At 55.5% G+C, this 139017-nt stretch overlaps 6 protein-coding genes across 7 annotated transcripts; 3 read left to right on the forward strand and 3 right to left on the reverse strand.

The window, feature by feature from the left end:
* Positions 1–3474: 3474 nt before the first annotated feature.
* LOC131482000 (keratin, type II cuticular Hb6) lies at positions 3475–8922 on the reverse strand. The gene is made up of 9 exons (XM_058673141.1): positions 8551–8922; positions 7632–7840; positions 7073–7133; positions 6575–6670; positions 6214–6378; positions 5805–5930; positions 5338–5558; positions 3829–3860; positions 3475–3656 (listed from the first exon to the last, which is right to left on the reverse strand). The coding sequence occupies exons 1-9, from the start codon at positions 8914–8916 to the stop codon at positions 3475–3477; spliced, it is 1458 nt and encodes a 485-aa protein (XP_058529124.1). The 5' UTR covers positions 8917–8922.
* Positions 8923–19458: 10536 nt separating this feature from the next.
* On the forward strand, positions 19459–23891 carry LOC101530339 (keratin, type II cuticular Hb1). The gene is made up of 9 exons (XM_058673142.1): positions 19459–19827; positions 20552–20760; positions 21259–21319; positions 21722–21817; positions 22013–22177; positions 22460–22585; positions 22832–23052; positions 23303–23334; positions 23698–23891. The coding sequence occupies exons 1-9, from the start codon at positions 19459–19461 to the stop codon at positions 23889–23891; spliced, it is 1473 nt and encodes a 490-aa protein (XP_058529125.1).
* A 15778-nt stretch (positions 23892–39669) lies between these two features.
* Positions 39670–44417, reverse strand: LOC101526064 (keratin, type II microfibrillar, component 7C). Its single transcript, XM_058673474.1, has 9 exons — positions 43989–44417; positions 43149–43357; positions 42858–42918; positions 42100–42195; positions 41725–41889; positions 41260–41385; positions 40793–41013; positions 40122–40153; positions 39670–39843 (listed from the first exon to the last, which is right to left on the reverse strand). Exons 1-9 carry the CDS (start codon positions 44415–44417, stop codon positions 39731–39733), a joined length of 1452 nt encoding a protein of 483 aa, XP_058529457.1. The 3' UTR covers positions 39670–39730.
* A 6181-nt stretch (positions 44418–50598) lies between these two features.
* Positions 50599–57238, forward strand: LOC101526310 (keratin, type II microfibrillar, component 7C). The gene is made up of 9 exons (XM_004583303.2): positions 50599–51125; positions 53349–53557; positions 54094–54154; positions 54810–54905; positions 55232–55396; positions 55616–55741; positions 55988–56208; positions 56373–56404; positions 56880–57238. The coding sequence occupies exons 1-9, from the start codon at positions 50742–50744 to the stop codon at positions 57053–57055; spliced, it is 1470 nt and encodes a 489-aa protein (XP_004583360.2). The 5' UTR covers positions 50599–50741; the 3' UTR covers positions 57056–57238.
* Positions 57239–58785: 1547 nt separating this feature from the next.
* KRT7 (keratin 7) lies at positions 58786–71805 on the reverse strand. The gene is made up of 9 exons (XM_004583304.3): positions 71036–71805; positions 69700–69911; positions 67614–67674; positions 66605–66700; positions 64375–64539; positions 63327–63452; positions 61313–61533; positions 59272–59306; positions 58786–59049 (listed from the first exon to the last, which is right to left on the reverse strand). The coding sequence occupies exons 1-9, from the start codon at positions 71336–71338 to the stop codon at positions 58913–58915; spliced, it is 1356 nt and encodes a 451-aa protein (XP_004583361.2). The 5' UTR covers positions 71339–71805; the 3' UTR covers positions 58786–58912.
* Positions 71806–108885: 37080 nt separating this feature from the next.
* On the forward strand, positions 108886–125103 carry KRT80 (keratin 80). 2 transcript variants are annotated; one of them, XM_058673542.1, is made up of 9 exons: positions 108886–109432; positions 113921–114129; positions 117341–117401; positions 117648–117743; positions 122083–122247; positions 122589–122714; positions 123171–123391; positions 123776–123831; positions 123938–125103. In XM_058673542.1, the coding sequence occupies exons 1-9, from the start codon at positions 109139–109141 to the stop codon at positions 124060–124062; spliced, it is 1353 nt and encodes a 450-aa protein (XP_058529525.1). In that variant the 5' UTR covers positions 108886–109138; the 3' UTR covers positions 124063–125103. The 2 variants fall into 2 exon arrangements, with proteins under 2 accessions (XP_058529525.1, XP_004583256.2); XM_004583199.2 differs by having other exon boundaries at positions 123941–125103.
* The last annotated feature ends 13914 nt before the right edge of the window (positions 125104–139017 follow it).

The following is a 139017-nucleotide window of genomic DNA, read 5'->3' on the forward strand; positions in this document are numbered from 1 at the left end:
ATAGCAGCTTTACTCTGTGGGAGACAAGAACTGGGATGAAAAAGGAGTCTATTCCTTGCCCCAGATCAGCCCTGATGTGCCTGCAGCTATATGCAGCTATACAGTTGAGGCACGCTGAACTAGCAAAATATACCAGGAACAGTAAGAGCAGCAGCAACAAATATCAGCTGCTGAGTATCTATTTTTTTAAAAAGATTTTATTACTATTGGAAAGCCAGATATACAGAGAGGAGGAGAGACAGAGAGGAAGATCTTCCATCCGATGTTTCACTCCCCAAGTGAGCCGCAACGAGCCGATGCGCGCCAATCCGAAGCCAGGAACCTGGAACCTCTTCCGGGTCTCCCAGGCAGGTGCAGTGTCCCAAAGGTTTGGGCCGTCCTCAACTGCTTTCCCAGGCCACAAGCAGGGAGCTGGATGGGAAGTGGAGCTGCCAGGATTAGAACCGGCGCCCATATGGGATCCCGGGGCGCTCAAGGCGAGGACTTTAGCCGCTAGGCCACACCGCCGGCCCGAGTATCTATTTTTAAGACTTATTTATTTTTATTGGAAAGGCAGATCAGATCAACAGAGAGAATGATCTTCCATCTGCTGGTTCACTCCCCAAGTGGCCTCAATGACCAGAACTGAGCCAATCCAAAGCCAGGAGTCAGGAGCTTCTTCTGGGTCTCCCACGCGGGTGCAGGGTCCCAAGGCTTTGGGCTGTCCTCCACTGCTTTCCCAAGCCACAAGCAGGGAGCTGGATGGGAAGTGGAGCAGCCGGGACACAAACTAGTGCTCATATGGAACCTGGGAGCTTGCAAGGTGAGGATTTAGCCATTGAGCCATCGTGCCAGGTCCTGATACTGTATTTCCGTATTGAGTCCTCCTGCGGCAGCAGTCTTCAGGAACTGCCCCAACAATCCTGATCAAAGATACAGCCAACTTCCCCTCCCTCTGAATCTCGGCTGACTTCAAGACTGAACATGCACGCGCGCACACACACACGGTTATTCAAGCGAGAATCAGACAGACAGGCAGGGCCCTCCTGCTGGTTCACCCCCTCATATACCCACAGTGTTGGGAGCAGGACTCTGCCAAAGCCACCAGCCAGAAACTAAATATGACTGCCCCTCCATCCCACATGACTGCAAACATCTAACCTATCAAGCCATCAACACTGGCTCCCGGCGTCTAGCAGGAAGCTAGAATTAAGAATAGAAGCTGCCCTTGAATCTGAGCGCTTGACCCTCATGTGAGACACAGTGTCTTATCTGCTAACCAAACACCTGCCACCTCCTCCAGCAGGTGCGCACACACACAAGCACACACACACAAACACACACACACACACAGTGCTCTAACCAACAGACCAATGTGCAGCAAGGCAGCTTGTGTGGAGGTATCTTACTCTTGATTCCAAGTTCTTACACACACAGAGATCAAATGACAAAGGGCGGCAGGGAGTGTGTGCCCTGGCCAAGTGAGGACAGGATTCATTGGAAAAGGACAGGCAAACAGTGAACAAACACCCACAGGTGCGTATGGGCAGAGAGGTGCTACGAGAAGTTCTAGAGTGCCGGAGGGGGACCCTACCCCACCATCAGTCTCCTCCATGAGATAGGGGGTGGTGCCTTAATGGAGGCTACAAATGGGTGGTGTTTCAGTGTGTGTCAGGCTTTCTGGAATGTTCATGATGCCTCCACATGAATATTAACTTCTCTTCCTTCCTAGTCCCAGAGGAGACACAGATACATCCTGGGAAGGTGAGCATGCTAAACTGACAGGTGGACAGGTGGACAGGTGCAGTAATTCCAGCTCACTTAACCCCTGCTTAATCCCATACCAGAAGCAATATTCCGGCGCCTCTATGCCCAGGTCATCAAAGAGCGGGCAACCCAGAGAGGAGAACAGACTCCTGGACATCGTCTGTGCTGAGCCAGTCCTAGTGTCCAGACATCCCAGCATCCCATCTGAAACATAAGAACCACCCATCAAACAAGAACAATACTGCTGCTGGGCTTGGTGAGCTCACAAAGATGAGCAGAAGAGAAGTGGGGACCATTAGTGCCTGGTAGTGGTCTGCTCCCTTAACAAAGGCTACAACCTGGACCCAACAGAACCTGAATGCGTTCGGAGGGTTTCTAAGGAAAGCTGGGCGGGCTGGAAGGAAATGAGCACATGTTACTACAGAAAAGGCCTGGACGCAAGGACCACAGTGCCTGTGGTCCCTCCGAGGCTGTGCCTTTTGCTAGCCCAGTCTTCATTCTTCCATTTCCCTGTGAGAGTGGGTAACTCTTTGCATTAAACTTTCTTTGGGGGCTGTTGTTGCAGTATGGCAGGTTAAGCTCCCACTTGTGGTACCAGCATCCCAAAAGAGTACCAGTTGGGGTCCTGGCTGCTCCACTTCCCACCCAGCACCCTGTTTATGGCCTGAGAAATCAGCAGAGGACAGACTAAGTGCTTGGATCATCGCACCAATGTGGGAGACCTAGAGGAAGCTCCCGACTCCTGGCTTATAGAAGCCCAGCTATGGTCATTGCAACCATTTGGGAAGTGAGCTTGCAACAAAAGATAAATTTCTCTCCCTCCCTCTCTCTCTCTCTCTATCTCTATCTATCTATCTCTATATCTCTCTCTCTCTTTCAAAATAAGTAAATCTGAAAAAAAAAAAAAAAAGAAGAAGAAAGCAAGTACGTTTTCCTGGCTCCCAATCCACCACTCCTCCTCCTTGCCACTCTGCCTCTCTCATGTGCCCTCACACTCACACTTCCACCTTGGCTCCTGCCTCGTGTCCCTCCAGGAAATGCCCTTGGGTCTTCCCTGTTTACCCCAAGATCACGGTACTCACATTCACCCCCTGAAAAAAGTGAGCAGGTCCTGCAAAATCCACCAGGCAGTTTCTCTGCCAGGAGTGCCCCACCACCGCCACCGCCAAGAATCTCAGGCACCAACGTTTGATTCACTACCATGACTTTATTGCAAACAGAGAGTGAAACCAAGAGCAGTGTGCGGGCACTTCAGTCATGGGCCTTCTAGAGCTTCTACACGCAGCCCTGCTGGAGGGGAGGGAGGCGCGTTCCCATTCCCGCGGCGCGTCCCCACAGCAGCAAGCGGCTCACCTCACCCCCGCCCCGCCCCGCCCCGCCCCACCCAGCCCTGTCCAGGGCAGAAGCTCCAGGCCACTTCAATGCGGAATGGAGATTCCAGGACCCGGCACTGTTCCACCAAGCTTGGGGGCCAGGGATCTGGAGGGACCCATGGATCCTGCGAAGAACATTAGGCAGAAGAAAAGGAGGAGACAGTGGGACATCAAACCAACTACCAGGAAAGGCTAGGGAAAGAGAACGAGGCGCCGCCCCCGCCCCCGGACCCGGCAGGCACAAGCAAGCAGAGCTGGAGCGCGTGGTGGAGACTGAAGGTGCATTCAGAGTGAGTGAGGTCCTGGCCGGGCAGAGGTGACTGTGGTGGCGCTGGCTGGGGAAGGTTGCAACGCCCTAGCACTTCTTGCAGCTGCTGCCACAGGTGCTGAGCGCGGCGCACGGGGCGCAGGCGTTGGGGGTGCCCACCACCACGTTGCCGCTGCAAGGAGCGCTACAGACGCGAGTGTTGACAGCAGGGGCAGTACCGGTGGCGCAGAGATCGCCACAAACGACGCCACCGCGGGAGCTGCTGACGCCTGGGTGGGGAGGTGGGGGAAAGAAAAGGTACGGACGTGCGTCAGCCGCTGCCCCAGCCCTGTGGCTTTCGCGTGGGCACGCACGTGCGGGGACCCCCATTTTCCAAAGACGCCCGCTGCCCCCACCACCGCCCCGCCCCGCAGTGACCCAAGGAGGACTCGCACTACTTACAGACATTCACAGAGCTGACGCCCTCGCACAGCCTGCGGAGAGAAAGCAGAATGCAAAGGTTAGAGGGGCAGAAGAGCCTCCCCAACTGCTGGGCCTGGGGGGTGGTGACATCCCTGGGCCACTGAAACGGACTTCATTGTGAGGGAGGAGGAGGTGAGTGAGCTAAAGGGGCACAGCACCCCAGAAACTCGCCAAGGCCTGAGTCTGAGCCATTCTCTGCCTCAATTCCCTTAGGAAAATCCCCTCCTTGGATCTATGAAGATGATGTCACACAAAGCAGACACTAGGCTGGACCCTTCCCAGACACCTGCATCCGAACCTCAGGGTGCCAGGATGCCCATCCCATGCCCACTCCTGACTTCCTGGGAGACCCAACTGGAGTTGCCAACTTTCTAGATGTAGGCTCCCCCCAAACAACACTGGCCTCTAAAGCAGAACAGTGGAAGGGGCCCAATCAGCCTGCAGGTGATCCCGAAAGCCAGCCAGAGCCTGATCCCCAGTGAATCCACACCAAGGTTGCAAGTTAACACCCAGAGCCTTGCCTGCGGAAGACAGATGCCACTCAATTTGCAGGGCCACCTCCGAAAATCCTTCATTAACAAAACACCCTAGACTGGGCCAGGCCCAGCATCTCAGAGTTCAGTGGGATTACTAGGGAGCTGGATGGGAGTCTCACTAGAGAATCACCTGACTTCCAAGAACCTGGGTTCCTGTTGCACAGGGTGCTCCCAGGCCACTCCTTCACCCTCCTCTCCCCACTCGCCACAGGAGCCAAAACTAAACTGAAGGCTGAGAGAGTCAGCAACTGCGCAACAAGACAAAAATTAACCAAAGACAAAGACCAGGTAGACACGCTGGGGATGTTGATCTTACGGGATCTGGAGCTGGGCAGCTGCCATCCAGCCACCGAAAGGCTGAGTGGCCCTGGTTCCTCTCCATGGCCTCACCTGTCAGGGAGGCACACAGGCAAAAATCCTGCTAGCTAGGCACATTTGCTTAAAAGCACAGGATCTGCTGATTCTCTAACTCAGTGTCACCAGCTGCCAAAGAGACTACCTGGAGATGTTCATGCAATGGCAACAGACAGCAAATCCATGGATTTCAAGAATGAAGCCAAACTTATGGGATAAAGCTCAACTCCCAGGGCTGGGATAGGGTCAGAGTCAGACTAGGAAAGCGAGCTAGGATCTTAAGGAGTGACCTAAAGACTGGGCTTGAAGGGAAGAGAATGGTACCCAGGAGAGAGAACTCAAGCAAGTTGCTCAGGAACTACTACAATTGCCAGACGCAAGGCTCCGACATGAGCAAGAGGTGCAAGTGACACAGCAATGCCAGTGTGAAGGAGAGACCTGCATAGCCCTAGGGAATACACAAGGACATCCAAAAATTACCTGGCCAGGTGCAGCTGGGGGAGATGTGGAGACACGGGCTGCATGGTGCCAGCGATGTGACAGGGACACTAACAACCCCAGGCAGAGATGGGAGGGAAAGGGGCTACAGGACCCTCACCTCTGCTCCTCGCCCTCCAGCAGGCGGCGGTAGGTGGCGATCTCAATGTCCAGGCCCAGCTTGGAGTTCATCACCTCCTGGTACTCCTTGAGCAGGCAGGCCATGTCCTGCTTGGCCTTCTGCAGGGCCTCCTCCAGCCCTGCCAGCTTGCAGCGGGCGTCGCTCAGGGCCGCCTCACCCTGCTGCTCAGACTGGGACACAGCTGCCTCCAGCTTGGTGTTCTGTGGACCCAGGAGAGAACAGGATAGGTTCTGTCCCCTGGGACTCTCCCTCTATGTCCTACACGGGTCCAGGCTCACCCACTAGGCCAGGAACACCCGCTACCCAGGCCCCTGAGTGATCAGGAACAGGAACTTCAGTCCTGCAAACTGGCCAGACAACACACAATGGGATTCCCTAGGGCACAGGGGTCCTGTGTGACACTGGGGTGGTCCCATCACTCTGGCCTTGGGCACACGGAGCCTTACCTGGCACTTGGCGTTCTCCACCTCGGCCGTCAGCCTCTGGATCATGCGGTTCAGCTCATTGATCTCCTCCTTGGTGCGGCGCAGGGTCTCCCCATGCCGGATCACTGTGGCCTTCATCTCCTCGCACTGGAGGGGAAGCACAGGGGTCCCCAAGGCTCAGCACACTGCCAGGGTGACTCGGGGGACCAGCGCTCAGCAGGAGCACCCACACACTCAGCAGCAGCACCCACACACTCAGCAGGTGCACCCACACACTCAGCAGGTGCACCCACACACTCAGCAGGTGCACTCATGCACAGCAGCCCTGCCCTGCCCTGCCCTGTCCTGCTGAAGGCCATCAGCCTCCTCAGGGACCAGAACCCCAGCCTTTCTCCTTGTCCCTCCCACGGTCACATCCTGTGCTGCTCACCTTGCTGCGGTACCAGGACTCGGCCTCGGCCCGGCTGCGGGTGGCAATGTCGTCGTACTGAGCCTTGATCTCAGCGATGACGCAGTCCATGTTGAGGTCCCGGCTGTTGTCCATCTTGACCACAACCGAGGTGTCTGAGATGTGGGCATGGAGGACGCGGATCTCCTGCAGAGAGGGGCAGGACAGAGGCAGGCAGGAGCTGCTTGAGATCACAGCCTACTCTTGTGGTGCAGTGTGCCCAGCTCACACAGAGGTACATGATCTGTCCTCACATGGTCTCCAAGGCTGAGCCCTCCAGCCCCAGCCCAACTTCTCCCTCCTAGGCGCCCTGCCTGCTCGCTGTCAGGCCCACAGCCCTCACCTCCTCATACAGCTGTCTCAGGAAATCAATTTCCTCGGTCAGGGCCTCCACATTGGCCTCCAGGTCTGATCTGCGCAGGTAGGCACAGTCCACATCCTGAAAGGTGGGAGGGGAATAGTCAGAGGGATCCTGCTGGTCACGCCCCTCAACCCATGTTCTGATCCAGGATGGCCTACAGGGCAAGATTCCCCACTGTCCCTGTCTCCAAGATGCCTCTATGTTGACACCCTTCCTGGGTGCACCTGGAAGTCTCTCCCCTTCCCCATTGTTAGAACAGATCCAACAGTGACTGGAGAAGGTTCCTCATCTGTCTCCCTGTCCTGAAACATCTTGGCCATCCATCCACCTCTCCTTTCTGTCCTTACTCTTCCAGGAAACCTGCCCTGGTTGACTTCCAACCTGCCCTGCTGACCTCTCCATCCCATGGTCCTCCAAGAGGACACTTGGTCACTCCTGGTTCTGTTCCATCCACACAGCTCCCCGTCCCAAGGTCCTCACCTTCTTCAGGGCCACAAACTCATTCTCAGCCGTGGCTCTCAGGGAAACCTCCTCCTCATACCTGAGACACAGAGGGGAGGGGTCAGAAGGGTGGAGCTCCCAGATTCCCCCTTGTCAGGCAGATGAGGCCACAACACCACCCCCTCCTCAACACACACACACACACACACACACACACACACACATACACACACACACTGGCAGGGCTTCTGAGTGCCATAAGGCAGAGCCTGGCCTTGGAGGACCATGTCAGAGGCTCCTCTGTGATTTGTACAGGGACACCACAGTTTCCCAGCCTGAAGCTGCTCCAACATGGCTAGGACTCTGCCCTGGCCCAAGCAGGGAGTGGACCCAGGTCCCTCGGTCACAGCAACACCCAGCTCTGACATTTGAGTGTCAGCCCCGGCTCAGGTAGGGGCATCCTCATGGTTTCAGTGGCCATCTGTCCACCTGGGGACATGGCCACTGCTTCTATCTGGACCCAGCTCCATGCTGCCCAATCCAGCAGGCCTTCACATAGACCCAGCCCCAACCTGCCATGGTGCTGGGCCACACTCACTTCTTCTTGTAGCCCTCCAGCACCTCCTGCACATGGTTGAGCTCCGAGGACAGCCGCCCGCTGTCGGCCTCCACGCACTCGGCCTCCCGCCGCAGTGTCTCGATGTAGCCCTCAAACAGCGGCTCCAGGTTGCTCTCGCAGCATTTGCGGTTCTGGAAGAACTGCAGCTTGGTCTCCAGGAGCTTGTTCTGCTGCTCCAGGAAGCGCACCTGCCAGGGAGGGAGAGGGGCTAAGTGGAGGCATCAGCTGGCTCCTGGCACCTCAGAGCCAGCTCTGACCTGGAGTCCACACTGGGGACCGTGGGGACCCGGAGACTTCCTCATCTGCTGCTCCTGGTCCATGCCTGGGTTTTCTCAAACATGGGGAATGAGAACAAGGTGCTGGCATGTGCCTGCTCCCATCCTCAGGTGAGCTGCTGGGTCCCAGCTGCTGGGTCTGGGTGGCAGGTGGCAGGTGGCAGGTGCCACATCCCAGGCCAGCCCCATCCTCTGAAGCCTCCTGAGGCAGCAGCCGGGCAACAGTGCGCCCTGATGCACAGCACAGCTCGTCACCTTGAGGAGGGGTCCGAGGAGGTGGCGTCACAGGCCTTCTCCAGGGGAGCTCAGCTACCACAGCCCCTCCCTCCACTCCCACTGGTTCTCCCAGCCTGGACTACAGAGGACACAGGCCTCACTCGCTGGGCTCAGCGTGGCAGCTGTGGTCCTGTGTCACTGCCAACTGGCCACATGCTCCCTCTGCAGGCTCTGCCTCTCAGAGCTTGAGCTGAGGCTGTCTGGGTCTGTAGTGCCCGTGCCTGCCTCTTCCATCAGTCTGGCATCTGAGCAAGCCCAAGACTGGTCGGCCCATGACCACTCCCAGTCCCCAGGTCGGCCTGGGCACAGAGTGTGGGCGCAGGCAGGGCGCGCTCCAGGACACCGACCTTGTCGATGAAGGCTGCGAATTTGCTGTTGAGACACTTGATCTGCTCCTTCTCCTCGTGCTTGACACACTGCGCGTTGGGGTCGATCTCCAGGTTGAGGGGCGTCAGCAGGCTCTCATTGACAGACACTGTGGTGATGCAGGGGGCGCTGGGCCCGCACACGCCGCCTGAGCGGTAGCCGAAGCTGCGTCCACAGGAGCCGGCGCGGAAACCGCCGCACACGCTGTGGCTGCCGAAGCCCCCGGTGAGGCCGCGGTAGCAGGAGATGCCGCGGTAGGGGGCGGCGGTGATGCAGCAGCGGCCGGGCCGGGGTCCGCAGGCCGAGGCGCAGCTGAAGGCGCGGCCGCAGTAGGATCCACAGGTCATGGTGTGAGTTGTAAGCTTAGGGAGCCTGTGAGTTTGGAGACTTCCTAGGGAGGGCACAGCGTACGTTGGTTTGGATGTTTATTTTTCCAATCTCTGCAGGTCTTTTATATATGCGGAGCCAGCCTGGACCACGTGGACACACGCAATTAGACCTTTATGGGCTTGGGTTGTTTAGCTACTGTGGCTCCTCTCTTAATGTGCTTAATTGGTCACCAAATGCGGCTGTGTTTATGGTCCTTTGCCCTAAACGGCACTATTTTCTTCTTCAAAGGGCCAGCTCACTGCCCTCGCACCCACCTCAGCCTCCAGAAGATGGTGAGAGGCACTGAGAGGTGGGTGAATTGGCTGGGCGGCGATCCAATTTCTGGCGTGGCCTCTGTGCCAAGTGCTCCGCCCAGTGGGAGGAGGTCGGTGCCGCTCTCCGTGGTGCTGATGCACCTTAGCCAGCCAGTCTGTAAGTTAATCACTAGTAGACTAACCCAACACCGGCATACATATCTGTTCCCAAATCACTTATCTTTTGATACGTATCAACATCTTCCTTCCTGCCTTCCTCCTTCCCTTTCTTTGCCTCTCTGACACTGTTCTCACTGGCTGTCCTTCCGCCCACTCACCACTCCCAGGTTTTAACTTGCCACTTATCCGCCCTCACTAGAATACTGGCTGGTCGTCCAGCCGTTGAGCCACCACATGCCAACAGAAGACATTTCCTCTCTAGGGTATCCCTTGGAGACTCAGCAGCACACTGCAGCTTGCTGACCCCCTGTGAAGCCCCAGCATTTCCAACAGACCCCAAGCAGAGACCCTTAGCTCAGCCCCTCCAGAGTTCCTGCTGCTTTCCATGCTAAACCTTCCCTCAAGTCCCCACTGCTCTTCAGTCCTTTGTCAGCAACCTTGGCAGGTGTCAGAGCACATCCATATCAGCACATGCTATCCACCCAGCCTCATATGGGCCTTGACCTCACAAGGGCTGGGTCAGGACCAAGGCGCCACTTTGACTAGACCTATGTGGTCTGGGGCAAGGCCTTTTGCTCTTCTGAGAAATAGCTAAGGCTTTCCTTCCACTGCTGCCTTGGAGATATAGAGAGAGGTGGCACGCTCAGTAAACTCTGCAACAAGAAGCAGAAGGGCTGTGCTTTCATCTCTCTGACAGGCAAACAGGATCTGTGGAACTCTTCTTTCTGAGTTTACAGTGCGGCCTACCGGAAGTAATAGGAATTTTACTTTAAAGCTTTTCCAAAAACTCATGCAAAGGCATGTCACGGGGATGGGAGGAGTGCGTGGGTATCAAAAATTTTTTGCACAAAAATAAACTTACCTTTTAATCCCATTCTATGTTTTAAATTTATTTTGTTTTCATTGGAAAGGCAGAGTTATGAGGAGAGACAGAGATTTTTCCATCCACTGGCTCACCCCCCAGTTGGCCACAATGGCTGCAGCTGAGCCGATCCGAAGTCAGGAGCCTCCTCCAGGCGCTTGCAGGATCCTGAGGATTTGAGCCAAGCTTTGCTGCTCTCCCAGGCCATAAGTAGAGAGATGCTGTGGAAGTGAAGCAGCCAGGAAACAAATTGGTGCCCATACGGGATGCCAGGGCTATAGGTAGAGGCTTAGCCTAATCCCATTTTCCACAAACTTTTTGAAGTGACTGACTAATGAAAGCAAAAAAATGAATAGACTAGAACAGAAAAGAATCCATCCGAGTACATGGTGTATCCATGACCTTGCTGTTGCACTGGTTTGTACTCTGTATGTATGAAATACTAATGTTTAGAAGTTCATGGAGGGGGTCTCAGCACTGTAGACTAGTGGCTAAAATCTTCACCTTGAATGTGCCAGGATCCCATATGGGCCTCGGTTCTAATCCCAGCAACCCCATTTCCCATCCAGCTCCCTGCTTGTGACCTGGGAAAGCAGTCGAGGATGGCCAAAGTCTTGGGACCCTGTGCCCGCGTGGGATACCTGGAAAAGGCTCCTGGCTCTTGGCTTTGGATTGGCTCAGCTCCAACTGTTGTGGCCACTTGGGGAGTAAAGCATCGGACAGAAGATCTTCCTCTATTACTCTCCTCCTCTCTATATATCTGCCTTTCCAATAAAAATAAAATCTTTTTTGAAAAAAATTTCATGGAGAGATTGGTGTTGTGACACAACAAGCTAAGCCTCCGCTTGGAGCATTGGAACATTGACATCCCATATGGATGCCAGTTCAGCTCTCAGCCATTCCATTTCTGACCCAGTCCCCTTTCAATGCACCTGGGGAAGCAGCAGAAAATGCCCCACATCTTTGGACTCCAGCACTCACATGGGAAACCTGGAAGAAGCTTCTGGCTCCTGATTTCAACCTGGGCCAGCCCTGGTCATTGTGACCATATGGAGAGTGAACTAGTGGATAAAGGATCATTCTGTCTCTGTAACCGTGCTTTTCAAATAAGAAAGAAAATAAAACTTAAAAACAAAGTTCACAAAAATAGAATTAAAAGACAAGTTTGTTTTAGTATGAGGTCTTCAAAAGTTGGTAGAAATGCATGTTATGAAAAAAACTCCATAGATTTTGAAAAGTTTTGCACCAAAATAAGCTTTTCTTTTTAATTAATTAATCTATGTAAAGAGTAAAAAGAGGGAAAGACAGAAAGATGGCAAGAGGCAACTTCTATCTGCTGATTCATTCCCCACAAATGTCCACAAAGGCCAGTATTGGACCAGGCCAAAGCTGAGAGCCAGTAACTCAAACCATGTCTGCGAAGTGAGTGGCAGGAATTACCTGAACCTCACCACAGCCTCAAGGTCTGTATTAGCAGGAAACTGGAGTGAAACCAGGTTCAAGCCTTGGCACTCCAGCGTGGGACAGCGACATCTTAATCAGTAGGCTAAACAAGTAACTCTACATTTTAAATTTTGCATTTATTTTCTTTTTATTTGAAAAGTGGATAGACAGAGATCCCATCAACTAGCTCACTCCACACAAGCCCACAACAGTTACAACTGGGCCAGGCCAAAGCCAGGAATTCAATCTGTCATTTAGGTAGGTACCCGGGATACAGGAACTCAATCTGACCTCTGACGTGGGTTCCAGAGATACAACTGTATCATCCACCACCTCCTGCAGTGTGCACAAGAAGGAACCTAGAGTCAGGAGTGGGGCCAGGCACTTAGATACAGGATGTAAGCTCCCAAGTGGCACCTTCACCACTCACAAAATGCCCACTCCTAAACTTAGTTTTTCAATGTGAGCTTTTTGAAACACTCTTGGATGTGTATCACTAATCACTGTATAAAAATAATCCTTAACATGACTGTTGCCAAAAGTTTAAAATGCGTGGTTTCTCAGCTGGGAACACTAGCTCTAGGGCGGCATTGGTGTGCTGCCTCAGCAACCAATTGCGATGATTGTTTCCCATGTGAAAAAGCCTGGTTTCAAGTTCTGGCTCCAGCTCCTTGTTAATCAGATTCATGGAAGGCAGCAAAGATGGCTCAAGGGACCCTGTCACCCATGTGGGCCACCTGGATCAAGCTTCCAGTTCCTGGCCCAGCCCAGCCCTGGTCATCGGAGCCATTTGAGAAGTGACTATGCGGATAGGGCTCTTTCTGTCAGGCTGTTGGGCTCTCTCTCATTCTCTCTCTCTCTCTCTCTCTCTCTCTCTCTCTCTCTCTCTCTTACTCTCCCTCTCCCTCTTTTTCTCATTCTCATTCTCTTTAAAGAAGTAAATCTCTAAGGAGGGAAAAGAACACAGACCCAGATGCCAAGCTGTCTGGTTTCAAATCCCTGCTCTGCCACTTTTGAACTATGTCATCTCAGGCAATGATTTAACCCTCTAACACCTCACTTCACAGTTTGTAAAATAAAGGATAATAATAATGTTCACTTCCTAAGGCTGGCGGAAGGATTAAAAGAGTCCATGTAAAGCACTGAGAACTGAGTCTAACATCCCAAAGCATGTGATCATGTTTGTCATTGCTGCTGCAGCTTCTGTAGGTCTCTTGAAAGACTGGATTGGAAAAGACTCACCCACATTCCTGAATCAACTATGTTCAATTGCCATCAATGGTGCCTATGTGAGAGGACCAGCAGAAGTTTTCAGGAAAGTAATATACAGGCAATTCTTATTACAGCCCCTGGCACATAGAAACAGCTCCATGACTGTTAGCTGCTAATTTTTTTTAAGATTTATTTATTTATATTACAAAGTCAGATATACAGAGAGGAGGAGAGACATAGAGGAAGATCTTCTGTCCGATGATTCACTCCCCAAGTGAGCCGCAACAGCTGGTGCTGCGCCGATCCAAAGCCGGAAACCAGGAACTTCTTCCGGGTCTCCCACGTGGGTACAGGGTCCCAAGGTCTTGGGCCATCCTTGACTGCTTTCCCAGGCCACAAGCAGGGAGCTGGATGGGAAGTGGAGCAGCTGGGATTAGAACCAGCACCCATATGGGATCCCGGCGCGTTCAAGGTGAGGACTTTAGCCACTAGGCCACGTCGCCACGCCCTAGCTACTACTCTCTGTCCAAGGGACAGAGAGGGGCTGAGACTTTGGGCCTTATTTGGAGGATGTATCTTAAGGAATCCAGCCAAGTGCAATGGAACTCCAAAGACAGCAAGGTAAGGCCCAACTCAGCACAGCTGGACATCAGAAGTTAGAGTCCAAGACAACTTGTAGGTGGACTGGCAGCCACGGTTCCTTGGAGGAGCTTGCATTACCTCATCTTCCTCTTAGGGAAGCTTAGCATGAAAGGAAAATCCTCCTTGTTCTAGAAGGACAACTGTGCTTATGGAGACAGACTGGAACACATGACCGTCACACCTGCAGATGTGAGTCCATTCTTTGAATCCAAATGGGCCTTGCTCCAGAGATTCCCCGGGCAGATGGGCAAGCTGGATGGCTACAATGTTAGGACGCTCTTGTTCAAGGCTCCCTTCACCCCAATCCACTCTTGTGGAAGACATCATCTCTCAGTTGGCCTGTTCAGGGATTGTGCAGCTGCTATGCCCTAGCTGTATACTGAGCTCTGTCTCCACTTTGACAAGAGATAGGCATGAAGCAAGAGGGAGGAGACATAGGATCTGGAACTCCAGTGTGACGGGAAGGACAGAGTTGAGACAGGGCATAAATCCAAAGACAGCTGCATTTTGGATATTCCATCAACGCTGGTCATGTCCACTCTCGGCTGCTGTGAAATGCAGCCAGTCAGCGGGGAAAAGTTGAGAACAGGAGACCAGCAGGGCAGCGGTGGTGAGAACCGTGCAGGAGATGTCTCAGAGAGCAGGACAGCAGAGGGGGCAGCTGGGCCAGCTAGGGGGCAGCAGCAGAGCCTGAAGGCCCTTGAAGAAGCAGAGATCCTGAGCTGCTGGGGCCATGGAGAGAGAGACAGGGAGCCACTGAGACAGAGCCATGGGCAGCTGTGACTCCACTGCACCACTGCCTCCTGCAAGACTGCCCGTGGGCACCACCTCCAGAGGACACATTCCAAGGGTGCAGGGATCCTAGGGGCTGCACCCTTCCCAACCCATTCACAGAAAGCAGGTGCAGGGTGGTGAGCAGTGGCACAATGACTGAAACACAACCTCCTGAGCCGTGGAACTGCTGACCCTGGAGCTGCCCCTCTGGGTTCTGCCCACCAGGCGCGGCCCAACTCAGAGCCCCACCCCGTCAAACCAAGACAGCCCAGATGCTGGCCAATGAGCCAGGAGCACTTGGCAGTGGGTGGGGCTGGAGACTGAGGCAGCGGCTGTGCCCTGGGAAGGGAGGTCCCCCTCACCAGGGAGGAGTCCCTGGACTCCCCTCACCCCTGCACTCCAGCTGCCCTATGAGGATCATACCTGTAGATCTAGAACAGGGGCTGCCTGCCTCAGAGAAGCCCTTACCTTACAGACTGCACCCCTTCCCCATCTGCTCCTCCATCCTTGGTGTACCCCTCCCTATTCTCCCCAGGGCTTTCTCCCATAGCCCTCCCCCATTGTCCCCACTTCGCTCCAATATTCTTTCCTCTCCCATTCTCCCCAACCACCATGCCTCGCCCCGCCAAGCCCCTACACTCCCCCTCGGAGTGGTCTACAAGAGTCAGGGTCTAAAAGCACACATTCCCTTCTCTTTTCCCTAGAAATCCCATCTGTTCCCCGTCTTTCCCTCCCCAACCTAAACCCTGCTGCCCCGATCTATCTCCTGCCTTAAGACCTTATGGATCTTGGCCCTCCCTGGTTGACTATTTAGCTGGCTTTGGGCGAGCATACATTTCATCACTCCCACTTTGCTTCAGGCACCAGCCAAGAACACACACTACTCACCAGCCCCGCCCCCAGGAATGGCTGCCATCAACCCCACCCCACTCAGTCCTACCACAAAGCTTCACACAATTAATCACCAAGCTGGGATGGCTCCATTACTCAGCACTTCATGTACAGTTGGGATTCCTTGTATTCACTCAACAAATATTCAGGGAACACCTACTACGCACCAAGCTCACAGCAAGGAACCTTAAACAAACCACAGCGTGTAGGCATGTTGCATCTTTTTTTTTTTTTTTTTTTTTTTGCTTATGCTCTGCCTTTCTCCTAAAACCAGGGGCTGAGCCACACAAAGGATGTGTGCCCACTCATCCTCTGGCCCTGAGCCCACAGAGCACCCTGCAGGACCCTGAGAAGGGAACAGAGGACTGTGTTTCTACATGTTTTACTAGCACCCAACTACATGTGGCACTCAATGACGGCAGACATAGTCAGTGGGGATACAGGGCCACCAGCCTGGCCCTCCCATCAGCTGTATCCATAGCGACAATCTGAGCCGGTCTCCAGTCCCCCACCCTGGGCCTCTAGTCTCCACAGAACTAGAATTAGAACCCCAACTCAGAGGGTGCCAGTAACAAATGTCAGGCTCTTAGCAGAGACGAGAGTTAAGTTCAACATCAAGTGATGTTATTTTTTTCAATTAGGAAGTATGTCTATGAAATCATTTTCTACACTGAACATACAGAATGTTTTTAAATAACCAAATTCCCTGGAAAATCATTTTTTAAAGATACATTTATTAATTTGAAAGGTAGATCATCAAAGACCAGGGGAAAGACAGAAAGAGATCTTCCATCAGCTGGCTCACTTCCCAAATATTCACAACATCTGACTCAGGCTGAAGCCAGGAGCCAAGGAACTCCATTAGAGTCTCCCACATAATGTCAGGGGCCCAAGTGCTTGGACCCTCATCTGCTGCCTCCCAAGGTGCACATTAGCAGGAAGCTGGATCAGAAATGCCCCAGTTGGGACTTGAACCGGAGCCCCAGCATGGGACACCAGGGGTAGCTACACCCACTGTCCCACCTTGCCAGACCCTAAGAATATTCTTACACAGAAGCAGCCAAAGTTGTGGAATTGATGTTCAAGGCAGCTCTGTTCACAGTACAGGGCTCTGGAAGCCACTGGGAGCCTATCACGGTGGAATACACTGTGCATATTCTCATGGGAGCATGATGCACAGGGAGCACTGTCCAGGAGTTCCCGCCTCAGCCCAGCGCAGCCCCAGCTGACACAGACACGTGCATCCGACAGATGGACGACCTCAGTCTGTGTCTCTCCCTTCCTCTGCTGCCCAAATAAATGCATACTTTTTAAATCCAGCAATAAAAAAAGCAAAACAATGATGAAAAACAAGATCCAGGAGAGGGGTCACTATGGGCCAGGAAGAAAGATAGTGCCAGAAGAACGAGGTACCATCCACAGTCTGTGTCTTCCTATAAGTAAAGATGTATGGAGAATAGCTATGCGTCCTTTGATGTGTTGCCATGCTGCATAATAAAAATAAACTAAACTTCCACAAACTTAAAATGAACTGACCTTATATTTCAAGAGCCAAGTTCTTACACAATGATTCTGCCAACCCGCCTCACCTGCCCCCACCACAAGCATTTTTCTTACTCCAAGAAAACAAGTTGAATGTCTTTTCAGGTCTGGAAAAATTAGCAGCAATTAATCATTCATGAAGTGTAATGAAATGCTGTCACATTTGCATGTCTTTATACCTTGTTTTTAAATTGCTTCTTACACCTCTAAAGTTGCCTAGCGAGGACCAGCCCCCGGTAATGAGCGCATGTTTACATGTCATCTTTATGGGGAGTTACGCTGGCCGGAGAGGTGAGGTGCGTGTGACATACTCCACAAGTTGCCCTCTCCTCTGCACTCCCGGCCAGCCAGCTGACTCGGGAGCCTAGGACTGAGGGTACGAAGCTGAGAGCACCTGACAGCAGGTGCCACACCCTTCTCTGGCACCGTCCATGACCCCTGTCTGAGCTGACACAAGCTGCCACCCCGAGACCGGGGGTCTTCTGTTTTCCTTCCTCCAGCTCTTTTTCTGTCAGCCCCACCCACGTCCTCCTCCCATAAGGCTGCTGGGTCTGCCCTTGGCACTACGGCACAGCAGTGACGGGCTGCCAGTCATGCCATTTCACTCCTGCTTCCTCCGCTTCTGTACTTTATGGGATGGTTTTTTCCTAGCTCCTGCTCTATTGGAGTGGGGACGAGTAAACACGGGTGAGTGCACTCGTACGATCTATCAAGGAAATGACAACACACAAGAGGTAGGGATCCAGCCAAGACACAGGCCTTCTGTCCACCAAGCCCCCCAGTCCTTAGCCACAGGTCCAACTCACACACCTCTCCAGCCTCTAAAACATGCACCACCCCTTCTGGTGCCAAAATAGCAACCCACTCAGACTGCCTGTGGTCCTTAGCAAGCTCGCACCCTATGGCTTGCAGGTGAGATGACACTTCCTTGCTCGACCGCTTGCCAGCTGGGAGACTTTGACAAGTCATCTAACCACTCCAGGCCTCAGTTTCCTCATGTGGTGCCGACTTCCTAAGCAGATGTGAGAATTCAGAATCACATAATGACGATTACAGGGTAGCCTGCCAAGAGAAATGAATTACTACTGTCAACATAAGACAGTCAACATTGCAGCACAGTGGGTAAGGCCACACCACCTGCAATGCCGGCTCCTCATATCTGAGCACTGGTTCGAGTCCTAGCTGCTCCACTTCCAATCCAGCTCTCAGTGATTGGAAAAGCAGCGGAGGATGACCCAGGGGCTTGTGTATCTGTCACCTATACGGGTGACCCACAGGGTGTTCCTGGCTTCTGTCTTTGGCCCTGCCCTGCTCTGACCAATGAGAATATTTAGGGAGTGAAGCAGTGGATAGAACGTCCTCATCTCTCTCTCTCTCTCTCTCGCTCTCTCTCGCTCTCTCTCGCTCTCTCCCTCTCTGGCATTTTGCTTTCCAAACACATAAAAAATACATCTTTTAAAAATAAAAGGAAATGCATGCTGGGAGGCAGGAGTTGTGGCACTGGGGGTTAAGCCACTGCTTGGGATGCCCACATTCCACATCAGAGATCATAGGTACAGTCCCACATCTGCTTCTCATCCAACTGCTGCAAGTGCGGCTGGAAGGCAGTCACGATGGCCCGGATACTTGGGTTCCTGCCACCCAGGTGTGAGACTTGGGTGGAGTTCCAAACTACTGGCTTCAACCTGGCTCAGCCCTGGCCGTTGTGGGCATTTTAGCACAGAATATCTTTATCTCTCTCAGCCTTTCAAAATAAGGAGGAGGGGTGCGGACAGTGGACGCCTGCTAGGGCAGGCGTTTTGTGCAGGGATCCTACTGGGCGGGACCTACATTCAATATCAGAATATCCGGATTTGGATCTGTTCCCAAGTTCAGTTCCCTGCTAGTTACCACCATAAGGGGCAGCAGCAGGTTGAAGGCTCAAGCACTTGCATCCCAATAGAAGATCCAGATTGTGGTCCCCAGTTTCTGGCTTCAGCCCAACCCAAGCCCACCCCGGTCCTTGCAGATGCACCTTTGGGAGTGGGTCAGTAAACGGTGCCTCGCTCACACGCTGCTTTTCAAATGGGAAGAGGCTTAAGGAAACATTCAAGTTCAATTTTGAAAGCCAAGAACTGGACGTTGCTGTAGAGCAGTGTTTGATGCTTCCCTCTGAATTCAGCACCTGTCGAGGACGGGGAAACTGGAACAAGGTGAACTGAGCTGTGCAAATGGAGCATTGGTGGTGTGTGACATGATTTCACCAATGTCAAGATTGGTGTGACGGGACACAGGAGCCCCTCAGTGAAATGGAAACTTCGAGAAGCCGCTTTTAGACACCACATTCTTCCCCCATCACCTCCTCCCACATCACACTCAGAAGCCAGGCCCGCCCCTTGCAGTGTCCACAGGCTCCTCCTTCGCCTGCCTACACTCCCTCACGCCCAGCCCAGCACTTTGAAGATGAAACACTATGAGTCCCACCACGGCCCCAGGGCTGGCATCCTTTACAGAGGGAGGGTGCGGGCATTCCACCATGAAAGCAAACTCTGCCAAGGCTATGGAGCCGGCTCACCAGCCCAAGCCCATAAAGTGAAAATTGCACCAATCCATCTGCATAACCAAGCCCCTCCAAACACGGAGCATAAATAGGAGTGGGGCGCACAAGAGTGCATGTCAGAGTTTCCAGCAGGCATCCAGCACTTTTCTCCCGTCCTCTGGTTCTTAAGTTCCAAAACAATATGACCTGCGGATCAGGATTCAGCGGCCGGGTCTTCAGCTGCGCCTCGGCCTGCGGACCCCGGCCCGGTCGCTGCTGCATCACCGCCGCCCCCTACCGCGGCATCTCCTGCTACCGCGGCCTCACCGGGGGCTTCGGCAGCCACAGCGTGTGCGGGGGTTTCCGCGCCGGCTCCTGTGGACGCAGCTTCGGCTACCGCTCAGGCGGCGTGTGCGGGCCCAGCGCCCCCTGCATCACCACAGTGTCTGTCAATGAGAGCCTGCTGACGCCCCTCAACCTGGAGATCGACCCCAACGCGCAGTGCGTCAAGCACGAGGAGAAGGAGCAGATCAAGTGTCTCAACAGCAAATTCGCAGCCTTCATCGACAAGGTTGGTGTCCTGGAGCGCGCCCTGCCTGCGCCCACACTCTGTGCCCAGGCCGACCTGGGGACTGGGAGTGGTCATGGGCCGACCAGTCTTGGGCTTGCTGAGATGCCAGACTGATGGAAGAGGCAGGCACGGGCACTACAGACCCAGACAGCCTCAGCTCAAGCTCTGAGAGGCAGAGCCTGCAGAGGGAGCATGTGGCCAGTTGGCAGTGACACAGGACCACAGCTGCCACGCTGAGCCCAGCGAGTGAGGCCTGTGTCCTCTGTAGTCCAGGCTGGGAGAACCAGTGGGAGTGGAGGGAGGGGCTGCGGTAGCTGAGCTCCCCTGGAGAAGGCCTGTGACGCCACCTCCTCGGACCCCTCCTCAAGGTGACAAGCTGTGCTGTGCATCAGGGCGCACTGTTGCCCGGCTGCTGCCTCAGCAGGCTTCAGAGGATGGGGCGGGCCTGGGATGTGGCACCTGCCGCCTGCCACCTGCCACCTGCCACCTGCCACCCAGACCCAGCAGCTGGGACCCAGCAGCTCACCTGAGGATGGGAGCAGGCACATGCCAGCACCTTGTTCTCATTCCCCATGTTTGAGAAAACCCAGGCATGGACCAGGAGCAGCAGATGAGGAAGTCTCCGGGTCCCCACGGTCCCCAGTGTGGACTCCAGGTCAGAGCTGGCTCTGAGATGCCAGGAGCCAGCTGATGCCTCCACTTAGCCCCTCTCCCTCCCTGGCAGGTGCGCTTCCTGGAGCAGCAGAACAAGCTCCTGGAGACCAAGCTGCAGTTCTTCCAGAACCGCAAATGCTGCGAGAGCAACCTGGAGCCACTGTTTGAGGGCTACATCGAGACACTGCGGCGGGAGGCCGAGTGCGTGGAGGCCGACAGCGGGCGGCTGTCCTCAGAGCTCAACCATGTGCAGGAGGTGCTGGAGGGCTACAAGAAGAAGTGAGTGTGGCCCAGCACCATGGCAGGTTGGGGCTGGGTCTATGTGAAGGCCTGCTGGATTGGGCAGCATGGAGCTGGGTCCAGATAGAAGCAGTGGCCATGTCCCCAGGTGGACAGATGGCCACTGAAACCATGAGGATGCCCCTACCTGAGCCGGGGCTGACACTCAAATGTCAGAGCTGGGTGTTGCTGTGACCGAGGGACCTGGGTCCACTCCCTGCTTGGGCCAGGGCAGAGTCCTAGCCATGTTGGAGCAGCTTCAGGCTGGGAAACTGTGGTGTCCCTGTACAAATCACAGAGGAGCCTCTGACATGGTCCTCCAAGGCCAGGCTCTGCCTTATGGCACTCAGAAGCCCTGCCAGTGTGTGTGTGTATGTGTGTGTGTGTGTGTGTGTGTGTGTGTGTGTGTTGAGGAGGGGGTGGTGTTGTGGCCTCATCTGCCTGACAAGGGGGAATCTGGGAGCTCCACCCTTCTGACCCCTCCCCTCTGTGTCTCAGGTATGAGGAGGAGGTTTCCCTGAGAGCCACGGCTGAGAATGAGTTTGTGGCCCTGAAGAAGGTGAGGACCTTGGGACGGGGAGCTGTGTGGATGGAACAGAACCAGGAGTGACCAAGTGTCCTCTTGGAGGACCATGGGATGGAGAGGTCAGCAGGGCAGGTTGGAAGTCAACCAGGGCAGGTTTCCTGGAAGAGTAAGGACAGAAAGGAGAGGTGGATGGATGGCCAAGATGTTTCAGGACAGGGAGACAGATGAGGAACCTTCTCCAGTCACTGTTGGATCTTTTCTAACAATGGGGAAGGGGAGAGACTTCCAGGTGCACCCAGGAAGGGTGTCAACGCAGAGGCATCTTGGAGACAGGGACAGTGGGGAATCTTGCCCTGTAGGCCATCCTGGATCAGAACATGGGTTGAGGGGCGTGACCAGCAGGATCCCTCTGACTACTCCCCTCCCACCTTTCAGGATGTGGACTGTGCCTACCTGCGCAGATCAGACCTGGAGGCCAATGTGGAGGCCCTGACCGAGGAAATTGACTTCCTGAGACAGCTGTATGAGGAGGTGAGGGCTGTGGGCCTGACAGCGAGCAGGCAGGGCGCCTAGGAGGGAGAAGTTGGGCTGGAGCTGGAGGGCTCAGCCTTGGAGACCATGTGAGGACAGATCATGTACCTCTGTGTGAGCTGGGCACACTGCACCACAAGAGTAGGCTGTGATCTCAAGCAGCTCCTGCCTGCCTCTGTCCCACCCCCACCGCAGGAGATCCGCGTCCTCCATGCCCACATCTCAGACACCTCGGTTGTGGTCAAGATGGACAACAGCCGGGACCTCAACATGGACTGCGTCATCGCTGAGATCAAGGCTCAGTACGACGACATTGCCACCCGCAGCCGGGCCGAGGCCGAGTCCTGGTACCGCAGCAAGGTGAGCAGCACAGGATGTGACCGTGGGAGGGACAAGGAGAAAGGCTGGGGTTCTGGTCCCTGAGGAGGCTGATGGCCTTCAGCAGGGCAGGGCAGGGCAGGGCAGGGCTGCTGTGCATGAGTGCACCTGCTGAGTGTGTGGGAGCACCTGCTGAGTGTGTGGGTGCACCTGCTGAGTGTGTGGGTGCTGCTGCTGAGTGTGTGGGTGCACCTGAGGGGTGCTGTTTCCCCGAGTCACCCTGGCAGTGTGCTGAGCCTTGGGGACCCTGTGCTTCCCCTCCAGTGCGAGGAGATGAAGGCCACAGTGATCCGACACGGAGAAACCCTGCGCCGCACCAAGGAGGAGATCAACGAGCTGAACCGCATGATCCAGAGGCTGACGGCCGAGGTGGAGAACGCCAAGTGCCAGGTAGAGCTCAGTGTGTCCAAGGCCAGAGTGATGGGACCACCCCAGTGTCACACAGGACCCCTGTGCCCTAGGGAATCCCATTGTGTGTTGTCTGGCCAGTTTGCAGGACTGGAGTTCCTGTTCCTGATCACTCAGGGGCCTGGGTAGCGGGTGTTCCTGGCCTAGTGGATGAGCCTGGACCCGTGTAGGACATGGAGGGAGAGTCCCAGGGGACAGAACCTACCCTGTTCTCTCCTGGGTCCACAGAACACCAAGCTGGAGGCAGCTGTGTCCCAGTCTGAGCAGCAGGGTGAGGCAGCCCTGAGCGACGCCCGCTGCAAGCTGGCAGGGCTGGAGGAGGCCCTGCAGAAGGCCAAGCAGGACATGGCCTGCCTGCTCAAGGAGTACCAGGAGGTGATGAACTCCAAGCTGGGCCTGGACATTGAGATCGCCACCTACCGCCGCCTGCTGGAGGGCGAGGAGCAGAGGTGAGGGTCAAGGTAGTTTAGCCCACAGTCAGCATCCCCTAACCTCAATACATTCCCACCCCTGTATGTGCCTGAGCCATGAGCATGTTCTGACCTGGAACATTTAGTACTGTCCTCTCTCCTTTGATACATGCGTAGGTTAAGGAGAAGACTTTCTCTCTCTCTCTCTCTCTCTCTCTCTCCTTGATAGTAGATCCCAGGCGAGGCCTGGGTACTGTCACTCATGCTGGCATCCCTCCTTGTCCCACAGGCTCTGCGAAGGTGTTGGGGCTGTGAATGTCTGTGAGTATTCTCCTCCTAGGTGGACAAGGTTCCTCCTCCCTTGTTAGACAGGCTATAGTCGGGAAGAAACGGCCCTAGAGAGAGCTAAAATGAAAGCTGGGCTGGCCATTCAGCTGGAGTAATTTGGTGTCGGAAAGGAAAACTTAGCTCTGTGTCTACATGGGCTTAAATAGTCCACTAATAGGCAGCTGACTACCCAGAGCTCAGACATGAGCAGAGCATCTTTCAAGGGCCAGATGGCTGTCGGGAGCTGGGGCTATCAGTGGTGGGGAGCAGTGACTGGCAAGGGGTCCGGGCGGCTGGCTGCAAGGGGAGGGGTGGGCTGTGCTCTGCCGTTCTGATTCCTTTTTCCATGTTTGGCAGGTGTCAGCAGCTCCCGGGGTGGGGTCGTGTGCGGGGACCTGTGCGTGTCGGGCTCCCGGCCAGTGACAGGCAGCGTGTGCAGCGCCCCCTGCACCGGGAACGTGGCCGTGAGCACTGGCCTGTGCGCGCCCTGCGGCCAGGTGAACACCTCCTGCGGCGTGGGCTCCAGCAGCATCAGCTGCCGAAAATGTTAGGCGCCCAAGTCTAGCTCCAAGGCCGGGCACCTCACCTGCTGCTTGGCTCCTCCCTGCCTCGGTTGGCCCCCTCTAGTGCTTTGAAAGGTCCCTCACACTCTGGCCTTTCATTTTCCTGAGCTCTCTTCCCTCCGGGGCTCCCCACTAGGAAATGCTCTACCAGAGGCTTGCATAGGAAGGGGGTACAGGAGCAGAGTACAGCAGGAACCGGACCTGGGAGACTCCCATGGACCCGCCAGCCTTTCCCTCCTTCCTCTATCCTGTCCTTCTATGTCTTCATCTGTGCCTTCCCCAATAAATCAATGGCGTCAACATAGGCCACGTCTCCATTCGCCTTGTCTCGTCGGACGGGGTTTGGGCTTTGTGTCCAAAGTCGCATGGAACAGACAGGCCCAGGGGTTGGCTCATTACCTCTCAGGTTTGGCCAGCAGTGCCAGGCCCCCCCTCCCCTGCCACAGGTTGCAATTTCATCCACACGCCCTTTAACATACATCCGGCAGGTGGAGAAAGCAGCGCTCAAGGCATCCCCTTGGCTGAATGCCTTGCTGTATCCCTGGCTCATCGCTGCCCTCCGGCCAGCACTCAGGCCTGTCTGTAAGCTAAGGGTAATGAAAATTGCCTTCTCCAAAGCTTAAGTAAACATGACTCACTGCTTTGATGGGAAGACGCGTGCCTGAGTCATTTATTGGGATGCTTCAAGGGCTAAATTGTCAAAGTCATCTAAATTTTCCAAAAGCCTTTGACACGGCCTACTTTCTTCTTCTTCTTCTTTTTTAATGGAGTCACTTTGAGGCTTGGGGACCTACCATATTAACCAATAGCACCTCGAAGACAGAAAACAACGCATAGCAATGTAGTGACATGACTTGCCCCAAGAGGCAAGGGCACGGGTCCAGACTGGGTGTTCCTGCCTGGCTCAGAGACCTTGATCAGCATTCTCAGTTTCTCTGTGCCTGGCTGCACAGAGAAGAGGATGGCAAGGGCTCTTGGCTTGGAGGCCAAGGTGGGGACTCAGCGGCTGTGTAATACACTCAGTGTCTGCCACCGAACCAGCGCTGCTTGTCTCTGTGATTAGAGAACGCTGTCCCCCAAGGATCTTGAGCTCCTCAGTCCTGAAGCTCATGAGGGTCTTACCGGATGTCAGCTGAGCTGTGGGCCATGTGAAGCCCCCAACATGCATCTTGACAGCAGAGTGAATCTGCAAACATCCAGGACCATGAAACAGAGTGGGAATGGAGGTGCTCCACTCCCACCCACCTTGAGAGTCCAGAAGTAGGTGCTGTGGCAAGAGTCAGGCTCTGGGAGAATGGTGCAAAAATGCTGCAATAGCTCAATCGGTTAATCCTCCCCTAGCAAACATCGAGATCCCATAGGGGTAACAGTTCATGTCCCAGCTGCTCCTCTTCCCATTCACTACCTGTGGCCTGGGAAAACAGTGGAAGTCATCTCAAAGCCTTAGGACCCTGATCAACTAGGAGACCTGGATCAACTCAGTTTAGACCACTGTGGCCATTTGGGGAGTGAACCAGCAGATGGAAGATCTTTCTTTGTGCGTCCTTCTCTTTGTAAATCTGCCTTCTAATAAAATTTTTTAAAATATTTAAGAAAAAGACTCAGGCTCTTACAAGAAATCAAACCCTTATAAGGGATAGAACCAAGGTCTGCCAGCCATCCCTGATGGAATTTTGAGCAGGACAGAGCCTTGGCAAGTTTCAGAAGGTGTGATTGTCCTAAGCACACTCCCTACCTCCTTGTGCCATGTCACCACACAGCTGGAAGCAAGTGCTGCCCAGAGTCCAGTCCCGGCTGAAGCCCAGGCTCCGCCTGCACATCACTGTTCAGCTCGTGAGCCAGTTGCAAGCACAGCCCTACTGGATTTGCCCTATTCTCCAGTGGCCTCTCCATGCAGCCTCACAGACCCCACAGACTCAGCCAACCGTGATCCACGGCACTTTCATTCTTTCTCTTTCCTCTTGAATTCTGACCCTGGCTCTCCTTCCCACCCTGGCTGCATAACCCTCACTTCTCTCCAGCTCCCATACCTGGACAGGCTCTTGTAGAGAGGGGCAAGGGTGAAATACAAGACATAAATGAATACCACACTGTGTGGCTTTAGCCAGCCACCTCCCATCTCTAGATTTGAGTGCATTCATTAACAAAATAAAATTAGGATTCAGATCTACAGATAAATCAATATCCGGGTTGCATTCAAACTATGCTGTCTGCTCACCTGTTTATTATTGAAAGAGAGAGAGATGGGAGAAGGACGGAATCTTCCATATGCTGTTTCACTCCTCAGATAACTACAACAGCTAGGGATAGATTGGGTGGAAACCAGGAGCCAGGAACCCCACCTGGGTTTCTCGCATGCGTGACAGGGCCATCATTCACGGAGTTTCCCAGGTTGCATTAGTAGGGAGCTGGATCAGAAAAAGCAGCGCAGTGGGGACTTGCACAGGCACTCGGAAATGCCAGCGCCCCTAGTGGCAACTCACTCCTCTGCACCAGTGTCCACCAGAGTCTGTTCATTGTGCATTGCTCAGTGTGTAAAAGTGGCTAGGGCTGGAACAATATGCTTGATTCCAGGGACATGCCGTGTGTGTGTGTGTGTGTGTGTGTGTGTGTGTGTGTGTGTGTGACTGTGAGCACTTCTTTTCCATATGCATGATTAGACATGTGAACGTGTGTGCCATGGTGCAGAGGGGCATCTCTGGCCCCATGAGTGTCCTTGTGTGCAGGGATCACAGATGGAGAAGACAGCTCATGTGACAGTAGTGATGGACAGGTGCACTGTCCACCTGGGAAGGTGTCCTGCTTGGCCCTTATCTTCCTGGCCTACTCCCACTGTCACTCCAGCTGGGACACAGAGGGATCAGCTGGCCTTCAACTTTGGAGTGCCTTCTCTAAAGAACTCTTGGAGGTAAACTTTCAGCAGTGTTCCTGGATCTCGCGCTGTGTCTGACATCCTTCACAAGCAGCCTCTTTCATTCTCAAACAACCCTACAACAGGTCCTGTTCTGGTTTGCAGCTAAACGTGGGCTCTGAGAGACAAAGAAGGGAGGACACCCAAAGACAAGACACGCACACCACCCTTTCAGATCTGGGGAAAGGCAGAACTGGGGCCCAGAGAGTAGTGAGGAACTTGGCCAAGGTCAGAGTGAGACTGAGAAGAGAATCTAGGCTTTTGCTTCTTTATTCCAGGTTGGTCAGCTTACGGTCCAGCAGCTGGAGTCGTGGCTGTCTTTCCCACTCTGCCATGGGCTCAACACCTCCCAGAGGAAGCTAGACCCCTCAGGGCTGTAAAGACCCCCACTCATTCACGTGGTTCATGTCTCCCAATCTGGCAGGCCCTAGCGACATGTGGATGAAACAGCCACCCCCTGTCCTTAGGGGGTCCAGACAGAGCCAAGAACACAGCCAAGGCAGCGGTCAGCAGTTTCAAAGGCAGGGACGAGTGAGGCAGGCTTGATGAGCCGGGAGCTGGCTCTGCCTCCTTGGGCCCACCTTCCACTCAGAAGGAGCCGGTGGTCATCCTCTTCCCTTCAGAAGTCTCCTGGATGCACGCAGCTTATAAATGGCTGATTGATGACTGTACGTAGAAATGCCAGCCAAGGCTCTCCAACCCTGGCCTGGAATGTGGCCCCGCGACCAGGGAAGCTTCTCTGATGGTCAGTCCCCAAACCACAGACAGACATCGGTGGTGATGCATATGACCCTGGCCTAGCAAAGCGACTCCGGCCTGACCCTCACATGCCCTGGGGAATCTCCCAAACTGACAGCAGGCAAGCCCCGATTTGGGGTGAGGGGAGGAGTTTGCACAGGAAAACATGGGCCACATTCCCTTGGTGCTACAGGATGCAGGATGGGCACCCTAACTCCTGCCTGCCTGAGAGTGCTGGGTGGCAGCTCTGCCCACACTGCCCGCAGAAGAGTTGGGAGGTGCCACCTTGAACCAGCACAGCAGCGTTCCATCACCTCCCAGTGGAACACAGGACCCACGGAATCCAGGAGAGGGGTACCGCTGGTAGGCAGTGTGCTGAGAACCAGGGCCATTGTGATGATATTTACGTTGTGGGTGAAGATCGGCACTGATCAGCTGCAACTGAGGCAAGCCAGCTGGGGGCAGTGCCTCCTTGTCCCTCGGGTGAGTGGCCGCCTGCCAGCCAAGTTTCGGTCCCATTCCTCCTGCGTGACAGGGTTCTGTTGACGCAGGCAGGGGGCCTCTGGGATACCTGTTTGCCAGGTGGGGAAGCAGGAGAGCAAACGCAGACACCCTGGCACTAGAACACCTTAAAAGGTAAAGGCACAGCCTCTGGCCAATGACACACCTCACCGCACCCAGGGACACAGAAGGCAGGAGCCATTGTTCTCAAGGTGCACGGGTGATGTCATCCTTTGCGCAACAGAAAAGAATGTGAGCTCTCTCAACAGCCTGCTGGAGGAACAGCCTTTCTGGGGCTCACTGCACACCCCAGAACAGGTCCACCTTTTGCCCCCTAACATCCAACGGCCTTGCAAAACCCCAAACCACACTCTAGATGCAGAAACAAGAGAACGGGTCAGCCCCTGTGGCAGCTTCCCTATAAGTCATTGCCCTGCAGCTATGGCCTACATGTCACTGGGGATGCTAGACGTCCCTCCCAGGACTGTGTGTTGAAGGTGCGATGGTCCCCAAAGTCTAACGTTACCACCACTAACAGGACAGAAGCTTATTCTCCCAGGGGGCTCTTGGGGTGACTGGATTAGATGGAGTTGCTAGGGTGAAGCCTCCATGACTGAGTCCCGGAAGCTCTGTAACAGACCACAGAGAGCCCTCCCCACCTCACCCCTCCTGGTTACCTGCACCTATGGGAACACCATCACCAGGTGAGCGCTCAGACTGAGAACCGCCAGAGATGGGAGCCATCATAGACATTCTTCCTTTGCAAGCAGTTCATCTTAGGGACCTGCCCACCCCTGAACCACACTGTGAAGCCAGAACTCAGGAGTGAGTGCCACTCCTTCCCAGAGTGCCAGGGGCACTAGGAGACGAGGACCCTCAACTCATCCGTCCCTCTTTTCCTTTGGGTCTGTGTCCGCTGCTACGGCCCACACACCCTCCTGGGAGTTCTCAGCTCTCCGGTCCTCACTCACTATCATGTCCCCAGGACCAGTCTCCACGCAGGACCCCAGGAGGCTGCTGGGCAAGTGCTCATGAGGAGAAAAACTCATGAACAAATGCAGTCCTCAGCCCCTCTGCCTGGAAAAGCTGCCTGTGGGCCCCAAGCTGGACTGCCCCAGCCCCCAGTCCTCACTTTCCCCAAGGCTCTTTGAACACTCCTCCCCCAACAACATCCTGGTTCTATAATATCAAATCACCATGAAATTATGTCACCTGGATCAGAGCACCACCAGAGCAGACTTGAGCTGGACTCCTGATATTGTCCCCCCCACAGACAACACACCTCTGTCCCCCAACCCCCCACATCCGACCAACCGTATCTTTGCTCAAAAACCAGACAGCTCAGTGCCCCTGCACAACTTTTTATTGCAAACGAGAAAACCCTGGAGTAAAGGGGTAGCTGGTTCGGAGAAGCTGGGTGCTGGGCGCAGGTAAGCCACAGGCTGTGCATACCATCTGCACCAGCACCTAGCTATGTACTGCATCTGAGAACAGGCCTGTGCTGCAGGACCATAATTGCCCCGCTGGAGGGGAGGGGGGACAACAGGGAAAGGGGCGGCTTAGCACCCCCCCCCCTTCGATGTTGGAGGCGCGGTGTGCTGCAGTTCCTGTTCTTCTCAGGAGGAGGAGTCAGCAACTAGAAAAATCAGCATCAGGGGACCACCTAGTCTCCTGCACAGCCGCAGAGCCGCAGAGCGCGCAGCCGACGCCAGGGGCGCTCGTCTCCAGGACGCGGAGCCGCGGGCGGCGGTCAGGAGCAGGTGGACGTGCGGTGGTGGCTGAGCCCGACCCCAGGGCACTGCTCCAGGCTCAGTCAGAGAACTGCTCGAGGCTCAGCCGAGAGCCGCTGAGAAGGACGAGGTGCTCAAGCGCCCCCATTCATTCCCTGCCCCAGCACATGAGCACACGGACTGTGCTGAGCACACTATCCAGACCCACCGTGACACATCAACTAGACCACGCCCACCCACACGCCCTCCCCCACGCCCTTTTGCCTCTTATTTACTCACTGTTGCTCTCTGCCCCAAATCCTAGAGGACGCCTGCAGGGAGAAGAAATAAGCCATATAATGGTGTACCTCCACCTACAATAGCTCGCTCACTCTGCACCCCATGTCCCCCCACCTCCCATCCTCCACTGCCTCACCGGTGTTTCCTGCTGAGGCTAAAAGCCAGGCCTTGCCTGCCTCTCTAACCTGCCTCCTCCTCGCGGGGGAGTTAGGCCCAATGACAAGGAGGCATGGACCCCAGGAGGGGATGAGTTGTCCAGGCTCCCTTCCACTGGCCCAGGGTGTAGGTTAAGCTGAGCCTTCTGGTTTGTTCTTTATACTCAGGTCCAAGCAAACAAACTTCTGCATCCCCAGCTGGCCTTTCAGGGTTGACAAGGACAGGTGGGTCACCTTACAATCCCTGTGGCCATACCGGAAGTTGTTTCCCATCCCGCACCTCCAGCAGCTGGCAGTAAATGGCAATCTCCAAGTCCTGTCCCAGCTGGCCATTCAGAGCTCCTTGTAGTCAGGACGCCATTGCACCCTGTCCTGCTTGGCCCGCTGCAGGCCACCTCCAGCCAGCCAGCTTGCCCTTGGCACTGCCTAAGGCACCCTCTTCCTGCAGAGCTGGCAGCTCCTTGGCTTTCTCCGCTTGGCAGGGCTGGTGGGGAAGAGGAAATCACAAAGACATTTTTGCCTCCCTCTCTTTCCCCTTCCAGACTACAGAGCGTTCTCAGGGGCTGCAGGACCAGGGTGGGCTCAAAGACTGTCCATGGCTGTGAGGAGGGAGCATGCTTGCTGCAAAGTGTGTGTGTGTGTGTGTGTGTGTGTGTGTGTGTCTATGTGTGTGTGTGTGGCACAGGATGCAAACAACGTGACTGACTATCTGATCTTAGGGTGATGCTCTGGGACTAGCCATCACCTCTTTTTTTTTTTTTTAAGATTTTATTATTATTGGAAAGCCAGATATACAGAGAGGAGGAGAGACAGAGAGGAAGATCTTCTGTCCGATGATTCACTCCCCAAGGGAGCCGCAATGGGCCGGTGCGAGCCAATCAGAAGCTGGGAACCAGAAACCTCTTCCGGGTCTCCCACGTGGGTGCAGGGTCCCAAAGCCTTGGGCCGTCCTCGACTGCTTTTCCAGGCCACAAGCAGGGAGCTGGATGGGAAGTGGAGCTGCCAGGATTAGAACCGGTGCCCATATGGGATCCCGGAGCGTTCAAGGCGAGGACTTTAGCCGCTAGGCCACGGCCGCCGGGCCCCATCACCTCTTGTATCATGTCTGAGGACACTACTGCAATAACCTGAGACTGGCAGGCAGCAAGTGCCCCTTCCCCCAGGATGATGCTGTAGTGATGGCTTCATAAGAAAAAACAGAGGCCTGGCGTGGCAGCCTAGCAGCTAAAGTCCTTGCCTTGCACGTGAAGGGATCCCATATGGATGCTGGTTCTAGTCCCAGCTGCTCCACTTCCCATTCAGCTCTCTGCTTGTGGCCTGGAAAAGCAGTCCAGGATGGCCCAAAACCTTGGAACCCTGCACCTGCTTGGGAGACCTGGAAGAAGCTCCTGCCTCCTGGCTTTGGATCAGCTCAGCTCTGGCCATTGTGGCCACTTGGCGAGTGAAGCAGCAGACAGAAGATCTTCCTCTCTTTCTCTCCTTCCCGCTGTATGTCTGCCTTTTCAATAAAAAAAAAAAAGAATAAATCTTAAAAAAAAAAAAAAAACAGCAGAATGCCAGCTTTTCCCCCAGCAGACTAGAATAGGTGGCCTCGGGGTAGGGAGATGCTAGCAAATGCTGGCCGTGGTGGGGTGTGCTTGTTACTCTGGAAAGTAGAGCAGCAGCTACAACCAGTGAGAGGATGAACAGCGGGACAGGCCTCACCTCTCCCTAACTCTGCCAGCCCTTGAGCCTGAGCGCCCTGCTTCTCCCCAAAGTCATCCATGCCTAGGCATAAATATGCTTCCAAGTCTAAGATGCTTACACCTGCACACAGAGAGAAAGGAGCCATGGGAGTGCCATGAAGAAGGCTGTTGGGGACGAAGAAAAGAGAGAGAGAGAGAGAAGGATGGCAGCCATGGGATACCTCTTCTTTCTAAGCTTACGTCACAAACGCAGATGCCTGAATGGGCTGAGCTGGCCGGAAGCATCCAGGCCAAAGCCATATGTTAAAGCATTGAAGTGCCCAGTTACACCAAGAAAAATGCTCTTTCGTGTTCTGAGTCTTTCATTTCTCTACCTTAGAGACCAAGATGCAGCACCATCTCTCTTCTCCAAGAAGAGTCAAGGCAGGGATAAATGACCAAGGTCCTTCTCTCGGCCTTGGTGATAAGGGATGCGATTGGGTGTGGTGGAGACTATTTTCCCCAGGAAGCCAACACGCCACGTGGAAAAGCCAGGGGCCATCTTTTTCAGCCTAATATGAGGGTATCACAGTGTTTAACTTGGCTGAATATCGTTTTTTTTTTTTCCAAGAAGATCCAGAAAACTGAGTTTTAGCTAAAAATCTCACAGATGCTCAAAGGTGTGCATCCCCAAAAGTAACTTGGTACCAATAGGTGTTTGCTTTCATCCATACTTACCTACGCGCTGAGTGTCCACCTGGAATGCAGAGAGCTGAACCTGGAACACATGCACAGCCACAGCCCTGTCTGCTTGGACACTCACCAAGGCCAAGTCCACCCAGCGCTTTCACAAGAGCAGTTGCTCACAGCTGCCTACACCATCTTCCTGGCTTGGCACCCTCTACATGCACCTGCTTTTCCTTTCTGCTTATCTACTGTCTTGGGCACAGTCTTCACCACTGGACTGGCAGACAGGACATTGTGGGCTGAAGGAGTCTCTTTGCAAAGGACCCAGTGCCAGGTATTTTGTTGTTCTGTCAAGTGATGGGCCGAGACCTCCCTCCCCACCCGCTCCCAACCCTCACCTGACTCCTAGAGCTGTCCACCTGCACAGCTAGCCCCCTGGGGAGCCTGGTTAAGCCTGTCCAGCTCCTCTTTACTGTGCCTCGGGCTTTGCATCTGCTTCTGGAGAGTCACTTCTGCATCCTCACACTGCAGGGTGGAGGCAGTAGGGTAGAGTGGGGTGAGGAAGGCAGATCCCAACCAGCCCCCCTCATATGCACCCCACCAACAATAGCTGTGTCACAGTCCTCATGTCTCCGCCTGATAATCTTTGCTGTCCCCAAGGCAGGAATGAGGAATCTTTTATCTGCCCAGGGCCATTTGGATATTTATATCATCATTCATTGGCCATACAAAATTACCAACGTAAAAACCAGCCTGCTGCATATATCAGATTTCAAGTCCTGCGTGTTCTCTGGCCCTGTCCCAGGGTTGCAGAGAAAACACAAAAGGCTCCCCTGCTGCAGGGGACATGGGGGTGCCCAGTGTCGCTTGCACCCAGGCACAAGGACAATGAGGCAGGTGACCATCTTTTAAGGCAAGCTTTTAGTTAAAGATCACATGGGGTTTGTCCTAGAACAGGATTAACCTATTATATATTGTATGTTATATGTTATATATTATATATTATACATATTATATATTGTATATTACATATTATTCCAATTGACTTTCTATGATCATCAAACCTTATGTGAAAAATCATTTATATTCTATAATAATTCCCCATTTAAAAAAAATTCTGTAAAATCTAAGCGTGTGCAGGTTCCTCCTTAATTCAGTGAAAGCCATGACCCACAAGCCAGTGCCAGGCATCCTGATTCCAGCTGCTTGCCCACACACAAGGAAGACCACAGCGGGCAGGGCCTTCTCCAGGGAACACTGGAGACAGTGGGACTGTTCCCTCCCTGCCCTCGCCTAGGGACAAGAACCCATGCCCAGTGCCTGTTGCTCTTCCCAATTTTCTCCTGCCACCATCTCCTGGGGACCTTGACAGGTGCACTGAACTGCCTATCTGGCAAGCCCCTGCTCCTCATCTCTGCCATAGGCAAGGGCAGAGGGAGCCAGGGCTTGTGGCCCTGAGGCAGTGCTGAACCAGCCAGATGACATTTTAAGCCCACGCACTTTGTTCCACAGCTTGAGGGACAGAGAAAGCCACAAGCTGCCCCCGACCCCAGCCCAGACGGTGGGGGCTTTCCACAGAAGGGGGAGCACTGGCAAGAGGCAGGAGTACACTGCAGGTCATCATCGCTCTAGATGCCTGCGTGCCCCTCACTGCTCCCAAGTCACAAGCTTCGGATACAGCAGGCAAGCTTGCACCCTGCTGGCTCCAGCTGATCCAGGTGGCATCCAGGATCCCCCATTCCGTGTGACCTGCGAGCTCCACGGATGAGCCTCACCATGGTGGAAGCAGCTGGCACCACCTCCAAGCCAAGTACTGCCAGAATGCCCAACTCTGGGCACCGAGCCTCTCTGTGCGAGAGCTTTGTGGTCTAGTGTTCTGAGCGGAAGCCCCAGTGAACCCAGGTGGGAAATGGAAACCCCAGTTGGGGGCTTGAGGGGGTGAGTGCTGAAGGAAAATGCAGGAGGGGGAAGGGCATTTTCGGGCCAAGGAAGTGTGTGGAGTTAAGGAGAACGGGCTTCTGAAATAGGCAGTGGGGAGCCATAGGGGGTGCGTGGGCAGGACGATAACCAGATGTGAAACCGTGGCATAGGAAGACCTGTCTGGTTGGCAGAGTGGGAAATTGACAAGAAGGCAAAAAATAGACTGGGATGCCAGTTCCTAGGCTTGTCGGGAAATCGGGACAGGCAAGCACGCCAAACTGAAAGAGTAAATAAGACTAGAGAGCCTGTGTGCTCCTTTGGGCTCACAAACATCTCACACATGCAAAAGAGTGTTGTAAAGTGCAGTTCATGATTTAAATATCATAGTCATACCCCGCCCCCGTGTACCCACCAGTGCCTCCAAAGCCCCACCCCATCCCTGGGGCCCATGCCATTCACAGCTCCTCTAGCCTGAACCCTGTCCTATCCCCCTGAAGCCACTGTCCCAGGATGTTATGCTAATCGTTGCCTTGCTCATCTTTCTGGTTCAAACCATTGCTTGGCATTGCCTCTCTGCAAGTTTTGTGAAGACAGAATTGCATTGCCCACGCGTTTCTAAGACAGGACTGGCTTTTCTCCCTCCGCATTCTATTCTGAAGATGCACTTAGCTCTGTTCATTTCTCAGTGCTGCCTAGTATTCCAGGAAATGACTGTGGGATTGGTTCTGGTTTTTACTGTAATGAACAATGCTAATGTGCACATCTTGGGACCTAGCTGCCGGCACACTTCCACAGTGTGGAATCATTTATATTTTCTCATCAGTGCCTTGGCTATTCTTGGTCTGCAGTCTTCCCCCATACATTCTAAAATCAACTCATCCACATGCACATCTTTGTAATCTTATCGCAGTCGAATCAACTCTGTGGACCAATTTAAGGATGGGTGAGTTCTCTATGTTGGTAAAGCTTTCTATGAACATGGCTGGATCATTAGTATCTTTCATTGCCTATAATGTTTCTAAGAATAGGTTTTTCACTTATTTGTTAGATTTATTTCTAAATATCTTATTGGATCTCAATTGATATTTTATCAACTTATTTAAATGTAATTTTTATACAATATAGGATATACAAAATAGTTATATATGCTAGGAGTGCAGTTCAACCTGTTAGTAAATGTACACACCATTTTAACAACACTGAAATAAAATGTTGGACACATCCATCATCATAGAGAGTTCCTGTATGTCCTTTTGACATCAATTTCCCACCTCCCTACTTTCCAGGCACACACTGGCCTAATTTTTATCACTGTGTAAATTAATATCATTAATTCATTTTTAAGGTTTTTTTATTGGAAAGTCAGATTTACAGATAGAAGGAGAAACAGAGAGAAAGATCTCCATCCACTGGTTCACTCCCCAAGTGGCCTCAATGGCCACAGCTGAACTGACCTGAAACCAGGAGCCAAGAGCTTCCTCCAGGTCTCCCACATGGGTTCAGGGTCCCAAGGCTTTGGGCTGTCCTCCACTGCTATCCCAGGTCATAAGCGGGAAGCTGGAAGGGAAGTAGAGCAGCCAGGACTTGAACCAGTGCCAACATAGGATGCAGGCACCACAGGCACCATCTTTATCAACCATACCACTAACACTGGCCCCAGGGGTCATTTTCTTTTTACCTCTACTGTTTCTTTCCTGTCTTCCTTTTTGTTATTGAAATACATAAGTGTTTCGCTTTATTTATTCTGTTGACTTTCTAGCAATGTCTTGCTTTCGGTGCTGTCTCTAAACCTAACAATGCAAGCATTACTGGAGCAATCCTAGTTAGAGTGAACATCATCAACTATCACTACTCAGCAGACCGTCAACACTTCACATTGGTGCCAGCTCATTCGCTCACCTCCACATCACCCACAGACCGTCAACACTTCACATTGGTGCCAGCTCATTTGCTCACCTCCACATCACCCACGGCACCGTGGCCACATCTTCCACTTCTGCAGACATCACTGGAAATGTCAGAGTTTGGTTTTAAACAGCCCCTTATCTTACAAGACACGCACAAATCAAATTGACTCACTGACATAGCCGCTTCCAGCAGCTCTCTCTTCGCTTGAACTGCAAGCTCCAGCCAGTGTCCTCTCCCTCCAGCCAGGGCCACTTGTCTGCATCCCGAAGAAGCTCTCCCTCAGCACCTGCTCACGACACATGTCTGGGGACAACACATCCACTTGTCTTTTGTGTTTCCCTGGCCCTTGTTTTGAAGCATGCTTTTGTTATTTTCTAGTTCTCACTGGTCTCGGGCCCCGCTCATCCTGAGAATCTCTTTGTGGTCATTTGTTGTTGTTGCTGGTGACGATTTTCCCCACTCCCTCCCCTGGTTTCTCCAAAGTTTTATAAACCTTTGGGGTTTGAAATTTTCAGCAAGGTGTGCCTGTGGGCGCCACACATTTCCCTTGTTTAATGTGCCTAGGGTTCCCTGAACACTGGGAAAGGAGGTCTCTTTCAAATACACAAAAGGTCCTCTTCACATGTTCTCTGGCCTCATGCCTGCCCTCTTTCCCTCCCAGAATGCTGGAGACCTAGAGGCCAAACTATCTGACATTGTCCCACAGCCTGCTGTGTGGTCCCCAGACCAGAACATTTCCGATCAGCTGTCTTCAAGCTCACTATCCCTGTTATCACGGGCATAACACGGCAGAGGTCGCTGAGTCAGCATGAGGATGTTGCCTCACCCAGACAGCTACGGACAGCTACGGGCGTTCTCATCCCTGAGATCACTCCCCCCCGCAGACTGCACCCCCCACTTCCCCACCAGCTTCCTATAGCACATTTGCCTGAACACTGCAAGCGACCTGAAACCTGCTATCTCATTATCCATTGTCTCATTGTCTTAAAAACTCAATGTACATGATGAGTCGCAGAAAGGTATGGAAAGCGGTTGTTATGAAAAAAAGAAAAAAGACTATACTTGGCTTTTAAAAACTTTTCAACCACGATTAAGTCTCTTTTAATCCCATGTTGCCAGATAGTCTGTAGTATCTTGGATTATCCATGATTTTAGATGATTCAGGTCAGTTAGGTTTTTCAGAATTCTATATCTGAAAAAAAAATAGTTGTCAATGGCAATTTTCAAAAAAATAGCTAAAATATGGTTTAGTGAACTGGCAAAAAAAAAAAAAAAAAAAAAAAAAAACTCTAAAGACCGGGGTGGTGTTGTTGTAGACCAGTGGGTTAAGCCTCCGACTGGAACACCATCATTCCATATTGGAATGCTGGTTCAAATCCTGGCTGTTCTGGTTCTGATCCAGCTCCCTGATAATGAACCTGAGGAGTCAGTAAATGATGATCCAATCATTGGGGCTCTGCACCCACATGGGAGACTAGGGTGCGGTTTTTGTCCCCCAGCTTCAGCCTGGCTCAAACCTTGGCTACAGCAGGGCTTTGGAAAGAAAAAGAAATTAAAACAAAATCTAGGGACTGGCACAATGGCCCAACTGGCTAATCCACCTGCAAGCACTAGCATCCTGTATGGGAGCTGGTTTATGTCCCAGCTGCTCCAGTCCTGATACAGCTCTCTGCTTATGACCTGGAAAAGCAATGCGGATGGCCCAAGACCTTGGGACCCTGCACCCATGTGGGAGACCCAGAAGCAGCTCCTGGCTCCTGGCTTAGGATCAACTCAGCTCCAGCCATTGCAGTCATCTGGGGAGTGAACCAGCAGATGGAAGATTTTTTGCTCTTTTTCTCTTTCTCTCTATGATCTGCCTTTCCAATAAAAATACATAATATTTTTGAAAAAGCTAAAAGTATGAGCAGAGAGAGAAAATAATGAGATTTTTTTTAACTCTTAACTTATTTTTGGATGATTTTTACATAGTTGATTAGTGTGATAAGGGTCAAGGGCTACAAGAAGGTGAGTGAGACCATGATTTCCACATTCTCTTTTTTTCCTTCCTGAATCTGGGAGAAGGGAGCAGATAGGGGGAGAAGCCACACTCAGTCTCCCAAAGGCCTCTGCACCCTGGGATGGAGGACAGCCACCTGAAACCATCCCAGGGTCCCCAATGTGGAGCATGCTCCAAGGGTCCTGCTTATGAGGTTTTGATAGTTCAACAGTGCTGAATTACTGCTGATCGCACCACTCCAAGCACGATGAAATCTCTCCAGAAACCACTGGTTGATACAGTCCACCTTAGAGTCTCCATTTACCCAGATATTCACTGCCAATACTTGCTGGGGTAGTTGACCAATCTGTTCTGTCCTCCATCCTCTGTTGTGGTACCGGGTGTCCTCTGCAGACTCCGATGTTTTGCCATCTCCTCCATGTGCACCTGGGTATGCTGTCCACTGCTCCAACTAAACCTCTAAGGAGGTCCAGCTCTGACACATGCACTTCACAGTCAGACCATGGAACCTTCTGAATTCCAAGCATCATTGCAATATTCCCAGAGATGGCTTGGGAACAGCTGGAGTCCCCAACAGAGTTAGCTCATTCTCTTCACATGGCTCAGCAGCTCCCGTGAGTCAGCACTGTGCCTGACACTCACTAGCACTGAATCCTCCTCAATAAACACAAACCAAAAGGCACACACACAAAGAAGGAGTCAGACATGACAGGTGGTTCACCATGCAGGCAAGATGCCTGCAGCCCACATCATCAGTGTGCCCATTCAAGACCCAACTCCAGCTTCCTGCTAATGCAGACCCTGGGAGGCAGCAGGCATGCCTGCAGGAGCTGGGCCCCTACCAACCGCTTGAGAGATCTGAATTGGGTCCCCAGTTCCTGCCTTTGGGGAATTTGGGGCATTTGGGGAGTGAACCAATGAGTGGCATTTCTAGCTACCTGTGTGTGTGTGTGTGTACACGCGTGTCTTTCTCCCTCACTGCCTCTCTTCCCTCCTGAGACCTCCCTCATCCCCTCTAAGCCTGAAATAAGGGACAGGAGGATTGATATGCATTACCACAGAGCTGTGATTTTATTTTCATCACACACAGCAAAGAATGGAGAAAAGCAAGGAAACACAAGGGAGTAGGCGAAGGGGAAGGTTGAGGGGTGGGGGCAGGCAGCCCCATGTTCTGTCACTCCTCATGTCAGACATGAAAAGCAGGAGCTGGAAAGGTGGGGCAGCATGCTACCGAGCAGCCGCATCTTGCCCCCAGGGGGGACAGAAGGACGAGCTGCCACCCACGGGCAAGATAACGGGGCTGAGGGCTCAAGTGCAGCCTTGAGTTCTTCCAGCTTAACACTTCTTGCAAGTGCTGCCGCTCCGGCCCATCCCACGGGAGTCGTAGCCACAGGTGCGGGTGGAAGAGAGGTTCCCACACATGGTTCCACCCTGGGAGCTGCTCACACCTGCAACAGGCAAGGTCAGGAATCAGAACCCTAGGAGGGGTGCACAGCCCCACCTCCCACCACGGCTCCCCCCCAACCACCCCCACCCCCGGAAGCCCACAGCACCCAGGAACATGGGGACACATGTGTTTGGACGGGAAAATAGCACTGACGAGCAGATGGGTGTGCACGGAGGGAAAGAGTTAGTCTGCTCAAGGCATGTGGCGAGGAATGAACGCAGCCACTGCTCTCCTGGGCACTCCGCCCTTTCAGCCTCAAAGTTCCCCCTGATTACTCACAGACATTCACAGCACGTACGCCTTCACACAGCCTGGTGCAAAAAGGAAAAGGCAGCATTAGCACAGGGCACTGATGCCCGACGAAGATCCCAGAAATCACACAGTTACCAGCTCTGAAGCCATTCCCCACCCCACCCCCAGAAGCCTCTCCCAGGTGGTGAGAGGAGAGATGTGGAGTCCAGCACTCCCACAATCCCAGCATCATCCCTCCAACCTGCCCCAAAAGGGGATCAGAGTACAGCCAAGCTGTCCTAGAGCGAGTAGGACCAGCAACGTCCCCAAGGACTCGGCTCCAGGCCATCTGCTCCCCTATCTCTCCTGTTAGTCTGACCCCCAGTTCCTATCAGCTCCCAGGAACCTGGCAATCCAACTCCTGGCACCTGTGTGTGAAGTCACAGAGGAGCCTGAAATCCACTGTGGTACAAATTAGGGTGCCTTTCCTCAGGCTCAGAGACCTCTTGTCATTGTTCAACAGTGACTAGCCAATGAAAGCAGCCTGAAGTTCTTGAACCTTCCATGGAATGCTCTCATGAACCTCAAAGCAGAGAGAGGCCTTGAAAGGGTTCCAAGTGGAAGCAGAAGAAGGGAAGCGGACAGAGCAAGTGGCGGAGCCAATATTTAGAGTAGGTGCATGCAAATGAGGCTCCATCCATCTGTTCAGGGGCCCTCACCTGTGCTCCTCGCCCTCCAGCAGGCGGCGGTAGGTGGCGATCTCAATGTCCAGGCCCAGCTTGGAGTTCATCACCTCCTGGTACTCCTTGAGCAGGCAGGCCATGTCCTGCTTGGCCTTCTGCAGGGCCTCCTCCAGCCCTGCCAGCTTGCTCTTGGCATTCCGCAGGGCCGCCTCACCCTGCTGCTCAGACTGGGACACAGCTGCCTCCAGCTTGGTGTTCTGTGGACCCAGGAGAGAACAGGGTAGGTTCTGTCCCCTGGGACTCTCCCTCTATGTCCTACGTAGGTCCAGGCTCACCCACTAGGCCAGGAACACCCGCTACCCGGGCCCCTGAGTGATCAGGAACAGGAACTCCAGTCCTGCAAACTGGCCAGACAACACACAATGGGATTCCCTAGGGCACAGGGGTCCTGTGTGACATTGGGGTGGTCCCATCACTCTGGCCTTGGACACACGGAGCCCTACCTGGCTCTTGGCATTCTGCACCTCGGCCGTCAGCCTCTGGATCATGCGGTTCAGCTCATTGATCTTCTCCTTGGTACGGCGCAGGGTCTCTCCTTGCTGGATCACTGTGGCCTTCATCTCCTCGCACTGGAGGGGAGGAAGAGCAGGGATCCCTGAGGCTCAGATCAGGTCGTTTTCCCCCTCCCTGAGTCTTTATGTCAAACATCACCGTGCACAACCCTGCCCATACCTGGGGGGCTCCATTCACACAGTGACAACAGCAACCCCCTGGTACACGCACGACTCACACAGCTCTGTGCACCCGCCCTGTCGGTGTCTGCCCCGTCTCCTACCCAGCCCCGGGAAGGAAATCTCTCATGGTGGAGGAGTGAGGGCAGATTCTCCTGAAGGAACAAGTCTTACTCAGGGGTACCACTCAGCCCTCTACTGCCCTGTCGGGGATGCAGGCACCCTTGTGCCACTCACCTTGCTGCGGTACCACGACTCAGCCTCAGCCCGGCTGCGGGTGGCGATGTCGTCGTACTGAGCCTTGATCTCAGCCACAAGCGAGTCCATGTTCAGTTCCCGACTGTTGTTCATCTTGACAATGATTGAGGTGTCCGAGATGTGGGCGTGGAGGATTTTCATCTCCTGCAGAGCCAACCAGCATCTCCGTCTCATTCAACAACCAGATCCATGCAGAATAGAGCTGCCGTCCCCCCTGCCCTCCCGCCACCACACACACATATGCAAACACCAAACCTCCCAGACACCAGGCCACTTTACTTCCTCCAGGCCAAGACTGGTGTTGAACAGAGGTGAGAAGAAGGTGGCCCCCCACCCTCCACACCCAGTTCTTACCTCCTCATACAAAGTCCTCAGGAAACCCAGCTCCTCCACCAGGCTGTGAGCATTGGCCTCCAGGTCTCCCTTGCACACGTAGGCCCTGTCGACTTCCTGAAGACACACACACACACAGCAGTCCCAAGCTGCCCCAGTGGTTTCCCCAGTGCCCCCTCTCCCTGTGAGTGACAGGCATAGATTTGCAAGTTGGATGTCTGAGCTCCCCTCTAACCCCAGCACCATGTAGTGAGTGAGAGGTTTGGGGATTGTTCTCTCTCAAGAACAATCCAGAAAAATCCTGCCCTGTGGACCCACTGTGATGCCAGAAACAAAAAATGCCCTTTTAGGACTGGTGCCATTGTTCGATCGGCTAATCCTCTCCCTATAAGCGCCAGCATCTCAGATGAGTACCAGTTCATGTCCTGGCTACTCCACCTTCCATGCAGCTCCCTGCTTATAACCTGGGAAAGTAGTAGATGATGGTCCGAGTCCTGAATACCCTGCACCCACATGGGAGACCCAGAAGAAGCTCCTGGCTCCTGGCTTCAGATAAGCTCCACTTTCGCCATTGTGGCTACTTGGGGAGCAAACAAAAGATGGAAGACTTTTCTCTGTGTCTCTTCTCTCTGTAAATCTGCCTTTCCAATAAGAATAAATCTTAAAACATAAATTCCCTTTCATAGCTTGGGAAATACAGGAAGAATTAGATGCTTCCTCCCATCCCACCAAGACCCGCCAGACTCCTATGCGGGTGAGCCACGCATAGCCTCAGTCACCTGCTTGACTCTGACCAGCTCGTTCTCTGCTGTGGCTCTCAGGGCGACCTCTTCCTCATAGCTGCAGAAGGAGAAGGGGTGGGAAATGGGGAGAATCAGGTAGCGATTCGGCTGGCAATGGGATAGAGGAGAGAGAGGGGCCACCCCAACCAGGTGGCTCATGTCCCTCCTCCAGGAAGATGTTCCTCTCACTGGAATAGAGGATTCACCTTAACCATTTCGGTTTTATTTGTATTTCAGCCCAACTTGCTGAGTTGATATCCAGACTGCCCCCCGCCCCACCACACTCACCTCTTCTTGTAGCCCTCCAGTGCCTCCTGCACATGGTTGAGCTCCGAGGACAGACGCCCACTGTCGGCCTCCACCTGCTCAGCCTCCCGCCGCAGGGACTGGATGTAACCGCTGAACAGAGGCTCCAGGTTGCTCTCGCAGCATTTGCGGTTCTGGTAGAACTGCCACCTCGTCTCCAGGAGCTTGTTCTGCTGCTCCAGGAAGCGCACCTGCCAGGGAACAGCCGTGCAGTGCTCCTGCCATGATCCTAGCACCTGGCAGGCTCCACCACACACATGAGCCCTTCCCTTCCCCATGGCCTTGGCATGCCGATCTGCATTCTAGCATCCCGTAATCACGAGGGGAGCCCTTTCTCATGCCCCTGCAGGTGATTCCAATCTCTCTCTAGCTGTCACTCCTGTGAGCCCAGGCATGTCTACAGTGAAGATGACTCTGTGTGTGTGTGTGTGTCCAGAGTTCCTGGCAGCAGACCATCCCATAGAATGACGCTGTGAGTCTGTGCCCATTTTCTGTATACCTAGTGTGCACACACTGCCTCCTCCATCTGATAGGCAGTTCCAATTGTCCTTGCCTCTCTGTAGGAACACCCTGCCATCTGGACAAGGATTGTGTACAAGCGTGAAAACTGTACTAACAGCCCAGGAGTCCCTGCCCCCAGAACCAACTGCCTCCATCGCTCTGAGCACCTGAGGTGTGTCAGCCTCGTCCATCAGCCCCAGAGCTTGCTTAAAAACTCCAGGCAGGAACTTTCTACATCTAGCCCAGGAACTGAAGGTTCAGGCAGGGCACAGAATGTGGGTGCAGGCAGGGCGCGGGCAGGGCGCGCTCCAGGACACCAACCTTGTCGATGAAGGCTGCGAACTTGCTGTTGAGACCCTTGATCTGCTCCTTCTCCTTCTGCTTGACGCCCTGCGCGTTGGGGTCGATCTCCAGGTTGAGGGGCGTCAGCAGGCTCTCATTGACAGACACTGTGGTGATGCAGGGGGCGCTGGGCCCGCACACGCCGCCCGAGCGGTAGCCGAAGCTGCGTCCACAGGAGCCGGCGCGGAAGCCCCCGCACACGCTGCGGCTGCCGAAGCCCCCGGTGAGGCCGCGGTAGCAGGAGATGCCGCGGTAGGGGGCGGCGGTGATGCAGCAGCGACCGGGCCGGGGTCCGCAGGCCGAGGCGCAGCTGAAGGTGCGACCCATGCTGCGTCCCTGGCCGGACACACAACAGCGGGACATGTGGGATCCACTGCGGGAGCTCAGGCAAGATGATCGGCAAGTCATGGTGACTCTAGGCAGGAGAAAGAAGAGGATTCTGACAACTCGCTCGCTGCTGGCCCCTTTTATAAGTCCAGACACCCCGACTCTGCTGACCTGTCCGTTGTGTGGCCATTTGGTCACCTTTATGGGCTTGGGGAATGTCATTGTCATTTCTCCTCTTTGCTGCGACAACAGCATCACAATAGGGCTTTGGAAAATCTTATGTTCCTGCAGTTCTGACTTGCTGGTGACACTTCTCCCAAGCAGCCCACGTCAGCTCAGCCCCCCGGGGGGCTTTGCACTGTTTTCCACTGGGCTCACACCTTGTTTTGACCATGGAAGTTACTCTGATCTAGAAGGATGTACAGTCCAGAAGGTGTATTCTGGAAGTTTCTAGAGGACAATTCTCCCGGGCAGAGGCACCCCAAGGGGGCCCAGTCCTCACAGCAACCTGCAAAGGCTTAACCCAGATATTGCTGAAGGTGTGTGTCTCCCCCACACTGAGCCCTGGAAGAGCACGGAGCAGGAAGGCTGCTTGCTTTGCACTGGTTCCCCCCATGACATTGGTGGGAGGGGTCCTCTTGTAAGTGTTTACTCTGAGAATCTCAAAGTCCCTACCTGCCACCTCCAGCCCTTCCTGGATGCCCATAACTGGCGTCACCACAACCCAGCCACACGCACACACACACACACACAGGGCCGTGTTCTCCAGGGGTTCCCTCTCACTTGGGGTGCCCTATAGGAATGAACTCTGAGATTGCACTGCCCCACACCCGCCCAGAGCCTGAACTGAGGGCTAAGCCTCGGATCCCCCCAGCCAGTGTGCATGGATAGGAGGCTCAAGGTCCCAGACCTAGAAGGACAGACCACGGGGTAGGAGCCTCTGGATGGCTCCCAGAGCAGGCACGTAGAGTGAACAGTAAGCAAGGAAGAAGACGACTACAATAACAACAGCAGCTACAGCTTACTACCCTGTGGCTTCGCAGCAGATGTAATGCTGGTGGTTTCCACTCAGCCCTCACTCCACAAAGCAGGTTTCTTAGGATTATTTATTTGAAAGGCAGAGTGACAGAGAAAGTGGTAGAGACAGAAAAAGAGATAGAGAGATCCTCCATCTCTCATTCCAGGTCCACACTCATCATGACCTCAACAGCCAGGCAGCCAGGCAGCCAGGCTGGGCTTAATGGAAAAGCCAGGAGCCCAGGGCTCCATCCGGGTCTCCCATGGGGCTGACACGGCCCTAACCCCTTGTGCTGTGATTTCTGCTGCCTCCCAGCATGAGCACTAACAGGGAGCTTGACTGTAAGGGGGCGGACCTCCATCTGAGGCACTCCAATACTGGTGGGGCTTCTCTGGCAGATGAACCCACTGTGCCATGAGGCCCAACTCTCTACATGTAACTTTTACAATCTGCAGCCTAGGCACAGAGGAGCTGAGCTTTTGAGAGGACACGTGTAAGTTCTTATCCTAATCGTAAGGGGCAGAGCCCAGCTATGTCTGAATCCATAGACTCATTCTGTGACTCTGATGATGACAATGAAAAACGAGATTTCATTTCTCTTTTTTCCTAAGATAGCGTGACTGCTTAATAGTCCAGACTTTCTTTTTTTATTTTCATTTTATTTAAAAGCCACAGAAACACAGAGAGGAATGAGACAGAGACACACAGAAATTATCCGTCCACTGGCTCACTCCCCAAATGGTCACGGCAGCCAGGCCTGGGTCAGACCAAAGCCAATAGCCGAGGTCTCCCACGTGAGCAGCAGAGCCCCATCTGCTTGGGCTGCTTCCTACTGCTTTGCCAGGTGCTCTAGCAGGAAGCTGGATTGGAAACAGAGCAACTGGGACTGCAACCAGCACTCCAATATGGGATGAGGGAATCCCTAGCAGCGGCTCAGCCTGCACTATCACAATGCCAGTCCAAGAAACAGATTTCCGAAGTAGGCACATGGATGCTTCACAATGAGGTGACCAAATATATACATGCCACATATGTTATACTCCATATATGTTATCTTAACTGCCCACCTCTGAGCGTGGCTTTCTCTAAGGTTCTCCAGCACTAAGCCTGGCATTCTTTATATATAAAGCAGAGAGAAAGATCTTCCTTCCACTGATTCACTTTCCAAATGGCCACAATGGTCAGAGCCTAGCTGAGCTGAAGCCGGGAACCAGGAGCTTCTTCTGGATCTCACACATGGATGCAAGGTCCCAAGACTTTGGATCATCCTTTGCTGCTTTGAAAAGGGTGACCAAAACCCTTGAGGCCTTGTGCTTATACTGCTTTCCCAGACCATAAGCAGGAAGCTGCCTGAGAAGCACAAACAAGTGCCCATATGGGATGCTGGTGCTTGCAGATGGTGGATTAGCCTGTTGAGCCACAGCACTGGCAAAACCCCATCTCCCCTACCTCCACCAGGAGTCAGTTAATGCAGACAGCACCCACCAAGAACCAGCTCCAGCACAGGAAGGAAAGAACTGTAGTAGGCCTCAGGTAGGGAGAAACCTCTCAGGGCAGCAGGTGTCTCCCAGGGTGGTGAGGGCGGGGGAGGTCTGGATAGACAGGTCAGTGAGATGAGAGAGAGAGGGGAGGAAGAGAGCCAAGGGCATGAGTAAAAGCAGCAAGGGAGGCTGGAGGATGCGAGTGGAATAGCAGGGTGCTCGCTTGGCCTGAAAGATACGGACTGTGTTGTGGGCCATAGGAAGGAGGCAGGGCTGAGGCCAGAGGGCAAACATGGAGGACGCACTGAGAAGACCTGGAATGCCAAGTTGAAGGGCTGGAACTGTGGCATAGCAAGTTAAGCCTCCACCTGCAGTGGTGCCAATATCCTACATGGGTGCTGGTTCCTGTCCTGGCTGCTGTACTTCCCTTCCAGCTCCCTGCTTGTGACCTGAGAAAGCAATCGAGGATGGCCCAAAGCCTTGTACACCCGTGTGAGACCAAGAAGAAGTTCCTAGAACCTAGCTTCAATCTGCTCAGCTCCAACCATTGTGGCCATTTAGGGAGTGAACCAACAGATAGAAGATCTTTCAGTCTCTCCTCTCTGTAAATCTGCTTTTCCAATTAAAACAAATCTCTTAAAAATTGACTCCTGGGCCTGGTACGGCATGACAACTACTAGCTGTTTTTCCCAGCAGATAGGTAGACAAGAACTAAGATGCAAAGGGAAGCAACTTCTTCAAGATCCAGTCACGAATGGGCAACGCCTCCACTCGCCCAGCACCTGGCACTAAGCAACCCTCCCTTTGGGGAAGTCTGCCCTTGATTGTGTCTGAAATGGCTGCCTGTCCTTCAGCCCATCTCTGTCCCCTGAATTCCACAAACAGCAAAGAGGCCATGAGGCTGCCTGTGCCCCTGAGACCGGACTAGGCATCAGCTGCCACTGTCATAGGGCCCCACTGCAGTCTAGAAAACAAGTCTCCCAACCCCACCTCCTTCAAGTTGTGCTCTCAAACGGCATAACTCAACCTCAGCTCTCCTGTCCCCCTGGATTTAAAATGTACTTGACCGGGGTCAGCATTGTGGCACAGCAAGCTAAGCTTCCATCTGCGACACTGGCATTCTTTACAGACACCGGTTCATGTCCTGGCTATTCCACTTCTGATTCAGCTCCCTGCTTATGGCCTAGGAAAGCTGCAGAGGATGGCTCAAGTCTTTAGGCAGCTGCACACATGTGGCAGACCCAGAAGAAGCTGCTGGCTCCCAATTTCAGATTGGGCCAGCCCTGGCCATTGCGTCCATTTGGGGAGTGAACCAACAGATGGAAGAGCTCTCTGACTGCCTCTCCTCCTCTCTCTGTTAACTCTGACTTTCAGATCAAAATAAAATAAATCTTTAAAAATACACTTGACCGTGTGTGTGGACAAAGGCTGAGCGGTAACCCTCAGGGACTGGAATAGCGTAGGAAGTCCAGTCCACTCACTCACCCAGCCCCAAAAGAGATCCAAGGAAGAAGCAGGTATGCATCTCCCTAGCCCTAAGTTCAACTCTCCCTGCTTCAGGCTGGGTCCATTTCCTCTTGGAGGGGGCTCAACCAAGGCAGACCCCCCCCATGTTACTATCCTACTACTCTGGAATAGAAATACATCACCCTGAAACCAAGCTCTGGGTTCACTGTCCTACAGAAGGTGCCTCCTGCTGCAGGGTGAGGGCGCGGGGTGGAAGCAGAAGACCCCAAAGTGGGGAGGGGCTCCATCTCCCACAGAGGATGATCTCAGGCTGGTGTAAAACAGAGCAAATCTGAACCAAGGGAATCCCGCCAAGCCCACAGGAGTGTATGGCACAGGTTGCCCCCTGAGAGTAAGATGGCAGTAGCCCAAAGCCAGCACCGTCTGTCTCTCCTCCGGTGTGCCAAGATTTAATTACTGCATGCACCACAGTAATTCCTATTTAAAAGCAAAGGAAGCTCGAGGTGACTTGCCTGCTTCTCTTTAATTCTGGCTGCTGACTGCACACCCTGGTGTCCTCTGCCAATAACTGGACACATAATTAACTTCCTTGATGACGGGTTACGGCCTTCCCAGAGTTGATGGCCATGACCAAGCACTATTAGAGGGAAAGGCTTTGGAGCAGGCTGGTTTCTCATAGAGTCCAGAACCTGGGGGTCTGGGTTCTGATCACCAGCAAGAACCCAGGGTTCTTGCTCCCCCACCCAAGAGAGGCCAGTGTGGAGACAGCGGGGGTCTGCTCTGAGTCTGACTTCGCCTCTCTCCAGTGTCCCCAGGATGACCTGAACGATGTCAGTGGACACTCCGAACTCATTTGCCCAATCAGACAAGCGGGTCAGTAGCACCCAGCTCGGAAGGCCCTGGAAGTAAGATGACACAACGCACTGAAGATCTCAGCGTACAGGGTTAACCTGCTGCCTGCAGTGGTAACATTCCATATGGGTGCTGGTTCAAGACCCAGCTACTCCACTTCCTACCCAGCTCCGTTTTAATATGCTTGGGAGAGTAGTGGAGAATCATCCAAATCCTTGGGCTCTTGCACCCATGGGGAAGACCTGGAAGAAGTTCCTGGCTCCTGGCTTTTGACCAGCCCAGTTCCAGCCAGTACAACCATTTGGGGAGTGAATCAGGAGATAGCAGATTCATTCTCTCTCTCTCTCTCTCTCTCACTCTCTCTCTCTCTCTCTCTCCGCCCCCCCCCCCCAATTCTGACCTTAAAATAAATAAATAAATGTTTAACCTAGCACAATACCAGGCAGTGCTAGGCATGCTCTCTGTTCTCCGTAAGTAACAGCTCCTGCCCTCCCCCATGCAGAGCACAGGGAGGGGTTCAGGAAGCCTATCCTGGGGTGAGGGCAGCCACTTGCTAGGTAAGAAGATAGGAGTGGAGTTCTGAAAAGGAAAAAGTTGGATAACAAATAAAAAACAGCAGAATAAGCAGAGCAAATAAATAGACACACACACGAGCCTCCTGTTAAGTGGCAGGTGGGACCCCTTGCTTCATCAGACCTCCATCCCCCTCAGCTGGGGAACAATCATAACCCCATTTCACAGGCCAGAACACAGAGGCCGGGTCTGGCACTGCGGTATGCAGTAGATTAAGCGTCGCACATAGGCACAGTTGAAGTCCCACCTGCTCCACCTCCAATCCAGCTGCCTGCTGGTGTGCCTGGGAAAGCAGTGGAGGACAGCCTAGGTCCTTGGGTCCCTGTCCCAGTAAAAAGTTCCTGATTCCTGGCCCCTGGTTTTGGATCTACTCAACTCTGGCCATTGAGGCCAACTAGTTGATCGAAGATCTATGTGTCTCTCCTTCTCTCTGTGTGACTCAGCCTTTCAAATAAAAATAAATAATATTTTAAAAAATAAAAAAATGGAAGGAAGGAGAAGAAAGAAGGAAGAAAAACGAAATAAAGAAGAAGAAAAAAGAAATAAAGAAAAAGAAAAAGAGAAAGAACAGAGGGAAGGAAGGAAGGAAGGCACAAAGGAAGGAGAGAGAAAAGAGAAGTCAAAAGAAAAGAAGGAGGCTCCAGTCGTGCTGTGAGCCCTCGCCCCGAGCAGGCACAGGCATCCATAGCCGGTGCCCGGGGACAGAAGGCCTGCAGGGCGCGGAGCTGGGCCGTGAGTGCGGCCTGGTGTGTCCAGCAGCGCCGCCCAGGCTGAGCGGCCGTGGAGCTGACCAGGCGCTTCCCGGCCCCATAAAGCGCAGGAGGGCGGCGCTCGAACGCCGTTTTATGGGGGCCCGCTTTGATTCCCGGGCTCGGCGAGGCGCGAGGGCCGAGCCCTCCAAGCTCGTAAACGCCAGGGCCGCCAGCCTCCTCCCCGGGTCCGCGGGCCGCCAATATAAGGCACGGAGCGACCTGGGGACTCCAGCCTACCGCTGCCCTTGCCGCCGCCACCACCATGTCCTGCTTCTCGTCCCGCCAGAGTTCCGCCTGCGGCGTCCGCGCCTTCAGCTGCGCCTCGGCCTGCGGACCCCGGCCCGGTCGCTGCTGCATCACCGCCGCCCCCTACCGCGGCATCTCCTGCTACCGCGGCCTCACCGGGGGCTTTGGCAGCCGCAGCGTGTGCGGGGGCTTCCGCGCCGGCTCCTGTGGACGCAGCTTCGGCTATCGCTCAGGCGGCGTGTGCGGGCCCAGCGCCCCCTGCATCACCACAGTGTCTGTCAATGAGAGCCTGCTGACGCCCCTCAACCTGGAGATCGACCCCAACGCGCAGTGCGTCAAGCACGAGGAGAAGGAGCAGATCAAGTGTCTCAACAGCAAGTTCGCAGCCTTCATCGACAAGGTTGGTGTCCTGGAGCGCGCCCTGTCTGCGCCCACACTGTGTGCCCAGGGTAGAGATGGGATTTCCTAGGCTGGTGAAATGAAAGGACATGGGACCCCCTGATGCTTGATGTGATCATTTTAGGTGGCGAGGTCCCCTAGTGTTAAATAACGATGATCCCTTTGGTGAGAAAAGTCCTCCCCTTTTGTGTCTGCTTCCATCCTCACCCTTGGGTGGAGAAAATTCCACTGGGTACCAACCTCTCTAACATTGCTCTAATCTCCCACTTTATAAAAATGTTTATTTATTTGAGAGACAGAACGAATTCCTGTCCTGGTCCACTCCTTAAATATCTACAAAGGACCAGGATTGGGGCCGGCACCCGGCCAATCCAAAACCAGAAGCCAGGAACTCAGTCCAGGTCTCCCATGTGCATGGCAGGAGCCCAGTCTCTTGGTTCCTCCCTGTGACTTCCCAGGGTCCACATGAGCAGAAAGATGGAGCCAGGTCTTGAACCCAGCCAGGCAATGCCACAGAGGAGGTAGGGGCCACAGCCAACATCTTGTCCACTAGGCTAAACTTGCACCTGTCGCATTGTGCGTGAAAAGATCACAGCCGAGGTTCAAGGCTGCTCAGACATTTTCTCCTAGAACGTAATGTTTTGTGACTTTCCCTTACATATGCCTAGTGATACTGGTTTCACAGCTGTGGCCGCAATGCAAAGCTACTCCTTTAACCACACGCTGAAATGATGACCACATCTGTCTGTAGATAAGCCACAAGTACAACCCTCTCCTGAGAAGGGAGGTTGTTGAAAACTACTGTTGCCAGTCTGTCCCTTTGAGTGCATGCAGAAGACAAGGCAGGCCGGGGTGGCCAAGCACCTGCCCAGGGACCACAGAGAGCAGATGGCAGAGCAGAGCGGGGTATCTGGGCTCTCATGAGCCCCCCAGGGCCCTGGCTGCCCTACTCCCTTCCAAGGCAAGCCCTCCTCGGCAGGCACCAACCACACTCTGGAAAAGTGACTGAGGAGTGAGGCTTGGAAGGGCCTGGTCCAGGAGCAGGTGCCATGGGCGGCTCCTCCACAGAGAGACCCGGGACAGTGACTTCCCCTCCTGTGTGCGGCCCAGTGTATGAGCTGACCATCACCTTGAAAAGGAAGATGGAGACCAAGGCACCTGGAGACCCAGGCAAGCAAGACACCAACAATTATACCAGCTGAAACCCACACACAGACTCCACTTCTTTTTTTTAAAGACTTGTTCGCTTTTTATCGGAGTGACAGATATGCATAAAGAGAAGGAGAGACACAGAGAGAAATCGTTTATCTGCTGGTTTCCTCACTCCCCAAGTGGCCACAGTGGCCAGAGCTGAGCTGATCCGAAGCCAAGAGCCAGGAGCCGCTTCTGGGTCCCCCACACGGCTGCAGGGTCCCAAGGCTTTGGGTCATCCTCCATTGCTTTCCCAGGCCACAAGCAGAAAGCTGGATGGGAAGAGGACAGCCAGGACATGAATCAGCGCCCATATGGGATCCGAGCGCATGCAAGCGGGGATTTGGCTACTGAGCCAGGCCCTAGATTCCACTTTAGTAAGCCACATCTTGGGTACGCCCAAGGATGCCAAGGACCCCAGAGCTAACTGGGAGCCCTGTCCACTGCAGCTAAAACATGTGCAAATTGAGAAATGGAGGCCAGGGAGCCTGATCTTGCTGGGGAAGGGCATGGGGGCAACATCCTTCCTGCACAGTGTATCACGCCATTGTCGGAGTGACTCCCAGGTCAGGCTGGCACATCTCACCCCTGTGGGCCTCACTATGCTCTTAAACCTCCACTGGGACTTGGGACACTGTGTCCAGCATGTAGATGTGGGCCGCTCAGGATCACCTGTTCCCCAGCCCTCTTCAGGGCTCTAGCAGCCTAGAAGTACTTTTAGTCCTGACCACCCATCACCAAGGTCCCAGGGTGGCCCCTGCTGATGGCCTTCCTACAGGAAGCCCTCCATGACTGCCACTGACCCTCCCCCCCACAGCCCAGTGTCTCTGTTTCTCACTCAGCCATTGCAGGCCATGAGATAGACAGACCTCTGCCCATGCACTGTAAGTCCAGAAGAGGCTAAGAGGGGCCATTCCCCCAGTTGCTATGCATCTGACTGCCAATGCTTTTAATACCCCTAAGCTCTTTTCCAGGGAAGACCAGGCTGCCAGTCCTTCTCACTGATTCTCCTCCTTGCTCCGCCCCCTGGCAGGTGCGCTTCCTGGAGCAGCAGAACAAGCTCCTGGAGACCAAGTGGCAGTTCTTCCAGAACCGCAAATGCTGCGAGAGCAACCTGGAGCCGCTGTTCAGCGGTTACATCGAGTCCCTGCGGCGGGAGGCCGAGTGTGTGGAGGCCGACAGCGGGCGGCTGTCCTCGGAGCTCAACCACGTGCAGGAGGCACTGGAGGGCTACAAGAAGAAGTGAGTGCAGCTTGGAGCAGGGTTTGGAGAGACAAGATGGAGTTGAATAGCAGGGTAGATTCGGGTCAGACCACAACAAGAACTTCCCGACTGAAGAAGCTGGTGACAGGAAGCCTGGGGCAGGGGGTTTGGAGAGTCGCATCATCGTGTGGTTATTGCATTCATTCAACAAACATGGAGAGGGTAGCTGCATTAGGCCATAATGGACAAGGGGAAAATGAAGGAGGAAGAAGGTTGAGGGGGGTTGGTCCTCAAAGCTAAGACACAGCTTCGGGGCCCCAGAGACTTCCAACCCAGAGGTAGTCTTAGAGAGGGACTTTGGGCTGCCTCCCCACCTATGTCAGAAGCCAGGGTCCGTGTGAGCAACCAGAGGTAAGAGGCGCCTCGGTCTCTCCCAGCACAGCTCCTTCTGACTCTGTGACGCCCCACACACACACACACACACACTCCGAGGCATGCAGTTACTGGCAGATGTCCACATGGGCTTCTTTCCCTGGCTCCTTCTCAAAGCTCAATCTCATGTGCTCTGTCCCCAGGTACGAAGAGGAGGTGGCACTCAGGGCCACCGCTGAGAATGAATTTGTGGCCCTGAAGAAGGTAAGGGACACTGGCATCTTCATCCTTCCCCCCACCAAGACCCAGTGGAGGGCCGAGCCTGGCTTGCTGGGGACCCACCCCCAGAGCTAGCACTGCCAGGTCTGCCCTAAGCTCCACCTACCACACCCCACCCCTAAGTGTTCCCTGTTACCAGAGTGAGCACCCATGACTGCTTGCTGGGACGTGCAGGTGGGACCAGCAAGAACAGGGGCCCGTGGCCCGCTGAGGTGAAGGTCAAGGCTATTGTGAAGGAAGGAGACCCAGGGCTTAAGGGCCAGAACTGAGGCCCGAACCTCGGCTGACCACCATTGCAGATTTCTTACCTGAGATGCCAGGGTAGAAGGGGAAGGGCACCATTGGCATCAAGCTAAGTCCTGAATGGCATGCAAGGTACAGCTTCTAGAAGGACCATCCTGAAGGAGAAGGACCTGGAAACCGGAAATCACTAATCCCCCTCCCCCTTCCCTCCCTCTCCCAAACCTGTGCCTTACCCTGCTATAAGGAAGCCACCCCACGAAGCACTGGGATGAACCCCAAGAGGGGTTCCAGGGGCAAGTGTTGGTTCAGCCAGATGGGGTGGCCTGCTCTCAGATGGCAAACATGAAGTTCCCTGCCCAAATGTCACACGAGAGCTACCCACTCCTCCATCCTGCAGGACGTGGACTGTGCCTACCTCCGCCGCTCAGACCTGGAGGCCAATGTGGAGGCGCTGACCCAGGAGATCGACTTCCTGCGGCGTCTGTATGAGGAGGTAAGGAGCCAGGAAGGAGGACGTGAGGTGGACATGGACATTGGAAGGGACATGTCAACCTCACGGCTTCTGACCCCCACAGCAAGGTGGGAGGGGGAGCGTGCAGAGCCAAGAGAGAGAAAGAGACTTTGGGCAGGCAGGCAGGGGCTTGTTCTGCTCCCCCAGCACTCGGCCCGGGGAACTCCAAGGATCCTGGTGGTTCTGCAGCTCAGTATTGGGGTGGGGAGAACTGTAGGCGGCAGGGTTGTCTGAGGAAGGAGAAGGGGGCAGGGAAGGGTTATGAGAGAGGCCACCAAAGATGGCGCTGTGTCCCCCGCTCCCTGCAGGAGATCCGCGTCCTCCATGCCCACATCTCAGACACCTCGGTTGTGGTCAAGATGGACAACAGCCGGGACCTCAACATGGACTGCGTCATCGCTGAGATCAAGGCTCAGTACGACGACATTGCCACCCGCAGCCGGGCCGAGGCCGAGTCCTGGTACCGCAGCAAGGTGAGCAGCACAGGATGTGACCGTGGGAGGGACAAGGAGAAAGGCTGGGGTTCTGGTCCCTGAGGAGGCTGATGGCCTTCACCAGGACAGGGCAGGGCAGGGCAGGGCTGCTGTACGTGAATGCACCTGTTGAGTGTGTGGGTGCACCTGCTGAGCGCTGTTCCCCCGAGTCACCCTGGCAGTGTGCTGAGCCTTGGGGACCCTGTGCTTCCCCTCCAGTGTGAGGAGATGAAGGCCACAGTGATCCGACATGGGGAGACCCTGCGCCGCACCAAGGAGGAGATCAACGAGCTGAACCGCATGATCCAGAGGCTGACGGCCGAGGTGGAGAACGCCAAGTGCCAGGTAGGGCTCAGTGTGTCCAAGGCCAGAGTGATGGGACCACCCCAGTGTCACACAGGACCCCTGTGCCCTAGGGAATCCCATTGTGTGTTGTCTGGCCAGTTTGCAGGACTGGAGTTCCTGTTCCTGATCACTCAGGGGCCTGGGTAGCGGGTGTTCCTGGCCTAGTGGGTGAGCCTGGACCTACGTAGGACATAGAGGGAGAGTCCCAGGGGACAGAACCTACCCTGTTCTCTCCTGGGTCCATAGAACACCAAGCTGGAGGCAGCTGTGTCCCAGTCTGAGCAGCAGGGTGAGGCAGCCCTGAGCGACGCCCGCGGCAAGCTGGCAGGACTGGAGGAGGCCCTGCAGAAGGCCAAGCAGGACATGGCCTGCCTGCTCAAGGAGTACCAGGAGGTGATGAACTCCAAGCTGGGCCTGGACATTGAGATCGCCACCTACCGCCGCCTGCTGGAGGGCGAGGAGCACAGGTGAGAGCCACACCTGTGGAAGGGTCTCTAAGGTGCTCCCCAGCTTGTACTGCAGGCTTGAAAACTCCAGGACAATATGCTTGTTATTTACATCTAATTTGCATCAACCTTTCCCCACCCATGTGCTCCCTGCAACTAATTCTTGTCTCTTTGCTCTGCCCAAGGTTGTGTGAGGGCGTCGGAGCCATCAATGTCTGTAAGTAGTTGCTCCTGTGGTCCTTGGACCTCCAGCATGGGATCTGGGATGGGCACACATGGTCTTCAATAGTCAGATGGGAAATGGTCCAGATGTGCAGGCTATGTGACCTCTGTCCACACCACTGCAGCTCTGCCCTTGTCCTGTGAATGGAGCCAAGGCAGCAAGGCAGTATTGAAATTAACACAGCAGGTGCCCCTGGGTCCCAAGCAGCATGCAGCAGCCAAAGCCAGCCCACCCATAAAGGAGGCACAGGCACGGTTATGGGAACGTGGTTTGCTAACACCACCATTCTAGGGAGAGCCTGAGCTATGGGCATTCGGGACACTCTGGGATGACCGTGGGAAGAAGAGCCAAAGTGCTTCGTGTGCTGGACAGGGAGCATCAGGGAAGGGTGGCGGGGCTCTAGCCGGCAGGGAGGGGCTGCACCTGGCACATAACTGAGCCTTGCCTTCCCCCTCCTCTCCCTCCGCAGGTGTCAGCAGCTCCCGAGGTGGGGTCGTATGCGGGGACCTGTGCGTGTCGGGCTCCCGGCCAGTGACGGGCAGCGTGTGCAGCGCCCCCTGCACCGGGAACGTGGCCGTGAGCACCGGCCTGTGCGCGCCCTGCGGCCAGAGCTGCGGCAGCGGCCGCTCAGTGCGCTTCGCATAGTGCCTCCACCCGGCCTGCCTCCCGCCAGCTCGCAGTCCCCGCCCCTGCGTGCAAGTGTGCGTGTGTGCCTGCCTGCGGCATCTCCGGCCTCCAAAGGACCGTCCCCAACCCAGGCTTGAAGAGGAAGAGATCCCCCCAACGCCACTCCCTGCACCTGGCTGCGGCCCCGCCTGCCATGCTGTCTTGCCTCCCTCTCCCTGCTGCAACATTTCGTCTTGATGGCCGAGGAAGCCCTCAAACTTGATAGTTCCCTCACCCCTGAGGATCTCAGTGGCAGGCTTCTTCCAAGCCTTGGACACTCAGTCCCCACCAGGGCTGCCCTGGGGATTTGGAGGCCCCTGGCTTCCAACGGACAAACTGGTCCAGAACTCCAGGATGTGTGGGCGCATCACCCAATGTGACTCCTTTGCTTTGGAAGCCCAGCTTTGGTGCTGGCCGTGCTGCTCCCCCCATACTTCCTGGAGTGAGGTGCCTACCCCTGCTAGGACTCCACATTTCCAATAAAGCTCCTACTGTGCTCTGAACTTCTCACCTTTGTCCTACCTGCCTGGCCTTTCTGCCCAGGCCCAACCTGGCTGAAGATCCACAGAAGAGGCCCCTCTTGTCCCATCCTGAAGGATGCAAGGGATGGGCTGTGGACCATCCCCAACCCAGACACACGGGATCGGGAGAGGAACGCGGCAAGCCAGCAGGCGCAGGGCTGGACTGCCGACGTCACCCTGACTCCTGGCTGGCTGTCGGCAGCCAGATCCTCTCCTCTCACCTCCACCAGTATAGGCAAATGTCCAGCTCTCTCTCTCTTCACCACAGGAAATCCACATACCCCTGCATGGCACGGCCACCTCCTGCCCAGCACCCATTACATGTGCTGCCATGGTCAGGCCCTGGCACCAAACGCCCAACACTGGGCCCTCCACAGCAGGCCCTGACACGTGAAGCCCACTGAAGTCTGGGCTTAACACACAGATGCATCCCCACCCACAGGGATCCGGAGCGACAGCCCAGTACCCTCCCCTGCCTAAGACTTAGATGTGAAACACACACACACTGTGCACGCATACATGCACACAGGTACACACATCAGACATGTGCATAGAAACATACATGCATATATATACTTGCAGACACACACAAATATACACATGTGCAGACATACACATACCACCATGGATACATGAATACACACATACACACACATTCATATGCACACATGCAGACACACACACCACTGAAGACACACACACTCAAGACACATCCACAAACACCTACAGATGTGTACACACATATACACACACCTGCACATGCACACACACACACACACACACACACACACAAGCGCACACACACATTTTATCTCCCACCCAGACACACACATACTAGCCGGTGTCCTAGACCCCAGGTTCCAGCCTGGTGGAAAGCCAGGCAGACGCAGCAGCAGGAAGGGCCCAGGGCCGCTTGGGCGGGAACCGGCCAGGCCACAGAGGCCCGGCCCAGGGCAGCTGAGTGTCTGTGGTCTTCCTACCCCATGAGGGAGGCACCCGGCAGCACAGAACCGGACCAGGGAGTGGGAACAAGGAGAGGCCTGCAACTGCCCAGTGTGCGTGACAGCTTTGTAGCAGTGGCCTCTGTTACCTCCCACACATGAAGCCAGCCCCGACCTTGTGGGTCCCCTTCTCTGGTCCCACCCCACTCCGCTCATCCTAATAAAGCACAGACACAGGCATGGGTGCTCCAGGCTTCAGGAAGTGGCAGCTTTATTGGAAGTCTCTCCAACACCCACACTCTTGTTAGAACCATCCCACAGTCCTGGGGCTGGAAGGTGGGACAAAGGGTACATGCGTCTCCGCAGAGCTAGGCTCAGTTGTAGATGTTCCTCCGGGCCTTAAGGGTTCCGGGTCCCCCAGCACTGGAAAAGCTCAGGGCGTTGCTGCCCATGGTTCCCCTGAAGGTCAGCCCGCTGCCGTGGCCACCACCACCAGTGGCATTCAGCAGGGCTGGGGAGAGATGGGAACAGAACTCTGTGAGTGCCATGCCTCCACCAGGGACCCTGCCCCTTTGCTCCAGCCCTCCACCCTCTACTCCACCTCCCACCCCAAGGCCCACCCAAGAGGAGCCTTCCAACCCCACCCACCCACAACACCCAGCTGTCCTTCTCAACACTCATCCCCATGTGGACAACCCGGGGACCAGAGGCTGGGCTGCAGCCAAGGACTTACAGATGTTCAAGGCTCCTGCTCCATCTCCCTGCATTCTGGGGACAGAGGACAGAACTGTGAAAGCAGAGCTCTCCCTTGCACCCCTTTCATCTTCATTCCTATCCTAGTCCCTCCAGGCAACCTTCAGCAAAGGGAGCCAAGGAAAGGCAGGCCTCCCTGGAGCCCCTCTACCCACTGGCCACAGGACCTTGGCCTCAGTCCTGCCACTTCCCAGCTGCAAATTGAGCCTGACCACAGGTCCAAGGTCATGAGCTTGTTCTTGAGAGGTAAATAATGTAATATACCCAAGGCCCTGGGCATACAAGGATTTGACAAATGCCTGCCGCATGTGTTACACAGTGTCTATGGAAAGTTCATGGAAAGTACATATGGGGAAAAACTGGGCATGGACTGCAACATTCTCCGCACCCAAACACATTCATCTTTCACTACACTTTTCATAAACTTTCCTGAGTCCCCTCAGGTATGTGCAGCAGTCTGCCTTCCCTTCCAGGTCGGTAATAACCTAAGAGTGAGTCATCCCTAGCTCAAGGCCCGGTGGGCTACGGCACGTTTTGACACAATGAGTGAGCTGCTGACCGACTGAATGCAGCTCCAGTGAACTTAGGAGAGGGACTAGGTAGGGTAGCTCAGGGCAGATCAAGGTCAAAACCAGTCCTGCTGTGGAAACGACAACTCTGTCCCAGGTGCTGGCAAGGTGGTGCAGCACATTAAGCTGCTGCCTACAATGCCAGCACCCCAAGTAAGCACCAATGCAAGTCCCAACCGTTCCACTTCTGAGCCAGCTTCCTGCTGATGTACCTTGGAAAGCAGTGGAAGATGGCCCCCAGTGTGTGGGCCCCCACCCCAGCGAGGAAGACAAACTTTCCATCTGCGATGGTGACCATGTTTGTTTTGTGACTCAGCCCTGTTTGCCACTAAGCTCTTGGCTGGAGGGGCCTGTTGCTCACCTCAACAGACCCGAGTGCAGAGGGTGGAGCAGAGCCCAAGGGCAAGGGACTCGTTTGCTGGAAGTTTCCAGGCTGCTTGTTCAAATGGGTTCTGCAAGTGCTGGGAGCTGCCAGCAGTTGGGGGTGGAGAAGTGCGTGGGAGCAGAGGAGATAGCAGCTGTATAACCAAACTTCCTGTAAGGGGCCAGCACTGTAAGGCAACAGTGGAAGCCACCACTTGTGCACTTGTGACACCAACGTCCTATGTGAGAGCCAACTCAAATTCTAGCTACTCCACTTTCAACCAAGCAGCCTGCTAATACGCCTGGGAAAGGCAGTGGAAGATGATTTAAGTGCTGGGGTTCCTGCACGCAGGAGAAACACCCAGAGAAGCTCCTGGCTCCTGGTGCGTGCACACTCTCTCTCTCTCTCTGCCTTTCACACAAACGAATGTAACTTTTTTTAAAATTCTGATACATCTAAAGAACCCAGAAGGAAAAGATATGAGTACCCAAAGCTCTAATGATTCCTGCGCTTCTTTTCTTCTCAGTCTCAGTAGGTATTTGTTTTGTTTTTTATATGTGTGTGTTGTGTGCTTATGTTTATACGGATCACCTTGCCCTCTTAAAGTTGGCATCCCCTGTTGTCTGAATTTTGGACCACAAACCTTGGACCTACTCTTGGTTCAACGCAGTGTCATTCACCCCTCGGGGACATTGGACACCTCTGTGGCATCGTGGAAGAGGCCGAGCTCAGGGAGCAGCTCACCTAGACTGTACCCAGGCCCTGGCTTTCCGAGGTAGACCAGTAACACCTGACTTGCTTGCCTGAGTGTGTACTGAGGACCAAGTCAGGTGACCCTACTAACAGCCACGCACCAGGAGAGGATGCCATCCTTCTCCCTTCCCCCACCAATGTCTACACCAAGCATCTGTCCTTCTAACAGATCACCTCAGAAAGGACAAGTCAGCAGGAGTCAGCTCTGTGCTCCCGGCACCACCCACCCTGGTGCCCATCACAGGAGGAGAAGAGAGGTGTGTAGAGAATGAATGACCAGCAAACCCCAGCTCCACCCCATCCCCAACCCCAGGATGCCTTTCCCAGCCCCGCACCTGCTCTCCTCGCCCTCCAGCAGCTTGCGGTAGGTGGCAATCTCCATGTCCAGGGCCAGCTTCACACTCATCAGCTCCTGGTACTCGCGCAGCTGCCGTGCCATGTCCTGCTTGGCCCGCTGCAGGGCGGCCTCCAGCTCCTCCTGCTTGGCACGGGCGTCCTTGAGGGCAGTCTCCCCATGCTCCTCGGCCTCAGCAATGGCGGCTTCCAGCTTGGCACGCTGTGGGAGGGGGTGACGCTGTAAGCCAGTGGGGCAGGGCTCAGCTTACTCTACCTTCTTCGTGCCTGGCCATCCTTCGGCGGAGTGCTGGAGCAGCTCTGCAGGTGGCTTCACTGGCACCGGGGAAGCCCATGGTATTCACACTGGTTTGGACAGCCGATGCCTCCATCCTGATCCTGGCTCACCCACTTTCTGACCTTCTTACCCTGGATGAGTTAACCCTTCTGAGCCAAACTCTCCTCTTTTCTAAAAGGACAACAGTCACCATGTCCATCTCACATGGATAAAGCAAGAATGAAATGAGCTTGCCACAGGGTCCAGCACACAGCAAATGCTTAATAGATGCTATTAGAATGTATAGATGCCCAGTCTCCCAGCTCCAGGCTGCAAGAGCTCCAGCACCATTAGCTTCTAGCTGAGTCTCCAAATGCCTGGCACCATGCCAGGACCAGAAGTCACCTTGCAAACAGGAGCCAGTCAGGGACACACTCAGGACGGGACCCACACAGCAAAGGAATCCTGCTCCTTGACACCTGTTCCAGACATCACAGAGACAGGATCCACGATCCATGGACCTGCACCCGTGACAGCCTTGAGTATCAGCCACTCACTCACTGCCTTGGGGCTCTCCTACCCCATGCCCTGTGCGGTTCAGCCCAGAGAGCTGCCGCCCCCAGCCTTCCAGCCCAGGACTCCTCCTCCCTCTTAACTCAGAACCTGCCTTTCTTTCCAGGCCTCTTAGCACACTTCACTCTCCACTGACCTCTGCCCTTTGACCCGGTCCTGTCAACACGGGTACCCTCGAGCAAGGATCACCCCCCGCTTCCCCTAGAAGTCTCTCCCTCCTGTTGCATCTCCAAGGGGGCCCTCCATGTGGCAGACACCCCAACTCTGGGGCCTGGCCCTGCGCCTGCATGGGAAAGGGCGTGCCAGTCCTGGAACTCAAGATTCTGTATCTCCCCTGGGGGCCTGGAAGATGGCCCACCTCACCAAGTGACTCACAGCCCTCACCCAGTCCTGCATCCCGGCCAGCTGCTAAACAAGCCTGCAGGGCCCCAAGGCAGGGTCACCTCAATACCCTCAAGCTGAGTGTCCAGCAAAGCGCAGCCACCCCCATAAAGTCTTTGAGACTTGCCCTGCCCCCATATTGTAGGGCAGGTGCACAAGGCAGAAGCAGTGAGCCACAGGCTGTGCTAGGGGCACTTGTGGTATACTAAGTGTAGGTGGGCACAGTGCAGAACTTACACTGAGACAGAAAACCTCGGAGAGGGAAAAGGGCTTCTGAGAATGGCAGCTAGGCAGCTGCCATGGTTGGCTGGGCATCTGAGGAAGCCACCTCCAAGACGCATTTTGGTTTTTTGCTTTGTTTTGTTCATCTGAAACCCCAGCACTGGGACAGGAGTGGCCATGGAGGTCCACATTCCAGGTCAAGGAGACGTCAAGTGCCCAAGTCTTGGAGAACAAACATGATTGACAATGAACACAGATTCTGGAAGCAGGTTACTGGTGGGGTGGAACAAAGTGAAGGAAGCGAGGTTGCGGGTCAGGGGAGGGAGACAGGGCCTCATGAGGGTTACGGTCTCTACTGGCCTCAGATTCCCGTGGAATCTGGGTGCTTCCAGGTGCAAGCAGGATGCTGGTATCTGATATGGCTCTACCCCTTCCTGTGTCCCTAGGCGACTCTCCCTTGGGCCCAGCCTCTGCTCCTCCATCCAGAGCCCAGCATGGCCCAGCAGCCTCTCCTGCGCACCCCCACCACGGCGGGAGCAGCGAGGAGGCGGACTCGTGCACACCTGGTTCTTGACCCCGTCGATCTCAGCCTGCAGTCTCTGTATGGCGCGGTTCAGCTCGGCGATCTCACTCCGGGTGCTGCGTAGATCACCCCCGTGCTTCCCCGCCTGGGCCTGGAGGTTCTCAAACTGCGGAGTCAGACACGCGGAGGTGAGCCCCACCAATGGCAGGTGACCTGCCCCTCTCCCAGCCAGCTTCACTGACGCCAGGCCACTGGGCGGCAGGTGCCACTGACCACCCGCCACCCTGCCCTTGTACCACACAGTTGCTGGAAGGCCGAGACCCTCGCCTGCCCAGTAGCCCCTTCGCCAGCACCACCCGCTTCACAGATGAAGACTTGAGTCCCACTGGCCAGAGACCACACAGCAAGTCACAAGCGCTTAAGGAGGGCCTGGACCCAGGGGTCCTTCTCTGCACACCTGTGCTCTCGCCCACAACCACAGGCTACCCTCCACCTTTGCACACACCTCATGCTTAAAGCACTCTCCTCCCCTACTTTACCCAGTGCCCCCTCCTACACCTTCACCACCTGTGCCATTGGCTATCTATCTCCATGGCAACAGTCTAAAGCCCTGGGACTCAGGATCTAGTTCTCACTCCGTGGTCTAGCTGGGTGGAATTAGACGAAGCATGTAACAACTCTGTGCCTCAATTCTCCCATCCTTAAAATAAGAACCTTCATGGTACTGACCTTACAGAGCTGTGCTACGGAGCCAATGTGTCCATACACGGAAAACAGTGGGTACACTGCCTAGGCACCACACGAGAACTTCAACAGTACTAACTCTCAGCCTAAGTTCATGTCCTCCACTCCGCTCTCTCTTCCCTCAACCAGTCCCTGCAGGCTGGGGTCATCCTGGGGCTGCCCTCTGACCTGCTCATTCTCTCCTCCCTCCTCAAGCACCAGGGTGTGGCGGCCCAGGCCCAGCCATGGCACCTGCCAGAACTGTGAGACTCCAGGCTCAAGGCTGGAGACAAAGAGGAAGGCAAGCTGCTGCAGCCACAAACGGCCTGATGGAGGAGGGTAAATGCCCCCAAGTAGCGTCACACCTTGGTCTGGTACAGCGCCTCAGCCTCGGCTCGGCTCCTCTGGGCGATGTCTTCATACTGGGCACGGACCTCGGCGATGATGCTGTCCAGGTCCAGGTGCCGGTTGTTGTCCATGGACAGCACCACGGACGTGTCAGAAATCTGAGCCTGCAGTTCCGTCAGTTCCTGTGGGAACCAAGCATGACTCAGCCCTGTACCCACACCCCCACCCTGCCCCAAGGTCCTTCCTTGCAGCAGGCCTGATCGCCTAGAGGCAGTACAGGACACAGACCACCCAGCTCCCCCATTAGACCCAGTTCCCCAGTAGAGTCTGCAGGAGTGCACGGGACAAGGCAAATGACTGTGCCACTGTGTGGTGCCCTGTGCCGGCTCCTAGCTCCAGCATGAGCCCAACTTGAAGGTGGCGGTGAAGAGAATCATCCCACTCTACCCTGGACTGCCAGGCAGCCTTCCTGCCAGTGCCACAGGAGCAGTGCCCACCACCTACTACTGCGTGCTGAGAGGCATGGGTCTGTTCTTATCCAAAACAGATATTCCTGGGGCTGGCACAGTGGCAAATCAGGTAAAGTCGTCACCTGTGATGCCAGCATCTCTTATGAGCACTAGTTCGTATCCTGGCTGCTCCACTTCTGATCCAGTTCCCTGTTATTCTATCTGGGAAAAGCAGTCAAAGGTGACCCAAATGCTGGTGCCCCTACAACCACACAGCAGACCTGGAAGAAGTTCCTGGCTCCTGCATCCTCCTGGATCCTCCTGGTCCCTAGTCCCTGACTCCAAGCTCCCAGCTCCCAGCTCCCAACTCCCAGCTCCTGGTTTGTGGCTCCTGGCTCCTGGCTTCTGCCTGGTCCATGTTGGCCATTGTGACCACCTGAGATATGAACAAGTGGATAGAAGATCTCTCTGTCTCTCCTTCTCTCTCTAACTTTGCCTTTCAAATAAATAAATGCATCTCTTAAAAAAAAAAAAAAAAAAACAGGTGGGGCCTGGCAGTGGCCTAGTAACTAAAGTCCTCACTTTGCATGTGCCAGGATCCCATATGGGGGCCGATTCTAATCCCAGTGGCCCTGTTTCCCATCCAGCTCCCTGCTTGTGGCCTGGAAAATCTGTGGAGGACAGCCCAAAGTCTTGGGACCCTGAACCCACGTGGGAGACCAGAAAGAACCTCCTGGCTCCTGGCTTCAGGTCGGCTCAGTTCTGGCCGTTGCGGTCATTTAAGAGAGTGAATCAGCAGACAGAAAAATCTTCCTCTCTGCCTCTTTCCTCTCTGTATATATGACTTTTCAATAAAATAAATAAATTTTTAGAAGAGAAAAAATTAATAAAATAGGCACTGCTGTGTCACACACACAGAGAAAATACCTGAAAAAGTAGAAGCAACAATGGTCATGGTGGCTGTGGTGATTCCACTTTGTTTCAGGAGCTCCATCCGGGTCTCCCAGGTGGGAGGCAGGAACTCAACCCCTTGAGTTATCACCTGCTGTGCCCTCCCGTCCCTCCAACCTCACAGGGTGCATATTAAGCAGGAAGCTAAAGTCAGGACTCAAAACCAGGCACTGCCAGGCTAAACACCTGCCCCTCTGTTTGTCCACCAACTTTTTCAAAGTGTTCACATGATGAAGGAAGACCCATGCAGAGACTGGAATGCTGGAGAAAGCCCGAGGGGACAGCCCTGAGATGAACACACATGGATGTTCAGGCAAAGCCTGGACCAGGGCACAAGGGTGGGTCTGTAATAAGCCTCCAACGGGCCCAGCCTTTGCCAGATGGTTGGACCTCACCTCCCATCTGAGGCCAAAGTTTCACCCAGTTGGGAATGGTTGGCAGGGGTGGGAGGGGCGGGCTTTCATGTGGCCTAGGGTGAAGAAGCTGGGAGCCCAGGCCAGACAGGTGAGAGGGAGAGAGTGAGAAGGGGGCGCACAAAGGAGTGGCCACCCAGCCCTCCATCTTCTCCTGTCTTGAGCACCCCTGCCCCCTGACACCCAGTACACATTTGAGTCATCTCAGCCTGGAATCTCTTGACCCTCTCCTGGTTCCCACCCCAAACCAACACAAACAAGGATACAGCCATCCCTATGCCCTTGGAAGGTCCCTTGGAGACCTCACATGCTCTGCCACCCCGGCCCCCGCTGAGCCCCTGAGCCCAGAGAGGAAGATGGACCAGCTTAAGGACAGGCACTGGACCCGCACAGCTCCCTGGTTAGGACAGGTCACACACCCCCAAGGTTCTCACCAGCTCGTTGAGGGTCTTCAGGAAGTTGATCTCATCGTTGAGGGCATTGGCCTTGGCCTCCAACTCCACCTTGTTCATGTAGGCAGCGTCCACATCCTGGGGAGGGGCAGCACAGCCTCAGTATAGATTTAGTAGCTGAGAAAACAAGCCAGCCCTGCAGAACCCGTGCAATTCAACATGGCGATGCTACCGAGACACAGGGCTTGTCCAGGCGGTCAGGACCCAGGCGCTTTCTCTGCACGGTTAGCTCACACATCAGCCAAGGCCACAGAAACCTCCACCTGGACAGCTCCAGAAAGCATGGATGGTCTGGGCACGCCCCTCCCTGACCCTGCCAGCTATGAGCTGTGTGGTCAGGAGCAAATCATTTCAACTCGGCAAACCTCAACTTCCAGTCAGTCAGCAGAGGCGTGGAAAACCGTGAAGGTTCCCAGAGTTGGCCAGCTCAGCCCATCTGTACTGGGACAGATGACAGCCAATCCTGGAAGGGACTCCTTCCAGCTGCACTGCCCTGGGGTTAAAACTAGGGGAGTTGGGGCCCTCTTTGACCCACCCCCGGTGGCTATATGCCCACAGATGGGCCCACAATGCCAAGCCATCCTTGTGGGCGGCCTTGAAGCAACAGGGTGTGTCACTCAAAGCCCGCTAAGAGCCCTCCAGTCCCCAATCTCAGTGTGCACACTCCTAGGGACAGAGAGTTCATTATGCGTGAAGGTGGCTTGTTGCAATGCCTTTGGTAAGCATCCGAAGTTGATCACATGCACCTGTTGTGTAGCATGAACTGTTCTAACAGCAACAGGGCATTTTCTGCACCAAGGGTGAAGCATCCAACCTGGTTCTTTAACCTTACTTCTCAGTGGAGGTCTAGGCACCATCCAGACACACACACACACTCAGGTCCTTCCTGTGGCTCTCCCTTCTTGTCACAGTCCAGGCCATGTTCCGGCTGCAGGTCCCTTTGGCTGCTCAGTCGACAGGTCCCCCTCTCCCAGCCTCTCTGCCCCCTTACCTTCTTCAGCATCACAAACTCATTCTCGGCAGCCGTGCGCTGGTTAATTTCATCTTCATACCTGCAGTTGATGAGGGGTAGGATGCCATGACAGAGCTGCTGGACTCAAGGCCCCTCCCACCCAGGTGTGACATCTGTTCTCACCCCCTCCTCCATGACACACCTGGACAGCTTCAGATCTAGCTCCCTGCTAATTGTCAGGATGGCCCAAGTACTTGGGCCCTGACACTTACCTGGGAGACCCAGATGGAGTTCCAGGCTCCTGGCTTTGGCCTGGCTCCTAGCCCTAACTTTTGCAGCCATTTGGGTCGTGGACCAACAAATGAAAGATCTCTCTCTGTCGCTCTATAACTCTCTTTTCAAAAAAACATCTTGTTGAAAAAGAAGAGGAAGGGGAGGAGAGACCAAGCCATCGGTCTTGGCCACCATCGCTGCTACGCGTCAGAGTCCACACCTGAACCATGGCAGCTGACTCCAGAGCTCACACCTAACCACAACAGCTAACCAGCGCCCCCTACAAAGGGAGAAGGCGTCTGCAGGGCAGGAGACATGTCTGCTGGGAGACATGAAGTCCAGGGTGAACCTGGCATCCCTGCCAGATGGCTCCACCTGCTCCTACAGTGCCTCACTCCCATCCCCCAGTCTCCCCAGGAGCCAGCACCCCTGACTCTCAGGAGGCCCTCAACAGGCAAGACACAGGGGTCAGAGCACGTTGGCCCAAGTCGGGGTTCACTGAGGGGGACCCAAAACGTGTGTGGAGAAGTACTTCAGTGGTGTTAGAGTCAGAGCAGCAGCCCCAGCAGCAGCAGCATCCTCGAACAGCAATGTGGGCAGCAATGTGCCCAGAGGGCCCAAGCTCCTCCAGGATCCCCACCCAAGCCCTCACACTCTGTGGAATCCAGAGAACCATCTGAGAGGCTGTCTGTACTCAGTACCCTGCCCACCCCCAGCTCAGTGCTGCACCATGGCACCGAGAGGGTGCACAGCTCAGAGCTGTACCATACACCAGGCCATTCCCCATCACCCCAATCCAGCTCCTCCTTCAGCCTCAGCCTGGAGCTCAACCTGACTCCCAGGGGAGGCGGGGTGGGAGCTCTGGAGGAGATGAAGCAGTCAGGGCAGGGAGGTTGCACACACACGCAGGCACATACTTGTGAGTTCCTAACCATAGAGGCTGGCTGGCTACCCCCAAGCCTCCCACTGCCTGGACCTGTTTGATTGCACCTGCTATGAGATGAATCCTGTTGACTCTTACCCCAAGGGAAATCAGGGAGGGAGGTGAGGGGCAGGGAGAGGGGTGAGGGGTGGGGGAGAAGGGGTGATACTCCACAGAGGCCCTGTGTGCTCTGCTCCAGGCAGAGCCTGTGCATCTGTTCCCACTGAGTCCCACAGCCATGGGCAGAGGACAGAGCATGCCCAGTGGCTCCTGTGCAGGTGTGTCAGGGCGGAGCCGGGCTCAAGCCTAAGGCTTAGGTTTGCTTTCACTGAGCTCAGTGAGCCCCAGAGACCTGTCCTGCACAGCCTAGTCTTCCTGCCCCTCCCATGCCTGCCCCCAAGCTGCCATCTGACCCCCAGCCCTCCCGCCCAACACACCCCCAATGTCCCTCCTCCCTTCCTGCATTTTTCCTTCCCAATTTGACTCCCAATCTCCTCCTGGGAAGGGGAGGCCAAAAATTTTAAGTCCCCAGCTCTCACAGTGCTAGCGCCTGAGCCTCGATGGTCTCTCACATCCCACCTAAACAAGAGAGCTGTTCTAGAATGATCTGAGAGGGTGAGGGGGTGCCCAATTCCAAAGCATACCCTGCCATGGACACTTTCTAACCACATTCTCTTGGGACCCCGGCAAAAGGGAAAGTGTACCAGTCTGAACTGGGCTGAGATGCTTCACTTGAGACCGAATGAGGAGCAAAGACCAGAACGCCTTGGAAACAAGTCCCAGAGGAGGCAGAGGTAGAAGACAGGAAGGGAATGTGCTAGCATAGAGATGGCAGCTTCCAGGAGTTCTGGCCCTGAGCAGCTGCACGCTCTGACCCCTGAACCACCGGGCAGGGACTTGCAGAGTCCCAGGGATACACTGGGACATTACTTATTCTTGAAGTCTTCCACCGCCTCCTGCATGCTGCGCAGCTCTGCCTCCAAGCGGCCGCTATCCATTTGCAGCGCCTCCAGCTGTCCCCTCAGCCCAGCAATCTGGGCCTCCAAGATGCTGGGCAGCCGGCTGTTCTTGGCATTGCCCTGCTCCTGCAGCAATGCCCATTTGGTCTCCAGCATCTGGTTCTGCTGCTCCAGGAAGCGCACCTGGAAAGGTCAGGGAAGAGGAGATCGGGAGGGGCCCCCAACAGCGCTGTCCACTCCCCTCTCCGCCCGAGCAAGCTGATCCTGGCCACCCTGGCCACCCTGGCCACCCTGGCCCCTCTCCTCTGGAGAGCCATCTGAAGTCAGGAGTGTGATGCCAGAAGCAGGTTCATCGTGCGTCCCACACATCCCCCAATGCACTGTCCACAAACGCTCCACATCACCTGTTGAACAGTCTCTGAGGATCTGCCCCGCACCTCCCCCTTGCTGCCCCAGCGGGGGGCCTCTTCTCTTCCTCCTTCAGTGGCCTCTCTCTTCATCCCCTGCTCTCCAAGCCCGGGGCCCGGGCACTGCGCCTTCCCCAGGGCAAAATAAGCACCTATGGTATGCTGAGTGTTAGGGTGTCCGGGATTCTTTGAGGCCCTCCCCCTCTGCGGGTGGAAGACAAAAGAGGTCTCCTGCAGCCCAGCATATCAGCATCCTTGTACCCGGGTCCAGCTCCACCTGCCCCACACCTTTCAGACCACCATCTCCCACCCACCCCCAGTCAAATTTGCTACTCTTTCCCCGTCCCCCTCCCCTCCAAGCCCTAATCCCAGCCAGAGTCCAGTGCAACACAGGAAAAACCTCTCCCACACAGTCTCTCAATGCCACTCCCTGCCCTCAGCTGGCAACTCCTAAGGGCAGGTGCACCACTTCAGCTGGGCAGCCACCCGCCCTTTGCCTTCAGCCTTCGTCCAGGACCCACAGCATCTGAAGGAGCCCAGGGCTCCCTGCTGCCACCACCAATCCCTGACTCCACTCAGCCCCTTCTCTGGGAAAGAGGGCCAGAGAGAGAACCCCGGAGGCTCACCCCCTGACACTGGTGCCTAAGCTGGCCCCAGAGAGAGCGGAAGCCAGCCAGGGCAGCCAGATGGAACCTGGGCACACATTCCTGGAGCAGAGGGCGGGGGAGCGGGGGGGGGGGGAGGGGACTGGGCAGCTGGCTGGAAATCAGGGCTTGGCGCTGGGGTGGGGGTGGGAGACAGTCGCAGGGTGATGGGGAGGGGAAGAGACCAAGGAACCGCTCTCCCTGCCACGTGAAAGCAGCTCCCCACTCTCCCAGACAGGGTACCCGGCAGCCTCACCTTGTCGATAAAGGAAGCGAACTTGTTGTTGAGGGTCTTGATTTGTTCATGCTCCTCTTGGCGCACCTGCTGGAGGGAGGGGTCGATGTCCAGTTGCAGCGGGGCCAGCAGGCTCTGGTTGAGGGTCACCTCGCGGATGCCGGCTCCCGCTGGGCCTGCAGAAGCCAAGTTCAGGGTCACCCGCGGCCGCGATGCGCCCAGGCCGAGCGGGCGCCGCGAGCTCAGGCGCACCTGCGCGCCTCGGCCCGGGGCGGCTGCGGCCGAGCGCGAGCTGAACGCCTGAGAGCCGAGGTGGAAGGACATGGTGTGGGGACCTAGCGGCGGGACTCTGAGGGCGCTCCAAGCGGAGAGCGAACTCGCTGACCTCGAGCCACCGAGCCCCCTTTTATTTGCAGCGCGCGGGCGCGGGGCGGCTGGGCCAAGACAGGTAGGGGCGGAGCTGGCCACTGGCCGCCCAGTTCAGCCAGGCCCCCTCGCGGGGCCGCGTTTCCTCCCCTCGGCGCCAGACGGTTCAGGGCGGTCAGGCGGAGCGCAGGCAAGGAAGAGGGGCGGCCACGGAAAACAACGGGAGGCAACAGCCTGGGGCGGGGGTGGTGGAGGTGTGCTGGCCTCACGGAGACCATCTTGGGAGACAGTCTGGGAAGGCTTCCCGGAGGCGGCTTGGAGAAGGATTGAATATCCGCGTTCCTGTGGCCAACAAGCGAAATCTTCTAGTCTTAGCCTAGAAAAGGTAGAAGCATACACAGACACCCAAGAATCCTCTGAGGTAAGCCTACCGTTAGAGCAAAAGGCTGAATTCTGGAGTATTTGACCCATCTGAGGGCATTTGGCCACTCCTCTCCCTTATGTTTGGGAAGGAAGAAAATGAACGGAAGAATGACCCCGTTACCACTCCCCGCTTTCCTGGACCTCAGAGGGGCCATGTCCCTGCTGGGCCTGGGCCAGGGCCAGGACCTTTCCCACCCACCCCCACTCACATGCCTGCCGGCTTGTGTTACACGTCTGTGGAGAAAAGAGGTGCCTGCAGCTGTCAGCACACTGCGGGTGCACACGTCCACGGCAGCACCCGCACACAGATGTACTGCGGCTCTGTGAGCCTCCTCACAGGGGATGGCTGCGCCAGCGCGTGTGCGTGGCTGTGTACATGGGCTCCTGTTAGCATTCCCTCCCTGCCCCCCACTCCACGCCCCGTCCCCACATTTCTGTCTTAGGTTCCCCCCACTCTCAGCATCTCCCCCACCAAGGGATGGAGGGATTCTAGCCAGTGAGAGTGCTGTGCTGGACTCGGGAGTGCTGGGCGTCCTGAGCTACCTGAGCGCAGGCCACCCCTGCCCAGGTACCTCCAGCAGCACCTGCCACACACTCCACACACAGATGGATCCCAGCCCCTTTCTCCCCAGCCTTTGGCCCGAACCTGTGGCCCCACCCGATGAGCTGGCCAGGTTGTCACCACAGACCAAGCCTGTGGGGAAGCCCTAGTGGAGGGTGGTGAGGAGGCAACATCCCTCCTGGATGGCCAACAGTTAGAAACCCCCTCTGCAGGCCAGACGGATGGATGGTTCAACACACACACATACACACACCATAAACATAGGCACACATACACATATTTACATATGCAGATGCACGTGTGTGCACACACACATTTGTGCATGCCTATATATGCAAGCACTTGCACATACATGTATGCATGCACACGTCACACAGATAGCTGCATACACATACGTGCTCGTAGCACACATGCACAGATACAAGCACTGCGGTCTCTTAGCTTTAGTGCTCATTTTCTACCACTCCAACCCCAGGCCAGTCACTGCCTGTGTTCCCCCGCTGACCCCTCCCTCGGGCCACTTCCAGTCCCCACAGGATCCGATCTCCAGCATGGCAACAGCACCTCCTCTGTCCACCTCTCCCCACCACACACACACACACACACACACACACACCATGGCAGGGCTCCGCTGCCGCCCTTGACCCTGCCCCTGGGGAGTCTCAGCCTCTCCCAGGTGGCACTCTTTCTCCGGGCCAGCCAGCAGTGAGATCCCGCTTCCAGGCCGGAGGCAGGGTCAGAGCAGGAAAGCTCTTGGGACAGTTCCTGCTCTGAGAAACATTTCCCCATTCCAGAGCCTGCCCAGTCCCCACCCCTCCCCACGGCCTCTCCCTCCCTCCCTGAAGCAGTTCTGAGCTGGCTCCAACCCTCATCAGCCTCCTCCTGCACTCACAGGGTACCCTGTCTATGCCAGGCAGTGCATACAAACACCACCCCTGAGGAGGGCTTCCTGGGGAGTGGCCGGCCCAGGAGGCCTCGGGTCAAATTCCTGGGCTGCAGCAGTCCACAGACTGGAGGCTCATCCACCCCTGGCCTCACTACTACTGCCTGACCAGCTCCCCCGGCAAAGTCTTCTCATTTCTATTTGTAATTTATCTTTCATCTGTTTGAAAGGCAGGGACCCTAGGCCAGGCACACACAGCAGTTAAAGCACTATTTGGGGTACAGGTGTTGTGACATAGTGGGGTTAGGCTGCTGTCCTGAACCCACATCCCATATCAGACCGAGTGCTTAGGATCAAGTCCCACCTCTGTTTACAATCTAGTTTGTTTCTCATACACTTCGGAGACAGCAGACAACAGCCCGAGTTGTGCTGAGGAAGGAGCCATCCTCTGCTGCTTTCCCAGGCCATAGGCAGGGAGCTGGATCAGAAGTGGAGCAGCCGGGATTCGAACCGGCACCCATAGGGGATGCCAGCACTTGCAGGCAAAGGATCAGCCAGCTGAGCCATTGTGCCTGCCTCCTCTACCCCAGATACATTTTTTTTCTAAGTGAAGAAGTGACAGAAGAAAACTTCAATTGACCTAAAGGAAAAAGTCTCTCTGAATACTCAGCAAATATTAATTTTTTTAAATACACATCAGATATGGTGAAATTTATGAATTTCAAAGAAAAAGTGAAAATTCTGGGGGAACAAAAGTGGTAGACTTGAAAACAACTGCAGCGTGTATTTGACCTAGAGGTTAACATTTCTATTAACAAAGCCCAGTGCAGTAGCCTACTGGCTAAAGTCCCCACCTTGCATGCGCCAGCATACCATGTGGCCTTTGCGGCTACTTGGGGAGTGAACCAGCAGATATAAGATCTTTCTCTCTGTCTCTCCTTCTCTCTGTAAATATGATTTTCCGATCAAAAATAAAATTTTGAAAAATATATTTCTATTAAGATGCAGTGTCCCTTATCAGAGTATTTGGGTTGGATTTCTGGCTTCTGTATCATGCTAATGGAGACCCTGTTCACTTTGAAGGAAAACACCAGCCAAGCACAATCAGGCCTTTATTATGCAAAGAGAAGTCCTTTCCTGGGCCTTTCCCAGGCGGTGCAGGAATGAACAGGAGAGGAGAGGACCACAAGTGGGAAAGAAGAGCTGGGTAGCATAGACAAAGGTATCGTACCCCCTCTGACATGGGTGCTGGCATCGGCCCTGCTTGGGTCCTGATAGAACAAGGAATGCTGGCCTTTGTCCATCATTGGCCTGTACATGGCTTTGGCTGCCTTTGGGGCGTGCCAAATCTCTGGCTGAGGTCACTGTGGTGTCCACCCACTTGCTGTAACCGTGGGAACCACCAGACTCCCCAGAGGTAACTGGGTTGCTTCAAGGGCTTGAGTTCCTGGCCCCCGGTTGGGAGATCTGGATGAAGTTCCTGGCTCCCCAGCTTCCGCCCTGGACATGTAGGGAGTGAACCATGGATGAACACTCCCTGTATGTCCATCTCTGTCTCTCGGCCTCTCAAATAAATAAACAAGGAACACAAAAACAACAAATAACCAACAACGAAATTGGTTACCTGAGAAGTAAAGAGAATCGAGTGGCACTGTAGGCATCTTTGATGACTTGGAAAGCCCGAGAAACCAAAGTCACTTTTGAGAACTCCTGACCAAGACTGCTGACAAAGATGACCCTGACCCTGAAGCATGAGACTAGAAGACAGACGTTTCCAGCCAGACGCTATAGCCTAGTGGCTAAAGTCCTCGCCTTGAATGCTCTGGGATCCCATATGGCCACCAGTTCATGTCCCGGCAGCTCCACTTCCCATTCAGCTCCCTGCTTACGTCCTGGAAAAGCAGTCGAGGACAGCCCAAGGCCTTGGGATGCTACACCCATGTGGTAGACCTGAAGGAAGCTCCAGGCTCCTGTCTTTGGACCGGCGCAGCACCAGCTGTTGCAGTCACTTGGGGAGTGAATCATTGGACGGAAAATCTTCCTCTCTGTCTCTCCTCCTCTCTATATATCTGACTTTGCAATAAAAATAAATAAATCTTTTTAAAAAGAGAAGGATTTTTGGAACAGGACAGAAGGGAGCAAAAAAATTCTTTAGCAATATTTTGGAACTAAACTTATAGACATTTGGGCTGGACGGGCTGCGGGGCTGAGGGAGAAGAGAAGAAGGGGTGAGTCGAGGGACCATCCTGGCACTTCCCTTGTCCTGACAGTGACACACAGGCTCACATGGACCCTGAAGAGTGAACGTGATCACTTGCATGTTGGAGACGGACAGGAAAAGTTCCATCTGCCAGAGAGCGGAGGCAGGAGTAGCTCCCGGTTGGACTGATACATTCTCACTGGTGGGTGAGAATGTAGGGGAAAACCAAGAGAACTTGGATGTTTTCCCTTTGAGTTCCTTTTTAAGTTTTGAATTTGTGTTAACCGTGACGCTTCACTGACTGAACTCCTGGTGGAAAGCAGTGAAGCAAGAAATGTGAGTTAAAGGTGCTGAAAGCCACAGGTGGTGCTGCGGGCAGTTGCCTTGGAAAGACTGTTTCCCTCCATCGCAGGCTGGCCAGCTGCCCCAGCATGCCTGTGCCCCCTTTGTGGGGAAACCATGAGCAGTGGCTGTCACTGTCATAGCGGTGTGTGGAAATCTCCACAGGGCTCCAAGGGAGCGCAAAGATGCTTATCTCCCATACTTACATGCTTACGTGTTCCTATCTGCTGAAGCTGGGCTCTGTCCTAGCACGCCCTGCAGGGGACTCACAGACACTTGGAATGGGTGATGGGACGGAGATAGCACCAGCCAGGAAACCACAGTGTGTGTGAGGTTCGAACACCTTGATTTTAGTTTCATCTCTGCCTCTTCAGTGAGCTTGCCTCTTTGTGCAAGTGAACTGAAGCTCTCTTCATCGTGTTATCACCCCCCAGAAATACACGTTGAACCTATGCGTGTAGCCTATCATGTCCTTGGAATGCCTGTCTAGTAAATAATGAGGGGGCGAATCTGTGGAGGAACCGTGCCTGTCTGTGGGTATCCTGAGGCAGCCTGATGATCTTCATGCTCTGTCCAGCTTAACACAGAGTGACCCTGGGCCTCAGCACACCTGGCAGAGACCAGTGGAGCCCAGCACTAGGGTACAGACCACCACATCCACGGGCCACCTGTTGCGTGCGTATCCCAGCAGCCACCAACAACTGCTGGAGCTGCACAGGTCAGTTCTCAGCAAGGCTTTTGATCAAGAACTTCTCAAAGTCGGGGTTGAGCTCCACACAGGCCACAGGCCACCCTGCACCCAGGTAGGCAGAACTGGAAGTTGACCCCAGTACCACAACCTACCTCCAGCAGGGACAGCTTCCCAGAGGGGCCTGCAAATGCCTGCAGGTTGCTGAAAAGCTCGCACTTCGTGATTGTCACCTGTTCATCATACATCACTGTGAACTTTACTATGAAGTAAGATAACTTTTTTCTTTTTTCTTTTTTTTTTTTTTTTTTGCAGAGCCAGTGTATCACACCCAGGAAGTTTAGCAGACATGTGGGAAATTCCAGGGTACAGAGGGCCAGAGAGAGAGAAAGTGGTAGGAAAAACCAGTAAGTGATGGGAAGGAGGATGCCAGACCCATGGGGTGGGGAGGATCCAAGGCCCTGTAGAATCCACTTCTCCCAGCATCACTGACGAATGCACTTCTCACAGTTTTGGGTAAAATGGAATCAAAAGGCACATTCAGGGGTGGGCATTTGGCCAACCAGATAAGACAAGGGTTGGAATGCCCACAACCCATACTGGAATTCCTGGATTTGGGCCCCAGCTCTGCTCCTGATTCTAGCTTTCTGCCAGTGCACACGTTGGGAGGCAGAAAAGATGGCACAAATGCTGGGCTCCCTACCACCCACATGGGAGACCAAGATGGAGCTCTGAGCTCCCAGCTCTGGCCACTCAGGCTCCCAGTTCTGGGCACTCGGGCTCCCAGCTCTGGCCACCCGGGTTTCCAGGTCTGGCCACTCGGGCTCCCGGCTCTGGCCACTGAGCTCTCAGTTCAGCCTGCTGCGGGTGTTTGAGGAATCAAGCAATATTTTAAAGTTTGTGAGAAACAGAATTAAAACATAAGCTTCTCTTGCTGCAGAAAATGTTTATGACGTCTTTGGTGTGTTTTTGGTTTTTGTTTTTGGTTTTGTTTCTGTTTTGTAAATATGTTTTCCATGAACATGGTGAAGGAACCCTCTTATTAATAAAACGGATGAGTTTTTATTTCCATCTCCCCACTTAGTCTCTGGTTCTTTCATGTATGTTTTGTTATTGTTTCTGTTTGTGCTTGTGTGTTTGTTTTTAAGATCTACTTATTTCTTTGAAAGGCAGAGCAACACAGAGAGAGACAAAAAATCTTCCATGTGCTGGTTCACTCCCTAAAAATGGCTGCAACAGTCCAGGGCTGGGCCAAACCCAATCCAGGAACATCCAGGTCTCCCACGTGGATACAGGAGCCCAAACACCTGAGTCATCCCCCACTGCTTTCCCAGGCACGTGAGCAGGGAACTGGAGCAGAAATAGAGCAGCCAAGACCCGAAAGCAACTTCACAGGCAAGCCTGCATTGGTCAGCTCTTTGTCCCTGGAGTCCAACACCTGAGGCCACTGACTTCATAAAGGGGCAAATTGATGCCATGGTTTCAGAGATTCAGGGTCAGTTTCGGGCAGCCGCCCTGGGAGAGTGGTGGATGGCTCACAGAGCAAAGGGCCCAAGGGAGAGACATGAAGCCGGAAGACAACTGGACTCAAACTGGGGTGCTAAGAGCAACCCTCTGGTGGGAAGTGACCTCCACAGGCCCTCCCAGTGACCCACCAGTCCTTGAAGAGATGCCACCTCCGAACACTACTACAGGCTCAAGTGTCCACTCAGCATCATGAACTGATGATTTAGGAGCCTCAAGTTCTGCTGGAGCTCAAACCATGTTCAAACTTCTGTAGTGTTCATTATGCACACCCTCTGGATTTCCCACCCACTGTTGAACACACTTCATTCATTCCATTTTTTCTCATTTATTATTATTATTATTTTATGATACAATTCCATATGCTCTGTCATTTCCCTTACCTCCTACCCAATTCCCCTCCCCCATTGATTTCACCCATATTACTACAATGGTATAGTTCTTCATAAACAGTCATAACTCCATCATTGCGGGCATGGACAATGGCAGAGAACCCAGCATCCTATTGTCAAGATATATTTAGCAATTTCATTGGAAGTCCATCTTTGGTCTGGAAGTAGAGATGCAGTTTATATTCTCACATCTGAATAGGATAATCTCCATTACACAGTTACTGTACATCCACTTAAATGAAAAATCACAAAACAAAAGCAACAACAGGAAGAAAAACAGAAATGAACAATTCCATTAAGTTACATTACATGCTACTGAACGACTAATGTGTCACTGAAGAAATGAAAAAAAAAAAAAACAAGACCCTACTTGAAGAAAATGATGCTACTTTATGACCTATGAGTCAGTGAAGAGTATGAGAAAAAAAAAAACTGTTTTGAAGAAATGACAATTAAAAACATAAAAATCAAAATCCATGAGACATAGTTTCTGCTGATCTCTTCTGATGTGTCTCCTGTAGATAACAGATAATTGGGTTTTGTTTTTTAATATCCAGTCTACTAATCTATGATATTTAATTGATGGGTTTAAGCCTTTTGCATTCAGGGTTAATAAGAATACATGGTAACTTGGTCCTGCCATTTCAGCAATGGGTTGTTCATTCTTAGGTTTAGTCTTCTGTTGTTCTTTTACTGGGATGTTCTCCACATTTGCCTTTGGTTTTGGTAAGTACTATTCCTTTTCTATGTCAGAACATCTTAAAGTATCATTTGTAGGGCAGGTTTGGAAGAGGCATATTCTTTGAGCTTTTCTTTACTGTGGAAGAATTTTATTTTTCAAAGACAAAGGAAAGCTTTGCTGGGTACGTTATTCTGGGCCAACAATTTTTTGCTTTTAGAATCTGAAATATGTCACTCCATTCTCTTCTTGCCCATAGTTTCCTGTGAGAGTTCAGCTGCGAGTCTGACCACCATTCCTCTGTAGGTCGATTGATTTTTTTTTTCACGTGCACATTTAAGGATCTTTTCCTTATGTTTGATTGAAGAGAGCTTGATTATCATGTGTCGTGATGAAGATCACTTTGGGTCAACCTTGTTGGGAGTTCTGTGCCCCTCCTGGATTTTGTTTCCCAATTTTTCCTCAGATGAGGGAAGTTTTCCTTTATTATTTCATTAAATACATTTTAAACCCAGCTTCTCTTTCTGCACTTCTGGAAATCCCATAACTTTTTGGCCTTTTAATAGTGTCTCTTAATTCTTGAATACTTTTTTAGCATGACCCAGCTCTGCTTCCAGCTTTTCGATTGTTTCCTCATTGTGACAAAAAAAAAAAAAAAAAAACTATCTTCCAATTCTGAAAATTCTTTCTTCTGCCTCACTCATTCTATTATGGAGACTTTCCACAGCATTTTTAATTTGCTCTATTGCATCTTCCAACAATTCAGCTTGATTTTGTTTCAATGTTACTATCTCCTGTGTGACATACTCCTTAAATTCCTTGAACACCTGTATGTGCTTCTCATTGTTGATAAGAAGCTTTATAATGAGTTTTCTGAATTCTTTATCTCCCATTTCCTGAATGTCTTCCTCAGTTAACTCTGAGGTTGGCAAAGGGTTTGGCTCCTTTGCAGGGGAGTCTTCAGTAATATTCATTGTGCCTCTGTCTCTTTCTCTTCTTTTGCTCTTGGTTATTGTACTTCTGGTTAGCAGATTCTTCTCCATAGGGCAAGTTTCTAAGCTCTGATACCCACAGGTCTACAATTCAGTTTTACTTATTGCAGATGGTACACAGTTCTTTGTTTGCAGTCACTTGTGTTATGCCCTCCAGCGAGTTCCAGGCCTTGGTTCTTACGTTACATTTCCACCATGGCCTCCATAACCCCAGCTCCCGCTCACCCGTCTGCACCTCCTGTGATCCCATGCTGTTACTGCACAACTTTTCTCCCACTTTTGGCTCACACAGTTCCCAGAATTAGGGAGACACCAGGTATCGTAAATATCTGGGTTGTTGTTGGTGCTGATTTTGCCAGAATCTGCTAGCTGCTAGGTCTGAGGGCCAAATGAACCTATTCGGACTCTGTGACATTCAGAGACAGCAGCAGGTACCACGAGGGCCTCAGGTCTCATGGGGCACAAAGTGCCAGTTTCTTGGACACAGAGCACTGAGTATGAAGAATTCTTTTTTTTTTTTTTTTTAAAGATTTATTCATTTTATTACAGCCAGATATACAGAGAAGAGGAGAGACAGAGAAGAAGATCTTCCCTCCGATGATTCACTCCCCAAGTGAGCCGCAACGGGCCGGTGCGCGCCGATCCGAAGCCGGGAACCTGGAACCTCTTCCGGGTCTCCCACGCGGGTGCAGTGTCCCAAAGCATTGGGCCGTCCTCAACTGCTTTCCCAGGCCACAAGCAGGGAGCTGGATGGGAAGTGGAGCTGCCGGGATTAGAACCGGCGCCCATATGGGATCCCGGGGCTTTCAAGGCGAGGACTTAAGCCGCTAGACCACGCCGCAGGGGCCAAGTATGAAGAATTCTTAATGAGGGCCCAGAGCAATGGCTCAACTGGCTAATCTTCCACCTCCAAACACCGGCATCCCACATGCACACCAGTTCATGCCCCAGCTACTTCATTTCTCATCCAGCTCCCTGCTTGTGGCCTGGGAGAGCAGTGGATGACGGCCCAAAGCCTTGGGACCCTGCACCCGCATGGGAGACCTAGAAGAAGCTCCTGGCTCCTGGCTTCAGATCGGCTCAGCCCTGGCTATTGCAGCCACTTGGGGAGTGAACCAGTGCATGAAAGATCTTCCTCTCTGTCTCTCTTTCTCTATAAATCTGATTTTCCAATAAAAATAAGTGAATCTTAAATGAAAAAAAAAAAAGAATTTCTAATGTGTTAGCCAGGTGACCAGGTGAAAAGAGAACTCTAAGCTCTCACAGCGTTAGCTGGTAGACGCAATAATGGCATCACTAGGGTTGTGGGAACATGGGGAAATGGTTGGAGGTTAGAGGAGGTTCTGCTTCAGAGGTGAGGAGGAAGGGGGCCCCCTGCACTCAAACCTGGTGTGGGGCGGGGCACTGCCCTGCTGAACAGGTGCCTCTGCAGGGGAGGCCAAGTCTCCTGGGGTGGAAGAGCCACCAGCTGCATGCCAGGGTGAAGGTGCCTCTGGGGCAAAGCTCACAGGCCCAGGAGCACAAAGCAAACACCAGGCAAGCGCCCCCCTCTGCCAGGTGCCGCCTGTCTCCAGGCCCCTCAGGCAGCCAGCTGGGAAAGCAGACACAAAAATGAGTGACACAAAGCAAGAGGTTCATGGCGGGTCTGGAGCCAAGTGATCGGGTGGACACCAGCCACATGCCTCAGCTTGCAATCCCCCTCTTCTGCAGCACACAGTCCCAGAGCCAATGGAGCTAACCTACTGTCCCGGCAGCGCTGCCCAGCATCTCCCCCAGGCCTGTCAAGGAGGGCTAAAGGGTGAGTGGGTTTCCTTGTGTCACCCAGTTTTAGCATTCAGACCTAGGAGTACCTTAAAAGTCCCTGTGTATCCCCCACTCCGGCTGCCTGCCACGCACTGCTTAAATGCCTCCTTAGTAAATCCAAGCTTGAGTTCTGGACACCTTGGCCGAAAACACCCTCAATTATTTCTTGTTTTTAATTAGTTATTTTGTTATTTTACATGGTTGATTAGGGGGATAAGGGTCAAGGGCTACAGGAAGGTGGGTGAGACCATGATTTCCACGTTCTCTTTGTTTCCTTCCTGTATCTGGGGGAAGGGAGCAGATAGGAGGAGAGGCCACACCCAGCCTCCCAAAGGCCTCTGCACCCTGGGATGGAGGACAGCCACCTGACACCACCTTAGGGTCCCCAGTGTGGAGCATGCTCTGAGGGTCCTGCTCAAGAGGTTTTGATAGTTCAACAGTTCTGAATTACTGCTGATCTCACCACTCCAAGCACAATGACATCTCTCCAGAATTCACTGGTTAACATAGCCCACCTTAGAGTCTCCATTTACCCAGTTATTCACTGCCAACACTTGGCTGGGTTAGTTGACCAATCTGTTCTTTCCTTCATCCTCTGTTGTGGTACCAGGTGTCCTCTGCAGACTCCAATGTACTGCCATCTCCTCCATGTGCACCTGGATATGCTGTCCACTGCTCCCTCTAAGCCACTGAGCAAGCTCAACTCTGACACATGCACTTCACAGTCAGACCATGGAACCTGCAATTCTCTCCATGGTTGGGGTTCTGAGTCCAGCAATTCAGTTGGGAACATTCCCATAGAACCTTCATCTGAGGTGATCCCAGACCTGATTCTTGCGTGTGCCTGTCAATACAAGGTCCGGCACAGTCCATCACCCCAGTCAGCTTATGCACACGATGGTGGTTGCAATTGCTGTGTCAGTTCTGTCTCCAGCCCTGTCTTCTACACAAACCATTCATTTGACAAAGCAGAGTTAAAGAGAGAAGGAGAGACAGAGGAAGAGAGAGAGATCTTCCTTCTGCTTATTCATTCTGCAAATGGCTGCAAAAACCAGAGCTGAACAAATCCAAACCCAGGAGCCAGGAGTTCCTTCTGGATCTCTTACATGGGTGCATAGGTCCAAGGCTTTGGACTGTCCTCCTGGCCATAAGCAGAGAGCTGGGTCAGAACTAAAGCAGCCCAGACTCGGACCGGCACCCATATGAGATGTCAGTACAATAAGCTTACTACGCCACCTCACCAGCCCCACATGGATGTGTTGTTTAGAGAGAGACCCACACGTTCTACAGTAAAGAAATATGCGTACATTAGGAAGCAATCCCGGTGAACAAAACATGCCTGCATTTCCCATCAGCCATGGGAACAGCGCTGTACTACAAAAACAACTCTGGGAGAAGCTGACTATGTCAGGGCAAAGAACACACATCGTAGAGTAACAGCTGCCAGCCTGGCTTCCCACCCAGCCTCACCACTTAGCAAAAGCGTGTTATCAGTCTCAGCATCTTTTGCTATCAGGAAGATGCCTGCTTTGCAAGGTCGGATGGAGGATTAGGAAAAAGAGAGAGGACACAGCCACACCAGCCGGCGCAGTGTCCCAGCATTTCATAAGCAGCTGATGTTTTGCTCGTCTTACGTAAACACACAGAATGGCAAGATGTAGCAACATCACACGTAGGGTTGTGCTTAAAACAGATGCGCTGGTAGGAAAAAAATGAGGAAGGGAATTCACTTACAGACCAAACTGTGGTTGCATTCAGGGGTGACGTGGCCAGAAACTCGAGCCTCTCTCTGCTTCCCAAACTGCAGTGTCATAAAATGCCTCTGTGTTTGGTTTCTGCCCCCAGGGCTCCTAATCCCGGGCAATTTCTCCTCAAAAGACTCCTGCGGGCTCCTGAGTGGCTTGGGTATCATGGAGACCTGGTTGTCACCTTTAGAAGCTTGTAAATTTCATCCCCACCTCCATCCCCTAAGAATGGCACTGGACTTTGGCCTGAGTTAGTCCCCATTATCCCACATGCAGGGACCCCAATCCCACTGGGACTCAAGATCCTAGCTCAGCACCCTTGTGGACCCCACCCTCTGCACTTCCTCCTCCAACTGCTCATTTGCATGTCTGATCAGCCGGCAACACCAGCAACGTGCTTCTCGAAGCCATCAACGCAAATTATCAAAGCTGTAGACAGGGCTGTGGGGACGCCCACTCTACAGCCAGGTTGGAGAATAGTGTGTATATACCATGAACTCAAACTCTAACTAGCATCTGAACAGGAAAGGTGGTCTTGCAGGATAGAACCCTTAGCCTGGGGCTCGCTGCTAACTGCAGGCAGCAGGTGCCAAAAGTGAATCAAACTGGAGCCAGCATTGTAATCCAGCAGGTTAAACCACCACCTGCACACCAACATCCCAAATGGACACTGATTCAAATCCAGCCTGCTTCACTCCCAGTCAAGCTCCTTGCTAAAGAGCCCGAGAAAGCAGCGGAGGATGGCCCAAGTGCTTGGGCCCCTGAACACACTTGGGAGACCTGGATGTATCTTTAGGCTTCTGATTTGGGGCTTGTCCAAATCTGAAACCCTGAAAGTTTCAGGCATTTGACCCCACAGATGCCAGATCTCTCTCGCTCCCTATCTGTAACTCTGCCTTTTGTATAAATAAGGAAATCTTTAGGAGGAAAAAGAACTGAAATTATCAGAATCCCCCCCCCCACCACACACACACCCAGAAAACTAGAGAATTGCTCAGTGTAGAAAAGCCACACATTTGATGCCAGAGATAGGGAAAATGGGGAAACCATTTTTCTTTACAAACACCCATTGTCTACTTTGGCATTTTGATAATGGTGAACTGGACTAGGGTGGTTGAAAAAGGTTTGCAGGAGGGCCCGGCGGCATGGCCTAGTGGCTAAAGTCCTCGCCTTGAAAGCCCCAGGGTCCCATATGGGCACCAGTTCTAATCCCGGCGGCTCCACTTCCCATCCAGCTCCCTGCCTGTGGCCTGGGAAAGCAGTTGAGGACTGCCCAATGCATTGGGACCCTGCACCTGCGTGGGAGACCTGCGTGGGAGACCCAGAAGAGGTTCCAGGTTCCCGGCTTCGGATCGGGGCACACCGGCCGTTGCAGCTCACTTGGGGAGTGAATCATCGGATGGAAGATCTTCCTCTCTGTCTCTCCTCCTCTCTGTATATCTGTCTTTCCAATAAAAGTAAACAAATCTTTTTTTTTAAAATGAAGTGCATTTGGGTGCAAAACAATTTTTAAATCCCTGCAGGGCTTTTTGATAAAACGTGTTGCTAAGAACTTTTGGAAGATGCCTCAAATGTCAGTTTTAAACGCAACCCTCGGTTACAACATACCAGGCATGAGCAAGAAGCACACACATCAGTCAACAGAAAGCTCGCACTGCTGCCGGCCCAGCTGCCTACTTTGCCCACCTGCCTACCTGCATCAGCAAGTGCCCAGAGAGACAGTCACCAGGAAGGAGGCTTCCAGGCCAGAGGAGGTACTTGTCCCCACACAGAAGAACTTAGCTGTGCTGGGAACAGTAGCTGCCAGAAGGGATTAGCTATGCACCCACTTACAATGGGAGGCAGGAGAAAGGAGTTGCAGGTATGAGCAAGGGGAAACTGATGGAAGCCATTGATGTGGACTTGGTACTGGACAGATCAGTGGAGACCCACATACCTGAAGATTCAAGGACCGGCATTTGGGGCACAGCAGTTAAAGCTGCCATTGGCAACACGAGCAACCTGTATTGGAGTGCTAGTTCAAGTCATGACTGCTCCATTTCCCATCCAGCTCCCTGCTTGTGGCCTGGGAAAGCAGCAAAGAATGGCCCAAATCCTTGGGCCCCTGAGCACACGTGGGAGACCTGAAAGAAATTTCTGGCTCCTGGCTTCAGATTGGCTCAGCTCCAGCCGGAGTAAACCGGTGGATGGAAGACCTATTCTGTCTTTCCTCCTCTCTCTGTAAATCTTCCTTTCAAATAAAAGTAGATATATCCTTTTTTTTAAGGTAGAGAGAACTAATGTTCGTTAGAGAGAGGGTTAATTCCAGGGCTGGGCAAGGGAAAGAAGAAGGTAAGCCCAGGACACTTCGTTCTGAAAATGAGTAAGTGATCAGAGAACACAGGGGTTCTGTCAGCACAGCACGGGTAGAAATCCAGTCTATCAATGCACATATATGGCTCTGGAGAAGAAACAGTGACGCCAACTAATAAATGTGACAGTAACAATGGACTTACTTGGCAGCTGTCACAGTAACAATTAAGCCAGGAAACCATCAGCCATGGTAGGAGTGGGAGGAAGAGGATCGGGACAGTCGCTGAGTTTCAAAGTCTGTCTCTACACAGTGCCTTCAAGTTGCAAAGAAGAAAAATGTAACTCTCGGGGCCCTGCGGCGTAGCCTAGCGGCTAAAGTCCTCACCTTGAATGCCCGGGATCCCATATGGGTGCCAGTTCTAATCCCGGCAGCTCCACTTCCCATCCAGCTCCCTGCCTGTGGCCTGGGAAAGCAGTTGAGGACGGCCCAAAGCTTTGGGACCCTGCACCCGCATGTGGGAGACCTGGAAGAGGTTCCAGGTTCCCAGCATCGGATTGGCGCGCACCGGCCCGTTGCAGCTCACTTGGAGAGTGAATCATCGGATGGAAGATCTTCCTCTCTGTCTCTCCTCCTCTGTATATCTGACTTTGTAATAAAATAAATAAATAAATCTTAAAAAAAATATATAACTCTCAGCAGAGGAGCCTCTTAGACACCGACTTAATCAAGTGAACAAATCTAACAGCCATCGCTGCAAGGCCAGAAGCACCCACTCCACAACGGGTGTCTGGCAAACACACACCCTCAACCAAAAATGCATGACCACAGCCCATCCAGACAAAACATCGCACACACCCAGACTGAAGGCCACTTAGAAAGTCCCTGGCTGCCCCCATCTTAGGAGCTAAAGGGCCAGGCTTTGGGTATGGCCATTGCAAGGTCCCTTGGGACACCCACACCTGACTCACCCCTCACCATGGCTTCTGATCTCAACTACGTGCTTATACTCACCTGGGAGACAGTAAGTGGTGGCTCAAGGGCCTGAGTCCCTGCCATCACCCACGTAGCACATCCAGCTTGAACACCAGCTCCCAGCTCCAGCCCAGCCCAGCCCTGAGTGCTGCGGGCATCTAGGAAGTGAACCAGCAGCTGGAGACTGAAGAACCACTACAGATGGGAGAAGTCTGTGTAACCTGTGACCACTAGCTAAGTACAACAGCACCTGACCCTGAACCAGGTCCTTTCACTGTAAGGAGAGTTGGCCAGATTGGAACGGGGCCTGAGGATTAGACAGACGTCTAAATATTGAAAGCTTGATTTTGATGGCTACATGTGATTCTATTTGTAGAATATATGCATTCAGGTTCTGGGCCCATTGGCCATGGTTTGGGAGCAGGGGTGGGGCAGGGGGCCGGGAAGTTCTTTGTACTTTTCCTACAGGGTGTCCGCGAGTTAGAAATGCCTTCCAGAGGAAAGTCAGAGCCCAGCTCATTCACTTCCACCCAGCCCAAAGCTCCGACTTTATCTCAGCTGCAACACACAGGTAGCAGGCAGCTCAGGCGGCCAAACCTGTTCGTCCTGACCGCCAAGTGTGGGCCCAGCACACAGGGCCCTGACTGGAGGTTCAGCCCCGAGGCTGGGCAGTGGAGGGCAGCATGGAAGTTCTGTGCCAGAGCTCAGTGGAGTAGCCTTAGCTGAAAACTTTCAAGGACTGGATCAGGAACTTAAAGCCTCTAGCGCTGGAGGAGGAACACATCTGGTTTCTGCTTCTTCCCACCTCCGACGTGATTCAAGGTCTTTGCATTAAGGCCCTTCCACCAGAAGCAGGAGCCTTCTTCTGGGGACAGGAAAGAGGAGAGGGAGGGAGAAACAAAAGGACAGCCTATGATTACTAGTGTTGTTACCTCACACGTACAAGAACCGTACATCGGATTTATTTTCTCCTAGTCACCACACACTGGCAGCCCCAGACCTCTGTGCCATGCACCTGGTTGTCTCCCCAGGAGTGGCAGGCAGGGGGCAGCTGGTGCACAGCCCGCAAAAGCGAAGCTAGGTCTACAGGGATATAGGGGTGTGCCAGCCTGCTGTTGTACCAAGGGTGATAGGAGTGGTTTTCTGACCCCAAACAGTTGCTGCCTCCCTGTTTGACATCCTCCCCAGAAGAGTTCTGCAAATGCCAAGAAAAAAAAAAGTGGGGGAAGGCAGGAAATAGCACTGTGGCACTTGTCATGCATGTATCTCCTCTGGGTGCCAGTTCAAGTCCCGGATGGTCCACTTCTGATCTAGCTCCCTACTAATGCACCCGGGAAGGCCGTAGAAGGTGGCTCAGGTACTTGGGCCGCTGCCACCCATGTGGGAGACCCAATTGGAGTTCCAGGCTTCTGGCTTCAGCCTGGCTCAGTTCTGGCCATGGTGGCCATGTAGGGCGTGAACCCACAAACAGCAGATCTGAGTGTGTGTGTGTGTGTGGTCACTTTGCCTTTCACATAAATAAATCTAAGAAGAGGAGAAAAGAAAAAGAGGGCAATCCTGCTGCAACGCTGCCCTGTACGACCATGAGACGCCACACAGCCAGAGCTGCTCAAGTTCAGCTTCATGTGACCTAGAGCCCAGGCAGGCTTTCCCTAAGGCGTCTCCTCTGCCTGGGTCTGTTCAGGTCTGCAGCTGCACCTAGTGATGGACAGATGGCTGGATGGATGGGTGAGCCAATTTCACCTGCCAGGAGACAGTGTAGGCCTGGCCCACGGGGGAAGCAGTGGCTCTTATGGGAGACAAGGCTGACAGTAGGAACAGAGGGAGGCTCACATATAGACTAACAGAGGTGGGAGACACCCACCACTTCCCCTTCGTGAATATGTAGAGCTGTTGTTGCATCAGCAGCCATAGTTTGCAGTGACAGGCATGCCAAGACCCTACTCAGAGCCAAGTTGCTGGAACCTCCACTGCTAAGACATTCACTAAAGCCTTGTGGAAAGACATGCCAAGCCTGGCGGGAGAACTAAGACACCTACACAAAGAGCAACAGCTCTTGGGTGTTCCAGTGTGCTGGACTCAGGAACTCAGTGTGGAAGGAGGGCAGCTCAGGCCAGAGCCAGAGCTCTGCCCCATGACAGCAATGCCTTCCAGGGGTGGGGAGGCATGGAAATGCCTTTCTCCACTCCTGAGATCGAGATGCTAGCAATGGGCATCATGCTAAGGTGGCCACCAGGGGTGTGCCTGCTCCTGCCAGGAGTCCAACCTCTGACCCTCGTGTGACCTCCTGCCTCCTTGACCTGGGCCCTGACTCACACTTCCTGAATGGGAGCTGGAGGATTCCTGCTGCCCAACCAGGGATGACTCATGGCCAGGATCCAGTGGTATATATATGATATATGGAAGGGGCTTGGGGCAGCTTCCTGCTCTCAGAGATGGCACCTGTCATGTCCTGAGCACCTGCTATGAGCCAGGCTTCAGGTACATCACCCCAGTTGTTGGGCTGATAATCTGGAAGGGAGGACAGTGAAACTCGGAGAAGGCTGTGCAGAGATAAACTCCAATGCCAGCCTCCCTGCACCAGGCACAGCTGCCCTCTCTCCCTCAGTGGACTTTCCGGGGCAGCCAACACCATGCCTGCACACTGCCCCTTGCCCTCCACTCCTCCACACTGACTCAGGAGCACCTCCTGTTCATTCTACAAATGTCCACTCCCAGCCGGCAAGGACCAGCCCCTCACCAGCCTCTGGCCTGGACAGGGCAGGTGTCGGCTTGGCAGCAGGCTCTGAGAACCAGGTAAGGGCACCCTTACAGTGCCCTGGACTCAGCCCAGCAGTGGCTGGGTGGGGAGGTGGCCTCCCCTCATTCCTGTGGTTTCAGATGCCTGGCTGATGTCAGGCCTGAGCATCGCGGTCGGAGACTCGCTGTGTCTGGGGCCCAACTCCATCGGGGCTGAAGCATTTCTTTAAAACCTTATAAATCACTAAGTACTTCCCCTTTCAGCCCAGCCCCACCCAGGCCTCAGAGGATGTGTCTGCACAGGCCCACACAACAGCCTCTCTCTGTCTCCTCACTGTTGGGGTGTCACAGATCCTCCTAGGCAGCCGAGGAGGGGGCAGGTGCCACATCACATGCATATGCATGAGAGCACATGTGTGCTCATAAGCCTAATTCAGCCCCTGGGGCACAGAGCATACTCCATGAGAATGCATCTGCCAGCACCCAGCCCCTCACACAGCAGCCTTCACACAGCTCCCTGCTGTCCCCAGGCACAGATGAGCTCACCTTTGGCAGGGCCCCACACTGCTCTAAACACCCACAGCAACCTATGCCCATGTCCCACTGTATGTGCACACGTGCAAGCGTGTAATGTCTGCAGGAGCCCACATTCCAGGCACATACATGCATGCTCACATGTGCACTGGACACTCACAGACGCAGGCTCGGACACCCGGCCAGCTGGACACATCTCACATCTCACATCCTCCCAATGCATGAGCCACTTACGATAGGCAAGCATCCACCCAGCATTCGCACACACTCACACATACCCCTGGACGCACAGGTGGGGCCTCAGGAAGCCCTGGGTAAGAACAGCACCTGGGAAGGGATGGCAGGAAGCTGCAATCCCCAGCCTCTCCTCTTGGGGCCACTGTCAGCACCATGGCCCCGACACTGGGCTCTGAAATTAGCCTGGGGCAGCAGGTGGAACCAACAGGGGTACCAGGAGGAAGAGGAGGAAAAAGAGGGACATCCCCAGCGGCTAGGGCAGGGACTGCAGGGCTCCTGGAGGGCGTGGGGTGACTGCCTGCCCAAATGGGCATCTGGAACTCAAAAACAGGGGGAAGAGTAGGGTGGGAATAGGATGAGGCAGAGAGAGAAGAAAAGGGATGAAGGATGCTGGGGGTCAAGCATGGAGGGCATGGGATAAAGGCCAGAGCCTCTGAGCATACAGAAGCATCACTGCACCCCACCATCAGACACCCAGGGCCAGGACTCCCCCAACCCATGTGCACCAAAAGCAACCAGGCTGGGGGTGAGACAGACAAGTCCACTGCCACAAAGCAGGTAGACAGGGTCTCACTTTCTCCCCTCCTGCCACCCCCTACCCTCATTTGCAGCAAGCCCTTCCCAGTGGGACACACACTGTCTCAACACCTTGCCCACCCTGTCTGCCTCCTGCCCACCACCCACACAGGGACAGCAAAGTCCAGCAAGCCCGAGGCATCAGACCAAGGAGCTCTGAGAGGCCAGGTCCTGGGGAGCGAAGGGGAGAGAGTCCTCCCGCCCCCCACTTGCCTGGCAACTCCCCAGGGTGCCAAGAAAGCCGGAACCCTGAGGATAAGCCTGAACCTCTCCTATCTAGCTCTGGCAACGACTCAGAGACCTTCACACAACACAGAGTCCTGGGGGAAGGAAGCCTCCAACCCATGACCCCTTCTAGGCTTCCCCCTGGCCCTCGGCCCCCTGAACCAGGCTCAGAGCGCTGCAGATCACCAAGCCTGGGGTAGAGGGTTGGCGGCCTGCAGGCCATGGGCGCTCCTGGGGCTTGGGAGATCAGAAACAGAGAGAAAAGCACCTTCGCCCCCATTCTTCAGACTAAAACACAGTGCTCAGAGCAGCAGCCTCTTGTCTGGGGGCCCTCGAAACAGCCCATGGGAGGTCTCAAGGGAGGTGCAAGCGGAGCATCAGCCTGGGCTACAGCCCTCTGCGTCCACCTCTTGCAACAGAGCCCCACACAGGCCCTGCCAGGCTTCCATCTCCTTGGGCCCCCCTCTCCCACCTTGCCCGCAGGCCAGTTCAGCTTCTCTGCCTCAAACCCAACACTCACTCTGTGTGTATCTGTTCCCCACCCTGGCCTCCCCAGGAGCCTGCCACCATATTGTTCCTGCCAAACCCAAAGCCAGGCCGCCCCGCCCCTCCCCTGCATCAGACCCCAGCACGCCCTGTCTGGAGCCCTTCCCATGACTCCCGGCTTCCTGGGGGTGCAGCACTTGATGCTTCTGTGTACCTCCCTGACTTCGCCTCCAGCCACCATCCCTCTCCTCCACTACCCCCAAGGCCCCCCAGTGCCCTGTCTGTTCCCTACTCCTTAACTGCTTTCAGCAGCCCAGCTCGGCTTGCAGGCGGAACTCAGCTGTTCTGTTCTGCACCCCCATGTAGCCTCAACCCAGATTTGGGGGAGCCCAGCATGCCTCTTAGAATCCCCTAGACCCCTGAAACACCTTGCCCTCTTCTTGAGACCACTTTGAAGGGAAACCTGTCTGCAGGTAGGGACCCCAACCTTCCTTGCTCAGGGTTTATGCTCACCACCTTGCACAGCTGTCAGCACCTCATATGTATTTTATATAAAGTTTGCCTAATAATTATTAGACTCCAACTAATGATTTCCTGGACAGTGTATGTCTGGCTCTGCACTCCAGGCCTGCTGCTGTTCTGTGGGGTTTGCAAGCAGCCACAGGTCCACTGCTGGCTACAGCCCCAACCACCTAGCCTAGCAGGAGGGCAGTGAGGTGGCTGCACAGCCTGGCAGCAGGCATGGGAACACACCCTGTGGCCCCCAAGCTCCTAGAAGGGTGCAAGGCTAACGGTTGGCTAAGGCAACCCAAGTTACCCCAGCCTGGCCTGCCTACAGATCCTGCGGCCTCCACAGAACCCTCTAAGGTGCCCCAAAGGAGTACACCGCTGCTGCCATTTCTCAGCAGCAGCCAGAGGTGAGGCCTGCGCTGGGGAAGTTTCCAGGCTGGGACATCAGAAAGAAACCTGATGCTTCGGGCCAAGAGAGACCTGGGCACAGGGCCTGAGAGGCAGGTGGATTGCATGGTGGGACAATGCCAGCTCTGAGAACAGTCATCCCTCATCATGCACCTTCTAAACTCAAGATTCCAAGCCAAGTGGTTGAAGGTGTCTTCGTCTTTACTTTTTGGTATAGCTCTGTGGGACAAGCAGAAGGCTGACTGCAGACTGCGAAAGGGTTCCCAAGAGCCTAGGGTACAGCTGGGGTGGAATCAATCCAGACCCATGCCTTTCTGTCCTCTGCCACTCCAGACGCTCCAAATACACTCCTGGGACTCCCCACTGCCAACAGCAAGACCCCTCTTCCATGGCTGCCCCTCCCGTGGGGCCCCTGCCTGCCGTTCCACCATCAGCCCCACCCACACCTTCCACACCCCAGTTTCTGCCTAGCCACCTGCCAGGTGGACCCCCCCCCCCGTGAGCCTTGGCCACTGTTGATTCAAGCGCCAAAGCCAGCCCTACCGTACAAGATGCACAAGACAGAGGATTCAGGAAATAAAGGAGCTAGCCCAAGGTCACGCGGCCAAGCAGCCACTGAGCCTGGGTAGAAGGCAGGTTATTAGAGCATGGAGCAATAAAGCATTCATTGATGTTACAGACAATTAGAGGACGGAATTAGCAGGACAAGCTGCTAATGGTGTCGGGAAGTTCCAGAACCCAAGAGGCGAGGCCTGCAGAAATGGGTGGGGTCAGTACGGGTGAAGGCCAGAGCAAAGGAGCGGGGTAGGGGGACCGTGGGCTGGCCCCAATTAGAGGGCCAGTGTGGTGTGGCAGAAATGGCTGCAGAGGGGGCACAAGAGAGCCAGCTGTGTCTACAGCCCCCAAGTTGCTGTGTGACCTTGGGCAAATCTCTACCCTGTCTCAGGATGCCCACGTGTAAATAAATGAAGAATGAGTAAGTCTGGATGGTCTTGGGGTCCCCCAGGGCTCTGTGGGTACGGTCACCAGACCTGGAACCACAGATATGCACACACACCCTCCCCCTTGGGCTGCCCACCACCACCACCACCTGCAGTCCTAGCTCTCAGCTAACTCTGCCCGGGCAGGAGACGTGTGCCACCCTGCCTGCCAATGACAGGTGGCCGGGAGGGGCACACAGCTTGGTGTCTCACCTTGCTCCCTCTTGCTGCAGCTCTAACACATGCGCTTGCTGCCTCTGTGACTCAAGATGTGTCCAACAGAAAGGAGCCCACCCACCTGGGCATGGCTGACTCCTACCCTCCAGAATTTGCTGTCTCCAGTGAGGGTCTCTTCAGCCCTCGACAACCCCCTGTCTTAGTCACCACGAGTGTTAAGCAGGACAGAAATGAGTGTGTGCTCAGGTGTGTCCACACTCCTCCCATCTATCTCGGAGCAGGGAGCTCGGCTATGTGACCAGGGCCCACTTGCTGAGAGCTCAGCCTGAGAACAGCCTGCAGAGCGCTTAGCATTCGGGTGCCCCAGGTTGGCTAAGAAGCCCTGGGTGATGATGCTACCCTTATGATCCTTTGTCCTGAATGCTGACTCACCTCACTCGCACTCCACCACCCCCTCTTCAGAGTGGGAAGTCCTTCTTGCAGTCTAATCTCCAGCCTTCATGTCCTGGCATGAGCCCCTAGTCCAGCTTTCCCGGAGCCTTGAGGACTCAGGTGGAGGAAGCTGAACTGGCTGGTTGGAGGAGCCACCTCCCTGCAAAGGAGGGAGATTACAGAGGCGCCGGGCCCAAGGCCGTGACATGCACCTGCCACAGCTCCCGGGAAATCGGCAGCCCTGCCAATGTACCCCGCCCCATGACCTCATAGCTGCGTTTGCCAGGCCCTGGCTCAGGGAGCAGGTGCTGACAGCAGGGCTTGGGCACAGTGCCCAAGGACGGGAAGGCGGGAAGGCTGCTGGGAGCGGACAACAGACTAGCATCGTACCCACAGAATACGACGCCCCTTTGGCCTCCATGCATGGCTTCTGGCCAATGACCCACCATCTCTTCTTGGGCCACTGTGTGCTGCCCAAGCACGGCTCTATCCCCAGCAAACAAACCCATCTCTCTCTCTCCACCCCTGACCCTCTCTCTTTCTGTGGCAGCTGCGTCACAGCATGGAGAGTTTCCCAGACTAGAGAGGGTGGTGGCCAGATACCATCATCCACAGGCCACTGCAGGCACACACCTAAGTGCCAGGCATAAAGGAATGGTGAGTCCCCACAGAGATATCTGTGTCCCAGTTTGGGGGCATTTACAACCCCACACATCTCCCATGACTCCTCCCTCCCCAACCAATGCCTGGGGCACCCCTATCCCAAATAGCTCTCTCCACTCATCCCCAAATCTACCCCTGAGATGGAAGCCCCTCCATGGAGCTGGCCAGCAAACTGCAGCTCCCAAGCCCACACAGGGACATGGAGTTGGAAGCCCGAAGCCCAATGGACCACCCAAGACCTGCTGGACCACCACGGCCTCCCCTTCCAGGTGGAGGTCTCAGTGTGAGTGGAGCACTGCCCCCCAAGATCCCGTGGCTTCCAGGTTTCCCGTACACATCACCTCTCCACCACAGAGTTGGGCCTGGGCCCTCCTTTGCCCGGCTTCCCAGCCATGCACACTCCTCCTGCAAGGGCACAGCTCTCTGCCACTTTCTTCCTCCCTCCGTGCCAATCCAGTGCCCAGGTTACACCTGCTGCTCCGCCACCCCCACCCAGGACCACGGCCCAGGATGTCCCCACCTCCAAGGCACTCTTGGAATTCTAGGCAGCATCTCTGCCTGGTTCTCTAGGTCACACACACACACACACACACACACACACACACACACACACCTGGGATTTGGCCACTTCCAGAACAAGGGTGCTAGGGTGCCAGCTCCCACCCTAATGGCAGCTCTATACCTCCCCAATCCATACTGTACTCAGAAACTGACTCTTGGCCCCAGCTGGCTCCACACTCCCTGGCCACTTATATCCGAGGCTGCCCACATGCCTTTGGCCTTTGTGTGTGTGTGTGTGTGTGTGTGTGTGTGTTGCTTTACAAACATTCTCACAAAGCTACACCTTGCCTGAGAGTCACTCCTGCAAGAGGCCCCAGCGTTAATGAGGCCCCTGTTACCAGGGGATTAGTCCCTGCCCTTAGGGAGTGTCGAGGAAGACTCTAGAAGCTAAGGCGCTTCCCTCTCTCCTCTCTCTGCAATGTTTTCCCCTCGACAATCAAGCAATCTCGCTGATGAAATTGCCCACAATAAGCAGCTTCTCCCCTTGCCCAGTTCTTGACAGGGAGGCCCCAGATCAGGTCACATTGGGGCAGGCGTCTCTGGGGACCAGGCCAGCTTCTCCTCTGGGGGGAGGGGACGGAGGCTGCTCACTGCTGTACCCTGCAGACCCTCGCAGGACCAGGTAGTGGGTGCTGCCACGGCATCCCCAGTGCTACACGTGGGTCGCTCCCTCAGAGGCCACAGCAGGTTGCAGGGACTGGAGGAGCCCCCCGGGCTGGCGTCTCCGTCTAATGCTAACCACCCTGAGCGGCGTAGACTTGGCTGCTCTGGACCTGAATCTTGCTACCTGGAAAAGGAATTCCATAACAGGACACCTTGGAGAGGGGAGTAGAAGTGGGAGTGGGTCTGCCCGAGTGACCTGAGCCATGCTGGACACAGTCAACTCCCAGGCAAGTGAAGGCTTCGTTTCCAGGGACTGCGGAAGGCTCCTGGGAAAATTGCAAAAGAGAACGCGGCTAGGCTAGGGAGCCAGGGGAGTGGTGAAGGGCTAGGATTTTTTTTTTTTAAGATTTATTTTATTTTTATTTGAGAGACAGATTTACAGAGAGAGAGAGGGAAAGACATACAAAGAGAGAGAGAGAGATCTGTTAGTTCACTCCCCAAATGGCCACAATAGCCAGAGCTGGGCCAGTCTGAAGCCAGGAGCCAGGAGCTTCTTCTGGATCTTCCATATGGGTACAGGGGCCTAAAGATTTAGGCCACCCACTGCTGTTTTCCCACAAATATTAGCAAGGGGCTCGATCGGAAGTGGTGAACCCAGGAAAGAGCCATATGGAATGCCAGTGCTGCAGACAGAGGCTTAGCAAGCTGTGTCACAGCGTCAACCCCCATAGAAGAGAGCGAGATTTCATCAGCACTCCCCTCAACCAATGAGCACTTATGGGGAGCATTTTCTTTCCCCTTTAATAAAAATTATTTACTAGGGGGCCTGGAGCAGCAGCCTGGCAGCTGGGATTCTCGCCTTGAGCATACCAGCGAGAGCCGCCTCTGATCCCAGCAATGTCACTTCCCATCCAGCTCCCTGCTTGTGGCCTGGAAAGGCAGTCAGAGACAGCCCAGGGCCTTGGGACCCTGCACCCACATGGGAGACCCGGAGGAGGCTCCTGGCTCCTGGCTTCGAATCAGTTCAGCACTGGCCATTGCAGTCACTTGGGGAGTGAATCATCGGACGAAAGATCTTAAGATCTTCCTCTTCGTCTCTCCTCCTCCCTGTATGTCTGACTTTGCAATATAAATAAATAAATATCTTTTAAAATTTAAAAATTAAGTATTTATTAGAAAGGCAGTGTGACAAAGAGAGAATGAGATCTTCTATCCACCGGTTCACTCCTCAAATGGCTACAACAGCCAGGCCTGGCCGAGTCACAGCCGCAACCCAGGAATGCCGTCCTGGCCTCCCTTGTGGTGGACAGGGGCCAACCCGAGTGCTCTGGCCATTCTGCACGGCCTTCCCAGGTGCACCAGCAAGGAGCCGGATCTGAAGCAGAGAAAACTCCAACTGGTACTCCCGTATGGGGTGACAAGTGACCTCTCTTTTATTTATAAAGATTTGTTTGCTGATTGATGTGTTTGAAAAGCAGAGTGACACAGTGGCAGAGAGCCATCACTCACCTGCCTGCTGCTTCATTCCCCTCAATGCCTCCAGCAGCTGGGACTAGGCCCAGCCAAAACCAGGAGCCCTAAACTCCAGAGACAGGGACCCAAGTACCTGGAGTAGTAGATTAGCCGGGATTCAAACCACCGCTCCAATACAGCATGGAGGTGATCCACGGACAGCTTAACCCCCTACAACACAACGCCTGCATGGTGTCCAGAGTCGAGGACCAGCTTGGCTCAACCCTGGCCACACGCTGGAGGGGAAGTGCATCCAGAAGACACATACAGCAGCTCCCTCCAGCCTGCAAGTCCTGCAGCTCAAGCTTGGACCTGACCCAAACAGTGAGAGGGGTGATTGCGGAAGGAAGGTAGGTGCCTCCAGCCAGGGCCAAGCCCTCCCAGCTCTGCACATGGGAACACTCAGTGTGGGCCTCTTGGTAGAGCAGAGGAGGCAAAACCAGCGAGTGCCCCACCACCTGCCCATGCAGAGGTAAGTCCCCTCACTCCCCACTGTGATCCCAGCTCAAGAGGAGTCTCCACCTGACCAGGCAGATCCTTGTCCAGTGGAGGGTGGACTGATGCCGGCCTGACTGCTGGGGTCCCCAGAGGCCCCTGGAGGGGAAGGACAGCAGGGGGCACTCCCAAGTCCAGGGAGTGGCTGCAAGGCCCTAGCCAGAGCAGAGGGCGGGGCCAGACTCCAGCCTTCCCACCCTGGCATGCCATCAGCAACTAAAATCCCCAGCCCACGCGGCACCCCAGGCCTGCTCCCCACCCCCACTGACACCCCAGCAGGAAATGTGTTGAGCTCGTCAACATCTCTGGGGCCAGGGCTCCCGTGGGGCTGCGGAATGATGGGGCTGGGGCCGGGTCATTAGGCAGGCAGACTGTCATTACCGCAGGTGATGCCACCGCACATAGACAATGGCAAACAGTCATTAGCGGCTGTGTCACGGGGTGAGGCGCAGCCAGCCTGCTGGCAAGGAGGAGGGGAGCACGCCCAGGAGCACAGGAGATGTGCTGGCACGGGGGTCAAGCAGGCGCGCTTGCCACTACACACATTCACACGCTGGCACCCAGCCATGAACAAGGGGCGAGAAGACGCACCTGCATGCACGGAGGTGTTTGTGGAAGCCCCACACGTGGCCACACACTGGTTCACACACCAACACATGTTCACACACCTACGCAGTACCACGGTGCGCACACATGTTCATATACTCACACGCAACAACATATTCACACACAGTAACACATCACACACCCACATGTACCACAGCACACATGCATGTGTTCACACACCTACAGAGTACCACAGTGTACACATGTTCGTATGTTCACATTGTGACAACACATATGTTCATGCTTACATAGTACCACAACATACACATGTCCGCATGGTCACCTGGCGATCACATGCATGTTCACATACACGTGCGCACAGTGATGACACGCATGTTCACACCGCATACATGCACATACACAATAACAGCATATACACTCATTCACACACTTACAAATGGACGTGTTCACAATACTCACAGCAACACAGCAAGCATGCACATGTTCTCACATACACACAGTAACAGCACACTTAAGTTCACATGCATTTGCATGATAACAGTATACACGTGTTCATACATGCGTTCAAAAACACACTGGTAATCACACATTTGTACACTCACACAATAACACAGCAACCACACTTGTTTACATACTTGAAAATGCACATGTTTGGGCCCAGTGCAGTAGCCTAGTGGCTAAAGTCCTCACCTTGCATGCACTAGCATCCCATATAGGTGCTGGTTCTAATCCTGGTTGCTCCACTTCTGATCCAGCTTCCTGCTTGTGGCCTGGGAAAGCAGCAGAGGACAGCCCAAAGCCTTGGGACCCTGCACCCATGTGGGAGATCCGGACAAGCTCCTGGCACCTGGCTTTGGATCTGCTCAGCTCTAACTGTTGCTGCCATACGGGGAATGAATCATCGGATGGAAGATCTTCCTCTCTGTCTTTCCTCCTCTCCGTATATCTGCCTTTCTAATAAAAATAAATAAATCTTTTTTTAAATGCACATGTTCACACACTCACATGGTAACAACGCACACACATGTCCACACACTTACACACAGGGTACTACAGCCGACCTGCATTGTACACAGTAACACAACACACATGTATTCACACACAGAAACAGCACACATACATGCTCATACACTTAGACACAGTAACACAGCACACATGCCCATACACACACACATGGTAACACAGCCCACACACACCAGGGGAAGCTGGGCAGGGCTGGTGGGGGAGGCTCAGAGGAAGAGGAGGAGGGCAAAGAGAAGGGAGACCCAAGCGCTGCCCAATCCCATGTCTTCTCCTGCCCTCCTTGGCATGGACCTTCCGAGCTGTGACCCCAACTTGCTTCAGGAAATGTGGGCAGAGCAGAGGCTGAGCTCCCTACCCCCTGACTCAGAGGGTGGCTGCAGGACAGAGAATGGGGGGTGGCAGGGGGAGGGAGACTGCAGGGCTCCATCCTGCAGAAGCTTGGGGGAGCCCCCATCTCCCAGCCTCTCCCAGCTTCCTGAGGCCGCCTCATGCCAGGGTCCCCAGTCCTCATGCCAGAGTAGATGTGCCAGGGGGTGAGAGGGAAGAGAGGGTCTTCCTCACCCCACCCCTATCTCCCACCCCCTCTTCCACTTTCAAAGGGCTGCCAGCACACCCGGTGGGGGGGGTCTGGGGGCATCCCTGCAGCTCAGGACCCATAAGTCACACAGGCAAAGCTCCTGCAGCCAGATCAGGGAACCGATCCACAGGCTCTGGGACAGGGACGGCTATGGAGAGCGGGGAGGAGGGGGTCATCGCTCTGCTTCTCACTTGGGCAAGACATCCCTCAGCTGCACCACAGAGTTCATAGGGACTTAGGAAGCCATGTAAATGTGGGGAATGGGTTGGGGAGACTGTGGGACAGTGGGGAGAAGCCTGGGAAGGCAGGCAGGTGTCTGCAAGGGGACCTCCCAGCTCTGGGTGGTGGCGAGTGGAGCCACCCTACCACCAAGAGCACCCACACCTGCGTGACCTGGGACTCGAGGCAGGGCAGGGTGGGGACATCGCTCCTGTTTGTTCCCCTGCCTGCCTCTCCGGCACCTGCTGCCATCTGTGCATCAGTTAGGCGGGTCCTAGGGGCCAGCGTGCGGGCAGGAGACCCCTGACCAGCCTACTATTACCCTGGCAAGTGCAAATGATAGAGCGATGACCGGACAAGATATGCCATCTCGCATAGAGGAACAGCCCACTGGAAAACATTCATTAATGCCCGGTCGTGCCCAGCCCTGCATGCCCATCAGGGGCAGCCCAGGGCACCTCAGAAAGGAAGGAGCTGAGGTTGTCGGATTCTCACCGGCTACTTCTGCTCCACCCAGCATCACAGGCTGGGGACCTGGCACTGCACCTGCTGGCACCCCACACCCTCCCCTGCCTCCCAGAGGGTTTCTCCCGGAACTGAGACCCCAAGAAAGCACAGGGAACTTGGGCTGCAGGCAAAGGTATGAGGTAAGAGACCAGGGGCACACCCCACTCTCAGCAAAGTGGGGGTACAGAGGCATCTGGGTACAAGATGACCTTGCACATGGGACTCAGCACTCAAACATACCAGTGCCCTCCCCTCAGTGTGAGCACTTGGGATACAAGCACGCATCTCCCCCCACTTTCTCCCTGACATGCAGACTGATGTTTTGGGTACCCTGCCCCCAGCTCACCACAGCAGACAGTCAGGAGGGCAGGGGGAGGGAGAAAATACAGCTGCCTACATGCAGCATATCCTCAACAAACAGAGGCTCAATGTCTTGAGTTCACACACTATGTTCCTGCTTCAAGCCAGTCACTGACCAGGGTCTTCTCTTCTGTCTGGGCCTTGGGGACACCTTCCCCCCCCCCTGCAGACAAGTGGACCATCCCCATGTAACTCTCTGGCTGGCTGCAGCTTCCCAGCACTGGCTGGCCTGTGTCATCTGGAGCCTTGCCCAGCGCCACCCCGGGCCCTCTGCCACCCCAGCATGCTCCTGGGCCACTCGACAGGGAGCAGACGGTGGTGGTTTCGGTCTATTATCAGACCAGATAAAGGCAGTAAAGGCAGTGGCTGCTGTGCCAGGGCACGATCGGACTCACAAACAAGTGTCTCCCCGTGCCCCACCACTCCCCTGGGCCCAGTCAGCTGCCCGGGCTTCCTTCCTGGGCCTCTTTGTTCCTCTCTGAAAGCAGCTGGAGGGAGGAGGGACACCTCTTAAGTGACGCCTGTGTGCTTTGGTGACCCAGAAGGGCAGGGCCAGGAAATTGGAACCAGACAGGCAGAGGCTGGCTAGAGAGCTTTCCTGTGCTCAGAACACTCTATCTTGGGAGGTAGAAAGGACCCGGAATTGGAGGGGCGAGGGGAGAGGAGGGTAAGAGCCCAGCTCCCACCCTGCTTTAGCATCTCTGCACTGCCCCCACTGCTCAGCACAAGGCGGGGAGCCCAAGTGCTCAGACAGTAGGGCTGGAGAGGGTAGGGGGAGGTTTTCCTGGGACCCAGCTTCCAGGCATTAGGGGGACCAGAAGGGAGGGCAAACAGAGTCGCCGGACTCTGCAATGGGGAGAGGAAAGAAAGAAACCTTGGCCCGAGTGAGCCACAGGTGCCCATGCTAACAGAGGGCCCAGTGTGTACTAACTGAACCGTTGTTTGTTGCACATCTGTTACATGAGTGGAACAATGTTGGCATGGCAGCCCAAGGGGTTAAGCAACCACTGTGACACTGACATCCCGGACCACAGTGCTCATTCGAGTCCTTGCTTCTCCATTTCTGATCCAGCTCCCTGCTAAGGAGCCTGCAAAGGCACGAGATGATGGCTCCAGAACTTGGGATCCTACACTCACGTGGGAGATCTGGATGAAGTTCCTGAGCCCTGGCTTTAGCTCGGTCCAGCCCCTGACAGTTGCAGCCATTTGGGGATGGAACTAATATATGGAAAATGGCTCTTTCATTCTGTCACTCTTTCAAATCAACAGATCTATCCATCCATCAATCTTTTATTTTAAAAAAAAAAGATTTGTTTATTATTTGAAAGGCAAATTTTACAGACAGAAGGAGAGAGGGAAAGATCTTTCATGTGCTGGTTCACTCCTCAATGGCTAGAGCTAAGCTGATCTAAAGCCAGGAACCAGGAGCCAGGAGCTTCTTCTGGGTCTCCCACATAGGCAGCGGGGCCCATGGACTAAAGCCCCTCCATTGCTTTCTCAGGCCACTAGCAAGGAGCTGGATGGGAAGTCAAGACTAGAACCGGTGCCCATATGGGATGAAGGCACTGCAGGATGAAGCATTAGCCTGTTGAGCCACCACACTTGCCCCTAATCAATCTTTTTGGAAAGACAACATCCCTGCCATGGTGAGGTTGCTTCTGAAAGTTCCCCTTGCAAAAGGACGAGTGAAAAGTGTTCCTCCTTCTGCAGGGAAGGCTGGGGCGAAGGCTCCAGGACAGACAAGAGAGCAAGCAAGCTCACGGGTTTGTCTGACACATGAGCGATGAAGGCTATGAGCACCAGGTGCAGTGGGTGGCCCAGCGCATGAGCCCAAACGGCATCCTGGGCTTGAACCTGGCCTTGCTTCCCAAGAGAGGAAGTGGAGGAGAGGATGAGGAGTTTCTCAGAGCACCCAGGCAGCCCGCTGTCCCCAGCCCTCCCTGGGAGGCATGGGGCGGCAACAGGAAAGCGCCTGCCAGTTTCCCTTTGTGCAATCCTTCTTCCTGCTCCTCTCCACCCAGAAGCAGGCCAGGCGACTGTGCAAAAAGGCACCTGGCATGACTGCAGCACCCACACGGCCTGGCAGGGGCTGGTGCTCCCCAGGTAGCCAGGACTATGGGGAGCCTGCAGCAGGGTCCTCACTCAGCCCCTAGGGGCACATGAGAGCGAACTCCAGCCCTGCAAGTGTTGGTGGCAGGATTCCTCTGCTTTTCTGTCCATCTCACCCCTCCAAGATAGTTTGAAAGCACTGACATGAGCAGGAAAGAGCAGGTGGAGGGGGTCAGCACTGTGGCTCAACAGGCTAATCCTCCACCTCCAAGCGCCGACATCCTCTATGAGCACCGGTTTGTGTCCCAGCTGCTCCATTTCCCATCCAGCTCCCTGCTTGTGACCTGGGAAAGCAGTGGAGGATGGTCCAAAGCCTTGGAACTCTGCACCCACATGGGAGACCTGGAGGAGACTCCTGGCTCCTGGTTTAGGATTGACTCAGCTCTGGCTGTTGCACCCATTTGGCGAGTGAACCAGCAGATGGAAGATGTTTTTCTGTCTCTCCTTCTCTCTGTAAATCTGCCTTTCCAATAAAAATAAATCTTTTCTTAAAAAAAAAAAAAAAAGAAAGAGCAGGCAGAGGACACAGGCGGAGCCTTGACCGCAGCATCCATGGCCCCAGGAGTTGCTGTCCTCTGAACTGCCAGCTTCCCCCGCCTCCCCACTGCACCTGCTCTTAGTCCCACTTTCATCATCATTCCTGACCCACACAACCCAGCTCCTTGCACTATCCCACTCCCACCCCCAGAATACCATCCCTTCCCCTAACCTAGACAGCTGTTCCCTCTCTGAGCTTCACTCACTGCCTACCTCTGAGAAGGTGACCATCCTGGGATCCATGTCTGGCCAGGGGACAACTGCGTCCCATGAGCCAGTCTCTCCCTGCCACACCTCCCAAGCTCTTGATGTGTCCCTGTGTTGCAATACGATGTAGCAGAGGCCCTGGTGCAAGAGTAGCCTTCTGCTCATCTGAGCAGGATGCAGTCATCAGGCACCCCTATTGTGCATCAGGCACTAGGATACCCCATGAGTACCCAGAGCCTGTCCGGGGAGGCAGACACACACAGGTAAACAATCAACAACAAATAATTACAAATTGGGCTAAGTGCTTACAGACAGGAAAGTGTAATTAACCTGCACTTCCTCTCCCCGCCCCAGAGGCCTGGCCTCATTAGAGAACACTGGAAGCCAAGCACCTGGCCTAGCAACAGACTGAGGGACCCAGGTGAGGGGTGGGAGCATGGAAACAGTGGTCACCCAGCGCATCCCAATTTTACAGACATTTTTGCCCAGAGAACCCAAGTATTTGGCCCCAAGCCACACAGCAGGCATCTGGCTGCAGATTCAGGGCACCGACCACCATACCAGGCTGCCCTCTAGGTTCTCTCAGAGAGCTCCCAACCTGCAGGAGCTCACAGCTCATGGCCCCAGTGCCATGCTAAGCATGAAGACAGGAGGCCAGAGGGTGCAGAGCAAGGGATCTGGTTGGACTTTGCCAGCAAACATTGATCCCATGAGCCACGTGGCCAGAAGAAGTCTTGAACACAGCATCCATTGCCCCCCAAGAAGACATTGCTCCTCTGAGCGCCAAGCCCCTCCCACCCTGATGCACCTGCTCTAACTCCCACCCTCATTAGCATCATCCCTGACTCACACAACCCAGCTCCTGACACCACTCCATCCCCACCTCCAGAATGCCATCCCCTCCCCAACCTAGACAATGCACCACCCTCCCACCCTCTCTCTGCAACCTGCTCTACCCTCCCCAGGCCTTGCCTCTGCCCAGCCCTCATCCCTTAGCCCTCCTCTACCTATGACAATGAGGACATGTCCTGTGGCCCGGAACAAGGGACCAACAAACAAGGGGCCTCCCTGGGTGTGGGGGAGCGGGGAGAAAGCCTGAGTCCTCCTTCTCATTACCTCCCTTGTTCTTGACCTTGTTCAAGCCCCCAGCCCTAAAAGCCTCCTACCACACAGCCTGCAGGTACAGCGTGTCTCCCTAGACCTGGTTCCTCAGCACAGCCCTGCTCTGAGGAAAATCTAGAAAAAAAAAAAAAAAAAAACATTGTGGGAGCCTCTAGCCTCATCAGCAAGGGAGGCTGGTTAGGCATTCGGGAGAGAAGGTGAGAGGGGACCAGGGACTTGAGCCAGATCTCCAGGAAGACTTCCTGGAGGAGTGACCCCGAGGCTGAGATTCTCCCCTGCAGAGCTGCATTCTCCCCAAGAAAAGTTGAGTCTAGCCAGGATGTGCCAACCGGAACATTCATCCAGCAGCTATGTCTCGCCACCATCACCACCATGGCCTGGGGGACCTGCCGCTCCACCAGCCAAACGCAGAACAGGGTGGAGGAGGCGATGAAACTGTGACACTGGGATGCCATTCCCATAAGGCCATCACCAGGTAGTTGGGGGGTGGTGACCCAGACACCTCTCCTCCTCTCCTCCCCCAGGGCTGATGGAGCCAGGCCTGCCTGTGTGGGCAGGAGACTTTGAGAGCTACAGCCCAGACAGTGGAAAGCATGGAGCAAGAAGGGGGCTGAGGAGGAGAGGGCGACACACACCAGGAGGGGGTGATACAGAGGAAGACGTGGAGGAAAGAGGAGCAGGCACCCGTTGCACAAGGACCACCCCCTATCCTCTGCCTTCTGATCAGCGGAGCCGGGTTGACTGGGGAAGGTTCAGCCCCCAGCCACAGAAGGAACAACACGGACAGGACGGGAAGCCCAGAAGCCATCTCCAGCTACAGTCTCCCAGATCCACCTGCAGGCCCCGGCCCAGCAGGCTGTGTGTTAGCAACTGCAGGTCACCCCCTGCCCCCTGGCCTGAACATCCCCAGAGAGGCCCTAACCCCCAGCTTCCCTGGGAACTTTAACCCTAGGTGGGTTGGGGTTCTTTGCCAGGAAGCATGTGCTGGGGAAGAGTGGAGAGCCTCACGAGCCCCCACAGTACCCCCTCCCCCGTCCTGCCAAGGGGTGGAAGGAGACCTGGAGGAGTTAGGGAGGGGAGGAGCAGGGGGCTGAGATAGGGGAGGCAGGGGAGGCAGGAGGAGGCAGGGCTGGGCAGGGAGCAGTTCTGTTTATTTTGGGCTTTTCTGCTGCTGTTCCAGTTCGGCAGCTGGAGCTGACAGCCACCTCCACCAACTGCGCCCTGGGGAGCCTCCACCACTAGGGGTGGGAGCCTCACAGCCCCGCCCCGGCTAGAACCCCAGGGCAGCAAGTCTCCATTGCTCCCACAGGAAAAGCCATCAGGGTGGGTGCTCAGGGCTCAGAAACAAACCCTCAAGCCTGGCCTGGGCGCCCAGGATTCAGCAATTCACTGGGAGCTATCCGGCAGCTCCAGCAAGAAGTCCAGCAGGAGCACTTAAGGGAACCAGGCCAAGCGACCACCCTAAGCAGCCTCCTTCGCTGGCCCAGACCTCGAGGCTGCGGCAAGCACTTAGCACATTTGCTGCTTGGCACCTCTGCACCCCATAGAGGAATATCTAGTCTCCACTCTGCTTCCATCTTAGCTTAAGATACCCTCTCTCTCTCTGCCTTTTAAATAAATAAATAATTCTGTTTTAAAATAATAATAATTTAAAACTCAGGGATTAAGATAACAGGAAGAACTGGCAGTCCAAGTGTTGGGGCAAGTCCACTGCTGTTGCGTGGATCATGGGGCCTGAGGCCAGGCCCGCAGCCCACCCCCCCAGCTTCCTGCTGTATAATCCCCTCACCTAAGCTTGTGGTGAAGAGAAAGGGGGTGCATCTTCCAATAGCACATGGGATGTTGTCCTCTCTCTGTCGGCTGCTGCTTGGGCACTGGGGGTGCCCCCAGCGCTGACTGGCACAGCGGAGATCAGAGTGCCAGGCCTACGCCATCCAGATACCAAGCCAGGAGGCAAGGTGGGCCAGGCAGCAGATGTAGAACAGAGGAGGGCAGCAGGTGGCAGCTCTGGGCTCCCGAGCCTCACTAGGGCCCTGGGTTCCAGTGCTCCTGAAATGACCCATGTGGGGGAAGGATGGGCAACGCGGCTAGCAAAAGACCACCCTCAGATCTCTCTTCCCTGGTCCCTTCCATCTCAGACCACCCAGGTCTCCCACTCCATCCCACAAGGATACACAGAGCAGTCAGACCCCAGGGGCTCCACTTGGAAGGCTGGGGCTCAACTGGAAGTGCCCCGGGTAGGGACTGTCTCAAGAGATTCAGGGGTACCGGTAAAAGGAGGAGTGGGAGGCAGGCAGAAGGCAGTCACAGAGCTGAGGGGATGCTGACAGCTCCACTGCAGGCCCCTACAGGAGCACAGGTGGGAGGCCAGCTGCCCTCAGTCCACCGCCCACTCTCAACGACTTTCAATACAGCTCCTCCTGTGAGTGAAGCCTTCTCACCCCCACTTTCTAACACAAAAGTCAAGTCACCCAGGTAGGACTGGCACGCAGGTTAAGCCACCAGCTGTGATATCAATCACAGTGCTGTTTCCTGTCCCAGCTGCTCCACTTCCCACCCAACCTCCTGCCAGGCACCTGGGAAAACAGCAGAAGATGGCCCAAGGGCTTAGGCTTCTGCCACCAGTAGGGGAGACCCAAATGAAGCTCCTGGTTCCTGGCTTCGGCCTGAGCAGCCCTGGCCACTGCAGTCATTTGGGAAGCAAACCACCAGGTGGTCAGTCTCTCTCTCTCTCTCTGCCTTTCTGTATGAAAATAAATAGGATTGGCATCATGGAGTAGCAAGTTAAACTTCCACCCATGGTGTTGGTATCCCATATGGTCACTGGTTCAAATCCTGGCTGCTCCACTTCCAATCCATCTTCCCGCTTATAACCTGGGACAGCACCAGAGGATGACTCAAGTCCCTGGGACCCTGCCCACATGTGGGAGACCCAGAAGAAGCTCCTGTCTCCTGGCCTCAGATTGGCTCAGCTTCTGCCATTACAGCCACTTGGAAAATGAACGAGCAACTGGAAAATCTCTGTAAAACTGCCTTTCCAATTTAAAATATATTTTTTTTTAATGAGAATAAATAAAAAATGTTTTGAAACACCGACTGGCCTGTCCAAGGTCACACCAGAGGCAATCGGCCAAGCTGGAGCTTGGACCCCTCTCTTTTCCAAAGTCAAGGGCTCTAAGCCTCCACCACCCATTTCCCAGCCGCTTCTGAGACTTAGGGGAACACACAGTAGGCCCTCAATAAACAATAGCGTGAAGTCAGGAAGAGAGAAAAGAAGGTGTGTGTTTGTGTGGTCGGGGGAGATAAGCCAAGAAGACTCTTGGGCAGGGAGAATAAAGGTGCTGTTTTCCAGGGCCAGGCTGGCACAGTGCCCCGTAACAGCTGCCCTACACTAAGAGCTCAGGGCTGGCCTCATCTTTTCCAGAAGTATGCAAGCCCGGATGCGTCACCTTGCAGGTATGTGGCAAGGTCTGCGGCCAGAGGCACGCGCTCACGCGCTCTCCTCTTCTTCTTGGAGTTCCCCACCCCCAAAAACATCCAGCCAGCTCAGCCTCAGGCCCCCTCCCTGGTCCCGGCCTGACGAGGTAGGAGTTTGCAACCAGCACCCCCCACCCCATCCTTCAACAGGTAGCTTCCCCCAGGGGCAGACAGCTTCAGGGCGGGAGATGCCGCGAGGTGCTGGGGGCGGGGCAGGCACGCCACAGCATCCAGCAGGTTGGTCAGGCTGCGAGGCGCCCCGCCCTCCTGCAGTAATGAGCACTGTGCGACAGGTGTTTGCTTTTCAGTCGCCAACCTGCCCTGGCAGAGACAGGATCCCACAGCCCACCACCACCACCCGTCTGAGTCTCACTCGCTCGCCCCTGGGCCCTGCCGCTTGCCGGGCCGGGGTGCGCTATGGCCTGCCGCTCCTGCGTCGTTGGTTTCAACAGCGACTGTGAGGTGACCTCGGCAGGCAGCCCCCGGCCTGGAACCTCAGGATGGAGCCGCTGCGGGGACCCCGGGCTGGGGTTCAGCTCCCGCAGCTTCACGGGCTGCTGGCCAACAGGCACCATTCCCCAGGTGACCGTGAACCCCAGCCTGCTGGTGCCCCTGGACCTCAAGGTCGACCCAGCCGTCCAGCAGCAGAAGAACCAGGAGAAGGAGGAGATGAAAGTGCTTAATGACAAATTCGCCTCCCTCATTGGCAAGGTGAGTTGCAGCAAGGGCGGGTGTGGGGTCCACAGCCTCAGCCCAGGGCTGCCAGACACCCCCTGAGGCAGGTGGCTAGGCTGTGCCTTCCAAAGCTTGGGTGGGGGGCCCCGCCCCTGCCTGCAGCCAATGACAAAGCTGCTCACCTGGGCAGAGCAAAGATGCCAAGCAAGGGGGCAGCTGGCCAGACTCAGAGGATGTTTGGATAAGAACACACCAGTGTGAGCTGGAGGCGGGAGAGGGGGGAGATCACCCACCCCCCCAATGTGAGGACCAAGGAGGAGCCTGTGTGTCCATGACCTCCTAAGGTTTGGAACTCAAGGCAGCCCTGCTCAGAAGTCGCAGTGGGGCCCCAGGAGGTGTGGGGCTGCCGTGGAGGCAGTGAGGGTAGGAGAGCGGAGAAGCTTCTGGTCCACCTTAGGCTGTCTCAAAACTCCCCCCTGAAGCATAGGGACTGAGTCCCGGCACCCCAGCCCCCAGATGTTCTGCACTCCCTCCCACCCGGGGCCTGCAACCAGCCACGGGACACCTGTGTCCATCTCCTTCCCCAGCCAAGGGTCGCCACTGCTGCTGCTGCCTGACTACTGCATGCCAAGCCTTATGCAGGCACTGCTAGGACAGCAGACAGCCACCTGCATCTCAGCCTGTGTGCCTGATCCTCCTGGAAGGGGTGAGGGAGGAGAGACTTGTGCAGGGCAGCAGCAGCAGGAAGAGGGCAGCAAGCCCTCGCCTCTGTGGCAGGTGGCAACCCGCAGGGCAACACTGCCATAACTCTTACTTGCCCTACCACCACCACCACCAACCCCTGCGCACATGAGAAAACCCAAGCCCACAGAGGTTAGGCCACCCAGCAAGCAGCACGGTCTGGATGTGAACTTGCGTCTCTGAGTTGGACACTGCCCTCTGCCTATGCCAGGATGGGGTGGAGGAGGCATCCAGAGTGGGAGAATGTGTTGAGAACACACCTGGCTTTGATTCACTTCAAGGGAGGCCTGCACAAGCCGTGGCATCCAGGTCAGGTGGTGGGTGGCTTTGTTCCCTACGCTGCCAAGGCGCATATCAGTCTGGGCCACTTGCCACGTTGGTGGTGGTGCCCTTAGCAGGAAAAGGGAGGAGACCCTCAGGGCAGCACTCAGGGAGCCATGGTTACCAGCCTCTACCAGTGCCCCAGGAGCTCCACAGAGCCCCAACTCCATGAGGGGGGGCTTTGTTAACCCCTATTCCTCTGCATCTAGGCTGTGAGCGCCCCCAAGGGATAGGAGGTGGGGAGCAGGAAGGGGAGGGGGAGCGGGCAGACAGCCAGCAGCCAATGTGAAATCTGCAGCAGCATGATGGCTGCCCCATGGCTGAGCAACCTCAGGGAAATCACCCAACCTCTCTGGGCCCGAGCACATAAGGCTGGGATGTGCTTGTGGGAATGGAATGGGGTCATTTGGGAAAAGCAGCTAGAAAGAACACTGCTAATATATGGTGTCTTGTGGCACTCGCTGGCTACTGAATGAATCAAAATAAGTAGACCGCAACTCAGGGAAATCCTCCTTAAACACCATTAGCCAGCTCCAAGCAGGAACCTGGGAGGGGAGGTCCCTGGTGGGTAGGGGCACAGGTGTGAGATGCATGCCAGTGCAGGGAGGGGGTTCTGGACTAAGAGAGCCGAGGGACAGGGTGACCCAGCTCCAGCATACCCTCCTCTGGGCTTGGAGACATGAGGGAGCACCCAGGAGGAAGGGGCGGAGGCCACAGGAAGGGTGAGGGGAGAGATTCAAGAGGAGGGAGACTCTGAAGCAGTTCCTCCCCCTTACCAGCTGTGCCTCCTTGGGCAAGACACCCTCTTTGTGCCGCGGTGTCCACCAATCTGCTATGCTCTGCGGTGCCAGGACTCAGAGTGAGGGATGGGAAGCTGCAAAGGGAGGCAGGCAGGACCGGGACAGGGCCGTGCCCAGGGCGGCTGCAGGGCTGACAAGAGCAAGGACAATACAAGTTGGGGCCGGGCAGACTATAGAAGGGGAGACTGAAACAGGAGCAGAAAAGAGTGGGAAAAAAAAAAAGCAAAAACCAAAGCAGCCCTTCCAGGCCAGCCTAGGGGGCTCCCTAGGGGATGGAGTTGAGTCCCCTCCCTAGGGAACCTACCTTGCATGGCCCAGAGGGGCGCCCTGGAGACCTAGGTGCCTGGACCCTCCCAGATGGACAGCTTCCTCCCTGCCTCAGTGGCCAGGGGCTGTGGTTTGGGCCACTCAGTTTGCCCCACAAAAACTCTGTCACTCCCACAGGACTCTTGCCTGGGCAGGCCAATACCACCAAGTCAGTTCTGGGGCTCCATGCCTCAGTTTATTCATCTGTAAAATGGGGAGGCCGATGAGGCAGACATGGGCTCCCAGGGCTTCCTCGTCCAGTTGCAGCTGCAGCATCTAAGGCAGGGGCTTCGGCCAGAGCAGAGAGGAGGAGGAGGGGAGAGGAACGGCAGCTTAGCAACCACTCTGCACCTCTCGGGGTACAGGATTCATTGGGTTTTTGTTCCAAGAGGGAGGAACCTGGAGGGGGCGCTGCTCCTAGTGTCCCAGGACCATAAATGCCATGCGACTGGACCAGCTGCCCAAAGCCACATCACACACACACACACACACACACACACACACACACAGAACCAAGGTTAGACTATGGGAAGAACTTCCCAGTGTGAAAGCTTTGCTGTTGCTCTTAGTAGAGGAAGGAGCCTCCCATCTCTCCTCTCACCCCACCCTCAGTGTAAACATGGGGCTCTGCTTGTCAAAACAGGGGCGAGGTGAGGTGAGCGATGCCTCCCCCCCGCAACGTTCCCTCTCGCACACAAAGCAGGGCACCCTTCCTTCAGACCTCCCTTCCTACTGAACCTGCCTGGCTGCAAGTGATGGCGACAGGAGGCCCTAGGGGGACTGGCAGGCCCGCGGGCAGATGCCAACGTCCTTGCTGTGAATGTCACAGGGGGCTTCCCAGGTTCAGCAACGTATCTGCGGGAGACCCCCTTCCCCGCACCCACTTGAGGAGGCACAAAGTGAATAGGGGCCCATCTGGGAAGCTTGGCCAGCAGGAGGCTTTTAGGCAGGTCATCTGCCCACCATGTCACTCACCCCCATTGCCAGTGCACAGGGCACCAACCCAGAAGGCTGTCATTCCAGCTGCTGCTCCAGGCACAGATGCCCACTGGAAGCCTGGCCGGGGCGGGAAAGAGGCCCAGTCGCTCCCCTGTGGCTGCAGGGAACACCTGTGGTTCAGTGGCCTAGCATCCTAACGATAAGCCCCAGCCCCAGCCATCCCTTCTTACCTCAGCGGCTACCACGGCCTGGGGAGCCAAGGGGCAGAGGACTCAGCCTGTCCGTGGCTCGGGACACACAGAGGGCACCTAAGTAAGGGCCTTGGTACCGAAGGGGGGAGTGAACCTTGGGCTCTGAATGCTCCAGGAGGGCTTCCTATAGCAGGGGCGGGGGGCGGGGGGCAGTATTAGGAGTACAGGTAGGGACAGAGGGAAGGTGTGAGGAAGAACTGCTGAGAGAGGCTGGGACCTCGAGAGGACAGAGGGGCTGGCGTACATGGGGGACCCTGACTGCCACAGGAGCCCCTGCAGAAGGAGAGGTGTATGGGGGAGACAGAGCAGGAGAGAGGCAGTATCCAAAAGGCAAAGCAAGCCCAGGCTGGGCCACGGGGAGTCCCACAGGTGCCCAGCCCCAGATAGGGGGCCCACGGAGCACCCTAAGATCCCAGGGACCACTCACCTGCATCCCAGGCCAGGCTCTGCCTCATGCTAATGTTGCCACCATGGGCAAGTTCTTTGCTGCTCCTCACGCGGCTTGGTCGTGTGTAAAACACGGGTTGATGTTGACATGAGAGGGCGCAGGGATCGACTTGAGCTAAAGATGACAGGCATGTAGAGCTAGACCCGCACACAGTTGGCGTCCCACGAGTGTCTGCTACCGTCACTGCGCCAAAGCAGCCCACAGGTTCTTCCCCCTGACAGACTTCAGGGCTCGTTCTAGCTGTGTGAACCAAGGCTCCAGTGGTGAAAATGGGGGTCCGGGGAGAATCACTCCTCACTTGAGTGCTAAGTGGACCCCGAGTTCTCCAAAGGCAGCGTGAGATCAGATTTGTTGAGGCCAAACGCGAGTAGATGCACCTGTGACAGCCCTTGTCCCTGGGGTCCCCCACCCTTGCCCAGGCCAGACAAACAGCCGTGGAGCCGTGGAGAGCCTGCCAGGCACTCCTGCACCCTGGGCCCCCCTCCCTCAGCCCGCGGGCCGGGCCTTCCCCTAGGAAGCCCTGCTGATTGGCTCCGCCTGTCAGATCCTCTGACATGCTTGGCACCTGGAGTGGATCGATGTGTCACGGGAGGTGCACTCCCAGCACAGAATCCCGGGTGGACCTACGCAGATGAGCTGCCCCCTCCCAGGAAGGCCCCCAGTGGGGCACACCAGCGGGTCCCCACCAGACTCACTCAGCGCCCTCCTACTCTCCCAGGTGCAGGCCCTGGAGCAGCGCAACCAACTGCTGGAAACACGCTGGAGCTTCCTGCAGGGCCAGGATCCCACCACGTTCGATCTGGGCCACCACTACGAGGAGTACCAGGGCCGGCTGCAGGACGAGCTGCGTGCGGTGAGCCAAGAGCGGGTCCAGCTGGAAGCCAACCTGCTGCAGGTGCTGGAGAAGGTCGAGGAGTTTCGAATCAGGTAGGGCATCTGGGGGTAGGGCGAGACTGGGAGCCTGAGGGTGTAAGCAGGGGTACCCAGCAGTCCTGGGGCAGAAGGCACCCAAGCCAGAGAAAGACGCCCAATCAAAGTAATTCTATCAAGCGTTAGGCATACGCCAGATGCTGCGTACAGGCACAACACCATGGTGGAAGGCACATGGCCGTGAACCTGCAGCCACAGCCTCCAACAGACCCCTTTTTTTTTTTTTTTTTAAAGATTTATTTTATTTTTATTACAAAGTCAGATATACTGAGAGGAGGAGAGATAGAGAGGAAGTGGAGCTGCCGGGATTAGAACCAGCGGCCATATGGGATCAAGGCGAGGACCTTAGCCACTAGGCCACGCTGCCAAGCCCCCAACAGACCCCTTTAGCACAGTCTCCGTGCTCTTGGGCACCATGGCAAGCTGCATCCCCTTCCTCAAGTACTTGTAAACATGCTGGGTCCTGCCCACACGCCTGCCTGGCAGGGAAATTATGTCACCGCAGCTGGAACAACACAGAGGCTCCTTGCCTCTGTGGCTTGCAGTTTTCATCTTGATTGAGCTGGAAAGCAGAGAGACACATCCAGGGTGTCGTGAAGGTCCAGAAGAGGTAGATTTCACGGGAATAAAGAAGTGTCCTCTTGAGGTGACCACATGCCTGGACATGAAGAGAACCAGCAATTAAAGAGGAAAGGAAAAGACAGCTCTGAGGGGCAGGCAGAGAAGTGGGGCGGGTGGGGGCGAGGGGAGCGTATGTTTGAGTCCTCGCCCTCACACACATCTTGGACCAGGTGCTTTACATCCGCACCTGGGCTTGCTCCCACAAGAAGGGCAGTGGTGGTGGGTTCCAAGGAGGAAGTGGGCAGCTTCCCGCTCGGGGCCTGGCAATGTCAAGTAGCAGCCTTCTCCCACCCTGGAGGACTGGTGCTCCTAGCACACGGCAGAGCTTTGCCACAGGTTTGCTGCACTGACTGGGGCAGGCGGGGCAGGTGTGTGAGGGCTGGGGCCGAAGCTCAGTTTGCACATCCCCTCTCCGGGAGCCCTGCCCTCCCTGATCCCGGGGAAACACAGGTTCCCCAGTGCCTGACCATGACCCGGACAAGGAAAATCAAGTCAGCTCACCTGATTCCTCATCCCTTAAAGGTCTTTAGCCATCAAAGGGCTGAACGAGGGGGGCGGGGGAACTCCTGGGTCGTCCTTTTGTAGAGAAGTAACCGAGCCCAGAGAGGGCAGGGCCGGTCCTTAGTCACACAGCCAGGCACGCTATGTCCCACCCCGAACCTCCTCGGCCAGCCACCCGCCCAGCCAGATCACTTTGCCACTGCTAGTTCTGTCCAAATGCCACTCATTGTTCTCACCTGGCTCCGCCCACTCACCTGGCTTGCTGCCTGCCTCCGTGTGCCTGCCTGCTATTTGGCTTCACTCTCCAGAGGCTCGGGGCCTCTCTTCCGCTTCTCTGGCCAGGCTGGAGGTTCCACCATCTCCCCTACCACCACCTCCAGCTAGGGCCCCCCCAGGGGCTGGGAGACGCCTTCCCCCCTGCAGGTTGGGGGGTGGGGAGCCCCAGTCCCAGGCCAGTGGTTCCCCTCCTAAGGCTTTTCAAGGAGCAGCAGGCCCCCACACAAGTAAAAAATGAGGGCATCTGATGAGGAAGGCAGGAAGAGTGCCCACCCGAGTCCAGAGCGGGCAGAAGTGAAAGGCGAGGAGGGGGCTGGACACTTGGTGGGACTCTGCCATTCAGACAGGAAGACAGAGGAAGATGGCACCCAGGCCTGCACAGGGCAGCTCCCACCACCACCACGATTGTTGGGGTGGGCCATCCCCAAGGGCTGGTGCGCAGTGCACACAGCATCAGAGGCCACAGTGGTGGGGGAGAGCGCCAAGCTGCAGAGAATGCCACGTATCACCCTGGGGGCCACGAGCCTCACGTATCACCCTGGGGGCCACGAGCCTCACGTATCACCCTGGGGGCCACGAGCCTCAGCCGACTGCCTCCCCAAGTCCTAGACATGCATGGAGGCTCACTGAGGCCTCTCAGAAAGGAAGCCAGGATTGTGCACCCCACGTGGGGCTCCCAAGCCCCTCTCTGTAAAAGATGACACCCCTCTCCCAACCCACACTCTACAGCTGCAGGCTTGGTGAGAGATGCACCTGCCCTGGCATTCGCCCTCCAGCCACAGCACCCCCTCACCCCAAGCTCAGCCTCTCCCCAGCACCCTCACAGCCCCCAGCGACTGGCGGAAGCCAGGCATAGTCAGGCAGGGAAGGTGTGCTCCCAGAGAGCAGAGGGACGCTATCCCTACTACTGCGAGGTCAGGACCCAGCGGCTATAATTAGGGCTGCCAGTGATTAAGGCATTCTTGGAGAGGACGGAGGGAAACGCAAGGCAGGGAACCCCCATGGCTGTGAAGGCCAGCAGACACCCACCCACCCCGTGAAGCCAGACAGCATCTTGAATGTGAAGCCTGGGACCTAGGGGTCCAGCCCCTACCCCTCCACACACATAATCCCATCAAGTAATGTCCTTGACCCAAACACTAAAAGGCCTTGAGTAAAGAACTGGCCAGATGGGGAAGGAAGCTGCCAAACTTTACTATGCAACATGGCTGTGTCCATCCGAGGTGGGCTTCAGCGCACACACACACACACACACACACACACAACAAGGGAGGAAAGTAGAGTTCCTCACCACCTTATAGGTCTGCCAGGAAACCCCAAGCTCTTCTTGCTGTCCCTTAGGAGGGAACCAGCTGGGACAAGGTCCAGCCTAGCAAAGCAGGGAGAAGGAGGGACAGGGAAGGCTGGGAGGAAGGAGAAGGTGAAGTGTGAGTAGCAATAGCCAAGCCCAGCTTGCCTGAATCTGAGGGACAGGAGGGCAGAGGTAGGGACAACATGAACAAACAGAGTGATGGGTGTAAGCACTGTACAGTCTGGGGAGGCTTCCTGGAAGAGGCATATGTGGGCAAGAAAAGATAGGAGAGGAAAGGGGGGGCTGAGCAGGAGGGGGTGAGGACGGGGCCAATGTCAGGTGTCACAGCAGAGGAGCGCCCCTGCGCACAGGAAGAAAGGGCCACTTTCTTCATTGGCCCCAGGCCCCAGGTGGGGTGGCAGAAGCAGTGAGCCCCACCCAGGATAGGTCAGCAGGCCCCTCTACCCTCCTCACCCCACGTCCTGCTGAGCCACCTGCCACCCTGCTTCTCCCACCCAGGTATGAAGAGGAGATTTCCAAGCGCACAGACCTGGAGTTCACCTTTGTCCAGCTGAAGAAGGTAGCGTCAGCCTGCCCCGCCCCGAGGTTCCTCCCACAGGGCCCTGGGCCCTGTCTCTTAGGACCGCCTGCTGTCCTTTATACCTGTGCCAGCCAGCCTCAGAGGCTCATCCCCCAGGGCTAGCAGACAGCTCTGGCCACAGGCCACTCCCTTCCCAGACCCCCATCGCCTCTGGGAGCCACACCCACTCTTACTCAAGAAGCAGTCTCCATCGCTCTGTCCGTCATCCCATCTCCCCAACCCTAGGACCTGGACACGGAGTGTCTGCGACGGACTGAACTGGAGACCAAGCTGAAAGGCCTGCAGGGCTTCGTGGAGCTGATGAGAACCATCTATGAGCAGGTGTGTGACAGGGCCATTGTCCTGCGTAGCTCAGGGCTGACCACACCTCGGGCAAGGAAGCATCGAGTGGGGGGAGGGGAGGGTGTGCGGGGAGAAGACATGGAACCTGTAGTACTTGCGATGTCCTAAGCATCCTGCTGCCCACAATCCCACGTATCACCTTGGACTCATCTGTGGCAGGCAGGTTCTCCAAAAAAGCTCTCTCTGAGGGAGAATTGCAGGGCAGCAGGTGCACCAGGCAGGGAGCAGGAACCTGGCCTCAGCCCAGGAGTCTCAAGCAGCCATAGTGATGGCTCCAGTCTCTCTCCTGTAACCCCTTAGAGGCCCTCACAGCTGGGAGGAGGGGAAGGCTGTGGCCATGGCGGGTACCACAACGCAGAGAGCACATGGGCAGGCAGGCACACCGGCCACACCAGCCCAGCCTCCCTGCAAAGCTGCCTGTCTCAAGCCAAGCCCGCCACAGCCAAGCAAGCCCACGGGGAGAAAGGCAGGTTCCAGCCAGGGGACCGTGCCCATAAACTTGCTTTGAGAGTCATGGAGGAGTGCAATCAAAGCAACTGTCACTGGGGCCAGTGTTTCTAAAGCCGCCCTTGACCCTGCTCATGGACACAGAGCCTGGCTAGCCCTTCCCACTTCTCCACTTCTAGCAGCCAAGGCCATGGACTTGACCTGCAGAGAGAGGGGTGTTACACTGAACGGGTTAGGGAAGAGTGACAAGAGCCAGGTCTCTGTGTTCTCAGAACAGGTGCAATATTTTGTCCAACTATGTTCACTCTTATTTGATTGGACGGGCGCGGGGATTGACCTCACCAGAGGCACTGGGACCTTTGGAAGCAGCCAGATGACAGAGAAGGCCACCCCTGCCCTTGGCTACAAAACCTCTCCACCCCAATGAGTCTATACCAGCGTATATCCTAGAACGATGAGCCACAGATGGGAATTCAAGCTTTCTGGCTGCCCCATTTCTTTTATGGAGCCACAGGTCCAGAGAGAGCTGTTGTAAACTGGTTTTCAGTCCCCCAATGCCCACAGTAACAGACCAGGCTAGTATCAAATCTAGGAGCCAGGAATTCAACTCGGGTATCCCACGTGGGATCCCAATACCCTGCACCATCACCACTGCTTTTAGGGTCTGTGCCAGCAGGGAGCTGGAGTCCAGAGCTCGAGTCAGGTATTGAACCCAGGCACCCCAATGTGGGATGTATGCATCTTAACCACTGGGCTAAACACCCACCCCTACATGCCACATGTGTTTAAAAAAAATAGGAGGGAGGGTTATGTTTAATCATGCATATTGTTTAGCCCAATTTATTCAAAACAATGAGGTTTCCATTTGTAATCAATACCAAAAAAAGTGAGTTTGCTGGAAAAGATGATTTTTGCCATCTTTTCCTCTAAGTCTTCAAAATCGAGTGCATGCCTTACACCCCACAGCTTCTTCTGGTGGGGGCCTGCCCCCTTTTCAGGCCCTCAGCAGCACGGGTGACGAGGGCGGCCTCATGGGCCAGAACAGGTGCAAGCAAGCAAAAGGCAGGAGCCAGCTGGGTCTGCCCCAGAGAGAAGGAACGTACCTTACCCTTCTGACTTTGTAGTGGGCACTGGATCAGAAAAGCTTTGCAGTGGAGCCCCAGGTCTGTGTCCTCAAAAACAGCTCTGCCCACTTCCCAACATACATGCTCACGTGCATACATGCACATACATTCATACACACAGCTGGGGTGTGTTCTACAAAGCCCTCCTGGGAGTCAGGGGGAGCCAATCAGGGTCTCAGCTACACACTGCAGCCTCCTAGGTCCTTCCGCTGTCCATGCCTCCCCTCAGAGACACAGGTGATTGAGAAGACCCTGAGAGCAGAAATTCATGCCCCACCCCACCTCTGAGGGACAATGCAGTTCCCAAGGTACGAGGGTCCTGGCTGCACCCAGCTGCTCTCTCTCCTCCGTAAGCCCGGGTTCAGAGAGGCTGCTTGTGGAATAAGCAGGTGCACCTCCTGGGAGGCTGGCCCCCTGCAGAGGGAGGCCGTGCCATGGCCACAGCCTGGACAGGACTCTTCCTCCCAGCGTCAGCATCTTCATCAGTTACTGGCTGAGATTGCTTGCTTCTGTCTTTGTCCCTTTGTACCGGCAGAAGGCAGAGAGAGCGAGACAGACAGAGCTCTCATCCATTGGTTCATTTCTCAAATGCCCACAGCAGCTGAGGCTGGGCCAGGCGGAAGCCAGGAGCCCAGAACTTGACTGAGAGCCACACATGCGCGGCAAGGACCCAAGTACTTGAGCCATCACCTGCTACCTCCCACAAGAGCAGGAAGACAGCCAGGCCTCACGCAGAAGCCCTCTGCTCTGGGATGAGGGTGTGAACCAGCAGCCTCGCCGCCAGGCAAACGGCCAGCCCCCTTACTGTTTATTGTGTACCTGCTAAATTCTGGGCTAAGTGCTTTCCTGACCTAATCTCAGTTAATCCCCACAACCCCACGAAGCAAAAGTAATGAAAACAGCATTGAGTTTTGAGTTTTGGCTACGTGAACACTGGCTCCGGAACTCGGTGTACTGGAACAGGTTCTTTGAAATCTTCCTGTTTCCGTTTCCTCACCTGTAAAGTGGACAGAATACCAGTGCCGGCCTCACCAGGCTGTTGGGAGACTTTGTTCCTAAAGCATTGAGAACTATCTCTGGCATAGGGTGCGAGCTATATAAACCCTAGCTGTTTCTGGATTTCCAATTATACCCATTTCACAGATGAGAAAGCTTGACAGCTTGAGAGAGCTGGGATGGTGCCATCAGAGGCTTCATTCTGCCAGCCAGCATTCAGGAGCCCATTAGAGTCCCCTTGTGACACAGGAAATGCCGCAAGAGTTGGTCCACAAGCCCCAGCCTGCTCTGTGTCCTGGCTCCTAAGGAAAGCCCCAAGCTGCACCCCAGCATCCTTCTAAACAATTTGCTATTGCCCGATGAGGCCCGGACTTGCATATGCCCTGACAATTCTCTGGAGGATGCCCCACAACACATCACCCAGGAAGCCACAAAGTGGCAACTCTAGAGTGGCCCCTAGCCATGCCAGCTCCATGTGGAGATGTCAGTGTTGTTCCTGGGGGCAGCAGAGCTAAGGACCATGGTTCCATGGTGATGCTGGAGGGAGTCAGGGCTGCACCTGCTTCTGTTAAGTTCACGTACCATCCAGCTGCGATCCCCTAATGGGAGGCCCCCGGAGGGCCTACCAACCCCAGAGTAGAAGCCTGCTGCCCCCAGAGAGGCTCTGAATGCCCACCACCACTGCACAGTTTCCCTTCCTTGCCAGCAGGCAATAGCCCATGTGACAACCCTCATCCCTGTACCCACCGCTCCAGGGTACACGGGCCACTGGAGAGGACAGAAACCAGTGCATCTGCTGTGAGCGTGCAGGCAGACATAGGTTCAGGAGGGGCCCCAAGTCAGGAGCTGAGACCAGGGAGCAGTCCCAAACCAGGCAGCTGGACTTGGGTCTGAGGAGGCCTCCAGAACCAGCAGCCCCATTCTCAGGGTCCAGGTGCATCCGTGAAGTCCACACTGCGAGACAGCCAGTGTGAGATAGGGAGTCAGAGGTGGGAGGAGATTTGGTAGCAGGCCGTTTTAACCCCCTACGAGTAGGAAATGGAAACACCCCACACAGATCCCTTGATGACACCGCATTTAACTAAGTGCAAGCCGGTCAGCCAGGTGGGCCCACCAACCACAATCTGATAGTTCAAACAAGGGTCAAGGGGTGGGCTTCCGGGACAGCAGGTGCAGGGCACCGGTGCTGTCCCAACCCTGGCAGCAAGGCCCTTGCCAGACCCCAGGCCCACCAGCCTCCCTCCCGGCCTCCAGCCCTCTCTATGACTGATTCACCCCTCCTACAAGGCTGGCAGAGGGAGTTTTGTTGGCCTGTCAGCCTCCCTCCCACGCAGAGGCCGCCCAGGGCCAAGAGCTATTAATCAGTAAGAAAAGACTCCTTTTGCAGGCTTTGACGAGAGCACTGTAGCCAGGGGCTGCCAGGAGGCCAGCCAACAGGGCTGGAAAGACAAACTACCCAGCTCCTGGCCCAGCTCTGCCACCTCCTGTGGCCTGGGGAGCCTGGTACAGGAGCAGAGAGAGGGGCTGGCTACGTGGTGATCCCCAGAGAGGTAGAGGACTTCACTCGGCACCTAGTCTGCAGGGCCACTCGCCCCCATCTCTCTGGGAACATGGCACGAGGTAGCCCTTCCTCCCCTGGGACAAACCAGGCCTGGGAGTGGCAGGAGCGGGGTGGTGGAGGGAAGTCCTGGGACCCCGTCCTCCCTCAGCCCACCCCCAGCCTTGAGCCTCCCACATCTGTGCTGTACCAGGAGCTGAAGGACCTGACCGCCCAAGTGAAGGATGTGTCGGTGACCCTGGACATGAACAATCGCTGCCACATTGACCTGAGCGGCATCGTGGAGGAGGTGAAGGCGCAGTACGACGCCATCGCTGCCCGCAGCCTGGAGGAGGCTGAGGCGCATTCGCGGAGCCAGGTGGGGATGGCAGGAGGAGCTGCCTGGTGCCACGCTCTGGGGCCCACAGGAAGGGCTGTGGCCAGTAGCACCCCACATAGCTGCAGTTCAGCATCCACGATTTCCAGATGGGGCGGCACAGGGGCAGCTGAGAACAGGGGGACAGGGGGAAAGCCACACTGCGCCCAGTGTCAGCACCAGGCCAGGTGGAGCACAGCCCAGGAGTTCACCTAGGCCATGGAGAGGTTAAGAAAGAAACAGGCTTGTGTGGGAGTGGTGGAGTGCACAGGGAGAGCTGGGGACGAGGAGGGGCCTCCCTCACCACCACTGCCCTTCCCCTCCCTCCATGGCTGACCCTGCAGCTGGAGGAGCGGGCGGCGCGCTCCGCGGAGTTCGGGAACAGCCTGCAGAGCAGCCGCTGTGAGATTGCCGCCCTCAATGTGCGCATCCAGAAACTCCGCTCCCAGATCCTCTCCACCAAGAGCCACGTGAGCACCTACAGGACCCTGCCGGGCAGGGGTGGGCAGGGAGGAAAGCAGCCCGGAGCGGCTCCCTCACGCTGGGCTGGTCACCTCGCACCTCCAAATTTTGATTTCCTAACCTGTGAGATGGGATGGGAACAAGCCCCACCCCCAAGGCAGTAATGGGAGTCACGGGAGCTGTGCTCAGCAAAAGCCTTGGTAGCCACACAGAGAGAAGGCAGTGGAGCTGGCAATAGGCCGGAGCCTGGCAATGGCAACTGGCCAAGAACCCCCCAGACAGAAGCTCGAGCCCTTCCTCCACTCTTGGCAAGATGTGCGTTTGGGTCTGGCACCATTGCCACAACCAAACAAAGCCACTGCTTCGCACTCCCCACCACACCCATCGGGGAACAGAGGCGATCCCTGGCCCGCCCTGACCGGCGCCCTCCTTGCCTTCCCTCTCTGTGCTCCTCCGGGCTGCAGTGCCTAAAACTAGAGGAGAACATCAAAGCGGCCGAGGAGCAAGGGGAACTGGCCTTCCAGGACGCCAAGGGCAAGCTGGCCCAGCTGGAGGCCGCCTTGCAGCAGGCCAAGCAGGACATGGCGCGGCAGCTGCGGGACTACCAAGAGCTCATGAACACCAAGCTGGCCCTGGACATTGAGATCGCCACCTACAGGAAGCTGGTGGAAGGCGAGGAGAGCAGGTGCGTGGCAGGGTTGGGGAGGGGGCGGTGTAGGGCTGGGCAGGCCGGGATCCCATTCTGGATTGGCCACTTACACACTGGGATCTTGCCCCGGCACGTTGGATGCTCCAGTTTGCTCATCTGGAAGATCTTAGCAGGGCTCTCCAGCGATACGAGGGAGGGCTGGCCCATGTAGACTTTGCTCACTGATGAGAAGCGTGTTTGCAGGGGAGAAGAGGAAGGGGGCTCAGACAGGCCAGGCTGGCTGGCCAGGGCCACACAGCAGGGCAACCTCCTAGTGCTTTCCACTTGCCAGCCCTTGAGGCTTAGTGTCTGAGGGGTGTTAGAGCCTCAGGACCCCTGCACCTCCCACCATGCTCCTCTCTCCCCTCAACTCCTCCCCAGAATGGACCTGCCCTCAGCCGCTGTGATCAGCTCAGTGCAGTCCAGATTCAGAGCAGGTAAGTCGAGGAGGAGCAGGAGGGGGAGGAGGTGTGGTGACCCTGAAGGTGTCCATGGCTCCTAACCTGTGGCACTTTCTCTTCCCCCATCCCTCCCCGGCCCCAGCAGCTGCCTCCAAGTCGGGAGTCTCCAAGGGCCCCTCCCGGAAGAAGAACGGCAGAAGCCATGTGATTAAGATCACGGAGATGTCGGAGAAGTACCTCTCGCAGGAGTCGGAGGTCTCTGAGTAGGGTGCCCGGAGCCCCGGCTCCCAGGTCACCCCTGCTGCTGTGAGAGGGACTTCAGCTGGACCTAATAAAGCAGCCAGAAGGGGCCACAACCTGACGCCGTGCTGATGGCAGGAGGTCTGGGGCTGATTGGCTGTGGGCTGAGGGAGTCACGGCGCCCCCACCCCGGGGACCACCTCCCCCCATCCCCTGCCACTGCATTGCTTCTCACTGCCTGGGGCCAGAGGCTCTCCTGACTGCATGCACTGGAACTTGGGGTCTCCGGCTCTCGCTCTGCCTCGGGGCTCCCGCACAGCGCCTTTGGCGTACCTGCCCCATGCTTGCCCTGGACTCACTCAGCTCCAGCCATGCCTGGCCTGCTGCCTGGGAGCAAGTCGCCCACCCCCATACCACCACCCTGACCTCTGGCTTTTGCACCACCTGGGCTCTCCAGACACCTGACAGTATTAGAGGAGGTGGGCGCAGGGGGACCCCTGGGTGTCTGTGACCTCAGGCCAACCTGGACTTCACATCTCCTCCTCCCTCTGGGGGTCCCTTCCAAGAGACCATAGCCAGACCTGGGCATGCTACACCCAGCCAGCCCTAAGCACCTTCTCTAAAAGCTATTCTTGCCATGTCCCGTTCCTGGGACAGTTCGAAACCAGGCAGGGAAATCAGACCCTCCCTCCAACTCCCAACAGGCCTCCCAAGGCCCTCCCTCCACAGCCCCCACCAGAACACCCAGCTTTGGGGCAGCCTCACGCCTGCCATGAAGCCCCAGGTTGCTCCCTCCCAGGAGCCCAGGGTTGAGGCAGCACCTCCCTACCTTCCCCACTCCTGCACAGCTGCTCTCCCTGCCTCCAATGGGCCATGAAGATGGCATAGGTCCCCACCAGGCCAAGTGTCAGAGCCCTTGAGTCCCAGCAGGGGAGCAGGTGCTACGGCCAGCAGGAAGCCTGGATGGGCAGGGGAGACCCCACTGCTGCCTCCTCCTGTCTCCCGCCCCACCCTCCTTTCCCTTCCTCCCCCAGGCTTTCCCATCATTATCTCCTGTCCCGGGCTAGGGGGACCTCCTCCTCCTAGTGGGCTACTGAGTCTCAGGCCAGAGGGGACCCAGCTCACCCCCAAAGCTCCAAAAATGGGTGCTAACTGCTTCTTTTTCTCAGGCTACTTACGGGCTTCCAGGGGCACCTGGCCCTTGGTGGGGATAGAAGAGATGTAAAGTATATATTATTTTTTCATAACTTATGTGGCTTTAACTTATTGCTTCCCTTCCTGGTCCTATACACTCCATGCTGCAAGTACTATCTGAACATGTAAGTCAGACCCCAGCCAGCCCCCATCACCTGGCTGACTGGCGGGCTGGGGGCCACACCCCTTCATCCCCCCACCGCCCCTGCCTTAGGGGTCAACAATAAAGTGTTGAGATTTGTCTGAAGATCAGGCTGTGGGTCTGGTTTCATCTCCGCTGTGAGATGGGAGAGCGGACCACCCTTGTACCCTGAGCAGTCATGTTGATCTCATGACATCAGAGCTTCTCCAGTGATGGGGAAAGGGGGTAGCCAGGCTAAGGTGGCTCGGACAGCCAAAGGTGACCCTCCTGAAGACTCCAGGAGCCGCTGACACGGATGTGCCCAGGTAGCACAGCATCCAGAGGGGGTCCCCCAATGCTGGCAGGGCTCCCTCCCCAGCACCCCTGCCCTGCCCAGAGCCCAATCCTGCCAGGTCAAGTTGTAGATCAACACTTCAGGACCCACTCCTGCTTCAAGCCCAGCTCAGTGCGCTCAGTCGCCATGAGCAGCAGACGCTCATGGCAGCCAGTCTGAGATCGCAGACACTGACCCGATTCAGTCACCCCAGCCTCCATGCCCAGGGCGGAAGTGAATCCTGTCACAGGCGCCAGGAGACAGAGGCTGGAAGCTCACAGACCGAGTTCCTCCATCCTCCTGAGGATCCCCAAACGCAGGAGAGACTCATGCGTAAATCACGCCCCCACCCGAGAAAGACCACCAGCTGAGGCCGGCTCCAGCTGTCCCAAACAGGGACAACGCAGCCAGGAGTGCGATGCCACGTGTGTCACCTCCCTCCTCCGAGCGTGATCCTGAGCACCTCCCCGCTCCTGGCATGGAAGGTCTCCTTTCCTGCACTCTCACCCCACAATGTCAGCATCGCCAACATTACAAATGCCCCTCGAAGTCTTATTGGCAGCCTTCTTTTGTTTTCCTGTGTAGCGTTTTGATTATCACATGGTTAAAACAGTCCTATTTTCCTTTTAAGATTTGTTTTTGTATTTGAATGGGAGGAGAGAGCGACGAGAGAGAGGATGCTCTTCCATCCACTGGTTCACTTTCCAAGTGGCTGCAACGGCCGAAACATCCTCCCTCCACCTCCATCCGGGTCTCCCACGAGGGCGGCTGCTGCATCGGAAGTGGAGCCGCCAGGGCTTGAAGCGGCATTCAGATACGAGCCACACTTTAGCATACTGCAGCACCACAACACAGCTCCAAAACATTTTTTATCTTTGACTCACACGTTGTTTTTAGAAACTGATGACCCATAAGGGGGACATTCATTTCACAAACATGCGTGGGCCCCACATGCTTAGCCTAGACCCAGCCCTGCCCTAGGCAGTTGGGAACCAGGTCAAGAAACCCAACAGGCACCTCTGTGTCTTCCTCCCGCTCGCCCAGCTTTGCTTCGGCAGGACTTCTGCGGCCTCCTCTGGGCTCCCCACCCCTGACCCCTAGAAAGCCAGAAATGCCCATTCTACCCCCAGGGCTTTGCACGGGAGCCCTGGCCCATAGCAAGTACTCAGTAAACAGACTGAATGAATGAATTCACCAAGACTTCCAAGCCTAAAAATCTCATGAAATAAAGGCATGGCCATGATCTCTGGGTCCCCGGGAGGCAACAACACGGGGCCTCGGCACACGCAGGCAGCCCCGTGAACACATAGAGAAGGGATGATGGCGGGGATCTCCATCGAGGCTGACTGTCTCCACCCTTTCCAGCCAGCAAGTCCGAAGGGGTCTGACTGCCCCAGTCCTTGATCTCAATCCCCCACTCCCAGCCCTCCGCAGCGATTCAGTGAATATGGAGCCAGTGGCACCAGCCTGCCCCTGGCTGAGACATCAAAAAGAAGATCCTGCAGCTTGTGGCTGGAGCCTGCCCAGCAGGTGCAAGGGAGAGCTTGGCTTGTTCGCCTGCAAGCTTTTTGGTTTTTGGCTGCGGACTACCGGCCACAGGGACAGAGCACAGAACCACCAAACCCAAACCTTGGCGAGCAGGATCCAAGAAGGGCAGGGGAAGAGGACCCAAGGGGCTGGTGCTCAGGCTGAATCCAAGAGCGGACCGCAGAGGGTTTCAGGGCCCCGCCCCGACCAGCCAGGGCCCTCGCAGCTCTGTAGAAACCTTCCTTCTGGAGGGACCCAGGCTCCCGTGTGTCAGGGGTCAACTGCACAACTTCCATTCCTGCTCTACCTGGGCTGAGGGGGAAAAAATAACTGGAGCCACATACAGGGATGCTTCAAGGGCCGATGGGGAGGCCAGAGCTGGCACAAGAAGAGACGCAGGGCTAGCTCGAGCCCCCCCTCCCTGGGGACCACAGAGCAGCGGAGAGAGCTAACCTGAGAGGACTTCCTAGAGGAAGGGCCGTAAGGGTTTGCAAAGCAGAGACTGGAGGGGAGGGTATGGGGGAGCAGTTGGTCAGGCCCCAACCTGGGGCTGCAAGGGGCCACACAGGGAGCAGGGAACTTGCGTTGCGAGGGAGGGCGTGTGTGAGAGCAACATGGATGCCCTCACCAGGGTCCAAAGGGGACCAGGCATGCAGTGGTGCTTACTAAATGCTGTTCCCTGAATGAGGCCATGAGTGGCAGGGACCACAGCCCCGAAGTGTTTTGAGCACCTATGAGGCACTGCCCCTTATTGAAAGGAGGCAGGGGATATAGGACAAGACAGGGCCCAGTTCCCAAGGTGGCCCAGGGTCCATCTCGGACACTCCATTGTGCCTCAATTCCCCTCTGCGGGGGGCGGCCCTGTGCTCTGGGACCTTGGGCAAGTCAGCTGGGCTGTCATTCATCTGTCAAAGGGAGGTATTCAAAGTGCCCAGGAAGAACACATACTCTACTCCAGCCATGCTTGGGTAGCAACATAAATTTATTTTTTTTTAATATTTATTTATTTTTATTACAAAGTCAGATGTACAGAGAGGAGGAGAGACAGAGAGGAAGATCTTCCATCCGATGATTCACTCCCCAAGTGACCGCAACGGTCAGTGCTGCGCCGATCCGAAGCTGGGAACCAGGAACTTCTTTCCATGTCTCCCACGCGGGTGCAGCGTCCCAAAGCCTTGGGCCGTCCTCGACTGCTTTCCCAGGCCACAAGCAGGGAGCTGGATGGGAAGTGGAGCTGCTGGGTTTAGAACCGCGACCATATGAGATCCTGGGGCGTTCAAGGCGAGGACTTTAGCTGCTAGGCCATGTCGTCTGGCCCCATAAATTTATTTTTTAAAACGCTGCTTATGTATCAGAGATAGAACTCCCACCTACTTGTACAGGCCAGGCCTGGGCAAGGCCAAAGCAAGTGGCTGGCAGGCAGGAACTCCATGCAGGTCTCCCACACGGCTGGCAGGGACCCCAACTCTCTGAGCCGTCACTGTTGCCTCCCACGGTCCCTCGTGGGCAGGAAGCTGGATTCAGGAGCCAGGCCCCAGGCATGGAACCCAGGCCTTCCATCCAACCTGGGACCTGGGCAGCCTATGAGCTGCACCTTACCCACTGGGCCACCTGCCCACCCCTACACTTGTGTGCAAGTCCTATTTTGTGTGTATGTTCGGATGCATCCTAGGTTTCTGGTCTTAGAAACAGCGCCTGCTTGCCCCGTTGGTGACCAAGCTTTGAAAAATCTAGCACTGTGCCACTGTACACAGCAAAGGCTTTGTAATAATAGCAGGAGTAGGTACACTTGTCTTCAAAGTTGTTTCCGCTTTGCCCAGTGCAGTGGGAACCTGCCCTCCCACCACCACCACCACCACCAAGCTCCGGGCCTGGCCCAAGCAGTCTGGCCGAAGCACCATGTCTGCCCCAGAAGCCAGGGCTCAGGGGTCGGCTGAGAGGCGAGAGGCGCTGCGACTCACAGGGCAGAGGGAAGTGGCCTCACCCGACTCCCTCCCTTCCGGGGCCAACAGCCCCAGCTGCATTCCTTCAGGGACAGATCAGTTCCTGCTATGGCTGCTGACCCTGTGGCAACCACTGCCCTCTGCTGGCCATGATCAGACTAGCATGCTCCTTTAGGGAGGAAAGGAGAGAAGGAGCAGGCAGGCAGCCAGGACTGGGTCTCTCTCACACACACACACACACACACACACACACACACACAGGACTCAAACATCAGGCCTCGCGTGTTGGGTTTATGAGTTAAGACACCCTGGGGCCAGAGCTGTGTCAGAGCAGGTTCTGCCAGTTCAAGCCCAGGCTGCTCCACTTCCCATCCGGCTCCCTGCTAACGCACCTAGGAAAGCAGTGGGTCCCCGCTCCCCTGTGGGAGGCCTGCAAGAATATCCTGGCTCTTGGCTTTGGAACTTCCCAGCCCCACGCATGGCAGCCATTTGGGGAGTGAACCAGCAGACAGAAGATCTTTCTCTTGCTCTCAGTCTAGTTCTGCCTTTGAAATAAACACGTCTTTAAAAAAATAAAAATAGATGGTCCCCAAGTCCTGTGTTCCATATTTCAGCCTGACCCAGCCCAGGGTTTTGCAGGCATTTGGAAAGGAAAACAGAACTGCTCCACTTCCCACTCATTTCCACTGCTAAGGCATCCGGAAAAGCAGCAGAGCGTGGCCTAAGCCGTTCACGTTCCTTACCCAGGAGACCTGGAAGAAGTTCCTGGCTCCCAGCTTTGGACCAGCCCAGCTTCAGACCCTATGACCACCTGGGGAATGAAGCAGCGGTTAGAAGATCTCTCTCTCGCTCTCTCGCTCTCTCGCTCTCTGGCCTCTGAGACTACCCTGCCCATACCCCTCAGAACCTGTACACATCCTAGGGACACTCACCGCTTGTTTACACAGCTCATTGATCTCCAGGAAGCCCCCTCCACTGACCAGCTCAGGAGGGACAGCCAAGGCCACAGCCCCTCAGCTCGCTCAGCTTCCTTCTAAAAGAGCAGCCAGACCACCCTTGCCCGTCCTCAGCTCCCAGCACCCAGCAGTCACAAGTCAGGCAGGTAAACAGCCGCCCACATCCCTGCCCTTGGGCAGTTTATGTGCCCCCCCCGGGGGGGGGGGAGTGGACAGACAGACTGGAAGAGCTGCATGGACTGAAGAGTCGGAGAAAACTCAAGATTAGTAAAGTTGGCCTGGGGGGAGGGGAGTGGGGAGGGGAGACGTCGCAGCCCCAGGTGTGAGGTGGAGGAGGGGGCTGAGGGAGAGGCCAACACCAGGGCGGCCCAGGACCATTGCACTTGACAAGCCCTGAGCGCCAGAACGGCCTCTTGGTGCCAACTGCCCTGTTGTTGCTCACTTTGCAATCACAGAAGGAGGGGCACCGCAGGGCAGGGCCTCCACGTTGCTGGGCCCTGGGACCCCTCCTCCTCCTCCTCCACGGGTGTCAGCTCTGATGCCACCATGCATGGGTGCCTGGCTCTTCCCCTGCCCCACCCCCACCCCAGCCTTGCAGAGGGCCCACCTGTAAACAGGGTTCCGAGGGAGAGGGGACTCTGGAGCAGCGTGTGTCCTGACTTGAGTGACAGGACCTGGAGGGCCCTCTCCCCCACCCCACCTCAGCCCTGCCCGATCCCCAAGTGTGGAGTCTGTCTGGCTGGGGGGTCCTGGCCTCCCCACCTACCCACAGCGGCGCCAGGGCCAGCTCGGTCCCTGCACCCTCCCCTGGACATCAGCTCCCCCGCGCGCCGGCCTGCACCATCCGCAGGCTCCGAGCGCCCCCTGCTGACCACGGTCCCGACCTGCCGCTCTCCGCGCTCTGCCGAAAGGCCGGCCCGGACGCAACCTCTCAGCGCCTGTGAACCCCAGGGAAGGCTTAAGCACCCCCACCTCAGGCCTCCTTCATCCCCACGTTTCTTTCAAGGATCGGCATGATGGTCCGACACACAGATATGGGGACAGGAACCCACACACACCCTCAGCTGGTCCTGAGCCACTCCCCCCACCATGGTTGCAAGCTTTCTAGGTTTTGTGGACTGGACTGGGGTGCCTGAGTCTGACCCCAGAGGGTCCTGAACCCTTGCCGTGGGGCTGCAGATACCCAGGCCCATCGCCATCTCCAGCACAACCCCTCTCATCCTCTGCCACCTTCTTGTTCAGCACACACATGCACACTTACATACATGTGTGTGCCTCATATGCACACACCGACTCTTGGGAACAGGTGCACAAGTTTGTTTTCATGGCACGTAGCTACATACATATATAGCATGTATGTGCTGTGTGTCACCTCAGCACACACGAACATCTACACGCACACCTCCAGGCTTGGGCATAGGCACCCACAGCTCCATGCAGGTGCCTAAGGCAGACACAGCCCCACCATTGCCAAAGCACACAGCTGCACACACATGTTGGTGCCCAGGTGCGCTCGCTGAGGGTGACGCCACCCGACACCCTGCTGTGCCTTGCCCTCTCCCTGTGCCATGGCCTGGGCGTGTGTCACTCTCAAGGCCTCCATTTCCCCAGCTGCAAGACTGTGGTGTGCGGGGTTGCCTGGAGAGAGCACCCAGCAAGCCTGCGCATGTCCCACGAGGGACGATGGCCCCTGCCTGTGTTGTGAGGCACAGTCCCACGAGCTGGCTGGTGGAAAGATATACTGCATGTACAAGGAGCACATGACCCTGCAGGGAGCCCGCCCCTCCTGCCCCGGCCCGCTGGGTCCAGGCTGCCTGCCCCTTTCCTGTTAGCTAGATACTTGGGATGCAAAATGGATGCCTCCGCCTCCCTGCTGTGGTGATTCAGGATGCTTTAGGGGGCTCCCCTGATACTGAGTAGGGTTGGGGGTCTTCCTGAGGCCCCTCCCCCAAGCCTGCCTGACCACCCCTCTATATTCCATCTCTCCAGGAGCCAGAGGTGTCTGGCACATATGTCTTCACCCAGGGCCTCTTGGGCCATGGGAGCCCCCTGTGCCCGAGTCCTCCCATTCCAAGGACCCCAGCCCCTCACAGATCCCTGTCCTGCCGGGTTTCAGAGGAGGAGGCTGCCCATCCTGTGGGCCAAGTTGACAATGGCAGGCACTGAGAAGCCACTCTGAAGCCCCGCTCAGGGGCCCCAAAGGGCCTCAAGGTCACCTGTTGACCTTGAGCTTTCAGCTGCTGGACCCCTAACCTACAGGCCCCTGAAGAGCTGATCTGACACCTGACCCCCTCCCATCCTCACCTCCAGGTAGACAGGGAGCACCTGAGGCCTGGTCATCTGCACTCAGAAAACCCTGCTCAATCGCTAATCAATAGTTCGAGCTGCTAGTCAGTTGCTAGAGCCGCTAGTTAGTAGCTGGAACTACCAGTTAGTAGCGAGCTGCTGGCTAGTAGCTCAAGCTAGGTCTGTATCCCCTCCCACTGCCTGCCGAACAGGCCAGGTTTGCTAATACCTCAAGTTACAGCAGTTAAGACTAATATGACCCATGTACCCATTTCACAAACAGAGAAACTGGGGCCCAGGGAGAGAAAGGGGACATTGCTCGAAGGTACCCAGCCTATGGGTCAACTGCGTCCCCACCCACTCTGGAGACACAGCAGCTCTACAGATCAGTGTGTACCTGTGAGCCTTGAGCCCTGAACTGGGGAAAGAAGTCAAGGGCGACAACCCCAGCCCTACCCCAAGCCGCAGCTACTTCCTTGGTGGTGAGGGGGCTCAGGCTGCAGGGCAGGCTCTCCCAGAACACAGGCCTGGGCCAGTGCAGCCTGGGCTGCTGGAAGAAGACCCGAATTCACTCCCAGGCCCCTCCCTCTACCCCAATGCAGCTTTGCAGGCTCAAACCAACCCAAGGGGCCTCGCACAATGGCCTAGTGACTAAATCCTCGCCTTGCATGCACCAGGATCCCATATGGATGCCAGTTCAGGTCCTAGCTGCTCCACTTCCCTTCCAGCTCCCTGCTTGTGGCCTGGGAAAGCAGTGGGTGACCGCCCAAAGCCTTGGGACCCTGCACCCGCGTGGGAGACCCAGAAGAGGCTCTTGGCTTCGGATCAGCTCAGCTGTAGCCTTGTGACCATTTGGAGAGTAAATCAACAGACCAGAAGATCTTTCTCTCTGTATCTCCTCCTCTCTGTAAATCTGTATTTCAATTTTTTAATTATTAATTAATTAATTAATTAATCAAGACAGCCATAAATAAAGGGGACTGGACTAGGGGACAGGCCCTGCAAAAGCCAGCTCATGACTGGACAACTTAGGCCTTGGCTTACCCTCCTGTTTAATGGAAGCAAAGCTTGCACCCTCCCACCACCACCACCACTTTTCCTTCCCTTCTGTTAGTGTGTAGGTCAAGGGCAGGGCCAACCAGGAGCCGAGGTGCCAGCCCTTCTTCAGCCCGCCTCGTGTTCCAGGTGCCCCCAGCTTCCCTCAGGACCGCGCCCTGGAATCTGTGCATCCCCGCTTCCAGTGCCCGGGGTTGGGCCGGGCAGGGTGGCCGGGCGGGGTTCAGAAGCCCCAGTTCCCGCAGCACAGACACCTGGTGTCGGCCCGCCCATCTGCCTGCAGGTTGGCGTGCCCAGACAAGGCAGCTGCTCAGAGCCGCCCCGACCGGACAGGACGGGCCAGGACACGGGTGGCGCCGCCACATCTGAGCCCGTGCGCCGCCTTGGAGGGCCCCCCGCCCCAGGCGGGGCAGGGCAGAGCTGCGGGGGGCTGTACACATCCCTGGGAGACATCAGCAGGAGTGAAGGGGAGGTAGGGAAGGGGGCACCTGCTCCCTGGGCTGCAGAGCCCCCTACATTCATGCTGGGGCACCTTGCACTACTGTGCACCTCCTCTGGGTCTGGGGCTCATTTAAGTCACAACACCCTCTCCTACGTCTAAGTGGGTGACACCAGTGTGTGTGTGTGTGTGTGTGTGTGTGTGTGTGTGTGTATGCACCCCCACGCTTCAGGCTGAAAGGACAAGTGCCCGGACAGTGCCAGCAAAGGCTTATGTGGCACTGAGCCTGCCCACAGAGGCTGGAGCAGGACTGGGCAGTGAGCTCCCTGCTGCCAGGGCCGTAGTCAGATACCCACTGTGGCCCAGCCAGTGCCTGGCGTGGGGTACATGCCACCTGAGACGCAGAGGTAGGGCAGCCAGCCATACCAGAGGATGGGCATGTGTGTCTGGGGAGGGCTCAGGGAAATGTGTAAGGTGGGCATCCTCAGCTGGCCTGCCAGGGTTTCCCCCAGACCAGCAGTTGGGAGGCTTCCGGCTCCATGGCGTTCTGCACATGCCGGAGCACGGGCCCAGAAGAGAGCCTTGAGTCACACAACAGGTAGAACGTCCTACAGTAACTGTCAGAATTCCAAGCTAGCAAGAGGCTGGTGGCAGGGGGGAGGGGGACCAAGGATGGGGAGAGGGGCAGGGACACTGCACACAGGAGAGGCGAGGGTTGGCAGCTCTGCCCTGTGGCCTCCGTCCCGCGTGTGGCCTCGCTTCCTGCACGCAGACAGCAAGGCTCAAAGCAGGCAGATCAGGAAGACTAGGCTGGGGTCCTCCACGGAACGGACCCTGCCTCCCACCCGCACCCTCCCTCTGGCTAGGCCACACATAGGACTGAGTTCCTGGCTCCACACCCAGCTTTGGAGGGGTTGGCCACCCACGGATGCTCCCAACTCCCATGGTTTCCTTCCATGTACCCCGCTTCTCGTGCTGCGGGGTGAGGGGACTGGTGCCAGAGGAGTCTTTGGGAGGTGTGGACTCGGTGGCCCAGTCCTGGCGCCCACAGGACAAGCGGCCATGGGCCAAGGTTGAAGGGAGGCGCGGAGAGCACAGGGTGGGATGCAAGCCTTGGAGAAAGGTGGGTTTCGCACCTGAGAGGTGGACTAGGAATGGCAGGGGTTGGGCAGAGAATCAGGACATGGGGGTGGCACCTGCTTGCTGTGGTGCTGTTTCTACCAAGCTGAGCAGACCACGGTGCCCCAGAACTTGGGGCAGCAGGGAGCTGCATACCTAGGCTGGACAGTGTGTCAGATGTCAGCAGAGTCCTCAAGGGCCAGGCTCCCTTCCCCCCTCTCCCCTGCCAACTTAGGCTCCCCACACCCCACCCCAGGGCAGAGCAGCAGGGGGTTCCGGGAGGGGAGGGGTATGGAATGGCTGGGCTCAGCACCAGGCAGCCAGTGGGGTTCTGCCCAGACCTGGATGGGGTGGGGCAGGCCTGGCTTCTCCCCAGCAAGCAGCGGCATTGCTACCTAATAAGGTGCTTTCTCACTGAGCGAGAAGCAGGGCCTGCGGGTGCAGGGGTGGGGCGCCTCCTGCAGCTGCACCCCGCGCAGGCGCAGCCCTGTCTGGGAAAGACCCCAGGTCTACCGGAGAAACAGGCTCACCCTGAGTGCCTATTCTCACGGCTGTCATTAACAACTTGCTTCCCCCACTAAAACACACACAGAGAAGAACTATAGGTTGGGGGCTGGGGGGTGACAAGGGCAGAGCAGGTGGCAAGATTCCAGAGCCTGCCTGCCTGTCTCTGGGCTTGGAAGCGCCTGCACGGCCTGAGACTCCCCAGGCTTGGGAATGGAGAGCCGGCAGCTGCCCCATGTCCTCCCCCAAGCAGACTGAATCCCCACCTGGCTCCAAGCCAGGGGTGCTGTAAGGGGCTCCTAGTGGGTAGGGCCTGTGTCTCCGTTGTCCCCACACCTAGCCAAGCCACAGAAGGGCCCCCAACGCAGCTATCACTCGCTGGGCGTGTGATTCTGATCCCAGTCCACAGCTCCATCTCCTGCCTGCTCTGTAAAAGCAGTACAGTCGCACCCACCCCGGACTTGCTTCCAGGGTATTGGGGGCGCTGGCCACGGGGCTCCTGAGCACACAGGGGCAGCTGAGACAGGGTCCCTGTTCCCCTTGTTGTCTCTGGCTGCGCCTGCAGATGCCAAACCCAGAGGCAGCCCTTTGCAGGCCCTGCTTAGAGTGGGGAGGCCACCTCTGCAGCTGCTTGGGGTGGGGGGGGGCCACAGGATCCCGTCACCAAGGGCCATCTCAGTATGGTTCACAGGTGGGGGTAAGACAAGCAACAACATCCACCCTGGGCTCCTTGTGTCCCTCACCCACCCACCCACCATGCCCCAGTAGGAGATTGGGGGTGTCTGTGGGGAGGGGCCTCCAGACAGCTCCCCACACAGCCTGGTGAGTCAGGACCGTGGCACGCACGCACCCCGGGCCAGTGGGAGAACAAAGCTAGCAGCTCAGAGCCTGGGCATCCAGCCTGAGTCACGCACGGACACACCCAGCCTCGTGCCCCAGCCCTGCCACCCGCAGGGGTGGGAGGCAGGCAGGCAGCACCTGCACTGGACCTCAGCACACACAGGGGGCAGCCGATGGAAGGGAGCCCCTAGCCCACCCAGGGCACCCCATTCACAGAGACCCTCAGCTGTCCAAAGTAACACAGCTGGGCTTACCTTCAAGTGGCCACTCTGGGTAAAGCCAGGCCACAGGCAGGGGCAGAGGGAAGCGAGGAGAAGGTCTGGTTCCCCCCACCATCACCCCCCAAACCTGCAGGAGCCCAGAGGAGGGGTCAGGCTTCCCAAACCAGGCCCTGGATGGAAGCAAGAAATTGGGCAGCAGGGGCAGCTAGCAGCTGGGCACAGAGGTCTTGGCAAGCCCCTGGCAGGCAGGCACCCCAAACTCCAGGCCCCTCCCAGTATGCCAGGGAGAGGGGTCCTGCTTCAGCTGGGAGGGATCCAGACCCTAGGGTGGCTGGGATCCAGGACAGGACACCCCAAAAGGAAGCAGAAATGGCCAACCGAGGCCAGAGCTGAGAGCAACCCACAGCTGAAGATCATGGCTCCTCAAACCTTCTCAGAGGCTCCAGTGTTCCCAAGCAGTGCTCCTAACGCCATCCCACCCCCTCTGCCTCTCTGCCCTTCCCACTCCCAGGCCCTGCAGAGCCCCTGTGCCGCCCTACCCTGCCCCAAACCCGCGAAGTTTCCCCAGGCTCTACCTTCCCTCGTGGGACCGAATCCCTGTTATCCCAGTAGCAGCCAGCCCCCCCTCTGCCTCTCCCCAGCCAGCCCACCCCACACTCCCCAAGCCCCAGGCCCCTCATCAGCCCCTCTTCCACCCGCACTGCACACCATCCCCTCCATTGTGCCCACTGCCTGATCACCAGACGCCTCTTGTGGGTGTAAGAAGGGCTGCGCCCGAGGGTGCTGGGCCCCAGCAAACGGTCAGAGTTGCCCAGGAAGCCGAGCTGGTGTCTTTTCAGCTCAGCTGTCTCTCCCTGCCTCCACATGACAGACTGGGTGGCCTCAGAGTCACCACCTGTGCCATGTCAGACCCCTATCTGACAAGGGTTCACCCCGGAAGCCCAGGCACAGGCCAGGGATGTGTCTGAGAGCCATAGGAGGCTGGGAGGTAGCAGGTACCTCGGAAACCAGCAAGAGGCCAGTCTCCAGACCAGTGTATCCCCAGCCTGGCCCAGGAAGTCCTCCTGGTCGTCTAGCCCCCACCCCTTACAACACAGTTCAGGAAAGGAAGATTCTTCCCAGAGAAAACCCCCACTGCTCCCTCCAATGGGACCTGGCACGCGGCACCAGACCACCTAGACCCCTCCCAGCCCAGCCCACAGCCCTGCCCTCCCCCACACTCCCTTACCTCACCGTGCCCTCCTACGAGGCCCTGCAGCTGCCACCTCCTTGACTTTGCCCATGTTGGGGTGCCCTCCCCATCCGGCTCCTAGAGCAGCTGCCGCCCTCCCCCACCAAGCGGGCCCCCTCTCCCTGTAGCCTAGGCTCAGAGACCCCTCCTCTCCACCCTGCCACTTTCCAGAGGGCATGGCCTGTCCAGGAGGGGCAGTGCCCAAGGGGGAGAGGGTCTGCGCCCCACCCCTCACTTCTCCAGCCATGGAGTGGGTGCCAGAGCCAGGCATCTTCATGCCTGGGTCCTTTGCCACAATTCTGTCATGCTGACCTTATTATCCCATTTTACTGACAAGAACAACTGAGGCTACAAATGCATGCCAAGTGGGGTTAGACCCTCAAGCCCACCCTCCATAGGGGGCTGAAGGGCCAGGGCCAGGCAGACGGGGGTGCACATGTATCCCTGCTATGGACTTTCCAGGCCTGGGGAGCAGCCAGGCCCCCTGCCACCCCTCTACCATGCACACTGCAGCTCATCCCCCCACCCTCAGCACATGCCCATGTCTACGCACACACATAGCCCCACACCCTACACAGCAGCTGTGCCCAGACACGCTGCTGGAAACCCTCACCAAGGCTCCCACCCAGACTGGCCAGGCGAGTCAGTCCAGCCGGCTCAGCCCCAGGGCTGGGAGCCTGCTCCACCAGCGGCTCCCCCACCCCCACTGTGCGTGCCTCCAGTGATTCCGTGGGACAGGAGCGCCCCCAGCTGGTGAGGATGAGACACACAGGAGATGTGCGCCCACCACCCCTGCTCAAGCACTGTGTGTGACCTTACTGGACACCCAGGGCCGGATCAGAGAAGAGAGGAAGAGCAGGCCTGGGCACCTGCCGGAGGCAGAGGCAGGTGGCACAGCTGCCTTGTGGCCTAAAGCTTTAGCCTCAGCGATGGAGGAGGAGGAAGTGAACATGCCTTTCAGACTTGGTACACGGCAGAGCTTGCCCGGAACAGGCCAGGTCTCAAAGAGGTGGGAGCTTTCCCAGCAGAGGCCGGCAGGACAGGGACACCCATGTCCAAGAGTGGACACATGTGGCGAGACACTCCCTGGCTTCACGGCTGACCCTGACTTCTGCCCACTGAGCCCTCGGCTGCACCCGGGAGGTCACCAGCCTACAGGCGAGCAAGCAGCCTCAGGGCTGTATCACACGTACTCTGCTGGGTCCAGAAAA

The sequence above is a fragment of the Ochotona princeps genome, chromosome 15, assembly GCF_030435755.1.
Source record: "Ochotona princeps isolate mOchPri1 chromosome 15, mOchPri1.hap1, whole genome shotgun sequence".
Taxonomy (NCBI): Eukaryota; Metazoa; Chordata; class Mammalia; order Lagomorpha; family Ochotonidae; genus Ochotona; species Ochotona princeps.

Bases quoted from the DNA above. Each gene is read 5' to 3' on its own strand.
- LOC131482000 (XM_058673141.1), bottom strand. From the start codon at position 8,916: ATGACCTGTGGATCCTACTGCGGCCGCGCCTTCAGCTGCGCCTCGGCC. The intron at 6,379-6,574 runs GTGAGGGCTGTG...CCCTCTCTGCAG, and splicing joins TGAGACAGCTGTATGAGGAG to GAGATCCGCGTCCTCCATGC. The intron at 3,861-5,337 runs GTGAGGGTCCTG...TTCTCTCCGCAG, and splicing joins CTGGAGGGCGAGGAGCAGAG to GCTGTGCGAGGGCGTCAGCT.
- LOC101530339 (XM_058673142.1), top strand. From the start codon at position 19,459: ATGACCTGCGGATCAGGATTCAGCGGCCGGGTCTTCAGCTGCGCCTCG. The intron at 22,178-22,459 runs GTGAGCAGCACA...CTTCCCCTCCAG, and splicing joins AGTCCTGGTACCGCAGCAAG to TGCGAGGAGATGAAGGCCAC. The intron at 23,053-23,302 runs GTGAGGGTCAAG...CTTGTCCCACAG, and splicing joins CTGGAGGGCGAGGAGCAGAG to GCTCTGCGAAGGTGTTGGGG.
- LOC101526064 (XM_058673474.1), bottom strand. From the start codon at position 44,417: ATGACTTGCCGATCATCTTGCCTGAGCTCCCGCAGTGGATCCCACATG. The intron at 42,196-42,857 runs GTGACTGAGGCT...GTGTGTCTTCAG, and splicing joins AGCTGGTCAGAGTCAAGCAG to GAAGTCGACAGGGCCTACGT. The intron at 40,154-40,792 runs GTGAGGGCCCCT...TTTTTGCACCAG, and splicing joins CTGGAGGGCGAGGAGCACAG to GCTGTGTGAAGGCGTACGTG.
- LOC101526310 (XM_004583303.2), top strand. From the start codon at position 50,742: ATGTCCTGCTTCTCGTCCCGCCAGAGTTCCGCCTGCGGCGTCCGCGCC. The intron at 54,906-55,231 runs GTAAGGAGCCAG...CGCTCCCTGCAG, and splicing joins TGCGGCGTCTGTATGAGGAG to GAGATCCGCGTCCTCCATGC. The intron at 55,397-55,615 runs GTGAGCAGCACA...CTTCCCCTCCAG, and splicing joins AGTCCTGGTACCGCAGCAAG to TGTGAGGAGATGAAGGCCAC.
- KRT7 (XM_004583304.3), bottom strand. From the start codon at position 71,338: ATGTCCTTCCACCTCGGCTCTCAGGCGTTCAGCTCGCGCTCGGCCGCA. The intron at 66,701-67,613 runs GTAAGGGGGCAG...GCCCCTCCCCAG, and splicing joins AGTTTGTGATGCTGAAGAAG to GATGTGGACGCTGCCTACAT. The intron at 64,540-66,604 runs GTGAGAACCTTG...TGGTTCCCACAG, and splicing joins TGAAGACCCTCAACGAGCTG to GAACTGACGGAACTGCAGGC.
- KRT80 (XM_058673542.1), top strand. From the start codon at position 109,139: ATGGCCTGCCGCTCCTGCGTCGTTGGTTTCAACAGCGACTGTGAGGTG. The intron at 109,433-113,920 runs GTGAGTTGCAGC...CTACTCTCCCAG, and splicing joins TCGCCTCCCTCATTGGCAAG to GTGCAGGCCCTGGAGCAGCG. The intron at 117,402-117,647 runs GTAGCGTCAGCC...CCCCAACCCTAG, and splicing joins CCTTTGTCCAGCTGAAGAAG to GACCTGGACACGGAGTGTCT.